This window comes from Pinus tabuliformis, chromosome 6 (genome assembly GCF_031772625.1).
Source record: "Pinus tabuliformis cultivar Carrire ecotype Pingquan chromosome 6, CPIR1, whole genome shotgun sequence".
Taxonomy (NCBI): domain Eukaryota; kingdom Viridiplantae; phylum Streptophyta; class Pinopsida; order Pinales; family Pinaceae; genus Pinus; species Pinus tabuliformis.
Genome location: NC_142292.1, coordinates 549,836,475 through 549,980,653, shown reverse-complemented (window position 1 = coordinate 549,980,653; position 144,179 = coordinate 549,836,475). Strand labels below are relative to the sequence as shown.

The 144,179-nt window shown below is 38.3% G+C and overlaps 2 pseudogenes; both read left to right on the top strand.

Moving 5' to 3' along the window:
* The first annotated feature begins 51,584 nt into the window (after positions 1-51,584).
* On the top strand, positions 51,585-120,539 carry LOC149259697 (uncharacterized; annotated as a pseudogene).
* A 16,834-nt stretch (positions 120,540-137,373) lies between these two features.
* On the top strand, positions 137,374-141,347 carry LOC149259696 (magnesium-protoporphyrin IX monomethyl ester [oxidative] cyclase, chloroplastic-like; annotated as a pseudogene).
* Positions 141,348-144,179: the final 2,832 nt, after the last annotated feature.

Here is a 144,179-nt window from a genome sequence, read left to right as displayed (position 1 = left end):
GGTTTTTCTCTCAAGTGGAGAGGTTTTGGCCCTGGCTTGCAGCCTATATTTTGTGTTCTTGTTCTTCTTGTTTTTAGTAGTTGTTTGATGATACACAAACATAATAATAATAAGTGACGCTAATAAGTAAGATAAGTAAAAAGACATCACAAGCAGTTATCATAGAAAGAGAAATCACTTTAATCATTGCCCTTTAGATTTCTCAACGGTTATTCCTATCAAGAATAATGATTATCTTAATATGGAGACATAGTTGGCATGGGCTCAAATTTGTTTGGATCCTACATTGAAGCTTCTTGTGTTGATCTTGTCGTGGCATACATCCTATCATTTGCAAATAATCATGATTTAACTGCCATATGTTACCCCATGCTTATCAGTTCAATGGGTATTGTGATTACAACATTGTTTGCTACGAACTTATATGAGATCAAGGCTATTAAGGATTTTTGAAGCTACTCTGGAAAAATAGCAGACGTCTTTGAACAAATATGGATTGGTTTCAAAGTTGCACAGGAATTGAAAGAACAAATTCAATCGTACTTTTTGTGTCATCTCAAAAGTGAAGTTTTCCCACGATCTTGGGATTATGCTCATTAGAAACAAGCAAAAAGAACGATATAATTGTGTAGCTTAAATCAACAACATGACAACAACAATTGTACTCAGCATTTCTTAATAGTGAAATGGCTCATTTGTTAGTTGATGGTTCAACTCTAGCTGCTCTAACAGTATTGAAAAAGTTATATGACCATCTTGGACTATTGACAAAAAGGGCAGTTTATGACATAGCAGAAGGAATGGAATCTATAATTAAAGAAATAGGTATTGTTGAGGAAGAAGATGATGTTGTTCAAAATAATTGGAAAGTAATTAGAGGGGATTATCATGGAAGAGATGGATATACAAGTGAAGATATTGTCACATGATCTTGGATGAAAGGCACATCATCAAAAATCCCAATACTCAATGTGTCACAAACCTTCGAGAGATTCCTAGTGCATATTATTGTCAGTAGCACACCTATTCAAAACAACCTAAAAGAAATGTGGGCTTTATTTGACTTATGTTGCCTAGAACTACAGGGAGATAAAAAGTATTTCAAGATAAGTGATGTTGATAATGTTGATGACCCTAGCATGATGACAAGAAAAATAAAAATTCAAAGCATAAGGCTAAGGGGATCTTGAGAAGGTTACAATCACTGAAATGAAGGAAATAATACAAACAAGGGGAGCACATGTCAAGAAGTGTTGTAAATATGTAGTCAATGGGAAAGACAGTGTTAGGTGAAGCACCCCATTTGCCATTGATGTCAAAGGGGGAGACAAAAACAAAAGGGGTAGAAATGGCAGGAGTATTGTCATCAATGACAAAGGGGGAGATAGTTGAGATTTTGTCATCAATGTCAAAGCAAGACCCAACCATGATCAAAGTAAGATGATTGAAAGGTTGTCAGATTACTAGTGAGATGTAAGAGGCTCTAGCTTTTGTTCTAGATGTAACCCATTCTTGGTTGATTTCATATTTATCACCAATCTCCCATCTGAAGGTTGAAGGTTAGATTTATTTGTTTTGCAAATTTTTATAAGTCTATGTTATATTTTGAGTGCAAGAGGTTCTCCATTTCTAGTAATATATATATAAGATAGCATAGGCGAAAGGGTTTATGGTTTCAAGACAGACAACTCCTACGCTTTGAAAGTAACTCGCGAAGGAATTAAGCAAAGAGGCAGAGCAACTCACCATGGTTTTGGATGAGCAGACAAACAAGCTCTTTAGAATCCAACGAACCATTCTTCATATGCTCAATGATAGAGATTATCTCGTGGGTGACTTCGAGATCAACATGACCAAAGAGCAGTTCCTCGATAAGTTCAGAAAAGACCCAAAGAAGGAAGATCTTGTTATCAATAAAGCCAAGCGCAACAATCCTTCCCAACAAATATTTGTCTTCTTTCTAGTAGAGGCCAAAGTGGGAGTGAAGACCATCAAAACATATGTGGAACGCATGAAATTTGAGGGTGTGTTTCGAGCTATACTAGTGGTGCAACAAGCCTTGACACCTTTTGCAAGGCAAAGTCTCCAGAAGTTCTCGAGAAAATCTCATTTGGAAGTTTTTAGACCTGTACACGCTATGTCGATGATGGATTCCCAAGGATTCGAATCCTTGTAGCAGGAGAATGTTCAAAGGCACTTCAACAATGAGAAACCAAATCTCTATTTTGCCTCCTCTTAAGGACTGGAGTTGACTCAACCTCACTCCAATTTAGTTCACTTCACTTCAATTCAATGTGCATGAGCTTGCATGAGGCTACCTTGTTGAGTTATTCTTAATAAAGTGGAAAAAGTGCATGGCTCATGTCCGAGATGAACATAGAACGTATGGACCTCTTTCTCTCTCTTAACTCAACTTCATAAAAGAAAATGCATGAAGTCACCTCTCTTCACTCCACTTCACTCAAGGCACATGGGAGAGTTGGAACTGGGCTTGCGCCACTTCTAACATGGTGCATGGGTTAGGCACATGAGAACTTCTCCACTTCCACCCACTTTAGCACAATTTACCAAGGTGTATTGCATGAGAGAGACATCTCCTTTACGAGGAGGAATCTTATAAGTAAGTTCAAATGGCCATTGTTTAGCAGATTTTTCTTAAAAGTATTTAGTAGAGCTTCTTTTCCATCATTTCTTTCTTCCTTCTCTATTTATATTTCATGTAGGACAATTTTATCATCTATCTTGCACCTTGTCTCAATCAGTAAACAATCTTTTGACGAATACAAAGACAAATTTGGCCATGCTTTTCATCTAGTTTTTTGGCTCATGGACACAATATTTCATGTTCCATATGGTAATGTTACATTTATCGTTATCGGCAAGTATTTAGTAGAGCTTCTTTTCCATCATTTCTTTCTTCCTTCCTCTCTATTTATATTTCATGTAGGGCAATTTTATCATCTATCTTGCACCTTGTCTCAATCAGTAAACAATCTTTTGACGAATACAAAGACAAATTTGGCCATGCTTTTCATCTAGTTTTTTGGCTCATGGACACAATATTTCATGTTCCATATGGTAATGTTACATTTATCGTTATCGGCAATTTATTGCCAGGGGTCCAAAATTCAAACTATCAACAATATCGAGAAAAATATCGAAAATTATTAGGAAACTTGAAAAAAATACAAAAATAATCATATTTTTTAAAATTTTGTTCTTTGAAGCAACATCAGTGCCAAACAAACACATTGTTAGACAATATGAAAATAAAACTACAAGATAAAATGTATAAGATGTCAAGAGGTACATCAACCATTCATAGTAAATACTGAAATATGATATTTGTCCTGAGTCCTGACATTTTTTCAAATTTTTATTGTTTTAAAACAAAAATCAACATGAAAAATAAAACTACATTATAAAATGTATAAGATGTAGATACTAAAGTCTAAAATATGATATTTGTCATTTTGCCTTGACTCCTCAGACATAAGTTCTAACAAGATCATCATGAGGCATCTAGATTTTAGATGCTCTAACAATAATCAGATATTAATATTGCACTAAGAAGGTGTGGCCAAGGATTAGGTTTCCCTCACCCTTGAGAAGCATGTGGTTCCCATGAAATTCCTTAGTTCCTCCCTCTAATCTCTCTTTCTAGTAGTATCAAGAAATGAGTTCTTTGCAATTAGGACAATTTCTAGGGTAGCTATAGGGAAAATATCCACATCATGCCCCGGGATTTTGGCAAGGTATTTCAAGCAAGTGATTTCGCCAAACATTTTCATTCCACAGAGCTTGCACCTTAGCTATGTTCTATTATCATCCTCACATGGCTCACCATACTCCCACATTTGGTCCAGTGGTTTTACCATTTTGTAAAGCTCTGATTAAATTTTCAAGTTTTGGACCTACCACACAAAACAAATGTGAAAATTCAAGAGAAGGAAATTAGAGGTAGACTCTAATTTTATAGTATATACTAATATTGGAAAACAAAGAAAAGGTATATTCAAGAATTTTTTTTTACATACTTGGAAATATAAATATGGTATACTGGAGTAAATCTCCACTCCAAAAAAGCTCGGTTGATGGCAAGGAAAACTATGAATTTTCCCTTGTTTGTTTGACGAAAAATGGTCACAAGACTCACACACAACCCTGAGAGCTCAATCTTAGCACAAGAAAAAATTAAAATGACCTTTAAAAAACCCAAATTGCAACTTATATTCGCCTTTTTTTTGTAACTGGCCAAAAAATTTCCCATCATATTGCGATAATTTCAAAAATATCGTGATATTTTCTAGTGATAATATCAATAGAGGCTCTTTCGGCAATAATATCGCAATAATTTTGATATTATTGTGATATGTGCAACTTTGCTATATGTTGATATAGCTAGTTTTCCTCTACTTTTATTTTATTAGTCATTCAGAGCTCATTTTCTTTTTTCTTTCTTTCATATTTTGTTGTTTACTAATTAAAATTGTCACATTTATTTCTAATTAACCAACCATTTTTACCCTTAGTTGTTTGATTGCATGCCAAGGATCCATATTATGTGTTGATTTCTTATGCTACTTTGCAGATTTTTAGATGATTTTCTATGCATGACAAGCATGGGACACCCCCCAAGATTGGCAAGAACCAATCCAAATGGAAAGGCAATCAACTAGTGACTTTTCGGATGATTTGCATATTAATTATCACTTCACTTTTTTGTTAAAAATATTGGAGTCAGTGTTTACTGTGGTGCAAATTTGTGTGTTAACAATTTGCAATTGTTCTAGGGAACCATCATTACTCTTCAGTTATTCTAATGCCACTGTGAATTTTTTTAATTGCTATATTTTATTTTTCCTCATCTAGTGACTCCATTTGATGTAGGATGGAATCATATTGGCTAACAAGAGGAAATTCTCATGATTTGAACATACATAAGGCATTGTTTTGGGCTTTAGTGAACCTCAAAATCTATTCCAGAGCAAGGATGGATCACCACCTACCAACATCCATTGGCAACTCCATTGCAGAAGATCATGATTGATCATGGTTGTTCAATACATACAATTTGTGTGGGATAAAATTTGGAGTTTTCTCACATTAAGAAGAGAAAAGATGAAATTAAGTATCATGTCAGATTCATCAATACATATGATAAGAACCCCCTGCATCTGACCAAAAAACATTATGGTGGATTATGCTTTTGCTTGTGATCCAGTGTTTTGTACCCTCTTTTAGAGTTAGAAACCAACAATTTTAGGGCAAGCTTTTTAGTCGCCCGAAGAGTATAGAAATTCTTGGAGGCTGCCAAACAATTGTAACAACTTCTTGTTGTTGTAGAAGAATATGATGATGAAAACCTTGCATATTATCAAACTTGCAATGATAAACAGAATGAAAGTGACTCATGCTTGGATAACCATGAATCGATGGTTGAAAAACTGTTAAAATTGGCAACTAGGGCCAAATTCCACCTTGCAAAAGCTCATTTGACAGAGATGATGATTGCATTAAATTCCTTTTTTCAAGGGACAAAAATTGATATAAAGATCATCCAATTTGGACAAGCGGAAGTGTGCTTTTGAATTTATGCCCACACATGTGCAAATTGTTCAGGCCGGCCTCGTCACCATGTAGGCTCAAGAAGCCCAATGGACGTGTCTCTTCACCCACAGCGAACTGTATAAATACAAGTGACCTCTCACCTCATTTGGCATCTTCATCACTCACACATTCTCTCTCCTTCTCTCATTGGTTCGTACTACATTGGGCATTCTTCTCTCTCACACGTGTGGATCAAGGAGGACGAAATTTCACACTAAATTATAGGGTTGAAAATCGCTAGAAATTTTGCAGTTTGACCAACGTTGATCGTGACATTCCAGGGATCATTTAACTTCGATCATTTTGGGTTATTTCTTTCTCAGCAGGCCACATCTTTTGGCACAAAAACCGGGGCATTCCGTGCACTTTCACCACAGACCAAAATTTCAAGTTGACGACAAGTTAATAAAGTTTGACCACAAATTTTGTGATTGTTTTGGGCTGAATTTGACCGCTACTAGAGGGCAAGTTTGACTGGGGAAGATCAAGTTGTTTTGAGGATAATTTATTGTTGTTTTAACCAGCGTTGACTTTCTGGTTAAGGATAAAGTTTTACTGCAGTTGACTACAAAAACTGTCAACGTTGTTTTTTCTTTGAATTAGGCAAGTCAATTTGACTTTTGTATTCTCTCTCTGCTGAACATTTTGATATAATAATAAGAAGAATTGATCAAAGGGTTTTCCCAACATTGGGGTTTTTCCCTGGCATCCACCAAATCTGGTGTCCTCTTGTCTTGGCTTGTCTTTTGCATATTGTTTTATGTTCTTTCTACTTTCACTGTCAATGTCATTAATGGTTAAAGTGATTGCTACTGGAAATCTAAATTGGAAATTGCTATTGCACTGCTCAAGGAACATTGAAGTAATTGTACTAAGCATAGAACATTTCATTGTTAACTAAAATAACAGAAACTTAAGCCATATGTAGAGTTCCAAGAAAATGAAGTTGAAAAGTTGAGTTTAGTAGTAGTTTCCTTGGATTCTTCCATTAAAGATGATAAAATACAAGAAGAAGAACAACAAATCAACCATGTTGATCCGTAAATTGCCATGGATATTCCACTTGATAGTTCATCACAACAAATATGATAAAATTATACTGAAAATCCAAAATCTATACTATGAGGGTTAATTTTTCCTTAGATTCCTAGATTTATTAAGTTATTTTTTTTGCTTGTGCATGCAATATATACAACGTGGACAGTAGAGAACAAGTAAAAATACAATCAATCACAAACCATAATAACACAAAGGTATGATCTGAAAAACCATTATCAGAGAAAACCCAGTTGGAAGGTGAGGCTACTCTGCTCTCTCATTCTCTGAATGGAAATGGATGCATGTACAAAGGAGTGAGACTAGTGGTTTGTGGACTACTATAGAACACAAACCCTCTCTGTGTGCTCTCTCTCTATCCACTCCCGCCTACTCTACTCAACTATGGAACAAAATGCACTCAAATAGAATGGAACCTCTTCTCCTCCTAGTGGCCCAATTATAACATAAATCGAGAGCCAACAAATGCTTAAGTTTGTCTCCTTCAACTCTTCAACAGTGTTATCAAAACCGAACAGTGTAGGAATTTACAAGGTAAGTTCCTCAGACAGAACACCAAAGGACACCACTCACACACAGATCACAGATCAATACACCAGTATTTTGACGTGGTTAAAACCCTCAAAGAGGGAAACAATCCACGGCCTAAGCCAACGCGGCCACTTCAGGCATTATATTAATAAAAAGAATGAAAATTTACATAAGCTTCTCTCATGAACGGTTAACCTACAAATGACCCTCCATGCTCTTTAAATAGAGATCATGGACCAATCGGGTGTTAAGCCACGGATCAAGTGTCGGTAATACCGAGGAGAGAATGAACCGTCGGATCACTACATATCGTGACCGTCAGAATGTAAGTTACAAAATGTACATAGTAAAGAAACACACTTTACCTAACTCTATACTAGACCAAGTTATACTTAACTATTTCCTATGTGTCGGAATATCCTAACATCCCCCCTTAAGAACAACTTGGGATAGGATTGAAGGATTTACAAATATGACACAATAGGAGAAGGAAGGAGGCACTAGAGCCTATCTTAGTGACAACTTCCTGAACTCCAACCATAAATCGAAGTTGAGTGAACTTCGCCTCTGTGAGAGCCTTTGTAAAGATGTCTGCAACTTGATCATCTGTTGAACAATATTGCACTTCAAGAACATGGTCGTGAATGAGCTTTTTGATGAAGTGCATGTGCAATTCAATGTATTTGCTGCGCTAATGTTGGACTGGATCTTTGCATAGTTGAATGGCACTTTGATTATCACACCAAAGTGTAGTCGGATGTTGCTGCTGAAAGCCAAACTCTGACAAGATCTGACGAAGCCACAAGGCTTCCTTACTAGCTTCTACGGCACCACGATACTCTGCTTCTGCTAAAGAAAGAGAAATGGCACCTTGTTTCTTGCAAGCCCATGTAATAGGTCCTGAACCAAGAGTGAACACATAACCTGCAGTAGACTTCCGATCATCAGGGTCGCCAGCCCAATCGGAATCAATGAAACCAACCAATAGAGGAGCTGCTTCGGCACTGTAATGAGTCCCAAACTGAACTGTACCTCGAACATAACGAAGTATTCTTTTAGCTGCTTTCCAATGACTTTCATGTGGGTTTTGCATAAACCGAGCAACAAGGCCAACAGCAAAGGAAAGGTCAAGACGAGTATGGGTTAGATACAAAAGTTTTCCTACAAGTTGACGGTATAAGGTAGCATCAACTTCAGGGGAAGTACAAGTGACTGAAAGCTTGACTCCAGACTGAAAGGGAGAAGGGGCTAGCTTACAGTCTTCCATGTGAAAATGGCATAGAATATCACAGGCATACATGGACTGGGAAAGGGAAATACCTTCCTTGGATTGCAAGACTTGAAGACCAAGAAAATAATGTAAGTGTCCTAAGTCTGTCATTTCAAACTTCCTTTTAAGGCTAGACTTCACATGGTTTATAAGGTTGGGATCACTACCAGTCAGGATAAGATCATCAACATAAAGAACAAGAATGATAAGAGACTTGCCCACTTTCTTGATGTAGACAGTATTGTCAGAATGACACCTAGAAAAGCCATTTTCTAAAAGAAAGTTATCCATTTTGGCATACCAAGCTCGAGGAGCTTGCTTGAGACCATAAAGGGATTTCTTAAGCCGACATACAAGGCTGGAGTCTGTTTGTAGAAAGCCAATAGGTTGTTCCATATAGATTTCTTCATGCAAGTCCCCATGCAAGAAGGCAGATTTAACATCCATCTGATGGAATTCCCATTTGAAAGAGGCAGCAAGGGAAAGAACAAGGCGGATAGAGTTCATTTTTGCAACAGGGGAGAAGGTTTCAGTGTAGTCAATGCCTTCAACTTGTGAAAAACCCTTAGCAACAAGACGAGCTTTATGTTTATCAATTTTCCCATCTGGTCCATACTTGGTTCTGTAAACCCATTTGCATCTAACAAGTTTTCGTCCCTTTGGTAGAGGAACAAGATCCCATGTATCATTTGCCAATAATGAATGATATTCTTCATTCATAGCTGCTTCCCAATCTGGATGGCCTGAAGCTTCTGCAAAGGTGTCAGGATCATAATTCACTGAAGCTTGAGCCAGTAAAGAAGAGGCTCTATCGAACTGAGAACGTGTACATCATTGATCTGTAGGATCATCGGCAAGATCACCTGCTGCATCCCGAGTAGCACGGACCCATTTTGGAAGCTGAGGAGCTGAAGGAGGATCCTAAGAAGGTGGGGGACGATTGTCATCCTCACTTTCATCATCTGAAGAAGAAATATTTTCAAAAGTAGAAGAGATAGGAAGAGGTGGCACATCCGTCGAACTAGGCTCGTAGGCCGATATATTTTCAGCAAACTTTACATCTCTTCTAATGATAACATTCTTGGACTTAAGTGGAATAAGTCTATATCCTTTGACATCTTCAGAATATCCAACAAAAACACATTTTTCACTCTTAGGTTCTAAAGCTTTATGTTTCTCATCTGGAATATGGGCCCATGCTTCACTTCCAAAAACACGAAAGTGACTTACATCTGGTTTAATTGAGCTCCATGCTTCTTCTGGAGTGATATTCTTTAAAACCTTAGTAGGAGTGCGATTTATTATGTAATTTGCATAGTTAATTGCTTCTGTGCAATAATTAAGACTGAGTCCTTTAGATTGAAGCATACAATTAGCCATTTCCTTTAAGGTGCGATCTTCCTTTCAGCTACACCATTTTGTTGTGGAGTATATGGAGCAGTATGTTGCATTTGAATTCCATTCTCAGTGCAAAAGTTGATGAATTTGTTGTTAACATATTCTCCGCCATTATCAGATCTTAGCTTAAGAATTTGATGTCCAGATTGTTTTTCAACAAAGGCCTTAAAGGCCAAGAACATGTTAAATACTTCACTCTTGAGTTTTAAGAAGTATACCCAAGTGCGTCTGGAGAAATCATCAATGAAAGTTAAGAAATACTTGTAGCCAGAGAATGAAACAACTGGAAGTGGACCACATAAATCACTATGCACGAGCCGTAAAGGGGCTGAGGCGTGCCAAGAGGCACGTTTTTCAAAACTATCCCGATGATGTTTTCCGAGTACACATCTGGAACAAACACCATCTCTGCAATATACCATTGGAAGACCTGTCACCATATTTTCTTTACATAGATTCTGAAGGGAGCGATAGTTTAAGTGACCAAATCGCTCATGCCAAAGTTTACTCACTTCATCGTTATGAGCAACAAATACTGAGGGAAGATTTGATGACCCAAAGTTGTGAAACTTATAGAACCTTGTAGAATCATCAGCAATGCCAGTAGCTAAAATCTGTCTAGGATCTCTTAGGTCCTTAATTACAACATCGTGAGGTGAAAATTCAACGATTTTACCTTCACCTGAATGAGTTATCTGATATACAGATAGAAGGTTGCAGGATAAGGTTGGAACACATAATACATCATTAAATTGACCATTGTCTATATGAACAGTTCCAGTCCCTACAACACTAAGAGATCTACCATCACCAACATATATATTTTTGGTGTTACAATCATTTAAAGAAGAAAACATGGCTTTTTTTTTTGCCATGTGATAAGAAGCTCCAGAATCAATGAGCCACTCATGAGAATGAGAAGAAGAAGATACATTTAGTGCATAGCCAAACCGAGATGCTTGACAACCACATGCAGAAAGTGCTATTCCTGAAGATCAAGTTGAAGTTGAAGAGTGCTCCAAATGGATGTTATGCTTCTTCATTGCTGCTTCCAAGGCTTCCATCTTCTTAAAGCATTTGGATTCTAAGTGGCCATCTCGATTACAAAAGTTGCAATGTCTATCAGTGTTCTTCCCTTTGTTTTTATTTGTCTTATTATTTTGTTGAAATGATTTTTCATTTTGAGGTTAAAATTGCTTAGGACCCTTGTTTGGTTTAGGATCATTCCTTTTAGGATACAACTTCTTAGGATTCTTTGAATTTGGTTGTTGTTGGGCGGCTAACGCTTTCTTAGAAGAGTTTCCAAGATTAAGAAGACCAAGGTGTAAGAGTTTTTATTGTTCTCTTATTAAAGAATCACAAAAGGAATCAAAGGAAGGGGACTTGTAGGCTTGTCCTTGAGAAATGAAGGCTTCTCTTGTAGAATGGAAGGTGGAAACAAACACAGAATAGGCTGGTCCCAACTTTGTAAGAATGGAGTAGATAAGACTACTATCTTCTTTCTTAACCTTAACACCTTCCAAGAGAAGTCTAAGGGTCTTGAACTTGGACAAAAAATCTTCAATGCAAGAAAAATTATTGGGGTCCAATGTAAGCAACTCATTTTCAAGTTGATGGGCTTTAAGTTCATTTTTAATTCCAAAAACTTTAGTGATTTGTTTCATTGCTTCTTCAAGAGTATCAAGTTCTGCAATATGGAATCTAAGATCTGGAGAAATAGACATCCCTATCAACCCACGTGCTTGATCTTGCCTATTTTCCCATTTAGCTGCCTTATCTTCATCTTTCGGTTTGGTTTCTTGGCCTGAGGCTATTCTGTAGAGACCTTTACTTCTAAGTAAATCCACAATGTAGGACCACCATTGGAAGTAGTTGGCGCTGTCAAGAATAACTTGGCATGGACTTTCCATTTTAACATAAAACTGAAGCTATAGATGCTGAAACTAAGTGTTCCAATGGAAAGATCTCGAAAAATTAGGCTGGTTAAAAAAAAATGGCTCTGAAAACGACTTCCGGATGAAGAAGTTATGGCTTTTTGAAAAAAAATTGATGAAGATGCCGACAAAGTGCGAGAATGTGCGGAAATGAAAAATCCGCCCCCACAAAAAGGAGACTTGAACTCAAGACCTCTATTCTCATAAATTAGCTTTGGACCAAGTGAGCTAAACAAAAAGTTTGAGAGAGAGAGGGGGGGGGGGTTCTTTTTAATCACTGAAACTTTGGGTTGCGTGCTTACTTTGAGAAAGCTCTTTTTCCCTACAAAACAAAAAACACAAAACCCAACACGGACATACAAAAAACCGAACCTCACGGCTCGAAGTTAGCTTTAGCTGGAAACTAAATATTTTCCTCAATGTTTATGATTTTCCGAGATCACACTAAGGCACAGCGGAAAAGAGCATACGCATGAGAAAAATCCTTCCTTTCTGTTTCTGATTTGCCCAGATCGCACGGAGTCGCGGGGCAAAGAACATACGCAGAAATGAAAGGTATAGATCTGGTAATAAAAAAAACTAAATAAACCGAAACCGAAATAAACAGAGAGAAAATAACTGCAAACTGCAAATAAACACTGTATACCTCCAGATCTTAAAAATGACGCAACTAGGGCTACCGGAAACCTTTTCGCGTGAAACGAAAGGGGTTCCTCACTGGAATAGATGCTCCCAACACAACAGAGCAGTCCTCTCGGCCCGAAAGCAGTCAGAAACAGTAGATCTAGGAAACAGTAGTCGAATGCAGTTCTACCGGCTTCAGATTTGGATCACCAACGGACGCGGCCCTCAAATAGCTTTGATACCATGTAGGAATTTACAGGGTAAGTTCCTCAGACAGAACACCAAAGGACACCGCTCACACACAGATCACAAATCAATACACCAGTATTTTGACATGGTTAAAACCCTCAAAGAGGGAAACAGTCCACGGCCTGAGCCAACGCGGCCACTTCAGGCAATATATTAATAAAAAGAATGAAAATTTACATAAGCTTCTCTCATGAACGGTTAACCTACAAATGACCCTCCATGCTCTTTAAATAGAGATCATGGACCAATCGGGTGTTAAGCCACAGATCAAGTGTCGGTAATACCGAGGAGAGAATGAACCGTCGGATCACTACATATTGTGACCGTCGGATTGTAAGTTACAAAATGTACATAGTAAAGAAACACACTTTACCTAACTCTATACTAGACCAAGTTATACTTAACTATTTCCTATGTGTCGGAATATCCTAACAAACAGGACTTGGTGAAACCGGGCGGTCCGACTGGTTTGGGGGTGCAATCGGTCCGGTTCAAGGTCTGGAGCTGGAAATGGTCGGTTCGGTACCCTGACCGGCCATTTTTAACTGAACCGATCGATTTTGTACCAAACCAAACGGTTTTATACAGTTTGACCAAAGACATTCAAAATGCAATTTTTTTTAAAGACAAAAAATTTTGAGTGGCCAACCTAATATTGAAACCTATGACCCTAGTATTGTTATGCAATTCATGGTAATTTTAAATTCTGAAGTATAAGTGACATTCTCCTTTATCTTTCATTTTCATCATTTTACTTAAATTTTTAACATTACCATGAAATGACTCAATATGTTTGAGAGTGGTTCGACCTCATTGGATTTCATATGGAAAATCTAGAATTTTAGATCTCACTCAAAATCCAGCAAACTTACAAATTTTTAAGATTTGAGGGTTGGAGGGATTGCAACATTTCCATTAGATTTTGTCATGGGTAGGGGTATAGAACTAGTATTTAATCAAGAGAACCAAGCCCTCTATGTACCTTGATGTCAGTGGAATTGGTTGTCGAACTCCTCTATCATGACCCTACTAAAAATGTACCCATCACTCAAATAAAATCTTGACTTGGCATGCTACGTTTTTTCTATCTTATTTTAATGCCTAGATGGTGATATTGATGATGAAAATCTCAATATAGGCCATGATTTTGATGATATGTAGGTATTTGTTGTAGCATGATTTTTTTTATGTTAGAGGCCATCTAGAGCTTGTTTGTTGATGTATTTGTGGTTCAGAGATGGATTGCATTGGGATGCTATTTTGGTTATGTGCACCCTTTCATGTTATAAAAATGAGAACTTTTGCTTATTTGTGTATAAATTGTTTGGAGTCCAGAGGATGCACATGAATATATATGTTTTTTTTTTTTTTTTTTTAATTCGAATATTTTGCGTTTTTTCTTGACCAATTTTTTGGTCTGGATTTTTTACTAGTTCTGGTCCAGTGCCGACGAGTTCCCAGTTTAGAGGGTTTTCCGATTCGAACTTCGATCACCAGTTCGATTATGATAACATTGCTCTTAACTAGAATGACAATATTGACCCTTTTAAAGTCTTCTTCATTATCATCACATGTCTAGGCCCTTTTCCATGAGTAATGGCGCTAACGTGACATCCACTTAAATCATGGCAGTCAATTCAAGAAGGGAAAACCCCAAGTGGCATAAAGGGCAATCAAATGGGCAGCAGAAGGAACATTGGGAAACTTCCAAAGAATAAAAGAAATGGAAAAGGGGGAAGGACAAAAAGTTAACAACCACAGCACACCAATGCAACGATCCTAGCAACCATTGCAACCAATGTAACATTGATGTTCATACAAGGAGAAATGTTGGAAATTACATCTAAAGCTTGTTGACCACACTTTGTCAACAGTGCAAGGAAGCATCCAACACATTTTTATCATTGTAAACTCAATTTCTGCAAGTTATATTGTAAATGATGCTAGTATCAATGTTTAATTATGTAACAACACCTAGCTAAACCTCTGATTTTGGCAACGGATTTCATCCTAGGAAGTTTTTTAACCTCCCCGAATTATGTGTGTTTCTAAACACAGATAATCAACAAAGTTTTTCTTCCAACTTAAGCCCCAAAGCTAAGGTGGAATCGTTTGAAAAGGTTTTAGCTGAGTCCTAGTGTTATGTCGAGTCTTTGTAAAAGTGTGTTTGGGAATAATTTAAGCACATTTGGGTAAATTATTTTATTACAAACCACTTGGTCTATCCCTTCGAGGATTGAATTAATTGTAATATCTTGATGTAAAAATATTTTAGTGCATGGTCCCTCATACTTAGACACCATGGCTAAAATATTTGAAGGTGGAAAAAATATTAATCCCCTTTGGTGTCAATTAATTAATTTTTTTAACAAAAAAACTCATAAGCCAGAGAATTAATTAATTTTGAGTCAAAAATAATTATAGAGAACTTAATTTCTCTCCAAGTGGAAAATAATAAAAAAATTGTGCGTCAAAAGAAAGTTATTTTTTAGAGGTCCTCCACATGGAAAAATTGGATGTTTAAGAAAAATTGGGCCCTTGGACCTTGGCGGTTAAAAGTCAAAGTCAAATTTTTGAGAAAATCAATTCAAAATATTATTTTTTGGATTAATTAGAAGCAGGCTTTAAGAAAAATTTGAATTTTTCCTCAAAATTAAAAATTTGATGACAAAGATTAAAAGATCATCAAACAATTTTCAACGGTCGAGATTATTTTGAGGGGGATCAAGCCAACTAGCCGTTTATTTCCACTTTTAAGGATTTCTCTATAGATAGAAGTCATTTGTCTTCTCTGTGATATCTTTGGATGATGTAAAAAATTTGTAAAGCTGGGATTGAACCATTGCTCTACTGGAAACATTTCTATATCATAATAGAAAGACTTTGGGGTTCAGTTCATGGTGTTTTTCTTCCATTGATCTATGGTACGTGCTAGTTATGTGCTATCTTACATTGTGCTAAAAATTTTATGGGCTTGTTATTTCATTTGTCAGTGATAAGAACACTCTAATGGTAAAATATTTTTTATCTTAGGTGATTTGATTCACCATATGATTTAACAACTCTACTCGAGAAAAATTATAGAGATTTGCAGGTACACTAGCCCTTGTGCTCCAAGTTCACAAACTGTGGGGAAGGGTCGACTATGTTTGCGCTCTAAGATTTCTATTTGGTATGTTGATTTTGCAAGAGGGTTTTTGGCTAATATTCAAATTCTTCAAAATATATATTCATCCACTGTTATTACTCAAAAAAAAAAAAAAATCTCCAAAAATATTAAATTTGCCAACATTGTATATTTGTAAATTATTTCTAACTCATTTGTTTTGCAGCAATCAGGGTTTTATATTTTGTGTATATATTAGGGGTTTTGGCATTTTAATTTATTTGTGCAGGTGAGCTTCAAACTAATCAAGAGATTTTGTTGGGGTTTTAAGGTAGATCTAGGCCTAGGAATGCAAGATATAGCCTCCCTTTATCCTCTAGGTACAGCGTCCAGCAATTTTGTAGCAAATCTATGGGGAAATTTTTGTTTGCAGGGTTTGTAATTTTTTTTAGGCCTTAAGGCCTGGTCGTCCAGCTTTTCCAACCCTAGTCGTGAGCCTTTAAGGGCTTCCTAAGCCCTCGACCTCCCTCGAAGGGAGTAGTCCATTCTCTTAGAGGCCTCGACCCCCCTCCTAAACCCTTGTCGCATGCCTTTTAGGGCTCTCCCTTCTAGCGGCATCCCTTTAGGGCTAAGTCGTAGGCCCTAAGGGCCTTTTTCCTTGAGCCACAACCCTTGGAGGGCTTGCGGCAGGCCTTTCCAACCCTAGTCGTGAGCCTTTAAGGGCTTCCTAAGCCCTCGACCTCCCTCGAAGGGAGTAGTCCATTCTCTTAGAGGCCTCGACCCCTCTCCTAAACCCTTGTCGCATGCCTTTTAGGGCTCTCCCTTCTAGCGGCATCCCTTTAGGGCTAAGTCGTAGGCCCTAAGGGCCTTTTTCCTTGAGCCACAACCCTTGGAGGGCTTGCGGCAGGCCTTAGAGGCCTTTTCCCAAGCAGTCGGAGGCCTTAGAGGCCTTGCAACCCTAGATCGCAGACCTAAGAGGGTGTTGAGCCCTAGCCACTAGCCCCATTAGGCATTTTCTCTCCCATTGTTGGGGTTTTTGTTGGATTTTGTTGTTCTTTCAAGCAAGCTTTAGGGATTTGCAGTAGTTCATGAGCTAAAATTTTGTGGTTCCAGGCTTGGGGCATCATTGAAAATTATTTGGCATTGGTTTTATAGATTAATTAGCCCATTGGCCTAGGGTTTCAAGGGCCAAAGCTGCCAAGCAAGGCCTCAACCAGCCACCAATACCCTAGTTGCAGCCCTCTTAGGGCTGATCCATTTATTTTCAGCTGACAATTTGTGTTGCAGATCATTGGTCCAAGTCTCAAGTCATGTGGAGGACAAATAGTCACCAAACTAGGTCATTAGAACTGAGGGTTTGTCTTTTCCCTTCTTGTTTTTTCTCTTTGTTTTGCTACAGTCATTTTATGTAGTCATATAACTCAAATTAATTCATTAAAAATTGACCAAAAATCTGTCGATGATCACTCATCCAAATTAGCTAATCATTGGAGCTATTGTGGCATCTATAATTTGGCACCTTATGGATTTAGTAAGGACTAAATCACTGAATTTCTGAGTTATTTCAATTCCGATATACATCGTTTTGAGGTCTGATCTGAACATAATAACGATGATCTACAGCTTCTAAGCAGTGTCATAATCATTGGTAAATCATTGGATATCATTTGGAACTTGAATGCATAAATTTTCTAGTTTATTTTAGGTATATAGCATCACTTCTTGACTGCTGATATAAAATTGCAGACCTCTGATATACAAGGTTGCAGCAATGATAAAACACATATTAGTCTCTAAAATTGGCTAATAAACTCTCATAAATCATAATCGGGCATCGACTCATTCTGCGGTTCTCCTTGTTTTCCTGTATCTGCTTCTTTGTCCTTCCTTGGAATAGGAAGGTTCCTAATCTTCCCAAGGGCATCATCTTCATCGAAGGTGACATCATGACATATTTCCATTTCTCTTTGACTAGGCACATAGATTCTATATGCCTTAGAGGTTTCACTGTAGCCCACAAATGTTCCTTTCTTCCCAAATGCATCCAATTTGCTTCTCTTTTCTTTTGGCACAGGAAAATACACGCGGCTACCAAAAATTCTAAAGTGAGAAACATCAAGTTTCTTACCGGTGAAAACTTCTTTGGGAGTTTTGGAGTCTGAGGCTTGATGAGGGCATCTATTTTGAACATACACAGTAGTGTTGGCAGCTTCTGCCCATAGGAACTTCGGAAGGCTTTGATCATGAAGCATGGAACGAGTGGCTTCTATAATGGAACAATTCTTTCTTTCAGCAACACCATTTTGCCCAAGAGTATATGCGGTAGTAGTCTCCCTCTTAATGCCAGTGTCTCTACAATAGTCATTGAACTCATTTTATTCATATTCGGTTCCATTATTAGTTCTCGATATTTTGATCTTCTTCCCTGTTTGATTTTCGACCAAGGCTTTGAAAGAGCGGAACCATGTAAACACTTTTGTCCTTCTTCTTTAAGAAATGAATCCAAGTTTTGCAAGAGAAGTCATTCACAAAGATAACATAATATAAATATCCTCCCAAAGATGTCATGGGCAACATTCCAGAGAGATCATAATGAACCAATTGCAAAATGTCGGTAGTCTTGCTATCACTTGAGGGGAATGGTCCCCTTGTATGTTTCCTTCTGCACATCCCTAACAAACACCTTCATGTTCTACTTTAAATTCGGGTATACCTATCACCATCTTCCTTGCATTTGGTAAAGCCTTACAATGAAGATGAGCAAACCTTCGGTGCCATAATTCGGATTGAAGAGATGTGTTGCAAGACATAGCTCCCAATGGACTTCCTCCAACTTGATATAGGCTATCAACCTTGAATCCTGTTGAAGAATCTAGGGCAAACATAAATTAGGGTGATTCTTCTTAACATGATAACAATTTGTGAAGTATTTATACAATTAATCTTAACTTGATCTTCCATTCATTATTTGTGTGTGTATGTTAGCTTCATCAAACTGCTATCAAAAACAAAAGAGACAAGAACACAAAGTATTTGGCTTTCTGCCAGGGCCAAAACCTCTCCCTCTTGGAGAGGGAAACCCACGCAAAATTCTTCTTATAGAGATTCCATTGACGAATACCAAGACCATGACCCTTCAGAGGTCATCATCTTCACTGCACCACTGCATCACTAAGATCTTCATTATTGCTTCTTCATTAACATCTGCACCAAGACTACTCCTTGAGATTGCTACGAGGTGATCTCTACACATCTTTTGAGATCTTGATCTTTAAGAACAAGATCAAGCCTTGTAGTTGCACCTTACTATTGTGTAACATCATGATCTGAGACTGTAACTATCATGATTATTATTGCTTATGATCCTTGTCATTGTGACTGCAACCTAATATGCCGAGGAAGTGTATTGTATTGATATACATATTTAAATTGAGATCACAGATCCGAATATTGTGCTATTCAAGTATGCCAAGAATCACTATCATCATGGAAACTCATTTCATCAACATAGTTCTGCCGAGTTAGTATGCCGAGGGTAGATCCACTTCTTGCAACCCTAACTACTGTTGTTCATTATGACGAGGCTACTACAGGGATACCACCTTTAGGATCAACGTGATCTTCATCAAGCTGAGACTGAGATTGTAACTATAGGATGCCAATATTGTACCTCCGAAAAAGAGCAGAGACATCTTTATGCCAAAACTGTCCATCCATCCAAGGTTCTTTCTATTCCATCCATCCAAGATCTAGCTTGACTGCACCTTATACCCCTCCGAGGTGCAGTCAAGCCCTTAAACACTAAGGTGCCCTAATACAACTCGGATCTGCTTCTTATATATATATATATATATATGCGAAAATTCAGAGAGATAATGTGAGATCTGTTCCTTCTAGATTGCAGATCCCTGCACCCATATTCACACGAAAAATTCAAAGAGAAAATCTGAGTTTTATATCTCTGATTTACGGATACCTTGACGGGGTATTTATAGTGGTTCGTGCACATATAATAAGCCAACTTGTCATGTGAAGCATTGTGTCTATTCCCTTGAACCGTCATGAAGAATTTCTTGTTTTCGCTTGCAGACTTCTTGGAGGATTATGCTTGGTCTTTGGAGGGCTTCTTCACAACTTTGTGGACTTGTATACATTTACATAGGCTCAAGAAGAGCTTTCATTACATGACATGACTCTTTAACAAATAAAGAAAGTCCTAAAGACATCAAGAAGAAGTGTTTTGACCTATGACACTTCTTGCTCATGAAACCCATGTAGCAAGATATACAAAAATAAATTTTTCTCTTTATTACATCATTTACCGAACCTAGTCACTTTCTTCAACACTCCCTCTTAACTAGGGAGGTATTCATAACGATACTTGGTCATTCTCAAGGCCTTGACTAACAGCTCTATCTCTCACTTAGAGACCATGATCTCAGAGTGTGCCCTACTAGGACTATTTGCATCTTGGGTTCCCAGCCCTCAAGAATATTGGTCCTCTTGCCCACTCTTATCTTGAATGCCCTACCACATCCTCAAAGAGTGCCAAATGCCAGATCATTACACAATCCTCCATTCTTTCTGCCAAATTGAAGACAAGAATGTTGTGTCTAACTCTTCATCTTAACCAAGGACGAGTTCCAAGTTTCTCTTCACTCAAAAACTTGCTCGAGTTCCTTTACTCATAGGAACCTCCCAAAGCTCCCTCTTACCCATGGACTCTATCATCAGTACTTTATAGGGTCTTCTAGTTGACTGATGATCCAAGATTTCGATGTCATCAATCTCTTCACATGTAGGGTTCAGCCATCCATCACTTTCCTCTGTCATGTCATTCCTTCTTTCTAGAAAGTATCCTCCTTGGCTTTACATCTGGGGCTTCCTTCATAGGGCCATCTATCTTCACCTTTTCTTCAACGGTGATTCACAAGGTACATAGTTGTGACATCCTTCACAACTCTCCTTACCTTGGCCCTGCACACATACCCAAACTTTTCCAAGAGGTCAGACACCAAAAAAAAATCACATATTACCTTTTGGTGATGGCCTTTTACCAATGACATTTTCTTATAGGTATCAACATCCTGCATACATGTTGACACATCTCCCAACGATATCTGTTGTCAAGGGTCTTCATCTTTTCAGACATCCATTAGAGTCTTCACATTTTCCAGGGAGATTTCTTGGTCAAGTCTTCCTGATCCTCTGGATGTTGATTGCCTTCATCATGGTTGCATAATTCACGATCTCTTCCATCCTCACATCTTCCATTTCTAGGAGCTTTCAATCAAAGTTCTTCAATAGTAATCAACCACCTCATACTTCATATGAGGACATATTATGTTGATTTCATCTAATGTGACTTATGTCTTTCTGCATCTTTTCAGAGGAGGAGATCTTTTCCTTTTGATCATGCTTGATCCATGTTACCTGCAACCATATGACATGACATTACAGTATTAAACAAATACAAGCATACATACCTCATTTTACCTTTGCTACTTCCAACAACTTCCTTGATTGAAAAGATCTTCAATCCCTTGGACCATCATCTCATGAATTCCAAAAGTTGGATTTCCTGATGAAACACTTGCTGCCTTCCCAGACTAAGGGATCCTCCGTTGAGGTTTCTATCAAAGAATCCTCAAGATCTTGCATATCCCCATCTAGCAAATGCTTCCTTTGTCTTGGATGACTTCTTCCTTTTCCTTTAATGTCCAATGAGATTCCCAAGAGCTATGTCCTTCATGATTCCCATACAAGCTCTTGTTTCCATGATGCCACTATGCATCTTCTTACTCTGATTTGAGAGGGACACCATCTCATTCATACTAGAGATCTATTACTCCCTCTTTCCTTTAGCTTCCTCTATCCTTCAGATGATATGAACTCCTCTTTGAAATTTCTTTTCCAAACACATACCTTTCCATCAATGAATGCCACCTTGAATCCTTTGTCCTCCATTGCCGAGATGGACACCAAGTTCTTCTTTAGATCGAGTACATATAGTACTTTTTGTAGATGAATGGTGCTACCTTGATTTAATTGAAGAGTAACATTCCCAGTTCCTTTCATGGGATAGGTGGCATTGTTTCCAAGAATGATTTCCAAATTTGTATCATTTTCTATCAGATTTAAAAGAGCCTTCTTATACACAATGAAGTGCCTTGAGGCACCAATATCAATCAACCAATTTCCCAAGGTATCCGAAGGAGAGGCAGTAGCGAGGGAAGATATACGATAAAATTATTTTTGCTTGTTATCTACAACATTAGATTCATCATACCTAGAGTTTCTTGATCTTTTGGGAGGTCAACTCCCTAGCATAGTGGCCAAACTTGTTACAAATGAAGCATCTACCCTTTCTTCCATCTTTGAATCTCGGTCTTCCTTGACATTGCTTCTTTGAACCTGCATTGTTCTTCTTTTTAGCATGAGCAAAGAATGCAGTAGGATCATTCCTATTTGAAGGCAGATATAAGATGAAATTATTTTTGCTTATTATCTACAACATTAGATTCATCATACCTAGGGTTTCTTGATCTTTTGGGAGGTGGACCATTTCAATGTTGAGTAGCGGGAGCATTCCTTTTTCGTTTGTTATTGAATCTGTGATTCGTTTGATTGTTGTTGCCCCTGAAATTGTTGCGGTTTTTGTTGTCATCATCCCGAGGTGTATCCCTTTTATTAGGACACTCCCTAGCATAGTGGCCAAACTTCTTACAAATGAAGCATCTACCCTTTCTTCCATCTTTGAATCCCGGTCTTCCTTGACATTGCTTCTTTGAACCTGCATTGTTCTTCTTTTTAGCATGAGCAAAGAATGCGGTAGGATCATTCCTATTTCAAGGCATGTCTCCCTCTATCATCCTTGTTTCTTCCTGAGTACATCTAGTCAACAATTCATCAAAACCTAGAATCCAGTGATTGTTGAGGATAGTAGTGTTGAACACATCTCATTCACGAGGGAGACCTCCAAGGGCAATGAGAGTGAGCTCCTTGTTAGCTATAACTTCACCAATAGATAGAAGATCATTTTTTATTTCAGTGATCCTCATGAAGTAGGATTGGATATCTTCTCCACTTCCCTTCTTTATGTCCTTCAACTTGTTCTTGAAGACGAGAACTTGGTTTGCATTGCTAGCTTTGAACATGCTAACCAACTTGTCATACATATCCTTAGATGTGCCCAAATCAGAGATGTAAGCAACTAAATGCTTATGAATATAATCCCTGATGATCTTCTTAGCTTTGACTTCACCTTTCTTGTACTTTGTCTTAGCGGCAACCGGTGCATTTGAAGGAGGTTCAACAATCTTTCCCTACACATAGTCCATAACATCATGCTCTTCCAAAGTCGAGACATCTTCCATGCATGATAATCAGACTTATTATTGAGCTTGTCATCATATTTGAAATACGATGAGGAGGCCATTTGAATCTTGTCCTTGTCCAACAAATCTCAGTGATTGCTTTTCTCACTCTTGCTTGGGCTTTGTCTTCACCTCAGCTTTGATACCATGTTAATTTTAGATAACAATGGTATGTTCTATGCTTTAGAGCAATTTACTTCAATTTTTCTTATTAGCCCAATATCAATTTCCAAATTAGCAATCACATTAACATGATAGTAAATGCAAATAGAACATAAATAATAAACAGAAGACAAGCCAAGACAAGAGGACACAATATTTGGCGAATGCCAGGGAAAAACCCCAATGTGGGGAAAACCCTTTGATCAAATCTTCTTATTATTCTTCAAAAGTTCAACAAAGAGAGAGTACATCATACAAAATTCACTTGCCCAAACACTGTCAAAACAGTCTAGCCAAACAACAGTCAACATTATGCCCTAACCAGAAAGTCAACGCTAGTCAAACCAGCAGAAATTCTCCTCCAAATCAGCTCGGTCAAACCTAGTCAACTTAGCCTTCAAGGACAGTCCAAATCAACCCAAAACAATATGGAAGAGGTCAAAGATGGTCAACGCAGGTCAATGATACAGTCAAACTTGTTGCAGTGAACGTTGGTCAAATAGCCCAAAATATCTCGATTTCTGTGCCTAAATATGTGGCCTACCCAAACAAAGATATTCCCACAAAAATCGTGGACAAACAAAGTCAAACACTGCACAGTCAAAGGTGGCTACAACTCGGTCAACGCAGAAATCAGAAAACCCAGTCAAGCTTCGCACATGTGGCTGCTAAATTCGTATGACCCAATCAGATGAAGAGAGAGAAAGATGTGTAAGTGATGAGTGACCAAATGAGGAAAATGACTCCTCTATATATACACAACGTTGAGGATGAAGAGACACGTCTCTTGGGCTTCATGAGCCTACATTAGACTTCTGGTCGACCTTGACAATTTGTCCATAGAAGAAATAAATTCATAATTCCATTTCTACTTGTCAAAATGCGTTGATCTTTAGATCAATCCTGCACCTCTCGAAAAGAGGAATCCAATAAAAATATCATCTCCATCATATGAGATGTCCAAGGTGGAGTTTGGCCCTAGTTGCCAATTTTAACAGGTTTTGAGGTAGACCTAAGCCTAGGAAGGCAAGATCTAGCCTCCATTTATCCTCCAGGGCCAGCATCTAGCAATTTTGCAACAAATCTATGGAGAAATTTTTGTTCGCAGGGTTCGAAATTTTTTTAGTCCTTAAGGCATGGTCGTCTAGCCTTTCTAGCCTTAGTCATGAGCCTCTAAGGGCTTCCTAAGCCCTCGGCCTCCCTCCAAGGGAGTCATCCAGCCTCTTGGAGGCCTCAGATCCCTTCTTCAACTCTATTGCAACCCTTTTAGGGCTCTCCCTTCTAGCAGTAGCCCTTTAGGCTTAAGCCGTAGGCCCTACGGGCCTTTTCCCTTGAGCTGCAGCGCTTGGAGGGCTTGCAACTCGCCTTAACTGCCTCCTCCCTTGAAGTCGCCGGCCTTAGAGGCCTTTTCCCAAGAAGCCGCAAGCCTTGAAGTCGCCAGCCTTAGAGGCCTTTTCCCAAGAAGCCGCAAGCCTTAGAGGCCTTGCAGCCCTAAGTTGCAAGCCTAGGAGGGCATTTAGCCCTAGCCACTAGCCCCATTCGGCATTTTCTTACCGTCATTGGGGTTTTTGTGGGGTTTGGCAGTGAATTCGGCCAAGTTGTAGGGCTTTGTAGCAGTTCATAACCTAAAATTTTGTGGTTGCAGGCTTGAGGCATCATTGAAAATTATTTGGCATTGGTTTATGGTCATTTGAATTGAAAATTTTGAGTTTCTTTGGCTAACACTTGGTTTTGCAGATTACTTAACCCATTGGGCTAGGGTTTCAAGGCCGAAGTTGCCAAGCAAGGCCTCATCCAGCCACCAATACCCTAGTTGCAGCCCCTCTTAAGGCTGATCCATTTATTTTCAGCTGACAATTTGTGTTGCAGATCATTGGTCCAAGTCTCAAGACATTTGGTGGACAAATAGTCACCAAACTAGGTCATTAGGCCTGAGGATTTGTCTTTTCCCTTCTTGTTTTTTCTCTCTGTTTTGCTAGTCATTTTATGCAGTCATATAACTCAAATTAATTCATTAAAAATTGACCAAAAATCACTTGATGATCACTCATCCTAATTAGCTAATCATTGGAGCTATTGTGGCATCTATAATTTGGCACCTTATGGGTTTAGTAAGGACTAAATCACTGAATTTCTGAGTTATTTCAAGTCTGTTATGCATCATTTTGAGGGCTGATCTGAACATAATAAGGCTGATCTACAGCTTCTAAGCAGTCTCGTAATCATTGGTAAATCATTGGATATCATTTGGAACTTGAATGCATAAATTTTCTAGCTTATTTTGGGCATATAGCCTCACTTCTAGACTGCTGATATAAAATTGCAGACCTCTGAAATACAAGGTTGCAGCAGTGATAAAACACATATTAGTCTCTAAAATTGGCTAATAAACTCTCATAACTCATAATCATTGGTGGTTGAAGTGATTTTGGACTTGAAATTTGGTTATTTTTGCATTCATTCACATAAGTGCTCTAGTCAAGTTAATAAGTGTTTAATTGGCTAGTTCCTCTAAGTGACACTGGGGACTAATGCTCTCATTGTCATTATTGTCATTGAATAAGTGGATTCATTACTCATTGCTAAATTAGTTATCTCTTGTGGATGCTATCTTGAATCATAAGTGTGATAAGAGAATCTAATTGTGTATCTAATTGGCATATTGATTGTCTATTGATTATAATCGTGAAGTTGCTAATTGTATCAAAATCGTAGTGATCGTGTCTTTTAAGCAATTATCTTTTGGTATTACTTATCACATTTTCTGGCACCATTAAGCTTGCAATTTTTCACTTGTGGTTGAGATTATCTATTTTTCAAGTATTTCATTGTGCATAATTGAAAATCGTTGCAATTAAATAATTAAGTGATCTCACATTAAGAGCACTCATCCATCTCTTGCACTTATACTAGGATTAGTATCTTGCATTAATTAATTTATTTCCAAACTTAAGCTTGGTCGATAGAGAGATAGACCCACCTTTATAATCTAGCTTGAGGAGTCCAGAAACACTTTAGTGATTAGCACGGTGACCTTGCAGTCGTAAGAGCCACAGTGTTTGGAGCATCAGAGGCATCAAGCCGTCAAAACCCCAGGGGAAGTATCGTTAACCAAGCCTCAGCTTGCTCCCCCCCAGTTTCTCTCTCACAACGTACTCTAGAGACTAACTTCAAAACAATTAAGGGAAAGGAAACACCTATAATAGGCATATACTCTAAAATTAACAAAGATCTTGCATCTCACCTAAATTGTAGGAATTGCATTTCATATAGGATAGTGAAGCATCCTCAAGCAACAATTGTTCACCCAGTGACTTGGTAAACAATCTAAAGCAAGTAATTGACTCCATTTAAGGCACCGGTCATGATAATTTAATATAATCCTTAACTTGCTAATTCAAATCAAGTTTCAAGGCCATTCAATTGTGTCTCCCAAACTTGTTGGTTGCCAACAAGTCTCTTATCTTCACATTTCATAGGGACTACCGCACATAGTTTGTTGTAGGGAGACATCTAAAACAAAGAGGGCGAGGATCAGAGTGACCGCCCCTGCCCTGAGCGTCGTAGCATCTTGCCTATACAATTTCGGCGACAACAGAGCTCACCTCAAAAAACCGAAATAAATAAAAACAACAACAAAATATATAAACAAAATAAAAATATAAAATATTATAAACATATAAATAAACTAAGAAAGAAAGAAACAACTATAGAGAAATAGATATATAAACAACAACAAATTAAAAAACCAATAAACAACCAAAAAAAAAAAAAAAAGATGCTAAGAAGAAAAATTTCATGGCCACTAATTCAAGAAACTAGGTGGAAAGCAGCTTAGATGTGGATAACAAGTTTGTTTGTACATCAATGCAGGGGATGAATCTTAGTAGCCTTCAATTGTCGAGAAACCAATGTAGATGTAGAGTAGGATTGATTCCTCTTACTTGATAATTACTTGTGAGTATATGTTGCCCTTTTATTACTTTATTATGTCTTCTTCATCAAGCAATTACCAAAACATAAAATGCATCAAGATCACAAGAGCACAAAGAACACAAGATATAGGCTCCAAGCCAGGGCAAAACCCCACAAGGGGGAAAATCCAATCAAATCTTCTCTTCTTATAGAATCGGATCAAAGTGAGACATCCAAGACCCAAAGACCAAGACCAAGACCTCCTCAAGCACCAAGTCAGCCCTCCTTTAAAACCTTCCTTCAGCAAGTCAAAGTTCACAAAGTCAACGATAGTCAAATATGCTCCTGCTCAAGAATTTGGCCCTGCAACTCATATCTGAAAGTCAGCCTTGCAATTTTTCAGTCTTGCGGTTCATACAATTGCCCCAAAAAATTGCACGTGTGAACTACATCAAAGCAAAAATCTGATTTTTATTTTCTTCTTGGTTTTCTCCTCCTTCCTTGGCCTTTGCACTCCTTTCTTCTTTTCTTGCTTGGAGATCGAATTTGTTTAGTGACTGTACTAATGAGGATGAAGTCTCTTCCTTTATATACCCTTTTCATGTGGTCGAATATACCTCTCCTAGGCCGATTTTTTCTGGAAGGGTCAACTTGGCCTTGGGGGTCACAAAGACTCTTCTAGACAAAAAAATAATATTTTCTTTTGGTTACAAATTGCCCGAAATGGACTTTGACAAAATTTCTTATTGACTCAAGAAACCCTAAAAGCATGAAGATCGTGCTTATCTAGAAAAATAATAATAATAATAATTTTTTGTTTCTTTTTTTGCTTTTTACAAGATGTATACATTGATATAAGTACAAATATAATTATGAAGACCAAACCTAGTTACAACATTCAACACTCCCTCTTAACTAGGGAGGTGTTCGTAATTCTACAACAAGGTACAAGGATACTCAAATAGAAATATTCTCATAAGAAAAGTCGGATTGATAAGCCATCTTTAAGCATCAACATTATAACCAGCATTGTCAATCTCAAGAATATAGCAAGGCCTTGACTAACAAGCTCTAACTCTCCATTGGATGAGAGCACAATGTTGGGAGGCATACTCATGGACACCACCATTGCCTCCTAATGCACATATCCCATCCAAATGTTCACCGGGTATGTCCTTTTAGGACTATTCTTATCTTGGATTTCCAATCCTCAAAGAATATCAGTCCTATTTGACTACTCTTATCTTGGATGCCCTACCACATCCTCAAAGAGTATCGGTTTCAAATGCTCATCCAATCCTCCATTTTCCTTACCAGTGCCTTCACTAAGACTTACGGTTGTTAGTCCTAGTCTAGTGCATGGAGAATATGGTGTCCCTCACCACTCCCTCTCAACCAAGGAGGAGATGCGTACAAGTCCAAGCTTGTTTCTTAAGTACTCCAGCTTCTTATTTGGAAGCGACTCCATTAATAGATCTGCTACTTGTTCATATATGGACATGTATTGCAGCTTCACGACCCCATCCTGAACCAAAATTCAAATAAAGTGATACTTATTGTTGATATGCTTTGTCCTAGCATGAAATACTGGGTCCTCCGTCGATCTTACACAACTCTGATTGTCACATTGTATGATGGTAGGGTCCAATGTTCCTTCAAACAAATCTAATAGCAGCTTCCTAAGCCAAACAACTTCTTTACTAACTTCACTTGCTACAATATACTCTACTTCAGCACTACTTAATGCAACTAAATCTCGGTTCCTGCTCATCCAAGATACCATAGAAGATCCAACTATTATCCGACTCTTTGTTGCCAAACATTAGGTTGTACAGTCAATCCACTATTAAAGCAAATGAAGTGAAGAAGCAGTTGTAGCAGTTGCTAGAACAAGGTGTCATTCGACCAAGTACCTCACCATGTGGGTCACCCATCATAATTGTGCCAAAGAAGGATGAGACTTGGCAGATTCGTATTGAATACAAGGAGTTAAACAAAACTACGGTCAAGAAAAGTTACCCCACTGCCAAGGATAGATGATCTGTGGGACTAGTTGTAGCAAGAAAAATACTTCTCCGAGTTGGACTTAAAATCAGGGTATCACCAGGTTCGAGGCAAAGAAGAAGATAGTTGGAAGCCTACCATCAAAACCAAAGAAGCTTTTTATGAGTGTTAGTTATGTCGTTCGGCCTATGCAATGCACCAGCTACGTTCATGAGATTAATGAATGACATATTGTGCCCTTTTATAAATTCATTTGTTATTGTGTATTTGGATGATATATAGGTATACAGTGCTACATGGGAGGACCACAATTCACATTTGATGTCACTGTTAGACACATTGAAGAAGTACTAGCCACTAGTAAAGCTCAAGAAATTTGTGGTTGCACGATAGTTTTTGTTGTTTTTAATATATGTTATTGATGGAGAAGAATTGAAGATAGATCCTACCAAGATGGAGGCCATCATGAAGTGGTTGGTGCCTACCAATGTTTCTTAGGTCAAAAGTTTCATTGGAGCAGCACAGTACCTAAGGAAATTCATAGCCTCATTTTAAACAATAGCATCCACTCCACGCCATCACAACGAGTACCAAGAGCTTCCAATGAGGAAAGGGTTAGCATACAGCCTTTGAGGAGTTCAAGAAAAAAATTAGTCAAGTATCAGTTATTGCAATATCGAACTTGCAATAACCCTTCAAAGTGGAGACATATGCAAGTGGATATGTTATGGGAGCAATGTTGATGCAAAGAGGTAGGCTTGTATTTTATCATTATGAAATATTTCATGGGGTGGTTCTCAACTATCCTACTTATGACAAGGAGCTCTATGCCCTAGTACATGCTATCAAAAAGTGGAAACATTTCCTCATGGGAAAGGATATAGCAATCCACACAATTCACTAACCACTAAAGTACCAATATCGAACTTGCAATAACCCTTCAAAGTGGAGACATATGCAAGTGGATATGTTATGGGAGCAATGTTGATGCAAAGAGGTAGGCTTGTATTTTATCATTATGAAATATTTCATGGGGTGGTTCTCAACTATCCTACTTATGACAAGGAGCTCTATGCCCTAGTACATGCTATCAAAAAGTGGAAACATTTCCTCATGGGAAAGGATATAGCAATCCACACAATTCACTAACCACTAAAGTACGTGCAAGCCCAAAGTAAGCTACAATAAACCAAGCATTACAAGTGGATGGTTTTTTACGACAATTTATTTAGTGATCAAGTATAAATGCTTTCAAGGCGACCCACATCAAAGATCACAGTTATGTTATAACCAAGCCACTAGAGCATTTTGCTCCATAGATGAGCAAAGTAGTTGTGTGGATAGATAGAGAACAAACAAAGAGGGTTTGTGTTTTGTAGTAGCCCACGGGTGACAAATCTCACTTGTTTGTACTTGCATCCATTTCCATTCAAAGAAAGAGGGAGCACTGTAGTCTCACCTTCTAACTAGGTTTTCTCTGATAAGGGTTTCCTGAATCATATCTTGGTGTTATTATGGTTTATGAGTGATTATATTTTTACCTTTTCTCTATTTTTCACATTTTATATATTGCATGCATAAGCAAAACGGCAGTAACATAATAAAACTAGGAATGTAAGGAAAAATAAACCCTCATAGTATAGATTTTAGGTTTTCAGTATAATTTTATCAGATTTGTTGTGATGTCTAAAGGAATACCACGACACTTGATTGTTGATATTATAACAAAGCACTTTATGGATCATACTACCAAACTTGCAACAGCCCTTCAAGGTGGAGAGAGATGAGAGTGGGTATGTTATGGAAGCAATCTTGACGCATATGCTTCCATTCTGTAGTATTTCATAAGGAGGTTCTCAACTACCCTACCTACAACAAAGAGCTCTATGCCCTCATACAAGTTGTCAAAAAGTGGAAGCACTATCTGCTAGGAAAGGAAATTGTAATCCACACAAAACACCAACCATTATAGTACCTACAAGATACAGAGTAAGCTACTAAACACAAACCCTCTATGTTTGCTCTCTCTCTATTCACTCTCAGCTACTCTGCTCATAAATGGAACAAAATGCACTCGAATAGAATGGAACCTCTTTTCCTCCTAGTGGCCCAGTTATAACATAGCTCGATAACCAACTAGTGGTTAATTTTGTCTCGTTCAACTATTAACTAGAGTTACAATATTGGCTCTTCTAAGGTCTTCTCAATCATGACCACATGACTAGCCCCTTTTCCATGAGTAATGGGATTGATGTGGCATCCTCTAGAACCATGGTGGTCAAAACAAAGAAGGTCAACTTTCAAATGGCATAACTTTTGCATACGGACTCAGTTTAAGGTCTTTGTTGCACCAGTAGAAAGGTATATGATTGTAGAACAACCCCAAGGGGTCTGGCAAAAGCGAAAGATTTTAGACCCCAAACAACTTCATTAAATGCTTCGAACTACCTCCCAAAGGTTAAAACACCTAATTCACCAAATTGGGACTCATTGATAAAATGGCCTTGTGAGTTGATTCCTCCATTTTTTCCACTCTAAAAGCATCAAGATGGATGGAAAACAATATAATGATCCAATCCATATCATATCCAAAATTGGATCAACAAGAGACCTTGTTAGTGCCCATCCCCACAAGGATTCAAGAACAATCCAATCATATGCCATTATAGCAAGAACAATCTTTAGTCCAACCAATAGTTGATCTCTTTCACAATCTGCCACTCATATTGCATTCAGAATTTTATTTTTCAAGAAGATCATATGCCTAATCATTGTTTGGATATTAAGGTTAATCATGATCCAATTGAGCTGAGGATGATAGAGGTGTTACAATAGGCAGATTTTAAGAGTTTTGGCTCTTATACTTTCATGTTCAATACTATTGAAGAACCATGTTCCATGTTCCAAACAACAACCTTCATAAATTTTTTCAGTAGCAAATACATCATGGCATCTTTCTGACTTATGAGATTTCATGATTGATTGCACCAGAGGGTTGATTATGTTGTTCTTTCTCATCTCATCGATCACTTGGTTGCATGATTGACAAACCTCCAAAATAAGGGTTCTTGAATTTTATTTAAGAAATTTAGAGAGAGAGAGAGTAGTGAAAATTTGGGTTTACAAGTAGTAGTTTTCGCCAATCTCTACATTCAAATTTTGTTTCTATTGTTTTTGTGCTTTAGGATAGCAAACAAGTTATTTTATTTTGCATATTTCTCTTTTCACGGCTGGATTCATGTCCTAATTTAAATTGTTAGCCCTTTTTCTTGTTTTGCATTAGTATACTCTTGTTTCCTTGCATAATAAAAAGTCTCTGAAGAGGCTAGTCTATTATTTCCTTGCATGCATGCATTATTAGTTTATTGCCCATCATTAGATTGTCGAATTCAAAGTATGAGTATCATGTCACCAATTCATCTGATATTTCCTCATGCTTTTGTCTAAGTCACCCTTGAATGAGGACGTCATCATTTCCATCATGTGATAATTGTGGTTGATACGCGGGTAGTGTTGAAGAGACAGTAGGATGAGTCTTGAGTCATATTATTGTCTTGTCTCTTCAACTTGTATTGAGGCAAAACTCCTCATCTAGCCTTTCGGATATGGCACCATTTTTTCTATTTCTAGATTTCCGTTTCATGTCGTAGGAAAGGTTTTCATCATTGCCTTCCTCTTAGCCGATCATTCCACATCGACTTTTGCACATTATCTAAGTGATCCAAAAGCTTAAGAATCATGATGGTCATTAGCCTCATTGGTGGTCATCTTGCATTCACCAAGGTTGATCATCATTGGGTCTTGGTTGAATGAGCATTGTCATTGTTCATTTTCAATAGATCATTCACACAGGCAAGTTGTGCTTGTACCTTTGGGCCCATCAACCTCATTGGAGGGTTCTTTTGCACCTAGCAGGTCTTTGGCAAGTATTTCCCTCATTGACATCTGACTAGGTGGCTCTCTCCCATGTGTCGACTTCAATGAATTTTCCAACGGGAGAAGTGTACATGATCGATGGATCGTACGTAGCAATTCCAAATGGGCGTGCATGGGTAAATCCTTTCAATCAATCAATCGAGGCACCATGCATATTAACTCCATTGCCTAGTGGACAGGCATAGTGGTCTACAAATTGGATTTTCACAGGGATCATCATCTATAGCTACCAGTGTGGATATTTTGAGGTTTTCAACATCCCTCAAAGGGATCTCCTCCCCTTGAGTAGTTCATGTTAATCCTCAAAAATTGCCCCTTAAAAATTGGAGGGTTAAGGGGCTTACTCTCATTGGATTAGTGTTCAAAGTCGGCTTTCAATGTTTGTTATTAGAGTCACCTTCCACACAAGTCAAAGATGGTTCTCATAGAGATTAGACGCGGGATTTTTGTGATTTGGGCCTAGTTCAGAGTTATAGACATTTCACAACCACTTTCAATAGTTCTGGAAGGACACTACTATTTTTAGCAATTAGATTTCAGAGGCTTGCATGTCAACGGTGATGGCATATTTCAATTGCTTGTGAGCAAATAACTATGATGAGCTATTTTTGGGCAACATGAGAAACACTACTATTTTTAGCATTTGAGGTTACACAACTCACATGGTGATTCTGATCACATATTCAGACTCCTTGTAGAAAATCGAATTTGACAAGCCTAATTGCATTGACATGAAAGGACCTATTTTTAGGTGGGCTACATTTAGCAAGGTTCCCTTAGCAATTCAAGATATTTAAGGGGATTGTTATTTTTGGCATGTCTATTTATAGCAAGTGGTCACCAGTTAGGGTGAGAAATGGATGCACTATGCGGCAGTGACATGGAAGCCACACAATAGTGATGTTGCACATGTGCCATCTCATCTCATTGCGCCTTGTTGGACTGGAGTTGACTCAACCTCACTCTAGTTCAATTCACTTCACTTCAATTGAATGCACATGGGTTTGTAAGAGGTTGCCTTGCTGAGTTATACTTAGTTAAGTGGAGAAAGTTCATGGCTCATATCCACTTCACTCCACCTTACTCGAAAAATAATGGGGAGTTGAATTAGAACACATGGACCTCTCTCTCTCTCTCTCTTTCTCTCTTCACCCCACTTCACTCAAGGCACAAGGAAGAGTTTAACTTTGGACTTGTTTAAGTTCACTCCACTCTTCATCACTTCTAACAAGGCACATGGGTTAGGCACACAAGAACTTCTCCACTTCCACTCAGTTCACCACAAGTTAACCAAGGTATATTGCATGAGAGAGATGTCTCCTTTAAGGTGAGGTGACCTCTATAAAGAGGTCGAATGGCCATCGTTTGGACTAGTTTTCTTGAGTAGTCAACAGAGATTATTTTCCAAAATTTCTTTCTTCTTTTCTCTCTATCTATACTCATTGCAGGGCACTTTAATCACAATTTATCTTGCATCTTGTCTCTATGATGTAACCAATCTTTTGGTGAATAAAAAGACAGTTTGACCATGTTATTCTTCTAGCTTCTTAGCTCATGGAGATGATATTTCATGTTCTATGTAGTGATATAGATAGTTTTGCCTCTACAATAATTTATATTACGTTCTCTTCTTTCTTTCTTTCACATTTTATTGATTACAAATTAAAATTCTCACATTTATTTCTAATTAACCAGCCATTTTTATCCTTGGGTGTATCATTGCATGCCAAAGACCCATATTATGTGCCAATTTCCTATGCTAACTTGCAAAGTTCTAGATGATTTTCAATGCATGACAAGCTAGGGGCACCCCGTGAAATTCACAACCACCAATCCACACAAAGAGGCAATCAACCAGTGACCTTTGCATTGATTTGCCTACTAGTTATCACTTCATTTCTGTGGTACAAGTCAATGTTTTCTTGTGGTGCAAATTTGTGTGCTCACAAGCCTGTGGCTTGTAGAATAGTGTAAAGTCCATATCAAAAAGGGTTTGATCATGTGGTATTGTTGTTTTATAACCTTTTCAAGTAGATGTAATCAAACTTTTTCACTTATTTGGAAATGATGCAAAACTTGATGTGTGGCTTGTAGAACAGTGTAAAGTCCATATCAAAAAGGGTTTGATCATGTGATATTGTTCTTTTATAACCTTTTCAAGTAGATGTAATCAAACTTTTTCACTTATTTGGAAATGATGCAAAACTTGATGTCAAATCTTCAAGAGATTCAAATTTTCCCTGTTTTTAAATAAGGATAACTTTTCATCGACTGTGAGGAGACATACGCTCCCATGGCACACTATTCATCCATCATGACAATTCTGGCAATTGCAACTCAGATGGGGTGGAAGATCCACCAGATGGACATGATTCCTCGACGAGGTGGTTAAGGAAGAGATTTATATGGAGCAGCCAGAGGGATTTGAGACATTCAACAGAGACACTCATATCTGTTTGTTGAACAGAGCTCTTTACGACCTCAAGCAAGCTCCGAGAGAATGGTACACTCGCATTGATAGCTACCTTTAGGGATTGGCCTTCACTAAGAGTGAGGTAGATGCCAACATGTTCTCTATCACAATTGCAGGGCTTCCACTCATTCTAGTGCTTTATGTCGATGATCTTATTTTGACTGGAGCAGGCAACTTGATTCAAGATGGCAAGGCAGAACTTGCAAGGGAGTTTGAGATGAAGGATATAGGGCTTATGCACTATTTCCTCAAGCAAGGTATGGCAGGGTGATGGGGAAATCTTCTTGGGGCAAGGGAAGTACACTACAAAGATCCTCAGGAGGTTTCATATGCAAGATTGCAAACCCATAACCACACCTCTAGTTACAAGCTAGAGGAAGGTGGAGGCTAGTAGAGCAGAGCGAATAGATGCTACATTGTACATGCAACTTATCAAGTTGTTGACGTACTTTGTCAACACACAATCTAACATATGTTTTGCAGGGAACCAGTGGAGTCAATTCATGATGGATCCTACCAAAGTTCACTCGGTTGTTGCAAAACATGTTTTGAGGTATCTCAGAGGCACAGCAGATTATGGATTATGGTATAGACAGGTTCATAGAGTGAGGCTCGAGGGCTTCACATATGCAGATAAGGCAAGGAGCTCCATGGATCGGAAGAGTACTTCAAGTGGCATCTTCAACATTGGGTCAGCAATTGTTTCCTGGTTCAACAGGAAGCAAAGATCAGTTGCACTCAGTTCAGCAGAGGCCGAGTACATGGCTTCCAGTTTGGTAGCATGTGAAGCTAGGTGGATGAGGAAGTTGCTTGTGGGAATTTTCAAGCAAGGGATGGAGCCCACTGTGATACACTGTGACAATCAAAGTTGCATTAAACTTTATGAGAATCCAGTGTTTCATGATCACTCCAACCACATCGAGCTCATGTATCATCAACTCAAGGACTATGTGCAGAAAGGGATAGTGAAGCTATTGTATATTCCAACATAGGAGCAAACAACAGATATCTTGACCAAGGCATTGGGTCTTGTGCCTTAGCCAGTGAAGACCATGAATTTGTCTTTCTCTAGCATGAGTGCGAGTTCATGAGATAGACTTCAATTACGATGAGTTGATTTCCAATTTACTAGAATGGTCATCACGTTTTCATGAGTAGCTTTGGAGCTTCAATTGAGTGAAGTCTTCTTCAATTAGACTACACATAGTTTTAAAAACCAGACCGATCGAACTGAAAATCAGTCAAACCGGTAGGTTAGATCCCTAAGATATCAAACTGGCCCAACAAATCCAATTTGTTGGTTGGTCAGGACCGATTGGGTACCAAATTGGTCATTTTTTGGTACCAAACCAGTAATTTTGGTACCTAACAAGTCCTAATTAGCCAGTTTGGTACCTAACCAGTCCTAACTAATTAATTTTGTAAAAAACCAACCAATTAGGAAGCCACATGGTTGGGCATGTTGATGGGACTCGCAAGTGGCTTTTGGAGGTGGTTTTGAGCAAACCATGGTATGTTCCCTCCTAAATCTAGGCCCCTAAGCTTTATTAAATGATGCCTAAGCTCCTATTCGCCTCACACATTCAATTTCTAGTGTTTGTGAGCATATGAGAGCTTGGACAATTCTGCAACAACATTGAGTTTTGGAGCAACAGCAACAAGTTTGGAGGTTTATTGTCATCTTTGAGCTAGTTTGGAGTTATCTAGTTGAGTTGTGGGTGTTGATCCCAATGCAGATATGGTTGTTGAACCAAGAGTTGAAAGCAGTGAAACAACAAGACTGAGCACAACACATGATGATTCGTGAGGGAAGTATTAGTTGTGCAGCTTGGCGAACTCATATTTCTAGTTCTGCTAGGCCTAGTATTGTTGCTCATGCTACTACTAGTATTGCTATTGAGGCTAAAGAGGAGTTTGAGGAGTCCTCAAACTCTAAGCTAGATGATGCTTGTGTAGCTCCTGGTGATGATCCCATGTGTAGTAGTGATGATGAGTTAGATGAGTGATCATGTTGATCGGTGATTTGTTGTAGGCTAATTGCCTAGTAGCTTGAGTTGTAGCATTGTTTTCTGTTAAAATTGGCAACTAGGGCCAAACTCCATGTGGGTCATCTTATTTATGGCAGCTGATATTTTTCTTGGATCCCTCTCATCGAGAGGTGTAGGATTGATCTAAAGATCATCTGATTCCAATGTATTCATGGAGTTATGAATTTATTTGTGTTATAAGCCAATTCGTCAAGGTCGGCCAGCAATCAAATAAACCCCACATGTGCTCAACATTTTAGTATAAAAGGAGATGACTTCAGAGTCATTGCTCACACACACTTCTATCTTGATTTCTCTCCACTTGTCTTGGGTTTTAGTGGAAGAGAAACCTAGGAGTGGAAGCCCTAGACGTTGGAGGAAAAGAGGTAGCCCTAGACACAAATAGAAGGCAGCCCTAACACTATCCTAAGGAAGCCCTAACCTATGCTATCTCAAGGGTAACCTAGCCGCAGTCAAGATAAGGATATACGCTGCCCTAATAGGTCCTAGCCGTAGCAAAGTCATGGGTCTTTTGGAGGATCAAGCTGCTGTTAAGAGGGCCTAAGAGATGGGCTAGAAGGCAGCAATCCAAAGCCTACTTCAGCGAAGGAGAAGGGATGTTAAGGTCACCCTTGTGACCACTTGAAGAGGCAGCAAGGTCTGTGTGAAAGCCGCAAGCCTGTAAGTATTGTTTTGATGGTCAAAACAACCCTCTACATGGAGTTGTAGGTGTCTCCTCAACCAGCGAGGTCACCTACCTTGTAAAGAAAGGGAGGCCGCATAATTCAAGGTGAGTTATGGGCTGATCGTTGGACTGTTGTAGGTTACAAGAGGGTGCCCTAACCAGTGATCGAATTCTATCCATGAACAGTAGTACAGAGATGTTGGATACTGCCACATAGGAGCTGCAATGTCACTAACAAATAGGACAATGGGACAGCAGCATGTTGGGACGGCAACTTTGATGGGACAGCCCAATGACATAGGACAGCTATGACAATTGTGCAGCAGTGGCACAAGTGGGACAGCTGCTAACTAGTGCAGCAAAGTAAATAGGACAGCAAGGTACATAGTGTTGTATAGATGCATGGGACAGCAAGGTACATAGTGTTGTATAGATGCATGGGACAACAAGGTACATAGTGTTGTATAGATACATGGGACAGCTGTGACATGGCAGCAAAGGTACATGGGACAGCAGCAACCATGGTGCAGCATGGCAAGCATGGACAGCAACAAGCATGGTGAAGCATGGACAGCATGGCAAATATGGTGCAGCATGGCAAGCATGGTGCAACATAGCAAGCATGGACAGCATGGCAAGCATGGACAACATGGACAGCATGGTGCAGCATGGCAAGCATGGACAGCATGGCAAGCATGGTGCAGCATGGCAAGCATGGTGCTGCAAGCACATGAGACATGGTGTATGACAACATGGTTATGACACATGGTTATGGCAAATATGGTGCAGCATGGCAAGCATGGACAGCATGGCAAGCATGGACATCATGGCAAGCATGGTGCAGCATGGCAAGCATGGACAGCATGGCAAGCATGGTGCAGCATGGCAAGCATGGTGCAACATGGCAAGCATGGTGCTGCAAGCACATGAGACATGGTGTATGACAACATGGTTATGACACACGGGACAACGGTGCAGCATAAGGTGCAGCAGTATGATGTGTACAGCATGGTCATGAGGTCCAGCATTGTGATGATGGGTGAATCATGGTGCAATACGGTGAGGTGCAGCATGACGACGGGATGCGGCCAAATGATAGGTGAAGAAGTCACCTTGGAGAATCATTTGAAGCAGCATGTCTTCAACTGATCTCATGTATCATCTTCTTAGAGATGATCTATGCTCTTATCTAGATAAGTCAAAGTGTTGACTTCTGTTGTAAATGTATTCTCTCCCTCTCTCTATGTTGAACTATTGAAGAACATAAAAGAAGAATTGATCAAGGGTTTCCCCACATTGGGGTTTGTCCCTGGCTAGCGCCACATCTTGTGTCCTCTTGTCTTGGCTTGTCTTCTGCGATTTATGTTTATGTTCTATCTGCAGTTTACTTTAATGCTGATGTGATTGCTAATCTAGAAAAGATATTGTCTTGGCTTGTCTTCTGCGATTTATGTTTATGTTCTATCTGCAGTTTACTTTAATGCTGATGTGATTGCTAATCTAGAAAAGATATTGAGATAACTGTGAAAATTGAAATAAATTGCTCTAAGCATAGAACATACCTAAAATTAACATGGAATCACTGTTGAGGTAAACACCATGCCCAAGCAAGCGTGAAAGAGCAATCACCGAAGACAATTGGGAAAGGACAAAAGGATCAATGGATTCCTCATCCCTCTTCAAATTCGCCAAGGGTGAAGTCGAAGCAGAGAACATTATCAGAATGGCACAGCAGAAGCTTTTGATGGCCTACCTAAAGACCACTTCATTGGGAAGTCTGGATCTAAGGGTGGAAAGAAAGACAAATGCCTTGTTTGTAATAAGTTCATCCATTATGCGAAGGAGTGTCTGAATGGCAGTGACACATCTCCTGATGAAGATAACAATCATTCCAAGGACATCTTCAATGATCGAGGGAATGACAGGTAATGTAGGTCATCAAGGAAACGGCTAACTCTTCTAAAAAAAAAGCAAGGAACCCAGGTACGAAGAATCAAATGTTGTTTCTAATAAGATAAAGAAGCGTTATCTTGTATTGGCCCTCTCCTTTAAAGTCTTTGGGAATCTGGCTTATTGATTGTAGTGCTTCAAGGCACTTCATCGAGATATGAGGGTGCTCTCTCTAATTTAGTAGAGATGGAAACAATCGTGGCATTATACTTGGAGCCGATGCCACCTATCCCAGAAAGGGTGTAGGGAATGTTACCCCTCAATTGAATGAGTGTAACTCGATTCATTTACACGAATCTCTTTTGTGTACCTGATCGCAAGAAGAACCTGGTGACCATTTCAGAAATGGAAGTCAAAGGTTTCAGGGTGGCATTCATCGATGGAAAGGTATATATTTGAAAATGGAATTTTACCTAGATGCTTTTGAGTTCAGGGTTGTATCAAGTTGCAGGAGGTCCATTGGGGATCATGTCAGTTGTCACATCTCATCTATAGCACCGAAGGTCTACTTATCATGGGACCCTACCCGATGTGAGTCAGATGATGACAGGAATGCCTGAATTCAAAAAGAGCATGAAGGTACATGTCTGAGATGTATCGAAGGAAAATCTTACAAGGGGACCATTCCCATCATGTAGCAAGTCCACAGGTTTGGAACAACCCGAGGGGTTTGAGATTCACAATCAGGAATCTCATGTATGCACGTGGAAGAAAGCCCTCTATGGCTTGAAGCAAAACACCTCGGGTATAATATTAGAGGATTGATCGTTGTCTAATGAAGCTGAGACTCACCAAGAGAGAAGCCGATCCAAACCATTGCTCGAAGGTTGTGCATGATAGACCTCTCATACCAGCACCTTCTGAGGACGACCTATTTCTGTCAAGTGCAGACCCTCTCATTTGCAGAAGTAAGAGGGAGTTAGATTTCGGATTTGGAATGGTGAACAGCAAGCCCGCGACTACCTCAATGGAGCTTAACTTTCAGAAGTTATGTGGTAGGGATATCGGACCTAATTTGGGAAATGCCTCTAAGTTTCACAAACTCATACTAGCATTGATGTTCTTGGTGAACTCTCGTCCGGATATATGTTTTGCAGTTAGCATGATGAACTCATATATGGTTGAGCCTCACTGGATTGGTGCCAAGAATTTTCTAAGATATCTTCAGGGCACAATCTCTCATGGATTGAGATACACTACCGAAAATGTGAAGCTACATGATTAATCAAATACTGACTAGGCAGGCAATGTGGATTATCGCAAGAGCACTTCCGAGTGCTAGTTCTCTTCGGGTTATGTTCGATATCTTGGATGAGCAGAAAGCAGAAGTCGGTTGCTATAAGCATCGTTGTGACTGAAAACATAGCTACGAGTATGATCTCGTGTGAAGCTGCCTGGTTGTAGAAGCTCTTCAGCAAGCTGTTTGTACACATGATGGATACCACCGGGATCCTCTGTGTCCACTGTCAACCAGGGGGGTTCGATTCTTGAGGAATTCTGTATTCTATGATTGCTCCATCATATAGACATCAAATACTACCTTATCTGGGATATGGTTCGTCGATGAGCAAGGAGGCTCTATCACATTGAGATTGATGTATAGGTCGCAGACATTCTGTCAAAGCCCCGGGGAAAGGTCAAATTTGTGACTTTCCCGAATGACTTGGAATCGTTGAGAGACCTTCTTATAAAGGTCCTGCATGATGCATGCATTGAGCTCTGGGAGCTCCGGGGGGCTTGGGGTACTGCTTGGAGCAACAAGCGACCATAGGGCGACTCACCCTCCCCTAATGGTGCACTGTGTATAGGGTGAATGGCTCAGCGTTCCCCTGTGATAACCCGAGGCGACTTAGGGATAGGATGAATGGTTCTCCTATCGAGGCATCCTACCCATTCAGTCTGGGACTCATGGGAAGTACCTCTCATCTGGCCAAGGAGCAGGGAAATGGGGTTAGGGACCATAGTAGTACTATTGATGGACGCATCGTTGTATCTACTGTACTCTCTATGCTAGGATGACCTCCACTGATCTGGGATCAGTATGACTGGTTTGAGACACTCTCTTGTGGTATTGATCCGGGATCAATAAAACTGACTTCGGGTCAGTAGAGAATGGTATGAGACATTCTTGATCAATTCTTCTTCTTCATGGTTCAACAGAGCAGTGTAGGGAACTAATGGCAGAGACAGTACAATCGAACATATGGATCAGCGGATGGAGTTCTCCCTAGTTGAGAGGGAGTGTTAAAATTGGCAACTAGGGCCAAACTCCATGTGGGTCATCTTATTTATGGCAGCTGATATTTTTCTTGGATCCCTCTCATCGAGAGGTGTAGGATTGATCTAAAGATCATCCGATTCCGATAAGTATTCATGGAGTTATGAATTTTTGTGTTATAAGACAATTCGTCAAGGTCGGCCAGCGACCAAATAAACCCCACATGTGCTCAACATTTTAGTATAAAAGGAGATGACTTGAGATTCACTTCTATCTTGATTTCTCTCCACTTGTCTTGGGGTTTTAGTGGAAGAGAAATCTAGGAGTGGAAGCCCTAGACGTTGGGGGAAAAGAGGCTGCCCTAGACGCAGATAGAAGGCAACCCTAGAAGCAAATGGAAGGCAGCCCTAATATTATCCTAAGGCAACCCTAACCTACGCTATCTCAAGGTTAACCTAAACGCAGTCAAGATAAGGATATACACTGCCCTAATAGGTCCTAGCCACAGCATAGTCATGGGTCTTTTGGAGGACCAAGCTGTTGTTAGGAGGGCCTAGGAGTTGGGCTAGAAGGCAGCAATCCAAGGCCTACTTCAGCGAAGGAGAAGGGACGTTAAGGTCACCCTTGTGACCACTTGAAGAGGCAGCAAGGTCTGTGTGAAAGCCGCAGGCTTGTAAGTATTGTTTTGATGGTCAAAACAACCCTCTACATGGAGCTGTAGGTGTCTCCTCAACCAGCGAGGTCACCTACCTTGTAAAGAAAGGGAGGCCGCATAATTCAAGGTGAGTTATGGGCTGATCGTTGGACTGTTGTAGGTTACAGGAGGGTACCCTAACCATTGATCGAATTCTGTCCATGAACAACAGTACAGAGATGTTGGATACTGCTACATATGAGCTGCAATGTCACTACCAAATAAGACAATGGGACAGCAGCTTGTTGGGACGACAACTTTGATGGGACAGCCCAATGACATAGGACAGCTGCTAACTAGTGCAGCAAAGTAAATAGGACAGCAAGGTACACAATGTTGTATAGATGCATGTGACAGCAAGGTACATAGTGCTATATAGATGCATGGGGCAGCAAGGTACACAGTGTTGTATAGATACATGAGACATCTGTGACATGGCAACAAAGGTACATGGGGCAACAACAAGCATGGACAACATGGCAAGCATGGTGCAGCATGGCAAGCTCGGAGAGCAACAAGCATGGTGAAGCATGGATAACATGGCAAACATGGTGCAACATGGCAAGCATGGACAACATGGCAAGCATGGTGCAACATTGCAAGCATGGACAGCATGGCAAGCATGGTGCAGCATGGCAAGCATGGACAACATGGATAGCAGTGGCAAGCATGGTGCTGCAAGCACATGAGACATGGTGTATGACAACATGGTTATGACACATGGGATAACAATGCAGCATAAAGTGCCGCAGTATGATGTGTACAGCATGGTCATGAGGTCCAGCATTGTGATGATGGGTGCATCATGGTGCAGCATGGTGAGGTGCAGCATGATGACAGGATGCAGCAAAATGATAAGTGAAGGAGTCACCTTGGAGAATCAGTTGAAGCAGCATGTCTTCAACTAATCTCATGTATCATCTTCTTAGAGATGATCTATGCTCTTATCTAGATAAGTCAAAGTGTTGACTTCTATTGTAAATGTACTATCTTTCTCTCTCTCTCTGTTGAACTATTGAAGAACATAAAAGAAGAATTGATCAAGGGTTTCCCTACATTGGGGTTCGTCCCTGGCTAGCGCCACATCTTGTGTCCTCTTGTCTTAGCTTGTCTTCTGTGATTTACGTTTATGTTCTATCTGCAGTTTACTTTAATGCTGATGTGATTGCTAATCTGGAAAAGATATTGAGCTAACTGTGAAAATTGAAATAAATTGTTGTAAGCATAGAACATAACCTAAAATTAACATTTTCGAACTCTCGAGACCAATTAGAGCCTCGCTATAGCATTGTTTTTGGCCTCTAGAGGCCATTTAAAGCCTCATTGGTTATGTATTTTGTCAATGATATCATTGATATGTATTGCACCCGGTGCCATTTTGATATATGCACCCGGTGCCATTTTGATATATACACCCTTACATGGTATATAAATGAGAAGACTTTCCATATTTTGTCTCTAATGGTTTGGAAACACGATTTGCAATCTTAAGAATAAGTTTTTTTCATTAACATTAATTATTTCATGTATTTTTTCTAATTTCAATTTATTGAATCCAGTTCAACCCGATTTGATCCAGTTTCGATTTGGATCACAATTAGATAGGCCACCAATTTGAAACTCGGGTTCTAGTTTTAAAACTATGGACTACAGGACTAGGTGGCAGTGACAAGTTCAGTTAGAACGAGTTAAGATTTCAGTGTTGATTGGAAAGAGAACGAGTTAAGACTTCAGTGTTAATTAGAGAGAAAATGATTTGAATACTCAGTTAACTCATAATCACAACTGAAGGAAACTTGAGTGAACTGTTAAACAAACTAGGCCAACTTGCATGGTTTGAATTCTATCTATAAAGAAAAGAATGAAGGCACAAATATGTATATCATTCTTTGTATGTGGAAGGTGTATAATTGAGGAGCAATTGTGCGCTAGGAAATAGGAGACTGTGCGCAAGGAAATAGGAGCCCAAGTGCGCTAGGAAATAGAAGCTTGTGCACAAGGAAATAGGAGCTTGTGCACAAGGATATAGGAGCCTCGTGCACAAGGATTGTGGAGCTAAGGAGATCAGTATTCGCAGAGCAAGTCAAGGTTACCCAGCAACGGAATAATTGTGTGCAGGGTCGAGATCAAGCAGTGATTCAGGTAGGACGAGATCAATTGTAGAAGTTGAGATTAGAGAGGAGAAGCCTAGCACTTACTCAAATACATATTGCTAGCTACAGTAGCAGGGTGAATTGTATTAGATCCAATTTCTCAAGAACAATCAATAAAATACCACAACACAAAAAGCAGGTTTTCCATTTTGGGTTTCCTGGATAAAACAAGCGTGTCAATTTTGTGCGCATGTGTTTTTATCTCTAGTGTTTTCCCCTGCTTATAGATTGTTAGGAGACTCTGTAACCTGGTGAAAGTAAATTTGGTTTCAATTTTCAATTGCCTTGTTTTCAATAATTCGTCTAAGTAGTTGCAGAATTTCAAGAAAATTAACAGACCTGAAAAAACCGAACCAAAAAACCAGTTGAGCATAAAATACATAAATATACAAATTTTGACAAAAGCACATATTCATGTGCATCCGTGTGAATCCAAACCATTGTACACAACTATGCAAACTTTCTCATATATATAGCTAGTAAGGGTGCATATAACCGAAATAGCACAGAGTGCAATCCATCTCTAAACCAAAAAGTACATCAACAAAGAGCATTAGATGGCCTCTGGAGTCCAAAAAACAATCATGCTATAACAAATAACTACATATCATCAAACTCATTGCCTTGATTGGGATCCTCGACATCAATATCACCCTGTAAGCATTAAAATAAGATATTAAAATAAATAGAACAACAAAAGAACTAATAACAAACAAACAAAAAACTTAACATGTCAAATCAAGATTTTGCTTGAGCGATGGGTACATTTTTACTAGGGTTGTGACAAAGGAGTTCAACAATCAATGCCATCAAAATCGAGGTACATAAAGGGCTTGGTGCTCTTGATTAAATGTCAGTTCCATACCCTCATACATGACGAACTCCAATGGAAACGTTGCAATCCCCCCAATCTCGATATCCTATAAATTGTTATGCCTGTTGTATTTCAAGTGGAATCTAAAATTCTACTCTATATACGAAATCCAATGAAGTTGGAACAACTCTCAAAATTTATGAAATAATTAATGGTAATGTTAAAAAATTAAGTGGAAGTGATATATTTAACATTAACATTAATTGTATAACATTAATAAGGCCCTAAAGGTTGAATATTAGGATGCCCCACTCAAATTATTGCTTTCTTTTAAAAAAATTACATTCCAAGGGTCCTTAGTCACATTGTACAAAATCGACCGCTTTGGTGGAAAAAGGTCGGTGAGGTACTGAACTGGCCTTTTCCAATCACTAGCAATGGTTCAGACCAGTTTTTGCTTGAAAACGATCGAACCAGCCTAGTTTGATTCTTATAACATTGTTTAGCATTGTAATTGAAGAAGATAAGGGTTGTTTTACTACTCAAAATAAGAGTTTTCAGTTATGGTTTATGCATAATAAAATTTTCCTAGAGGGCTCAATCTTATCAAGAACACTTCAGTATCTTTTTCTCTTGGATTGCCTAGAAAATTGGGGCATTAAGAATTGAAATACTGTCCATTGCCATTGCTGTTTTATTTTGTATTTCATAACATTCCTAAGGCGAAGAAATAACTAACTAATCTAGCTCTAGTATACCCATCCAAAGTTTTGATTGGCATGGTAGGGAGGATGCCCACGTTTTAGGAGGTTTACAAGCCCATGAGCAGCACCCACGGCATAGCAGAGCATGAAACAACCTCACCCAAGGCTTGACTGTTAAGGAGAGGGATTGGAAGCTCTAATTTCCCAAAATAGAGACTCACCATATGAATAGTGAGTGACTCCATCCCTCTATTTTGGGAAAATAGAGCTTCCATTACACTCTAAGATTCCTTTGATGATCCAGAGATCCCCATGCTTTGTTCTATCAAAGAGTTCGAGTGGTCTCCGACAGACAGTAACTCTGAGTACAATCCCCTAAGTCTGGTCCATATGGGTGGTATGTGTGAGTCATCCCAGGAGGGCACCAGACATTTTGAGTACAACCCACCTCGTTTAGGTCGATGAATTCTCGTGGACCATACCCCTATGGTTAATCATCTATCTCCTTTCTAGACAGAAATGAATCAATTCTTTGAACCATGAATCGGCCCTCCAACCCAACTTATTACTTTTTGATTCCTTTCCTATCTCTTTCTCTTGGCCCGCATTCGAGTTTGGGAAATGAGAATGCAAGCTTCTAATGAGAGGAATTGAGCATTCAAGATAGGATCCATGATGAAATTGTGCCAGTAAATTGTATCCATCAAAAATACATTTTCTATATTGTCTCTCTAGATGAGTCTTGGAGATATGAGAAATTTTGTTCACGTCAATGTCAAGCATTGCAAATTAATGCGAACCAATTGAAAAGGATTGGCAGACTAGTGCTTTTGTTGCAAGTCCTTTTGTTGATTTATTTTCTTGGATTTTAAAACAGATTTAAGTTTACATTTTTGTGAAATTGGGTTATATATTTTCTTTTAGATGAATCGTTACAAGTGCAAATAGTCCATAAATGCACAACTCATTTAGCATTGGGAAACTGAGTTTCCATTTGGCGTTTGATATCATGAATATTTTCTTTTATATGAATCGTTACAAATGCAAATAGTCCATAAATGCACAACTCATTTAGCATTGGGAAACTGAGTTTCCATTTTGGCGTTTGATATCATGAATATTTTCTTTTAGATGAATCGTTACATAATGTTGTGCATGTGTTCCCAAATACCATTAGTCACCCATACTCTTAGAGGATTGCGATCGGTATTCTCTGGTTGTTGTTTTCAAATATTTTTGTTATTATTCTCTTTCTTTTTTCAGAAGTGTCCCTAAGCCAAAACAAATGCAGCTTAGGACGTAACATGCTTCAAAGTTCAACCAACTCAGGACTCATTTCATCTTTGCTTTGGGAAAGAGAGGCACCTGAGGCAATTTTCGTTTTGGTGCAATTAAAACAACCATACCTTTCTCATGACACGTCTGGATTACTTTTCTTTTTCTTTGATTGATAAATGACCCCTTGATAACAGAGTGGCCTACCTTTGGCTTAGGGGTCGCAACAGATGGATATCCATTGTGCTAAATTCACCCAGGACATGCACAACATCCGTAAGCCATCAAGGTCACCGAAACTTCCAACCAGTCATAGATGCAGTAGTTAGATCTGCTGGCAACACTAAAGTGGCAACATCTATACCCCAAAGTCTAAGCATTGAAAGTGCTTGAATTGACCACTATACGCCTGATGAATTGAAAGTGCTTGAATTGACCACTATACGCCTGATGAATTGAAAGTGCTTGAATTGACCACTATACGCCTGATGATTATTTGGTTTATGGATTGGGGAGCAAAAAATGGCATATGGCTAAGCTCTGTTCAAGAAACTGAGCTCATAAATCAATTGGGTTTCACACATGGACAGCAAAGAATAGGAAAGATAAATCATGTGAGTTCATTTTTTTATTAACATCAGATATACATTTATAGTACAACATATGACTCTTGGGTTTCAGATCCCAAGGTCTCTTGGACTGCTTAGTCTTTTCGGCTTCCACACTAACCCTTTAGGATTAGGTGTCCAACATTCCCCCCCTTAATCCGAAGGGTTATGTATGAGTCCAAGAAGAGAGCTGTAATACAAAATGTGCAAAAAATGCATGGCAGCACTAGGCTGAATGTGCTCTATGAAATGTTGGTAAAAAGGGTGGTGGTTTAAGGATAACCACCAACACTGGAACGCTTAGTGCAGTTCCCGGAACTCTTCCAAAATTGACAAGAAACTGAAGTTTTCTGCTAGAGGAAGTGATCCTACTGTTTTAAAGAGGGAAACCTTCAACCATAAAAGGGAGGTCTCACCCCGCATAAAAGGTAAAACTTCAACCTGAAAAGGGAAGTCTCAACCTGTGATGGTTTAAGGATAACCAACAACTCTGGAATGCTTAATGCAATTCCTGGAACTCTTCCAAAACTGGCAAGAAGCTGATGTCTTCTGCTAGAGGAAGTGTTCTCAATCTGTTCACGGGCATCTTTGTCTCTGGCTACAACTCTGAAACTGGTGTGGCAGGTTGTGGCTCAGGCTCGCTTGATGTGACTTTGAAGCTTGTAGATGATCATCATTTCCCCCCCTGTCAGGTACTAGGTGAGAAGATGGAGAAAACTCAACTGCAAGACTGTTCAATACTCTAGAACAAGTTCTGACATGCGTTTGGAATATCTTCTTGGCTGTTGATGCCCATTGCCAAGAAGCGATCCATCCAAGATGAATCTTTGTTCTTGCAGGACGTTTGTTTCTGAAGCATCTGTGTGAAGAATGACTGGTTTTATGACAGTGCTTACATGGATGAAGATCAAAACAGTGATCTTTCAAATGGCCAACTCGGTCACAGTGTTGGCATTTCACGATCTGTTGTTGTTGTTGTTGTTGTTGTTGCTGTGGAAGAGGAGCAGAATCTGGAACAGCTGAAGCTGAACTGTCATGAGGAGCATGTGAACTGTCATAAATGAATCCAGCACTCTGAAACTGAATGGGCTTGGCATAGTCTGGAATATGAAAGGACAAGTCCTTGTCATATCCAAGACCAGTTCTGTGCTTGTTGTGGACAAGCTGTTCCCAAGGTCTGATGATGGGCTTGGGAAGTGCAGACTTAGTTTCTGCATCTGCATGTACAACTGCTGCTTTATTGGGCACTGGATCTGAATGAACTTGAACAATATTAACTTGCTGTTTATGGGAGTCTGCTTCATTGTTCTGAACAGAAACAGGTTCAGAATGATGACTCCTTTGTTTTAATTCTTCTTGCTGTAGTTTTGTCTCAAGCTGCAAAAACTCTATCTTTTCTTGTGCATTTTGTAAACATGTCTGAATTTCTGAGAGAGATCTTTTGCTGATTTGGAATGTTTCATGATTAGAGGAATATATCAGAGTTTTTAAGAACTCTAATATTTCAGTAATTCGAGGCATATTCTTCATTATCAAAATTACACCCCTTTAAAACACTGATTACAACTATGACCCAATGGGTAAAAATGACGCCCATTCACAGTACAAAGACACAGAAAAATGTGCAGCAAATGAATCAAGGAACAAAAACTATAATGAGTTTTAAATACAGTTCCACAACTGGGGCAGCAGCAACTGCAACATTTGCAACTGAGAAGAGAAGCCGGCTGCCTCAAGCTGGATCTTCAGAGAGTCTTCTTGCCCAATTAAGAGATATACAAAAGAGGCTCCTTGAGTTTGTTAGAAAGAGGGTATCACTTCTAGAAAAAGCACTGAATGTTGAATACCATAAGGAGTCAATAATTGTAGAGCAGAAGGAATTTGAGTTTATCAATGAAGAACCTGAGCAAGAGGCTAGAGATGTACATGCAATACCAAACCTGCTTCGCTTATGCAAAGCCACTGTCAGCAAATCTATAAACTTTAGCAGCCACACACAATAGCTACATAATGATCTTCTAATATTTTGATAGTAAACCCTTAGCAATGGTAAAAGGGATTCACATATCACTCTCGGCTCTTCAACTGAACAATTAATTATTACAATTGTCAATTAAGGTTCAACTGCTGAGAAAAAGAACATAGCCACCACCTAAATAAAATCAATCCCAAATTTAACTCATCACCTTTACAGACCTATAAACATCTTGGAAGTCGTGACTAGGTTCCCACACGTCCAATCAGCACCCAAAAATCCAATCGCTGCATCGCACGGGTCAGTCCTACAGAGTGCCGACTCGGTCTAGCTCGTCCTCCTTGCTGATCGAAACTTCCACCTGAGCGTTCAGTTACAACCGATAACGCCACTCCTGTTCAGTTTCCTTTGCGTTATGGTCAATCGAGCCAATGGTGATACGTATCAAAATTTCGCTGTAACAGGATGCCTCCTCGACTGGTTCGACTGCTAAAGGGGAGCTGATGTAGTCGTGCTCAGAACATCTACAGGTGCAACGATGGGTGGATCGTGGCCATGCAATGTCATACTCAACACAATTCCGCCACGGGCTTAGCCAACTAAGGATTCTGGCAGCTCAATCGAACTTCGGCCTTTTCAAAAAACGTGAAGAAGGTATATCGCCACCATGCTTCGCGCCGCATCAAAGCTTCAACGCGTTCCAAAACCTGCTCTTCGTTCTTCAAATGAGTACCTATATGTTGATGTTGGTGATGGTGTTCATTTTGTTGTAGCACTGTTGCCGATCGGTCACTGTTCCTGCTCCATTTTGTGCCAGATTGTAAGAAACAAAGCACTATGGCGAAGGAAATGGTTACCCCGGGATCCCTGGATGCTGTGATCGCAAATCCTTCACCCTCTGAGCTATCTGATATAGTTGTGCAGGTCGTGGATCTCAAGCCCGTAGGGAGCAGCAACACTAGATTCACATTTATTGCCAACGATGGAAAGACGAGGCTCAAGGCAATGCTCCCAATGAGTATGGCTAGCGAAGTAAACTCTGGGAAGCTACAAAATCTAGGGCTTATTCGTATTATTGATTACACTTGCAACACCATTCAGAATCAGCCACAGTGGGTATTAATAGTCATAAAGTGTGAAGTTGTTTCACCTGCACTTGATGCTGAAATTGGTGAACTGAAAGTGAAACAAGAAGGAAATGAGGTGCGCATGAAACCTGAAGTAAAAGCCAAGACAGATGGAACCGTTTCAAAGTCTGCCGCTCAGATTGTGCATGAGCAACATGGGAATGCTGCACCTTCTGCACGATTGGGAATGTCACGCAGAGTTTATCCTTTAGTTTCTCACAATCCCTATCAAGGGAACTGGACTATTAAGGTCCGAGACAACATCGACCAGAGCGAGGACGTACGACGCACAGGTGAGACAAATCGACTCAGGCAACAATGGTATTTGCATTAGGCAAGGTAAAATCGGTCCAGGCAATACCCATTGACTCAGAATGTCGCCCAGACAACCAACGGTCTCCTTCAAGCAATGAATTGCTCAGTTTCAGGGCTGAAATTGTTCGCCTGCTTCTTGGTGAAATTCCAGAGAGCAGATTATGTCAGGACAGAGGCAGCGACAGAACGACAGAGTCAGAGAGAGAGCGTTTCCAGAATGCAGTCAGGCAATTATGTTTAGCTCAGTGAGCGCAGAGTGCAGACAATGATTAAAAATACCATATGGCAGAGAGGAGCAGCGTTTCGAATCAGGTCAGCAGCGTGAGAGAGGGCAGCGTTTAATACCATTCACTGTCACCATGTCAGGCACCAGTATTCATGCGTAGAGAGGCAGTAAAAAACGCACCAGTAACAACGCTTCTATGCATTCATCAACGCTCAGGTAAAAAACGCATCAACGCTCAGGTGTATAGCACATTCAGCAGGGCAGAGGGCGCAGTGTCAGGGCAGAGAATGAAACGCATGACAGAGGCAGCGCTTAGGTATGAGCAGCTCAGACACTGAATTATGGACAGAGGTGCAGGACTGACGTGCACATAACAGGCCACAGAAAAACAAGTGGCTCTGATACCATGTTAAACACACATGGACAGCAAAGAATAGGAAAGATAAATCATGTGAGTTCATTTTTTTATTAACATCAGATATACATTTATAGTACAACATATGACTCTTGGGTTTCAGATCCCAAGGTCTCTTGGACTGCTTAGTGTTTTCGGCTTCCACACTAACCCTTTAGGATTAGGTGTCCAACACTTGAACTAAATGCCTCTTCTGAAGATAACATGCTTGATATTTAAATGATAAATAAATGAAGTGTATATAATGCAACAATCGCAGATCAGCATTTCCATTGCGGTAATAAAAATAAAGATAGGAGAAAAATATATTCCATGTGTATTATGGAGTCAGTGCCGTGCATGAGTATCAGAGGGATAAATTCATGAACACTATCATTTTCAATTTCCTTTATCACTGATTGACAAAAACCAAAACCCTCTCAAATTTAAAATATTTGTGGTTCTGTACACCTAAATTTTCATTTTCAACAAAAGCCAAACAAGATAACCAATTACAAAAATAATTCATTGGAACAAAATAAAAGAACCGTGCTAAATAAATATTTTGTAGTTTTGTAGTTATCCTTTGCATATTTAAAAGGATAAACGAGCCTTCAAAGATGTCCCGGGCATTGCCCACTTCAGAAGATAATAAAAATTCAAATCGCCTCTAGGGCATTTTATTAACTTCGGCAGGTTTAGGGTCAATGAGCTTCACGTTCAATCTTGCTTAAAATGAACGAAATTTGATATACATCGTGGCCTAAAATAACGATTTGGGGTTATTGACAACCATCATGGCCTAAAGTTATGGTTTAGGGTTATTGACAACCATCATGGCCTAAAAGTAAGGTTTAGAACATATATGCATAAATAAAAGCCTGAGGTTAAGGTTAGGTTTAGATCCTTCATGCAGAATCGGATTTTAGGGCGAACCCCGATTTGCCCCTCGGAACCGCCATACCAATACAACTTTCTCTGAGAAACCCCAAATACAAAACCCTGGAAACCCTAGACCAGCTGAAGTTTACAGCAAATCAAATGCAATCACTGAGAAAATATAAAACAAAAATCATCTGACCTCGATAACTGATAAAACTACAGAGGCGGTCTTCAAGAGCTCAAAATGCTTGTTGCCTCTACAGACCAAATACTCGATGTAGGTGACATCCTTTTTATCTACGGACTTTCCATTTTTTCTGAACTCTGCCGATACAATTTGCTCTACACTGCATCGCTCGGGAAAATCTGTGTATCGCGCTGCTCGCAAGAATCCTCTGTATGAACTCCAAGCCTGCCTTTGCATTCCAGAGAGCCTTTTGCGCAGGCGCCATCAATGACAGATTCTATAAAGTGGCGAAGGCTAGAAGCTTTGTAAAACCAGCCACGTACCAAGATTTCATTAAAGCCGAGGGAGGCATTGGGATACCCACCCTGTTTTCATTAAATTTCTTTAAAACTGAGGGAGACATTGGGATATCAACTCAGTTTTCATTCAAATCTCAGCGAGGCATTGGATACGATATAATTTATGAGCTTAATGGTTAAATACACATGATGTGGGTTCTCTGACCGTACTGAAATTTTTTTTTAAGAATTTCATGTTTTACATAGTTAACTTATGGTGCTTGGGGTTTTGCCGGTGGTGACTCCGCCGCCGCCACCACCAGGGAGTCAAATCCCAATGTATCGCGTCAGCAGTGCACGGACTAATAAATAAAAGCTTTGAAAGTACTTGTAAACCAGTTTCGATTTTTGTGTTGCCGTAATGCTCGTCAAAGCCCCCATTTTGCTCGGCATCATTTTATCATCTGCATTCTTCATCCACCATCCACAACTTCGCTATGGAGTTTCCCAACGCCATGGGAAAAACGATAAATCCATGCTCAATTCCGCAACACACAGGTTCATTTGGGTGATGTACTAGTTTGAAGATTTTACAAATAAAAAAATATTGTTGTGGTTTCGGTTGTATGCCTCCGCTTCTCATTGCCATTGGTTCCAGAAATGTTAATGCCAGTCACCCTCATACGATAACAATAATGTTAATGCGAATCACAATCATCATATGAACATGATGTATAGTTATATAGATATGTTCTTATAGTTGTTTTTGCAATTTTATATAATAATGTACATGGTTTATATAGTTGTTTTTATAGTTTATATCAAGAAGATTGAGCTACACGTTTTTGTGTGAAGACTATCTTTCTAACTCACCCTATAAAGAATTACAATCCTATGAACATGATGTATGGTCATATAGACATGGTCTTATAGTTGTATTGGTAAAATTTATACAATAATGCGAATGATTTGTATAATTGTTTTTATTGTTCATATCAAGAAGATTAAGCAACACGTTTTTGTGTGAGGCTCATCTTTCTCACTGAGCCTACAAAGAATTCTGATTTGTTTATCTATGAAAGTCATGTGGAAAGATATGACGAATACCCTAATTATATTCTTAAGTTTTCTAGAAACAACACACCAAAAATTAAATCTTTAAATATTTATAATAAATACAAAATTTATATAAATTTATATTTATTTTTAATATATATGTATTACATATCAATTCTATATCAAAAAATAAAAAACATTATTCATTCTTATTAGATATCATTTTTGGGATTCAACTGCGTTAAGTAAGTCATTCAAACGTATGACCATTTCCATGAGAGGTAGTCGTAACTGACTAATTTCTCATGATTTTTTGAATAGTTCACTTAGCACTCATTGCATCGGGTGATGCTCACAGGGGTGAAGAAGTGGGATTGAAACTAGTGAAATGTGGAGAACGAATCACATAGCATCAATCATCACTTCCGGGGCTTGCACCCGGTAACCAGGACTTCCCAGGAGGTCACCCATCCCAGAACTCCTCTGGCTCAAGCGCGCTTAACTGTGGAGTTTTCCCCACAATCAAGCCCACTTAGCTTGCTACCCCATTTGCAAAACCTTAGCAAGTATTGTGCCTCATGAACCATTCAAGTAGAGATCCCTTGACTCTTTTTGAATTTAAGTATGGGGGATTTACGCAGTGCATTATATTAGATATCATTTTTGGGATTCAACTGCGTTAAGTAAGTCATTCAAACGTATGACCATTTCCATGAGAGGTAGTCGTAACTGACTAATTTCTCATGATTTTTTGAATAGTTCACTTAGCACTCATTGCATCGGGTGATGCTCACAGGGGTGAAGAAGTGGGATTGAAACTAGTGAAATGTGGAGAACGAATCACATAGCATCAATCATCACTTCCGGGGCTTGCACCCGGTAACCAGGACTTCCCAGGAGGTCACCCATCCCAGAACTCCTCTGGCTCAAGCGCGCTTAACTGTGGAGTTTTCCCCACAATCAAGCCCACTTAGCTTGCTACCCCATTATTATTCATTCTTGTAAATAATTTTGAATTTTTTTTAAATTTCTTAAGAATATTATATTCACACATAAGCTTATGTCATTCTTGCACAATAAACAAAAGTGACATGGTGACAATGTGCAAAAAAACAAGAGCAATGATATTGCCATCACATGGCCCTTGTTTTGTAATGTAACTTAATGGTTAAATACACATAATGTCGGTTCTAATCCATTGATATGGTTATTTTATTTATTATTTTGCAATATTTTATTTATTATTTTGATAAAGGATTAATTATTTTTTTTAGATTTTTATATATTAGTTAAATTTTATTTATTAAAGTTTGAATCAATGTTTCTATACAGTAGAGGGATACATTAATCGCCCTCGTGATTAATGCGTCCAGAGCATTCACTATGAGGGAACGATAATGCCTCGGGCATGCCCCTTTGTATGTACATAATTTGAGAGATCGTGATGGTGGCAAGCTCCTCTCAACTCAGCATTTATGGCCCATCAAGTTCTGGTACACACCTCCACCTAATGGCAGTAATGGCTTGCCTGTAGAGAATGTTAAGAATTCTAAAACCATGGGCAACAGAAGGTAGAAACATTGTTACAACATCCCTTCATAGTCGTTATACTGAGGGAGTGTGTCAGACCTCATTAGCGAAGCAACGGCAGAGGCAGGCCGCCTCTCCCTCCTTGGCACATCTAGGGCACTGAACAATTTGATGATTACATCCCCCATTGCTATCAATGCCTAATTACAGACTTGGAGGCCTAAGAGATGGGCATCACTGTCGATAACAAGTGGTCTCTCCGCAATCTACAAGGTTGCCACCTCATAAACCAATAAGATGTTATTATGGTGTTAGAGGGACGTGTTTGGGACCTATACTTTTCACATTCAACGTGCCTAGGCTAGGCTGCGAGCCATCATTGGTGCTTTGGGGCTTCAACTCTAGCATACTTCCTTGTCTGAAAACAACTCCTCTTCACAGAGCCCTATGGATTCTACCTCACAAGATACCAAGCCCTATAGGCAGTGTAAGTGTCACACTTAGGGCCAATACTCATCCAGGGCTCGGCAACAATGCAGTACCATGGAGAACATTCTTGCGGATCCTAGAACATCTGGTAGTAAGGAAGCTCATACAAGTGTCCCAAGCAGCATCACCCATCCTCCGCCTACAATGCACCAACCATTAGTGAGGCATTTGTTGCCTGTAATGCATCGTCTGCCAGTTGGGAAACCTCCACCAACTGAGCACCCTCCACCTGATGATGAGGACTACTACAGAACAATGCCAATGGAATGGGAAGATCCTCCTTAGCTCAAGCATCGCAAGGATAACCCCAGGAAGTAGCACTTGGCATTGCTTAGGCTTCCATTGCGACTAACATCATTTTGAGGCTTTTTCCCTTCTATTGTTTTTTTTATGATATAAACTATACAAGTGGTCATCTGATTTCCCTCATAATGGCAGATGGTCCTGCCTGCCATAGTTTTGTGACAACTAGCCTATTTTGCTTATGGCGCAATCTTGTATATGGCTAGCCAAATCCCTCTAAGCATGTAATATTTGTACATTTTCTACAATGCAAAGATGTCTAACTTAATATATATATATATATATATATATATATATATATATATATATATAAGAAAGTTTTGTGACAACTAGCCTATTGCTTATGGCGCAATCCTATATATGGCTAGCCAAATCCCTCAAAGCATGTAATCTTTGTACATTTTCTACAATACAAAGATGTCTGACTTACTCTATATATATATATATATATATATAGTAAAGTGAGCCACTTAACAAAGAGAATTTAATTAGATTCACATAAAATTTAAGCATACTTTTTTCTCTTATAAATATGTTAACTATCTTAGGGAAGTAATGGAACTGAAGACATGGGAGTGAGTAGCTAAGATTTTATAATGGTTGTTGTTCATCCCCTTTATGTTGATCATTTTCATTGTAGATTAGGGTTTCATTTGTGGTTGGGTGCGGATTTTTTCAATTTTCATGATAGCTTTGGATTATTTTCCATTAAATTAGGGTTTGTCTTGATTTGCAGTTGGCTCAATTTACTATTAGCTCAGTAATTATTTTCTTGTTCCATGTGTTCCCAACTCATTGGGGTCTTTCATGTTATCATACTACGATCTAGTGGTGTTTCTCTAAATCTTGAGTGACTAAGACCATTGCTTGTTCAATGGGTCTCCAAAGTAGATTTATTGAAAAGGAGAATCAATTCTCTCTCTTGATTTGGGAATTTTCTCCTCTTCGAAGAATAATGTGACTACATTGAAGGACAGAGGATTAATTGGTAAGTATATTGGCCCTTGCCCTAACTATAATTATGTTATAGAATGGGTCTCTATTAATTGGGTAAATCACGAGCTTGGTGGTATTTTCTATCATGGAAGTAGTTTTATACTTTTTTTTTTAACAAGGAGGATAGAGATTAAATCTACAAATATTGACATTTTTTCATGGACACTATGGGAATGTTTATCACCCACTAGTCTCTAGATTTCAACCCTGTGATGGAAATTTCCTCTGCCCCTGCGTGGATTAAATTGTCATATATTCCCCTTCTTTGCAAGGGTGAAGGTGTTTTCAAGGCTATATGATCTGTGAACTGTCGTGGATATTCCACTAGATAGTTCGTTATAGCAATTCCGATAATAATTTATTAAAATGTTGGATTTTTACACTATTATAGTTTTAATAAACTTATAGATCTGTAAATTTAACTGTAATTAGTACATGCATGCAAATGGAAATTATGCAGAAAAGTAGAGAACGGCAAAATAAGCTCACACACACACAAGACATAAGATATGCTCTCGGAAACCCTTTCGGGAGAAAACCGAGTTGGAAGGTGAGATCGCTTCGCTCTCTTTCTCTCTCTGGAAAATAAGGTTGCAGGTACAAAGAAATAATGCATGTGGTCTGTGGGATACTACAGTGCATAGATCATCTCTATCTCCTATCTCTCATGGCTATCTTTTCCCAACTATGGAATAAAATGCTCTCGAAAGAATGGAATGTCTCTTCCTCCTAGTGGCTCGGTTATAACACAACCTGATAGCCTACTAGTGGTTAAGTTTGACCACATCAACTCTTAACTAGAGTTACAATATAGACTCTTCTAGAGTCTTTTACATCAAAAACACGTGGCTAGCCCCTTTTCCATGAATAATGGGGGTTGATGCGACATCCTCCCAAACTATAGGTGTGAAAACAGGAGGTCAACTTCTAAGTGGCATAACTTTTGCATACAGACTTTGATTGACGCACTTCTTTCACCATTAGAAATATATCTGTGTGTAGAATAGCATGAAAAGGTGTTGTGCTAAAGCAACAAAGTTTACCCCGAAAAAAACATCGTTTGTTGCCTCAAAATGCTCCCGCAATGTTTCAAACCCCATTTTTCCAACCTGGGTCCTGCTAGTAAAAATGGTCATGTGAGTTGGTTACTCCACTTTTTCCACTCTGAATGCATCGAGATGGATGAAAAACAATATAATGATCCAATTCATATCACTATAGGGTATAAATTGGGGTGAGTTATTTTATACTGGTGTAGATAAGGAGAATAACTTCTCTTATGCCATCATTTACATTGAAATGGGTTTTCAAAAGGCCTTCCCAAGGTTCTTCAACTTAACTTGGACAGTTGGTCTCATCTCCATACCCTAGATTATGAATAAGTTCCCTTTAAATGTAATTCTTTCCATGAGTATGGAAGCTTTGCAAAAAGTTGTCCTAAGGCTCCAACTTATCATCATTCTTCTAATCATTTGTCGTCTTCTCATAGTAATGATGAGAAAGGAGCATTCAGACTAGTTACAAGAAAACACAAAAAGAAATTGACTAAGAAGCAACATGCTAGCAAGCATGAATCTCATCAGCATCCTCTTACCAATAATAGATATGAAGTTTTGAAGTTCTGAATGGTAGAAGTCATGGGTAATGAGGCCCAAGTTGATAAATCATTCCTAGATTAAGTGTCTCCAAAGAATATTAATTCATTTGTTGAGGAAAAATCTGCATCTAATGATACTGACAAAATCCCTCTTACAGAAAAGAAAGAAGAAGAAGTTGCAATAGAGGATGAGGAGGAAATCAAACCCCACTCTTCTTCTCCTTCCTACTCAAATGTGCTAGAAATAATGTGTTCTTCCCCTCCTTTAAGTAGAATTTGGAAAAATTAAAACAAGAAAGCCTTAAAATCTGGTGTCGAGAACTCTCTTGCCTCCCGTGGGTCTAACAATGAGTCAATTTCTCTCAAATCTTAAAAATGTTTTGTTTTTGCATCATCATGTGCAAGAAATTTGTAAGAATCTACTCATGTTCTCAAGAAACAATAGATGCAAGCTTTAGGTGGTTTAATATCGGATCTTTGCCCCTCTTCTTTTTTTGGGTGAGTTATGAGTTTTAGCTCCTTTCTTTTTAAATTCATGGAAGAAATCTTCTTTGAAGTAGTCACTCTGATGTACTTGTTGCATATTCTCGACGCAATTTTTTATTAATACAAACTCTCTCTCTCTCTCTCTCTCTCTCTCTCTCTCTCTCTCTCTATATATATATATATATATATATATATATTGTTTGAGTAGTTGTAAGATGAGCACTTTTTTGTTTATTTTTATTTTAGTAAGTGATAAACAACCAAGGAGTTGAATTTGTAATATATTAATATAATAATTTTAGATTGTATTGTCAACATAACCTTGTATATCGAAGAAGGAGGGACCTAGTCAACCTCTTCTCCCTTCGCAATGGGAGGTTGAAAAGCAACACTTAGCCATGAGACCATACCAATTATAAAGGGAGAGAGAGAGAGAGAGAGTTTGTATTAATAAAAAATTGCATCGGGAATACGCAACAAGTACATCAGAGTGACTACTACAAAGAAGATTTCTTCCATGAATCTAAAAAGAAAGGAGTTGAACATATATTACGAGTTCTAGCTCCTTTCTTTTTAGATTCATGGAAGAAATCTTCTTTGTAGTAGTTACTCTGATGTAGTTGTTGCGTATTCCCGACGCAATTTTTTATTAATACACACTCTCTCTCTCTCTCTCTCTCTCTCTCTATATATATATATATATATATATATATTGTTTGAGTAGTTGTAAGATGAGCACTTTTTTTCTTTATTTTTATTTTAGTAAGTGATAAATAATTGAGGAATTGAATTTGTAATATATTATTATAATAATTTTAAATTGTATTGTCAACATAACCTTGTATACTGAAGAAGGAGGGACCTAGTCGATCTCTTCTCCCTTTGCAATGGGAGGTTGAAAAGCAACACTTAGCCATGAGACCATACCAAGTATCAAAAACCACCATGGGACGAGAGACATGAGACTGAAAAGTAGAAAACAAAATGACATAGAGAGGGGTGGGAGTCAAGGTCGAATGGGAGGGAAACCAAATGAAGGGACCATGGAAAATAAAGGTAAACACGAGAAGAAAAACTTAGAAGATAAGAGTCCAAAAGGGGAGGCCATGTGGAAATGAAGACTACACTGAGGCTTAAAAACCAAAATCCCATGTAATAAATCCCCACCAAGAATAACAAGCCCAAAGAGGGAAAATAAAACCAAAATTGTATGAAACAAAAATTCCTATAAAACACTAATATCATCACATCTATAACCGAGGAGAAGTTCAAGATGGAAAGGAAGAAAACTGTGAACTTGTGACTCCCTCTTTGTAGTTGTAGTGCACCCGAAGTGGCATGTTCTAGGCTGACTAGCTACCATCTGAGAACAACTACCAACCCTACATGTAAAGCTAGCACCATCCACCAACTAGCATTGGTTCACCTAATTCATAAACTTTCCTTTCCCAAGAATGGTAATTCCACAAAGAACAACAATTTCCCACTAGATCCGCATAAATGGAAACCCTCGTGTAACTATATAAATTGTAGGTTGCCTTTCCTTATCAACATTTGCCCAATCAATTTCATCATACGCCATTTTTTGTCCAAATTCATTCATGATTACCACTCATTAGCTCCTCAAGTTTACATGTAGAATGAGTTGTCCTTCTCCAGACTCCCATGCATCTACAACCATCGCCTTCAACCTTTCCCACACACAACATAGATTATGTCGCAGTTGGAGGTGTACTATTAACCATGCAACTCTTCCTATTTTCATTAATTGCTTCACACTCATTTCATTTAGTGGCGGTTGCCCCACTGTATGAGTACCCTCCTTAGGGGATGAATAATTTAAATTTTATAATTAATACTATTATTTAAAAATTTAAACGAGAGAAAAATATTTAAATTTTATCTATTAATATTTTAAACTAATATTTTAATATCTTTATTTTTTTTTATTTTTATTTTTATTATAACAATTAAAAACTTTGTGTTATGCACTATTTGGATCTAAGGAAGCTTTGACAGTTGCTTTGCTCCCGGTATCCTGCTTTGATTGGTTCCCATGACCCCTTTAGAGTCCTCTACGGGGGGACCAACCCCCTCCTCCACCTAATCTAGCTCCAATCGCATTCTCGTCTCTTATGTCATCTCTAAACCCATCTTGTGATTGCCCCTCTATTTCTAGATTTGTTAAACGATTAAACTCCATATATGAGATTGATTAGCCCCTGACCATTCTTTGCAAGGCATCTCTCCCTTACTAAGCGAGGATTGGTTGAGAAATTCATTGGTCTCTATCCTGCTCCAAAAGTTGTGCAAAAATGGATAGAGTGAAAATGGTCTCCAAAAATCAAAGGAAAAATCTCGGCTCGCTTTTGCGGAAGAGGATACTTCACCTTCTATTTTGAATCCAAGGAAGATAGAGACTTAATCTTTAAGAATGGATTGTATTCCATGGATTCGAGGGGTCTCTACTAGAATAGATGGACCCCAAATTTTGATCCTAAACTTGATATCCCTAATGTTGTGCCAATCTAGGTTTGTCTCCCTCACCTTCCCCTCCGCTTTTGGGGGGACGAATCAATAAGAACCACAGGGAATGCAATCAAAAAATACATAGATCAGATTGAACCACATGAGAACATGCATGCATGTGCAAGGATCTACGTAGAAGTCAATCTATCCATAGGACTTCTTGAAGCAGTGAAGCTTAGGGTTGATAACTAGATGCATATTCAGCAACTAGACTATGAACAACTACCCTTCAAATGCAAGGTATGTCATGAATATGGCCACTTCACCAATAAATGTCCAAAACATTATGCATCTCAATCTTAAGAAGCATGAGATGAACAATGGGAAACAAAGAGACGCAAAAATAAGAACCCCATCAAATATTCAAAACAACTCGAGCCTTCACACAATCAACGGTTAAGGTGCATTAGGAGGAATATGCACTATGTGGAGTCACACAATTCTGGACATCCAAAATATCCACAAAGATCAACACTGGATCAAGACAGATTTTCATAGGAAAGTAAGTGGAAAAACTTACACAATCTACAACATCTACACCCCTGTGCACTATAAAGACAAAGACGAATGCTAGAACTCTCTAACAACCAAGATAAAAGCATATGGTGGCCATTTTGTTATACTAGGCGGTGACTTCAACCTTGTTATGACCATTGAAGAAAAAAGAGGTGCTCTCTACCTCTGTGATCCAAGTAGAGACAAGCTAGAAACTATTATGATTGATCACAACATTACAAATGTCAAACGAAAGAATGACATATTCATGTGGAGTAATATATTAATAGGACTAGGCAATATCGAAGAAAGGCTAAACAAATTCATTATCTGTAGAAATTCCTTGTAGATTCAAACTGTTATTTGTAATTTATTAAAACAATAGACTTGAATCTACTCTAATCATCAACAGAAACAATTAAACAATCACGAAATCACGAAGCATACAAGAGAAAGTATTCAATCAACACATTACACAATGATTTCCTGGGGAAAGACAGAGCTAAAAACCCCTACTATCTGTATATTTCATTAGTTAGAAAATATGAGAAGATTACAATGCTTTTCTCAATCTCAAGCAACCTCTACACTATCTCTATCTATCTCATTGCCTCCTAGACAAGCCTTAGCCAATATTTAAACATTTTTTTGCTTTCCCAAGTCCCTATTTCTTGCATTGTTTCCTTGGTAATTAACCCCCTATTAATTAGGTAAATCCCCATCCTGCATTGCGTAATCCCTATAGGCCTTCCTCTGGCTGCATGCATCACCTGTACAATTCGGATGATTATACAACTGATAGAACATTGTCCCTGAACTCCAATCTTAACTAGGTAACTGATCCAGGTGGATATTGGTGGCCACCCACCAATTCCACTTAGACCCCCACCATTGTTTCTTTCAGTTTTACAGTTTCCTTAATTGTAGCACAGTTTACTATTTTTAGCAGTTTTTTGGGTCCTAAACTTTCGGAGCTGTTTTGAGGCCCTAAACGACGTTTTTTTGGCAATGTTGTACCAATGATTTATTTATTATTATTTTTTTAGATCGTCATTTTCGTTGTAGTCCTCGGAGAGATCTTTCCAACGGGGTATCATGCGCGTCAAATGGAGATAATATGACCAAGTCGCGACCCTGGGAAGTTAGCTGCCAACTAACCCCAACGGGGCCCATAAACTCTTGGTGTTACATCTCCTCGGGTTAGGGTTTTGGTTGTTTAGGGTTTTCTCTTATTGTTCAATAATAAAAAGGCCCTTGAGACTCTTTGTAACGCAGTTCATAGGCATGTAGCCGCCACATCTCTTCTCAGAGATAAGCTACCATCGCCCGAGCTAGTTTATTTCCATTTCTATTTGCAAGCATATTTCAGTATTTTACATTAATGAAATGAGGCCCTAAACGACGTTTTTTTTGACAATGTTGTACCAATGATTTATTTATTTATTTTTATTTTTTTTAAATCATCATTTTCGTCGTAGTCCTCGGAGAGATCTTTCCAACGGGGTATCATGCGCGTCAAATGGAGATAATATGACCAAGTCGCGACCCCGGGAAGTTGGCTGCCAACTAACCCCAACGGGGCCCATAAACTCTTGGTGTTACATCTCCTCTGGTTAGGGTTTTGGTTGTTTAGGGTTTTCTCTTATTGTTCAATAATAAAAAGGCCCTTGAGACTCTTTGTAACGCAGTTCATAGGCATGTAGCCGCCACATCTCTTCTTAGAGATAAGCTACCATCGCCCGAGCTAGTTTATTTCCATTTCTGTTTGCAAGCATATTTCAGTGTTTTACATTAATGAAATGAAGTATTATTTTTGTTGCATCTCTATATTTATGGTTATATCTGTAATTTGTTGCATTCCTGTTTAAATCCGGATCAGTGGTATTAGAGCGATATGCTCTTTCTTTGTTTTTCTTTGCATGTCCCCAACGAGGTCAGGATATAAGGAGTTAGGGCTCGATCTAGTTGAACCTTTGCAAGATCAACCTCACAAACCTCGACGACCTCCCATGGTGGATGAAAATAAAGATGAGGGGGCAAAAGATCCTATCAAAATCTTGCTTGAAGAAGCCCTCGAGCGACAAAGGAACGCAATGATGGACAACTTTTCCCAGATCCTTCAGCGGCTACCTAGGGGTGACGCATCTAACAGCTACTCTGGTAATGCCACACTGTTTAAGGTACAAGTTAACTTTGAGAACCCCATATTCGAGGGCCAAATAGATGTAGACGCCGTAGATAAATGGTTGAATCTATTAGAAGGATATTTTTCTATTCATGATTTTTCTGGCCGAGAAAAGATTACTTTTTCTCTTCTCAAAGCCGCCCCCCACGTCAAGGATTGGTGGGAAACCTATTATGAGCAAAAGGATGAAAGCACGAACTCACTATTTTCATTCGCTCCTACTTGGAATTCACTCTGGGACGCAATAGAGGAGTAGTGCTACCCTGTCGGAAGCTACGAGGATAAATACATAAAGTGGACCATGTTGCGGGAGTGAAGGGGCCAAGACGTGCCAGAGTTTACCAATATTTTTCATACCCTTTGCACAAAGTTGGGTATCAAGGATTTTGAGTGGCATTTGGTACTCAAATACTGCGGCTGCGTACATAGCTACATCTAGGACGAGATGGAGTTCTTGGACATCTCCTTGCTCGACACGGCGTACCAATACGCCGTTAAGATCGAGCAAAATTTTAAACAGAAAAATCAAGACTTTGGATCCATGAATCCGAAGCAAGGGAAAGGGTTCCCCAAACCACAAAACCAAGGACAAAGCCAAGACGGTGAGACCCAAGACAACCTGTCAAAGCCACAAGAAAATAACAACACCACGAAGTCAAAGAAGGACACAAGAAAGTGGTGTGAGTTCCATAAGAGCCCCACTCACAACACAAGTGAGTGTCAGACCAAGCAGTGGCTAGTGGCTGAGTTAAAGGCTTCATAATCAAATGCATTTTCTGACCTTAAGCCAAAACCTGATAAGAGGAAAGACAAAGGGAAGCACATCATTGACGCGGAGCCTAGTGCCACTGTTGCCATCGCCAAGATCCAGAAAAATGAGCCTGAAGATTCAGAGAAGGGGGAGCGACTTTTCCACTCACAAATGTGGGTCAAAGGTTCATCGCTACAATTATTGTCGATAGTGGCAGCCAAAAGAACCTCATTTCAACAAAGGTCATGAAGCGGTTGGGACTACCGACCATACCACACCTACAACCATACAACATCGGGTGGCTTCACCAAGGATGAGAACTCCGAGTCCACTAGTAGTGTCGCCTTCCCTATAGCATCAAGCCCTTCACAGATGAGGTATTATGTGATGTTGCACCTTGATGTTTGTGATGTATTATTAGGCCAACCATACTTGTGGAAGCGACATGTTGTGTATGAGTCAAGGCGTCGCGCTGTTATTATTTCTTTGGGTAATTCATTATACAAGATACTATAGGTAGCCCCACCTGTTGCCACCTCTTTGATCTCTGCTAAGAAATGCAGTAAGATCATCTCCCAAACTAGGAAATTTATTTTCTTTGTGATTCTCTCTCAAAGCAAGGAGAAGATCGTAGCCACATCCATGGCCCCTAGGAAGGGTTACTCCACGCAGCAGAAGCACGTGGATACAATCATGAAAGAAGACAGGAACAACTTCTCCTCACCCATAGGGGTACCATTCCACTGTTAGGTCAAGCATTCATTCGATCTGACTCCTAGCGCACCTCTACCCAACGGGCTAATATATCACCGCTCCATTGTGGAAAATTCCAAGTACAAGCAGCGACATGATCAACATCGGGTTCCACACAAGTTTCATGTGGGCAACAAAGTTTGGTTGCATTTGCAGAAAGAACGCCTTACAAGAGCCCATTAGAAGCTAAAACCACTCTGATATGGTCCTTACACCATTACCAAGGTTGTGGGAAACAATGCTTTGGAGCAAAACATTCCCCCATTCCTTGGCTTGCACCGAGTGTTCAATGTGGATAGCACTCGACCATGCTTCCGACCATTATTGTACACATCAGAGATTGTAGAACAACTCACCAAGGACCAAGTTGAACAGAAGTTTCCCCATCTCATGGAGGCACTCAATGCAATGGGGACCATTACTTCCTAAGGGGGGAGGAATGATACAGGTGGATATTGGTGGCCACCCGCCAATTCCACTTAGACTCCCGCCATTGTTTCTTTCAGTTTTTCAGTTTCCTTAATTGTAGCACAGTTTACTATTTTTATCAGTTTTTCGGGTCCTAAACTTCTGGAGCCATTTTGAGGCACTAAACGACGTTTTTTGGCAATCTTGTACCAATGATTTTCTGTCTAAAGTCATTTTTTCCATAGTAGTCCTCGAAGAGATCTTTCCAACGGGGTGTCATACGCATCAAACAGAGATAATATGACCAAGTCGCGACCCCGGGAATTTGGCTGTCCAACTAACCCCAATGGGGCCCATAAACTCTTGGTGTTACATCTCCTCGGGTTAGGGTTTTGGTTGTTTAGGGTTTGCTCTTATTGTTCAATAATAAAAAGGCCCTTGAGCCTCACTGTAATGTAGTTCAGAGGGATGTAGCCGCCACAACTCTTCTCAGAGATAAGATACCATTGCCCAAGCTACTTTATTTCCATTTCTATTTATAAGCATGTTTCAGTAGTTTACATTAATGAAATGAAGTATTATTTATGTTGCATCTCTATATTTATGGTTATATTTGTAATTTGTTGCATTCCTGTTTAAATCCAGATCAATGATATCAGAGCGGTCTACTATTTCTCTGTTTTTCTTTGCATGTCCCTAACAAGGTCAGGATATAAGGAGTTAGGGCTTGATCTAGTTGAACCATTGCAAGGTCATCCTCGCAAACCCTGATGACCTCCCATGGCGGATGAAAAGAAAGATGAGGGGGCAGGAGATCCTATCAAAATCTTGCTCAAAGAAGCCCTCAAGCAACAAAGTAACGCAATGATGGAAAACTTTGCCTAGATCCTTCAGTGGCTACCCAGGGGCGACACATCTAACAGTTACTTTGGAAATTCCACACTATTCAAGGTACAAGTTAACTTTGAAATCCACATATTAGAGGGCCAAATAGATGCAAATGTCGTAGATAAATGGTTGAATTTGTTAGAAGGATATTTTTCTCTTCATGATTTTTCTAGTTGAGAAAAGATTACTTTTGCTCTTCTCAAAGCCGCCCCCCACGTCAAGGACTGGTGGGAAACCTATTGTGTGCCGAAGGATGAAAGTATGAACTCACTGTTTTTAGTCGCTCCCACTTGGAATTCATTCCGAGACGTCATAAAGGAATAGTGCTACCCCGTCGGAATCTAGGAGGATAAATACATAAAGTGGACCACGCTGCGGTAGGGAAGGGACCAAGACGTGTTGAAGTTTACCAATATTTTTCATACCCTTCGCAAAAAGTTGGGTATCAAGTATTTTGAGCGGCATTTGGTACTCAAATACCACGATTGCCTACACAGGTACATCCAGTAGGAGATGGAATTCCTAGACATCTCCTCGCTAGACACGCCGTATCGATACGCTGTCAAGATCGAGCAAAAGTTTAAACAGAAGAAGCGAGACTTTGGATCTATGAATCCGAAGCAAGGGAAAGGCTTCCCCAAACCGCAGAACCAAGGACAAATCCAAGACGGTGTGACCCAAGACAACCCGTCGAAGCCGCAAGAAAAGAACAACACCACGAAGTCAAAGAAGGACACAGGAAAGTGGTGTGAGTTCCATAAGAGCCCCACTCACAACACAAGTGAGTGTCGGACCAAGAAGTCGCTGGTGGCTGAGTTGAAGGCTTCAGAATCATATGCATGTTCTGACCCTGAGTCAAAACCCGATAGGAGGAATAACAAAGGGAAGCAAATCATTAACGCAGAGCCCAGCGTCATTGTTTCCACTGCCAAGATCCAGAAAAAATGAGCTCGAAGATCCAAAGGAGGGGCAACGACTTTTCCACTCACAAATGTGGGTGAAGGGTTCACCGTTGCAATTTATTATCGACACTGGCAGCCAAAAGAACCTCATTTTAGCAGAGCTCGTGAAGCAGCTGGGACTACTGACTATACCACACCCGCAACCGTACAACATCGGGTGGCTTCACCAAGGATGAGATCTCTGAGTCTGCCAGCAATGTCACCTTCCCTACAACATCAAGCCCTTCACGGATGAGGTATTATGTGATGTTGCACCTCTTGATGTTTATGATGTATTATTAGGCCAACCATACTTGTGGAAGTGACATGTTGTGTATGATTCAAGGTCTCGCGCTGTTATTATTTCTTTGGGTAATTCATTATACAGGATACCGAAGGTAGCCCCACCTATTGCCACCTCTTTTATCTCTGCTAAGAAATGTAGTAAGATCATCTCTCAAACTAGGAAATTTATTTTCTTTCTTGTTTGCTCTCAAAGGAAGGGGAAGATCATAGCCACATCCATGGCCCCCAGGAAGGGTTCCTCCACACAGCATGAGCAGGTGGATACGGTCATGAAAGAAGACAGGAACATCTTCTCCTCACCTATAGGGGTACCGTTTCACTATCAAGTCAAGCATCTGTTTGATCTGACTCCTAGAGCACCTCTACCCAACAGGCCGATATATTGCTACTCCATTGTGGAAAATGACAAGTACAAGTAGCGACATGATCAACATCTGGTGCCACACAAGTTTCATATGGGCAACAAATTTTGGTTGCAATTGCAGAAATAATGCCTTATAAGAGCCCATCAGAAGCTTAGACCACTCCGATATGGTTCGTACACCATTACCAAGGCTATGGGAAACAATGCTTTAGAGCACAACATTCCATCATTCCTTGTCTTGCACCGAGTGTTCAATGTGGACCACCCTCGACCATGCTTCCCACCATTACTCGACACATCAAAGATTGCAAAACAGTTCACCAAGGACCAAGTTCAGTAGAAGTTTCCCCATCTCATGACTGCATTGCGCAATTTTCTTGTCCAGTAGTCACTGTCCCTCCTTATTGCATAAAGCAGGCTTGAGGAACATCTGTTGGGTAGAAATGCACATTTCTAGAGAGGAAGGCAAAGCCTTCCCTCTCAGGATTGCGTAATGTTGTCTAGTGAGGCAGAGTCCAGGCCAAGGTTGGCCAGACTCATCGACGGGAAACTGAACGCTAATGTGAATGTGAATGCATGTTAACACTGAGTGTAAGCATAAGTGAATGATCATGCATGAAAATGGTGAATGACATATTCAAAAAATGGGACAACATGCATGTGGGTGAGGCGAGTCACTGAATCGACCACCGTTCATGAAAAATAGTTTCATTCATGCGACAGCAATGAGATGTTGACGAAAACTAAAACGGTGCTAGGAAAAGCTAATATACATGTAAATGATAACAAGCGTTCAAAGAAATCAAGAAAACAATACTCATACAAGCAAAAACATAAAAAGCAATAGAAATGCAACACAAGGCATGAGAAGCGAGCTTATCCCAAAATAGTTGAGTTGAATGTGCCGAATACTCCTAGATGTGATGTGGGATGTCAGAGTTGAAAAGTTGATGTGAGGAATGAGTTATGCAACGCTCTGTTGATGAGTTTCGATAACATCGAGTTTGTGACACGCATGCCACAAATCTAGGGAAAGCGACAGTTGGTGGGAAGTTTCTGAAATGATCCTTGCATGTAACCTCCACTTGCTAAACATAGATCCCTGAAACAAGGGATGCCTTTACATGCTGCCTTGGGAGAAGCAGCCCATGCATGCAAGTTTGTTTTGCTCGGTCCTAGAGGGAACCAATCAATTTAGTTGCACATGCAAGAGGTTTTTTGACTGCTTGAAGGAAATACACATTTCTGGCTGGGAGTTGGGTTGACTACCCAAAAGATTTGCGCAATTTCTGGGCAGAGCAGTTGACTGCTGCCCAGATTTGCACAAATTCTGGGCTGAGAAACCCTGCTGGGGAAATTTGCGCAATTTCTGTTGGGAGTGTTGGCTGGCAGAATTGCGCAATTTCTAGAGGGAAGGCTGGTTGCCCTCTAGAAATGCACAATTTTATTGGGGAATCTGCTCAACCTGTAGCTATACCAAGTCCGGGTGAACATCCTATGAGGGGAATGCATCAAGTTGTACTTGACAGGCTGCCTTTGTGCATAAGAAACACTAAAGCTTGTGTACTTGACGAAGCAAGACAAGATGTTGTGAAAAGGTGGGAGGGAGGCTTCAAAACGAAGCTAAGGTGAAATTTTGGAGGGTGGTTGTAGCCGCTACAACACAACAATAGAATTATAGGAATGTACATAACCATAATGCTTGTAACAATCATTAACCAACATACCTACATGCCCAACATACAAACCTGTATGACGATATGCTCTTACCCGGAGCTCCAATGATGCAACCTCACCTTATGATCTGCATTTCGTACTCCATCTCAACTAACATATCAATATCATGATGTCATAAGCTGCAATGCTGACTCTCACAATGCATCTCTGACCTACTATGCATGCATAACCATAACCATAACAATACATACATAACAACATATAGACACTGAAATGCATATAAAATGCATATACAATCGACATGCATTCATGACAAACACATCCCAATCAACTTCAACATGATGACACAACTACAACAATGACCATCACCATGCATACACATCAAACACATATACAACCTACATTCATGCATGAAAAAAACATTCCACCTATCCAGGCCAAGGGTTGAACCATATCACCCAAACAGAACGGGAACCAGACACCACCCAAAGAGAACAAAACCCACTCTAATACCACTTTGTAACTACCCTCCTCCCACTTTGTAACCTGTGGCGAAGAGTTACTGTGATATGATTCAACTCCCCAAGTACAGTTAAGGAGGTGGAATCGATAAACTAAAACCAAAACGACCTTCCTCAAGAGCTACATGAACCCTAGAGGCTAACCAACCACTCCAGGTTCACAACCCCTAAGTTAACTTGATGCTATGTTGAAATAGACCCCTAGTTGCTCCCATGAAAAGCCCTCCATGAGACCTAAACCCTCCAGTTTCTCCCACAACAAGGCCTCCATGCGACATTAGTCTTTTTTCAGGTATTTTTGTGCCAACGACCATGAATTCTTAGCCACTTTTTTAGGGCTAGGACCCAGGCCTCTATCCATAATTTCATGAAAATTCCAAAAATGTTAAATAACAATGAAATAAGGATAATAATGCAAACACTTGAACAAGGATTTGACTTGGCCCCTACCATCCATGATAGACATTCTGTCAAACAAATCATAAATATGTAATGTATAGGTCATATAAACACATCTGAACATAGGGACCTCATATTTATCTGAGATTCATCAAGAAGGTATGATGCCTTCTAAAAATATATGTATTATCATAGATTAGGTCATACATTCATTAATATTTAATTTACTAATGAAAACATAATGAGAGCCATAGCCAGATTCTGTCATAAACTATGCTTATAACCAATATATGACCAACAAAATAAAAATGATTAAACAACCATTAAAGCCACATAATAACAAGTACATTTACACATAGAACACAAGAGGAAAAGAGATCTTATTAACATATGAAAAAGCCAACCAATTCAGTGACTTCCACATACCCCCCCCCCCCCCCCACAATAGATTGAGATGTACCAAATATTTCTTTCAGCTAATCACCCCTGTGCCATATTCTAAGCATGAATGTGGGACTCAAAACAAAACCAACCAGGACTTCCTCACGCTTTACCATATATCTCACCAATATTGGTCAAGTATTCCTAGGCCCTAAACCCTCATCTATATATCTGCTTTATCGCAATCCCACCAAGGGATTCCTAGGCCCAAATAAGAAACATACACTACCGGGATTTACCACGATCCCACCATATACGGGTCCAGGTATCAGTAAGCCTATACAAGCATGGATGCCTCCGGATCTCTCCACCTAAAATGTGAGGGATTTTTCCGTCTCCACCCTCTAGGATTTACCATATATCCCGCCATTTACTGGTCAAGGATTCCTAGGCCCAACGAAGGTACACACAACTAGGATTTACTGCAAGCCCACCTTTACCGGTTCAGGGATTCCTAGGCCTCATGATTTCTCTAGAGACCACTCCACTCAGTTTCGAAACCATTATGGCAATCCAACTTAACCCAGTAAGAGAAAACCCATCACACCATGGTATCTAGAAACGGTAAGGCAAGGTTGAAAATCACTGTCACACTTGGCAAAACCCATGCCAATGACAACAAGAAAACCAAAAACACACATGCATGTACCATGCATGCCAAAACTAGCAAGGAAATTGTACATGTAACTTGATACCTGAAAGTAATCTCGTTGTAGCCACTTGATCCAACTCTTTCTTGCTTGATATTTTCTTCCCTTTGCATTCTTGTCCTTCCTTTGCCTTCCTTCCTCCAATGCTAGAGTGCTCCAAGAATGCTCTAAGTTTGCAAGTGTATGAGTGAGTATAGAGAATAGAGAGAGATCCAAAATTGAACTAACAAAATCCATGAATTGATCCTCAAAATCCTTTATCATCGAGGCCTCTATTTTCTTCATTTTTCCTCTCATTCAAACATGTGACCTTTCATCTCCATTTTCTCCTAATTTCTTTATTTCCATAAATAAAATGCAAATTAATGTCTCTTTGCCTTTGCCAATGCCTTTTCCAATTTCCTTACCCATAACAAACCAAATGAATACTCACTAGGATGTTTTGTCCAACATTTAGCTTGTAATAAGTGTCTCGTGACCTTGGTCTTATATTTTTTTTACATAAAAATTTAACCAGGGGTTGTTACATTAACTTTACAATAGATTTATAGGCTTCATGAGTTCATTGGTGATTTCTTGAATTATTATTTAGATGTTCTCCAAAGACTCTTCGAACTAAGCCTTCATTATTAAACATTGGCATTTTCTTGTTTAATTTGGTCCACATATCCAATGGGACACCTCGCTCATAAGCAACAACTTGAAGGCTTCCTTTGCCTATCTAAACTAGACCCAACTCCCACAATTTGTTGAATTCTGTAACTATGGTCATCATGCTTAGGTCAAAATAAAATTACTGTAAATCATGTTCTTCATGCTCTTTTCAAAAGAAGAAATTTGGAAATTTGTGGCTACAAATGAGCCAAGCTGACCCCTCCAAACATTTATTCGGCTTCTTCATGTAAGGCACCCATTCGAGCTATTAGATCACTATAAATGAAGAGTGATTTGAGCCTCTCTTGGGCACCAACTCATAACATCTATTCTATGAAGAGTTCAGATGGTTTGTGATAGGAAAGACAAGAACATGACGAAGTGACATGAATAATCTGTCAAAGAAGTGCTTCATATCTCCGAGGAAGAATGAAGACTTCAAGAAGTAGGGTGAAGAAGTCCAAGGATAGGAGTAGGTCAAAGAATTTTAGAAAAACGACTTATCTCTATACTAGATCAAATTTATGTAGAGGAGTCAAATTCTATCTTTGTGATGAAGGCCAAGTCTCGGTGCAAGATCAAAATTCTATGAGGAGATAGAATCTCTGTGGAAAGACCATATTTTATGGAAGGAAGAAGGCCCTATTCTAAGTAGACCTAATCAGACTCAAAATTTGAGGGTAGATGACTTAACTAGGATGGATGGACTAGGTTTGACCATGTATATGAATAGGTTTTATAAGTGTATCTCTGTTGATATGAAGAATTTCCCTATTGAAAAAGGTTGTTGGGTTTTCCCCATGTGGTTTTTTCGAGGGTAAACTATTGTGTTTATTTATGTGGCGGTCTCTTCATGATACTATTGGATGTTAAATGGTTGATGTCTTACATGTAATTGTTTAATAATGAAACGATGGATAAGAATGTGAAAATAAGTAATTATTTGGAAACCATTATCAATATAGAAGACCTATTGAAAAATCAACACAATTGTGACTAACTAAGAGTCATCCAAAACCAATTAGTGATCATGGTTGTTCATAATAATGTGGGGGTGGCATGCCCTATCCTCTCAACTATAACATCTTTCTTACTGAAAGGTCTATTATAGTCATAAATAAACCCTAGACAAGCCACACATAATTTCAATGAGATATATGCTCAATAACCCATTACATTAAGAGAACAACCATCAAATACACACTACAAGATCACATACAAGTTATCATATAGGCACATAAATATACACATTCATTAACATCATTTCTATTTTATTTAACATAATTCATATTAAAGTTTTTAAGTCCAAAGAACACTTATCTGATCATGATGCATAACTCCCTGCAACTAATGAAGGGTGAGGCACTTTCCACCAACCATAGTCTCAATTGTATTTTATATCATTTTCAACTAGCCACCTTTGATCCAAACCATGAAGCCATGAGGGGACTATCTCTCTCTTAGTGATTATAAGGTGGAGCCACAAAGGCCACTCTCCATCAATATTAATTCAACAAGTTCTCTTAAAATCTCACTAAGCCTAGAGTTTGCACATCACTTATGGGTTGTTTCTCAACTGTCTTGCACAACATAAAGGGAGCCCCTTCATTGCCCACTAGTTCCTCAGTGACCCCCCCTTTCTTAGTGCTTAGTGCCCTACCCAACAAGCACCTAGAAAGTAGCTATCTCTTGGGCTATAAATGGTGAAAGGATGAAGGTCACCCTTCTTCATCCACATAAAACCAACAAGTTCCCTTCAAACCCTAAAGAGCTAAGAGCTTGCATAAACCATGGGAGATTTCTTAGTTGGATTACACAACACAAGGGAGACCCTTCATTGCTCCAACAGTCCCTCAACAACCTCCCCTCTTATTTCCTTTTTGCCTTTCCCAACAAGCACCTAGAAAATGTAGCTCTACATTACAACATGGGTTCAGGACACACACACTCGATTTTCTCAGTCCAAAATCAATCCATCAGATCCTCATGGTTTCACCATCAACCAATAATGTTTTTGGCACAATTTCTCATCCAAATTTTGTTGCTAATCCCATTAGTGAATATCTGATGCTATTTGGATGTGAGACTACTTCCTTCTCTACTCTATTCTTGCCCAAGATTTCATGTATCTCTTTTTCAAATTCATGGGTCAATATTAGAAGATTTTAAATGGGTACTTTGCCAATACCTTGGTGTGACAGTTGGGTACAAATCCTAGTTGCATCCCATAATTATAGGAGTTGGCTTCTCATGACCGGAATTAATGGTCCACCCTTTCATTAGTTGTTTGGAATTTACATTAAAATATAATGGAGTTGTCTACCGACACCACATATTCGCCCCAATGATAGATTTCTTGTCGGAATCCGATCAAAATTTTCCAAAAATCAGAATGTTGGAGTGTTTGAATCTTTTTTTGATGGTGGAAATAGATTTAATGCCATCAAAAACCCCCAGGGCACTCAAAATCCTAACTTTTGACAACCTTAACCAATACTTTTAAAATTTTCTACCGAATTTTTATCATAATCTTGGGAGAATTTCCATTATTTATCAAGCTAATTTGTGGACTCTTTATATTACCCTAAATATAATTATATTATTTTGAGTCTTTGACCCATTTAAATTACACATCATAATAGATAATATTGACAATATAAATTTACAATATTAAAAACTAAAATATTACGACTATCGGTAAAATAACTCTACACAAACAAATATTGCTTATTTCTTTATTATGATGACTTTTATAAACTTTAATAAAAAAATAATTGTTAATGGTCGAGCAATAAGGGAGATATGTAGGTATCAATGTTGCAAACATCTTGATTTTATCTTGATTTCAGGATTTTTTTAGCCTGGCCGATGTTTGATATTTTTTACCAATATTTTGGTGGTATCTTAATTTCGCTGATGTTTGCTTATTTTTACCAATATTTTCACGATTGTTTTATTTTCCAGAAAGGGAGATGTATAGGTGTATATCTATATATATATATATATATATATATATATATATTAACAAGGTTGGGTAGTTTATATATTATGAAAAGCTTTGATGGAACAAGCTCCTATTACAAAAGACTATATCATGAAAAACCTCGAAGCCATGAGATAGGAATGCAGTCTCCTCTCTTGGGCTTGTGTTCAAGACTTCATGAGGTTTTATGTGTATTCTAGTGTACTGCCTAACGAACTGACCTACTAGAAAGAGAAATTTACGAGTCATGGGCTCTCTGACGGTTTTTGAAGGCTTAAAGACTGAATGCTCCTGATTTGACTAGTTCTTCTTGTCATAATTGTCCGAGTTCTCTCCTTCATTAGGTTGGATACCATGTGATTTGTATGCTTGTTCTTCCTTTGTATCTACTTTCTACTTCGAAATTCGCTGTGTATCCTTGATATTGTGTTGCTTGAGATGCTTCTTCTTTTGCTGCCGAAGTCCACTTTCCTTTTGGCATAAACGGGATCCATTGGATGTGTCCATAGACGACGTTGTCAGAAGATTAGTGGCTAATATTAGTTCGCAAAGATTGGGATTAGAGGATGTGCGGTTAGGATTAACCAGAGGCGTTGATGGAAGAGGAGACTGGAGGAGCCATCTCAACCGTCGATGGATGAGATCGATGGTCATCGGGCACGAACAGGTCCGCAAGTTAACCGAGCAGAAGGGCAGGATTAAATGCGGAGGTGGTATATCGGGTAGGATATAAACCATAAGTGGTAAAAGGGAGGGGTCGCCCGATTCCATTGACCGGGTGACACGTAGCATCAGAGGAGAGAGAAAACTGCTTTTTGGGCAAGTAAACTTCGTGCTTGTTTACCGCCTGAAATCGGTGAGAGCTGTTCGATCATATGCCTACAGATCTACGGTGTGGGTGATTCGCGCAAATTTGGATGGTCAGGCTTATCAAAGACCGTCGGATCGAGTGCCCGATCAACGGTCCTGATTTGATTGGAGATCGGAGGAAGGGGGGTGTAACGCTATGGAAAAGGTTTTGGAGTGCGGGCCTAAGGATATTAATAGATGCGAATGAATGATTTTTTGAAGTCTGGATAAGGCACACGAACGAGTTTTTCCCTTGGAAACCGAAAAAGCAAAAGTCCTTGCGAACGAAAAATTTGAAGGGAGGCCAACGACTGGATATGTTAGTCTAGAAGGAGGGTTGATATAATGAGAGGTGCAGATGGAGGGCATGGGTGCTAAGAAGGAATTTGTGCTCGCTGAGATGGGGGAGAGAAGGGAGAAAAGAAGAACGAAGTGAGCAAGCTGGGTAAATGGAAGGGTGGGGACTTAAGATGAAGTCTGCACGCTGTGTAGAGGAAACACTGCTGGCTATCACTATAATAACATGAAAAATGGGGATTTCCTCGCTGAGATTGTTGTTGCAATTTTTGTGAATGTACCCTCTATTCTTATAGTGATTTATCTCAGCTCAAAACCTACCTTCTATGAGGTAGATTGAAAAGTAGTTCTTGTGACTTGGATCAGTGTCTTCATTCCTGTTGTTGCTCGTATAAGAGCCTGCAGTTTCATGCTTTTTCCTTTGCTTTCCCATGTTTTCCTGGCTGTTGCTGCATCGTTGTGTCCTTTGTTGCTGTTGTTTTTTGCATCGTTGTGTCCTTTGGATTTGGTTAACTTTAAACATAAGGTTTTTGTTGGTTATTAAGGAACTAAGTTATGGTATTCCTCCTGATTTTCCCGAACAAGCCCTTCATTTTTTTCATTGCTTGGTTTGCAAAATAATTTGTCTGTTGATTGTGAATTCTCAAGACATGTTTGTAGATTACATTGCCAAAGCCTTCCAAGTCCTTCCTGATTCTTCTAAAGATTTTGCTCATGTGCTCATTTCTTGGCTTTTTATTTCTTGCCATTGCCTCTATTATTATGGCTGAGTCCCCTATTATGATGGGATTTTGGATTTCTCTTTTTTTTTTATTATTCTTGTTCCCATCAACAAACTGTATGCTTCTACCTTGTTATTTGAAATTTGTCCCAAGCCCCAGTCATAAGTGACATTTTCTTTCCCATTAGGATCGAGGATTATTCCTCCTGCCCCTGCCTTTCTGGGATTATGCTTTGAAGCCCCATCAAAGTATAGACAGTATCTATTCTGATTTTTCCTCCAGTTTGTCAATTCCTCTTCACTCATTCTTATTTTCCATATACCTCGTGTGCTTGTCTTCCTCTGTCCTCTTTGCCCATTATGATTTATTATGGCTTTGCTAAGCCAATCTCGCTCTTCCTGTTGAAGAGTTTGATAGTTTTTTGGAGCTATTCCTTTGACATTGAGTATTTCAGAAGTTAGACCCCATGCTTTTGAAATGGTCTTCCCTATCCTTGGAATTTGATTTTTGAAAATGCACTTGTCTCTTGTCAACCAAATTTGAAAACATAGAACCACTGGAATGAATTTCCATATCCTCTGAATTGTGGCTTTTTTCTTTGTTGTGTATGGGTAGGATTTCTCAAAGGTCTGAAGAAAATCCGACAAGAGCTTTTCGAAATTTATTCTTATTTCCAAAGGACTTATCAGCTGCTACCAACATTCTTTGGCGAAGATACGTTCTTGGAAAAGATGTTGAATATTTTCTTCAGCCTGCATGCATAATGGGCATCGTGTTGGACCTTGAAAGCCTTTTTTTCTTAAGTTTTAACTGGTCAATATTCTCCCTTTTAAAAGAGTCCAGATGAACGTTTTTATCTTAGGCAAGCTTTCTGATTTCCATGCTATTTTCCAAGAATCCCACTCTTGTTTATTTGGTTGTTCTTGAAGGAGTTTGTATCTAGTCCTAACTTTAAAATGTCCACCACTTGGGTCCCAAAGATATTCATCTTCCTCATCATGGTGGATTGGCACTGCCCCTTTTAAGAGCTGTCTGATTTTGCTCCATTGCCCTTCCAGGTCTGCCGGAATTGCTGAGATTTTCCAGTCTTGCCACTCCTTTTGGTTCCATAAGGAGATTGAGTGTAAAGTGTTAAAACCTTTACCTTTCATCCACTCTTTTATGTCTTCAATTTCTGGATGAGTCTGAAGTGGTTCTTTTCCCATGATTCTGTCCTCCCAGATTGAATTTTTTTTTCCATTACCTGGGATTTTAGAAATGTATCTACTCATTAATGGAATTGTTTTTTTAACCAGCTTCCAAACTTGGGTACATTGTATTATTGGGATATTTCCATTAAGCAATCTTTCCTTGGTGCCATCCATATATTTTGATAAAAGAGTTTTTTTCCACCAGTTCCCTTTTCATGTAATTAGTATCTATACTATTTTCATTCCCAGTGTTGCATTCATGAATCCAGGTATCCGTATTGATAGTCCTCCTTGTTCATAAGGAATAACTACTTGCTCCCACCTAACCAGGCTAAATTTTTTGTTTTCTTGCTTCCCCCCCTGCCACAAGAAACTTCTTAAGATTAACTCCATTTGTTTGTGTGCACTTGTTGGAGCCATGATTATTGCATATTGGTAAATAGGTAGTGCTACAAGGAGTGCTTTGATTAGTATTACCCTTCCTGCCATATTCAGCCACATCATACCCCAGCTTTGAATTTTGTTTTTCATTTTTTCAATTTGTTTAGTCCATATTTCTGTCTTCATGTTCTCTTTTGAGATTGGAAGTCCCAGAAATAAGAAGTGTGTCCATTTTTCCTGTACAGGTATGTCTAAGATTTGTGAGATCCTTTGTATAGTTCTTGGGGGGGGGGGGGGGGGGGGGTATTCCATCCATATATCCTGCATTTTGCATTGTTTAATAGCCCACTTGAAACCTGTAGAAAATCATCCAGATTTTTTTTGAACCTCCTTGCTATTATTGTTGAAGCCCCTCCCAGCAGCAATGTATCATCAACAAAAAGTGAGTGGTTTATTGTTTTTACTCCTTTTTCTATTTTGATCCCTGTGATGTTTCTTTCCTTTCTTTGATTTTCCAAAGCCCTGCTTAAAGTTTCCGCCATTATAATATATAGGAAGGGAGAGAGAGGACAACCTTGCCTAAGGCCTCTTGTGCTTTGGAAGAAGTCACTGGGCCTTCCATTTATGAGGGGGGCAATCCAAGGAGTAGAAATGCATGCCTGTATGACTTCCCTTATATCTCTTGAGAAACCAAGTTTCTAGAGGACAACCATTAGATATGGATGGCTGACCCTGTCAAATGCATTAGCCATATCTAGCTTGATTATGAGGCCTTTCTCTTGCCTTAGCATACTAGAATGTACAACTTCCTGTACAATAATGACATTATCTATGATTTGCCTGTTGGGCACGAAACCTCCTTGGTTTTCAGATATGATTATTAGGAGTACTTCTTTGATTCTATTTGAAATTATTTTTGTTATTATCTTATAAGAAGAATTACAAAGAGAGATAGGGCGAAACCTGTTGAAAGTTGAGGGGTTTGCTTCCTTTGGGATTAGAGCAAGATAGGAAGATTTTGTGTTGCCTCCTTTTTTTTTTTTTGAAGACATTCTTCACCATTCTTAAGAAATCATTTCTTATGGTATACCAGTGAGATCTGTAGAATGCTATTGTGAAACCATCTGGCCCAGGGGCTTTGTCTGGATGCAGGCTCCATATGGCCGCCACTACCTCTTCTTCTGTGGGATCCTTGCACATTGCAACATTTTGTTCTTTTTTTTTTCTTTTTCTTTTTTGTGTGCTTTAAGAAATCTTCACTCTCAACCATTTCTCCATTGGCTGATAGTAAGTTTTTAAAGTGCTGATAGGCTGCTTTTTTTAGTTCCTCCGCACCTCTGACCTCTTGGCTTTCGACTTGAATTTTTTCTATTTGGTTTCTTGCCCTTCTTATTTTCATTGTATTGTGGAAAAAGGATGTGTTTTTGTCCCCTGCCTTGAGCCACAGACTTCTGGATTTCAGTCTTGCCTCTTCTTCTTCTTTCCTGTTTTCCCTATATATTTCCCAGAAGATTTCCTTCTCTCTTAGATAATCTTGCTTGCCTTCTTCTCTATTTTCTTTTTCAGTTTGCATGCTTTCCATTTTCTGCTATAACTATTTCTTTTCTTTTCTTTTTTTAATTTCATTTGCTCTTGCCCATTCCTTTAATTTGGTTCTTGCAGTTTTTAATTTTGTTTCCCAAATATACTGAGGTGATCCTGTTACTCTTGGCTCCCATGCTTCCTTGACTAGTTCGCTTATTTCTGTGTTGCTGTCCCAAATTGAGCTGTATCTAAACAGGAGCGGTCCCTGGTTTTTAATTTTGCCCATGACTATTGTCACCCGTTTATGGTCAAATGTTGTGGTGTGTATAATTTTTGATTTTATAGAGTTGTGCACTGCTACTATGTTTTCTTGTATCATAATTCTATCCAACCTTTCTTTTATGTTGCTTTTGCCCACTCTTTTATTGCTCCAAGTGTATTTCCTGTTGCTTGGCGGGATGCCTATTAAATTATGTTGTTCCATTATTTCTTCTAGAATATCCCTGGATGGGTCAGTATGGTATGTTCCTCCAAACTTTTCTTCTATACTTCTTACCAAATTTAAATCTCCTCCTAGAATTATTTTCCCAACTTGTATTTATTTTAGTGCTTCTTTTATGGTGGCCCAACATTGCTTTTCTTCCTTGTAGTGATTTGGGGCATATATATTTATAACACTTTACCTCTGTTTTGTGTTGATTTGCATTAGATCCGTTTGGATCCAATGCTGGTCTTTTTTGTATTTTATTAACTCCCAGGTTCCTTTTTTCCATATTATGCTAATAGCTCTAGACACTCCTGTTGCCTGTATTGCTTCCCCTTCATAATTTCTGCTGTTGTTGTTGTTGTTGTTATTTTTTTTTTTTTGTCTCCTGAATCATAAGGATATTTGGGTTTTCTTTTGCCAGAATGTTTCTTGTGGCATTTTCTTTGACGGATGATCCCATTCCTCTGCAATTCCAGGAGACCATTATCATTATTTACTTGTTGGGTGGTGCATGGCTCCTTTCCCTCTTTGTTGGCTCTTTTCGTTGTTTCATGTACTCCTTCCTAAGAAGGTTTCCATAGGTTGCTACGTTCCTAATGCCATTTCCTTTGTTGCTGCTTCATCCCTGAGTTCTTTGTTTGTCTTTCTTCCTACTTTTTTTTGATATTATACGTTGGGGGTGCTTCCTTTGACTGTTTTCTGGTTAGAATTCTGTCTACTGGGCGGGGAGGGGTGCGAGAGTTTGATACCAGAGGGGATGAAGGGGGTTGGGGGTATGTTGTGGGGATCTGGATCTGGTTTTGGATCTTGGTCCAGGGGATGGGGGAGCTGAAGGATTCGGAGGCTCAAAAGGATTAAGGCTGGCAAGAGGATTATTATCTTCTTTGGGTCATGTGGGATGGAGATCAGAGGATGTGGAGGGCTGCATGGTAGACAGATTTGTTTGTTTGTGGACTGTATTCTTTCTTTTGACCTGTTCCCATTTGTTTTACGAATCTTCACTCTTTTCATTTTTATTTTCTTTTTTTTTGTACATCTATTTGCAGAATGACCATATTTGTGACATACCTTGCATTTGAAGGGGATTTGTTCATAATCCAGCTGTTGTATGTGCGTCCACTAGTCCACTTTGATTTTGATAGCTTCTGGTAGCCCTTTCCCAAGATCCACTTCTACACAGATTCTGGCGCATGCATGCATATTTTCCTTTGGCTCGCATCTATCTATATATTTCCCAACTGCGTTTCCTATGGCTTTGACTGAATCATCCCCCCAATAGTGAAGGGGAAGGTGTGGCAATCTAACCCAGATGGAGACGGCATTGGGGACATCCATTTCTGGGTCGAAATCCGACGTCCATCTGTTTAGATACAAACCCCTTGTATCCATAAAATAAGGTCCATTCCTGAAAATCAGATCTCGATCCTCCTTGGTTTCAAAGTGAAAGGTGTAATATCCTCTTCCACAAAACCTGATTGATATTTTTCCATCTATTGACGCGGTCCAGTTCCTTTCTACCCATTTTTGCACAGTTTTGGGCGATGGCCATAACCCTGTAAACTGCCCCACTAATCCACGCTCCGCCAGAGAAAGTGCTGCTCTACGGGGAAGGGCAGGAGGAAGTGATATTTCAAGAATGTCTTCCAATCTTTTAACAAACTTGGTGACTGATGGTCTGTTCTTTGTCGGGCCCATTGCGGAGATGAGAGAGGAAAAAGCTTTTGTTGTTCCTTCATTTTCTTGTTGTTGATCTGAGAGAGGCTCTCCATCCTCTGATGCATCCATGGTGCTCAAACCCCAGCGGCAGGAGGCCACTAAGGCGCAGCTGTGAGCTTCTTGCGGTGTTCTCTGGCTAGGGCTTCGTTGCTGCTTCAGCAAGTAGCGCGTGCTGTTCTAAAAACCCTTAGAGTTAGGTATTATTATCCTTGTAGGTATATTTTTTACCAATATTTTGGTGGTATCTTAATTTCGTTGATGTTTGTTTATTTTTACCAATATTTTCATGATAGAAAGGGAGATGTGTAGGTATCAATGTTGCAAACATCGATAATTTTTACCAATATTTTCACGATTTTTTTTTTTTTTTTGCAGACCCTTTGCCAATTTTATCCCGATGCGGATTTTTGCAACATTGGTAGGCATTATGCATAATGTAAAAAAGATATTATGTCATTGTTTTTTAAACATGGGCTGAATATAATGAATTTATATTTTTTCACATGTTATTTCTATCCATTTTTTATGTAAATACTTGATTAAATTATGGTCGGAAGTAACTGATAGTAAATATGTTATTTACCACGAATATGAACTATTTTGAAGGATTTTATTTTTGGATTAAAAAAATCACTGCACAAAATATCTAAAAATCATGCTTGAATATTGTAACCATATCCATAAATTATGGCACAAAATATGTGATGCATTTATCCACATGACATTATATTATGTAAAGGCTACAATAAGGCCTTAAAGATATGGTCCAATCAAATGTTTAAAAATGGTTTTTTAATAATATTGAAAAATAAATATTTATTTTTCAAGTTAAACATTATAAGTTGCATTTGTCAATGTTAAACTAATAATGATCAATAAACAAATCAATTGCTAGAGTCATGCCTTGGTAGAGACTAATAATGACTTTGTAACCATATTTAGAGTTAAATAATAAGCACATAAAAACTTAATACTTACAATAAACTTACAATCTAACAAGATTCTTAACAATGGATATTCACCCCCATTTTACCATGGATATTATTAACTTGTAAATAAACTTCTTGCAACGCCATGGGCCAATACCATGGTTTATCAATACCACATGTCCACAAACCATAACTTATTTCACAATCAAAATATTTTATAAATATTTAATTTTATAACATATTTTTTAATTAAATTTAAAGAAAAAAATGTTATACTTTTTGAGATAAATCTAAACCTTTTACCCTTACTATTATATTTCATACAGATTAAATTAAAGTTTTAGTAAAATAAAAAATGAGAATATTTTTATATATAGAAATGTGAAATTTATATAATATTAACCTAGATTTATCTTAAAAATCAAATTTAAATCCATTTTAAAAATCAATTTTTTCACTCCAATATAAATTTATACTCCAAAATTCTAATCTTCCAAATTTCTAATCTTCTAAAACTTTGATAAAACAAAAATAAGATAAATCTAAACTAATATAAGTAACACTGTAATCAATTTATTACGCAACAAAATGATTTAGAATGTTTTTAAGGAAACATATGAGATTTTTAATCTTAAAAACCTAAGAACACCACTCGAAAGTGGAACACTATTTGTAGTTTCTTTTAATCTAAATAAGCATGAGGTTACTTGTTTAATAACCACGATGGTTTGATCATTTTCACGAAAATGAGCCAACCACTTTTATGACATTTTAATCTTTATGGGTGTTAAGATAATAATTTATTTTTATCAATGTTTGATCATCTTTACGAGAATGAGCCCACCACTTTTTTGACCTTTGAATCTTTATGGGCGTTAAGATAATACTTTACTTTTATTAAAGTTGGGTATAAAAGGATTTGTTATCATGGGTATAAAGAGATGCTTTTTACAACTTAGAATAAGAGAGGACTAATTCTCTCAAATAAAAAGATTTGTTATTTTGGTATAAGGGATGTGTTTTTGAGTTTAATGGAAAAAAATCCTCGTTAGACACTTTACAGTTCAATTGACAATTAAGAGATTTGATTTTAAAATTTTTAACATTGGTTCTTGCATTACAGTGCATTTAGGTTATAGTTTGGTTCTTGGTGTTGGATTTTTATTAGGATATTTCAATCTTAGCAGTGTCAATTTGACCTTGGTTACGGTTCTTTATAGTTGTTCTTTCTTGAATTTTTTGGACGACTTATCTGTCTAAAAGTGCCTAGTACTAGACCGTGGCTTGCCCCACCTCACAGGGAGACCATGACACTAGTTCCAGACATGGACCCAAGGGTCGTGGCCGAGGCAAAACCACCACCCAGAGTCGTGAAGTGGCTCACTGCTACCATGATTCCACGTCTGCTGAGGCCAGGTCAACAATCCAAGGATGGGACATTACAACATGTAACAAAATGGGTCCCTCTGAAGCATACCTTATCAACAAATTGGGGGTTCTAGTCATCGACCAAGGACATACCTGAGGGCAAAGAATGTTATATACTCATACTCTCTTACTCTATTGGTGCCTTAAACCTTTACTGGGGGAGCACTGACATCTAAGCAACAAACACAAGCCAATGCCCTCGATATGGTGGTTGGTACACCAATAGATTAAATTCTTCATAGTCTAGTTGAACAACTAAATCACGTGAATTGAAATACATATTCCATGCATTGCTCCTTCAACTCAACCAGGTTCTAGTGCAAGAGACTCGACCCTGGTGGATTCGTTAGATGAATGGTCCCTTTTATTTTATGTTGACAACTTTAATTTATAGTGGAAGTAGTAATGATAGTTTGATGTTGTAGCAAATTCTTTTGTACTTTGAAAATATTACAGACCTATAAGTTTTGAACTGGATATGATGCAACGAGATGGTCAACAGACCTAGTTTCTCACTGGGCGGGTTGAGACCATATAGAGTATGGATTGCTCATGTAAAATGTTAAAATTAATTAAAGACAACACCATCGACTTACACAATAAAAAGATGATGGTTTTTATTGAAATAAAAAGATTTGTTATCACTCGTATAAAGAGTTAACTTTTTACAACTTTGAATAAGCAAGTAGTAATTATTTATGTGTTTAGCATAAAATTAAATATGTATATTTTAAAAATTTTATAAAATATTAAGTAAATAAAAAATATGCAATATTAATTTCAATTTAGAATTTAAAATATTAATATATTTTATGGAGATTTGAAATCTCAATTCTTATTTATAAATTTATAATAATATTTTTGAATAGTAATATTAATTTTATAAAATTTAAATGTGAAATAGTATAGTTATTGAATATATATATATATATATATATATATATATATATTATTCTTTTTTTTGGTTTATATATATATATATATGTCATTATTTTTAATATGAAATGAATTTAAAGAAACAAGTTTAGATCCATCTTGATTCCAGATCTATCAAGCACCATGAAATGAATTTAAAGAAATCAGTTTAGATCTATCTTAATTTCAGATCTATCAAGCACCGAGAGGGATCAAATTTCTTGATATGCAAACATCTTTTAGGGTGAAAAAATATTTGTTCCCTCTTGGTGCTTGGTAGATCCATAGTTAAGATGGATCTAGGTTGGTTTAATTGTCCCCTTTAAATAGGCTATATTCCACATGAAGTCCATGAGTTTTCAATACCATGAACAATTTTTATAGGGTTATTTTTATATTTATTTTATTTTGACCTAGTTAAAATATTTACATTGCATTACATTAATACTTTAATTTAATTTAATTTTTATGTTATTTGACTCAATCAATAATATTACATTACAGCATCTCTCCCATACTAGGTTGGAGGGCGCCTCTCGACAAAATAAAGACTACAAAACTAAATTGAGAATAGAAAACTAAGTTGAATTGAATATCATAGAATAGATTATGTGTGTGTGTGTGAAAAATATGAATATCAAAGTGTTATATGGTTACTATGTGAGTGGATTGAGGATATTGTCTAATGTTTTTAGTGGATAATCCACCCATCCCCATGGACCATGAAGAAAAGTCATAACACTTATCAAAATGTTCATTATTCACTTGATAAATGATAAATACAGTTTAAATAATGTAATGCCTACAATCAATTATTATATAATGATTTTTCATGAGTAAAAGAGTCAAAGCTTAACTTTGACTTAGATAAATGTTATACCAATATTGTTTCAAATAGTATATCAATATAGCTTTATCTTAGCTCTATATTTATGATCCATAAACTTCTGTGGATATTCCACTAGATAGTTTGTCACAACAGATCTGATAATATTACATTAAAAATTCTGAATTTCTACACTATTACAATTTTATTAAACCTCTAGGTAAATTTCACTGTAATTAGTGCATGCGTGTGAATGGAAATTATGTAAAAAAGTATAGAATGACAAAATGAGATCACACACTCACATAAGACACAAGATATGCTATGGGAAACCCTTTCGGGAGAAAACCCAGCTAGAAGGTGAGGCTGCTTCTCTCTCTTTCTCTGTCTGAAAAATAGGCTACAGGTACAAATAAGTAATGCCTGTGGCCCATGGGTTGCTACAATGCATAGATCCTCTCTGTGTGCTCTACCTCCTATCTCTCTTGGCTATATTTGCTGAGCTATGGAACAAAATGCTCTCGAAAGGATGGAATGCATTTTCCTCCTAGTGACCCGGTTGAAGCACAACTCAATAACCTACTAGTGGTTAAGTTTGACTACAACAACTCTTAACTAGAGTTATAATATATAACATTCTAGAGTCTTTTACATCACAAATACGTGACTAACCCCTTTTCCATGAATAATGGGGGCTAACACAACATCCTCTCGAACCACGGTGGTGAAAACAAAAAGGTCAACTTTTGACTGGCATAACTTTTACATACAAACTCTGAATGATGCACTTCTTGTGCCGTTGGAAAGATATCTGTGTGTAGAATACCATGAAATTATTATTTAAGTCATGTTTAAATATTAGTAATATTTATAGAGATTGTTGGGACACACACAGACACATATATATATGATGAACATATAGTTTAGTCACACTTTTGTTGGATGAGTTGGGCCAAATTAGTTCAAGCTCAAGAAGGATAGCTTGGATGGGCTTGTGTATGTGTGCGTATATACACATGAACTGTGTGTTGAAGGTTTGAGCAAGGGTTCTTATGTGCATTATCAGTTACCAGGTGCTAAGGGAGAAGCCCTTGAAAAACCACTGGGTCCAAGCTTTAAGCTTATCCTTAAACATATGGAAAGAGCGAGGGCTAAGCAGTAGGGATTGAACTTTATGTTGAATAAGATCATGTATTGAGGTGTCGAGACCAAACTCCAAGGGTGAGAAGTCCATACCATATATGCTTATGCCATGGGAATCAGAAGTTAGGGCCCGGAGAAGTGTAGAGACACACCAATCGTAAGTGCCATATGACCAAGCCCCATGTCCATGCGCGAATGCCGAGAGATTTGAGTCGTCGATGGGAAGGCGTTATGGTCATTGGATGGCCTCAGAGGTTCTTCCCTAAAGGTTCCTCCTCGGGGTTTTCGAGTTGAGCATGGTAGAAATTTGTCAGAATCAAAATCCCAGGGTAACTTGGGATAGTAGGGCCAATATTAAGCGTTGAAACATTATCGCGGTGGACAACCCAAATATTGTTATAACATGGAGAAGCGATTATATCATGCCTTGGAGGACCAGGTGGGGACTTGGGGCAGTACACATCATCCCAACAATATTTCTCTAACAATATCTTGCGAAGCTAGGTACCAAAGTCCCGATATTTTATCTCCAGGTGGATGTGGTGCAGTGGGCCAACACTTATGCCGTGATGGAGCACGGGGAAGGTGTCATGTCATATGTCCATGCCACCCTGTAGGGTGAATAGAGGCTAGGTCATCCAGGCAACATTGCACACATCAAAGAGAGTTTGTCGAGTTAAGGTGAAGTTGAGCACGCCACTAAGACATAAGTATCAGGCCACATTAGTGGTGGGGTCTATGGGTTCCCATGTAATCTCAAAAGTTTGTACCTCGAAAGAACTGCTAAGAGGATACCAAAGTAGTTTATGGGGATTTAAATCTCTGGGATGAGGTGGCAGAGATGGATTTGCACTGTGTAGTATGTCCATAGTACATGTGTATTAAGTAATGGGATTTTCTAAGAGGATTAACAAGTATGAGAGGGTTGAAAACTATGGTAATACTTCCATGTGGCAGAGAGAGGTTGACTGGGATTTCCATGTGGGGACTACTCGGGTGCCAGATGATAGGCTGGTGAGGTGGCACTAACTAAAGGGATAACCTTTGGACAATCATATCTTTGAATCCAGGAGTTAGATTTGAGAAAAAATTTATATCATTGAATTTGTCTCGACAAGATGGACACAATGGTATTGTTTGTCCAATTCTAGTTTTGGAATGGTAAAAGAAAGCAGAAAATTAGGCCCCATTTACATAACTTGACCTTGGAGATTGGGTCAAAATAGTAACTACCTCCTTCTAACCTTAGGTAGGGTTGGTGATAGTAGGGTTATGTTACATTGATGGCTTGCAATTTTAGTACAGGGGAAGTTCTTCACCTCATAGGGATGTAGTTTAAACAATATTACAAGTAATCAATGTTGGACATGAGTTCACAATGATAAAAGAGTGATACTACTAGTTGTGGATTTTATAGTCACTTTTACATCTGTTGGGGCATGGGAGACCTACATCAATTTCTCCTTGGCTCAATTGATATTCTCAAATAATACTACGTCTGGGTATCTTTTGGGTTTCACCATCTATGCAATTTCAAGTGGCTCTTTGGATTCCTTTAAAGTCAAACCAAAGAATTTAATTATCTACTAGTAAATTTCGTCGTCCATCTATCATATGGGGTATCTTTGGGATTAATATTTTTGTATGAATTTAAGTGGGTTTTTGGACTTCTCTATTGTTAAGCTATAACCTTTAGTTAGTCCCCTCTTGCTGTGAGGGAAGTGGTTTAGGGTACAATGGTGAAGCCAATCATATAGGACCTTTAGAAAACTAGGGATGATATTTTACACTTACCACTTTGATTCAATCACCTGGTCTCTTCGTTAACATCCACAATGGAGATATTTGTCGGCCTACGAGTGTATATTTTGAAGGATCAAGGATAAGTTGGAAAGAGTTTTGTGTCAAGTGGATACCCTGCATTGGGATTTGGCTTAGGGGCAACATGACTTAGTTTCATCAAGACATTTAGTGAGTGGCACAAAACATGAAACAACCCTTGGTTAAAAGTTCATGTAATAAAAGTTAATAAAGGAAAAATAAGACCACAGTTAGGGGACACTTATTCCAACCTAAATGTTGGGCAAAGATATCCTAGTGGACATCACTGGATATGTTTATGGCTAAGGGAAATTGGCAAAGGAAATGGCTAAGGCTTTAGAAAGGCAAAAATGTATTTCTGGCACATTTATTTATGAAAATAAAGGAAAATAGGAGAAAATAAAAGTGAAAGGTCACAGGTTGCATGTGAGGAGGAAATTGAAGGAAAATAATGGAAAATAAAGAAAATAGAGGCCTCATTTATAAAAAGGCTTATGAGGATCAATTTGTAGCCTTTTGTTAGTTCATATTTGGATCTCTCTCATTATTCTCTCTTTCACACACTCTTGGACACGTAGAGTTTTCTTGGAGCATTTTAGCTTTGGAGCAAGGAAGGGAAAAATAAGCAAAGGAAGGACAAGGAAAGGAAAGGAAAGGAAAGATCAAGCAAGGAAGAGCAAGATCAAGCAACTTCAACATGAATACTTGCAGGTAACATATTGCATGTGTGATTTCCTAGCTGGTTTTGACATGCAAGACTTTGCATGTTGGTATATGGTTCTCTAGCTGTTGGTGACATGGTTTTTCCAGGTTATGAAAGTGGTTTTCAGCCTAGCCTTTCCTTTTCCCAAATAGCCATGGTGTGATGGGATCGTTTTCTCGGTTTTGAGTTTTGGAATTACCATATGGTTTCAAAATCCACGATGGAGGTGGTCTTAGGAAAATTCCCAAAGGTCTAGGAATCACTTGTCCAGTTTTGGCAGGATACATGGTAAAGCCTTATGGTGGAGTCTCGGTTTAGTGCCTAGTGATTGTTGAATTTCCACGACCTTGGGTCTAGGTTAGAGTCTTAAAATCACTGATACCAAACCAAGAATCTCAACCATAAACTACTTTGCACAGTGGAAAATATAAAGCAATAAATCATACATGCACAAATATACATGTTTTTTTAACAAAAGTGTACAATAATGTATAATCAACAATCTTTGTTATATTAAACCAAATCTTAATAATACAACAGTTTATGGTATACAAGATATAATGACAAACTTTGTTGCAACTTCAATGTCGTATCTTGTCCTGTCGGCCCTTTACTTTGGTACTGCTCACTAGTCATGCCTTAGTACATCAAGGCCACTACACATCGAGACTCCTGAAGGGATGCCACCTAATAATATTGCATGTCACTTCTGCTGCAAATACATGGGCTCATCAAATTGCTCTCTGGGTAGGCCTAATTACTCAGCTCCAATCTGTCTTCTAGTAGCCCCTTTTGTCCATCAAAGAGCTACTCATTAGGTTGCAATACTTCACCCAATAATGCACCAACAACGTCCTTCTTGTCTGCTACTCTAGGGCTACTTTGGGTAGCCAACACATTGCCCTCCAGTCAGATCAATGGCACCCAATCACATCATTGAAGGATCAGCTCCTAGTTGGAGTTTCTTCACATCCAAGACAACTCCAACACTTAGCTCCCACTGGCTGCTAGAACGATCCAAAATGGTCAACACATTTGACTCAACATCCTCATACTTATACTTGAGTACTGGTACACTATTGTAGTCCTTCAATACTGGTTAGGGCATCAAAATATACCCTAATATCCATCTCTAAACGCTACAACAATCCTTAATAAGAGTGCAGATTCCCTCCCTTGTAATGATGTTATCCTATGTTGCCTGTACCAAGGATATGTTGTAGGAGTATGGCCTTACAACCCTCCACAGCTATCCCAAATATTCCTGCATATGACTGTAATTTACCACAAAGATTTACAACCTACAAAATCATAAGGTAATCCACCCTAAACTGCACTAGAACAACCCAAAATTTATGCTGATCTTTGGCCTTGTTCGCTGCTCAAATTTGGACCCAAAACATTGAAGAATAACACCTTAAATCATGCCCAGAATTGCCTTTAGGCCTATGGCCTACCTCTTGTAGTAGATCGACCTTATCACAAGTGTATTCTTGCCCAAACAAACCCTTAACTCCTACATCCTCCTTCTCATGAGGTCGACCAAATTTCAAAGAGATCTCTATGAGATGTTGCACACTTGGATGCCTAAATGAATGTCTTCACCCTCTTTTTATAGCCTAAAGACGAGCCCCAATGAATTAGTGAATAGACCCATCTATTGGAGTAATTTATATCAAGCCTACATGACTTGAAATCCAATAATTAATTTTCAACTTCAAAAATTCATTTCTCCACTTCTACAACTCAAAATTCGACGATTCTCCGAGCATTAGATTTGTCTTTCTGCCCTCTATCGTCTTGACATGCCATCACATTTATAAATTTGCCTCAGGAATTGACCCAAACATGATTGGGTGAAAAAACCCATACTTGGGTTCCAAGCCCAAAAGTGACCCTTGTGGCCATAGAAAATTTTAGGGGCGAATTTCAGCCCATGGACGAAATTTAATGTGTTCTATATTTTGGTAGGAAAAATTTTGTATATTGCACCCGCTTTCTATAGTTCACCCCAAAATTATTTAAAAAATAAGTAATTATTATATTTTAGTCGTGAAAAATAAAACATGTAAACATTCAGAGCCCCGAATTCACCTTGCTTTTGGGTGGGGTTTGCTTCAATCACCCCTGATTTTCACGAATGCAGGCAGGGTTTGCTTCAATCACCCTCGATTTCTAGGAATGCAGGTGGGTGGTTTCCTCCCAATTGCCCCAAATTTCTAGGAAATCGAAGGTAGGGTTGAATTCTCCGGTTTGGTTTGGAAATCAAAGGTAGGGTTGAATTCACAGGTTTGGTTTGATTCCCCTGTATTAGAAACAACTCTGTGATTCTGTGATTGATTGAGTCTTCATAGCGGGGGGAGTGACAGAGTCAGAAGATGGCCTCTTGCCCCTAAAATTATCTTTTACAGTATTGCTCAATCTCCCATCGTACTCTTGTATAAGAGAGGAGCTTGATCATGTGACCAGATTCAAATCTACTATTAATTTCAATGGAGAAGTAGTTGAGAGCCCAAACTACTGCAACACATTGAGACATGTTGAACATGTCGTTGTAGAGGTGGCACTTAATACTCTTTCCCAGAGAGGCCCTTCTCGAGTTCTTGCTGCAAGAATATACGTATGGATTTTGTTTTGGTGGTGTTTTGAAACTTATTTGCTGGATGATCTATTATATTTGATGGTCATTGCATGTGGTTTAAATAGGATGAGATGGGGAATACAAAATTGTTGTAAGAGATAGCTCAGATAGCAGGAGCAACATTGCTTGTGTATATTGTTGTGCGGTTTGGTCTAGGCAATTTTCCCTATTTTACTTGCACTGTGGAGTTAGATGAGTTAAGATATATGTGTGTGTCTGATGATCCTTTTTCTAACCAGTCATCAAGGCGAATAGGTCTCCCCGTCGGTTTGAAATATTTTGTTTCATTGGGATGATTAGAAAGGGCTTAATTGCTAGTTAAGTGTCTCCAAGATAATTCAATGGGGCAATAAAATGGAGATTCTTTCTTCACCAACGTTCCATAACACCACTTACTAAATGAATCTTCTGGGTGCCACGTATTACCTATCAGAATTACACTCTACATCTCTATTATGAGCTTCTAGGTGCAATGACGATATCCACCAATCGATATGGAAAACTGCTTACTACCCTATTTTGTGTCAATACCTAACTACCAGGCAATACCATAGCAGGTATTTTTATCGAAAACTTTGGGAGCGGATGAGATGTGGCTGATAAAGTGATGTTACCAACTTCCTTCTCCCGATCACAGATTTATATTCTTAAATGAGATTAATAAACCCAAATTACTGTATGCCAAGTTGCTCAGTGCTCTTAACCGAGTCTTGGCTGGGTATTCAGGTGCATCATAGGAACAAAACCAAAAGTAATAGTTGAAGAATACTGCCATGATTACATGGTCAAGTTTAAAACAATGTAAGTGCTTATTAAAATTTTACTATTTTACATATAGTTTAAGGTGTATTTTTCTTATAATAGGTATTATAGTTCTAGGCTTGATCCAGGTGGATATTGGTGGCCACCCACCTATTCCACTTGGACCCTCACCATTGTTTCTTTCGGTTTTCAGTTTCATTATTTGTAGCACAATTTACTATTTTTTGCAGTTTTTTGGGTCCTGAACTTCTGGAGCCATTTTGAGGCCCTAAATGATGCTTTTTGGGAAAACTAGAACCAACATGGGTTTTTGTCCAATATTAATCATTCAAAGGTTGTAGTCCTCGAATAGATCTTTCTAATGAGGTATTGTGTGTGTTAAGCGGAGATGGTATGCCAAAGTTACGACCTCGGGAATTTGATGTACCAATTTACCCAAACATGGCCCATAGTTTGGCGCTTCATTTCCTAAGGTCAGGTTTTTGGATGTTTAGGGTTTTCCATTATTTCTCAATAATAAATAGGCCTTTGAGCCTCATTGTAACACAGTTCGGAGGCATGTAGCTGCCACATCTCTTCTCAGAGATAAGATACAATCGCCTGAGCTAGTCTTATTTCCATTCTATTTGTAGGCATATTTCAGTATTTGATATTAATGGAATGAAGTGTTATTTCTACTTCATCTTTGTATTTATGGTTATATCTGTAATTTGTTGCGTTCCTGTTTAAATTCGGATCAGTGGTATCAGAGCGGTCTGCTCTTTCTTTGTTTTTCTTTGCATGTCCCCAACGAGGTCGGGATATAAGGAGTTAGGGCTTGATTTGGTTGAACCTTTGCAAGATTAGCCTCACAAACCTCGACGACCGCCCATGGGGGGAAGAATATAAAGACGAGGGGGCAAGAAATGCTAGCAAAATATTGCTCGAGGAGGCCCTCGTGAAACAAAGGAACGCGAAGATGGATAACTTTGCCTAGATCCTTCAACGGTTTCCCACTGGTGGTGCATCCACATCTAGCAGCCACTCTGGAGGCTCCACTCCTTTTAAGGTACAAGTAAAATTTGACATTCCCATATTTGAGGGCCAAATAGATGTAGACATCATAGATAAATGGTTAAATTTGCTAGAAGGATATTTTTTTGTTCATGATTTTTCCAGCTGAGAAAATATTACTTTTTCTCTTCTCAAAGCCACCCCTCACGTCAAGGACTGGTGGGAAACCTACTGTGAGAAGAAAGATGAAAGTACGACCTCATTGTTTTCAACCACACCTACTTGGAACTCGTTCTGGGATTCCATCAAGCAACAATACTACCTTGTCAAGAGCTAGGAGGATAAATACATAAAGTGGACAACGTTGTGACAGGGAAGGGACCAAGATGTGCCAGAGCTTACTAATGTTTTTCATACCCTTCACACGAAGTTGGGTATCAAGGATTCTTAGAAACATTTGGTACTAAAGTATTGTGGTTGCCTACACAGGTACATCCAGGACGAGATGGAGTTCTTGGACATCTCCTCGCTCGGCACGACATAATGATACTTCGTCAAGATCGAGTAGAAGTTTAAACAAAAGAAGCGAGACTTTGGATCTGTGAATCTGAACCAAGGGAAAGGTGCCCCCAAACCACAAAACAAAGGACAAATCCAAAGCGGGGTAGCCCAAGACAACCCACCAAAGACACAATTAAAGAACAACAGCACGAAGCCGAAGAAGGACACGGGAAAGTGGTGTGAGTTCCATAAGAGCTCCACTCACAACACAAGTGAGTGTTGGGCTAGGCAGTCACTGGTGGCCGAGCTGAAGGCTTCAGAATCAGATGCATGTTCCAACTCTGATTCAGAACCCGACAAGGGGAATGACAAAGGGAAACAGATTATTGATGCAGAGCCCAACGCCACTGTTGCCACCAAGAAGATCCAAAAGGAGGAACCCAAATATACAGAGGAGGAGGAGCACCTCTTCCACTCCCAGATGTGGGTGAAGGGTTCCCCGATACAGTTCATTGTTGACAGCAGGAGCCAAAAGAACCTCATTTTGGTAGATGTCGTGAAGCGGCTGGGCTTACCGAAGATAACACACCCTCAACTGTACACCATCGGGTGCTTCACTAAGGACGAGATCTTCGTGTGAGCTAGCAGTGTCGCCTTCCATACAACATCAAGCCCTTCAAGGATGAGGTATTATGTGACGTTGCTTCCCTTGATGTTTGTGATGTACTATTAAGCCAACCATACTTGTGGAAGCGACATTTTGTGTATGAGCCAAGGCCTAGTGTTGTTATTGTTACTTTTGGAAATAAGTTGTACAGGATAGTAGAGGTAGCATCGCCTACCACAATCTCTTTGGTTACTGCAAAACAATGCAGTAAGCTCATTTTCAAAACCAGGAAATTTGTTTTCCTAATGATACACCCTCAGGGAAAGAAGAAGATGGTGGCCATGACCTCGAGATAAGGCCCCTCCGCATGAAAAAAACAGATGGACAAGGTCGTGGAGGAGTACGAGGACATATTCACCTCACCCGCAGGGGTGCCTCTACACGGTCAGGTCAAGCACTCCATTGATTTGACCCCAGGTGCGTCGTTTCCTAATGGACCAATATATCGGTGCCCTGTTCTGGAGAATGACAAAATGAAGAGGCAGATTTAGGAGTTGCTGCAGAAATGTCACATCCGACTGAGTTTATCGCCCTATGGGAGCCCGATCGTGTTGGTATAGAAGAGGGATGGGACTCGGAGATTCTGTATTTACTATCGGGCACTGAATAAGATCACTGTCCGAAATAGGTACTCGATCCCACAGATTGATGACCTTCTGGACCAATTCAAAGGGGAAAAATATTTCAGCAAGATTGACTTGAAGTTTAGATATCACTAGGTATTAATCGAACTATTTGATGTGTGGAAGAATTCCTTCAAAACCAAGGAGGGCCTTTTTGAATGGTTGCTTATGCCTTTCGGGTTGATGAATGCTCCTGCAACCTTCATGAGGCTAATGGATGAGATCTTGTGGCCATTCACTAACTCATTTGTAGTGGTATACTTGGATGACATCCTGATCTTTAGCCAGAGTTGGGAAGAGCACCTCCACCACATCCGACATGTTCTCCAAACACTGCAGCAACACAAGTTGTGTGCCAAATTGGAGAAATGAACTTTTGGCATGACCTAGGTTCAATATATGGGATACATTATTGATGAACGGGGGTTGCATGTGGATCTAGTGAAGATCCAAGTCATTCGGGATTGGCCAGCCCCAACCACTTTCACAGAGCTCTGCAACTTTCTGGGTCTTGCCAATTTCTACTGCAGGTTCGTGTTGGGGTTCTCTCATATCACTTGGCCCTTGAGTCAAGTCACCAAGGGAGGAGTGAAAGAAAAATTCTTTTGTTCTTAATCTCAAGAGAGGGCATTCACAGAGTTTAAGCATCACCTCTACTCTGCACCAGTGCTCACATTACCAGACTTGCAACAGCCATTTGAGATCAAGACAAATGCCTCTGACTACGCTATTGGGGCAGTCCTTACTCAACAGGGGCATCAAGTGGCATATCATAGTGAGACACTTTCAGACATAGTCTGGAAGTTTATTAGTTTTGTGGGATGGTAGTGGCATGATAATTTTATTAGTTTTGTGGGATGGTAGTGGCACACCAACTTGGTTTTGCTCACAGACATTAGCAAAGGGAGAATGTGATGATGAGAAGGATCACTATTGCCAGAGAATTTGCACATCATAGGTCCAAGGAGATACAATTGACCCAACAACTGAAACAACAACTCTCAACATCCAAGAGAAAGATTCTCATCTCACCAAGATAGAAAGAGAGCAGAAGCCATTATGTTGAACACCAACATTATGAACCCTAGGTTGGAGGAACATCATAATGAATTTCTTATTATTTTCCTGCACAAGGTTGTTCCAGCTTCAATTCTAGTCACAATCATCATTGTCAGCAATAGTTTCATCATCCTACCCTGCCATCATCTAGTTCTAGGATTTCCCCCCCTAATTATGTCTATTTTTCTGCAGAGGAATATATCGGTCTCTCTTTATGATTCACCTTCATCCTCCTCTCTCTCAATGGACACTATTGCAGCTAATAGATTTCTTGTTGGTGATTGTGTTGGGATTTATCTGCAAGAGCCATTTCCATTGCCATTAGTAATGTCTAGGGAAGTTATTGTAGAAAACAGAGCTGGTGAAAATGATAAAACTCTACACAGAATAACATCTCAGCAAGTGCCCTCAACATTTAAAGAACTTGAGAGAGATTTAGAGGAATGGATCAAAGGTGATATCCCAAGGGATAACGATATTCCTACATTAGGAATTTCTAATGTATCAGAGTGAGTTACGACACTTGCTTCTAAAGATTTGTTGCCCTCATCTAATTCAATGCAATCTTGGGGTTTGAATAGGCAACAATAGTAGTAGAGGCAAAAATAATGGATGCCACAACTATTCCTCAACCTGGGTCATCCTTTTTAGCACCTGGATACTGTGGGTCTACTTCATGAATGGTTGGACCTGTGACAATAAGGACATCAATACTAGTTTTCTTAGCCCCTTCTTGTCGAAGGCCTCATTCAAATTTCTTAAGAAATGACACCAATTTGGTGCCTTCTCCAATCCAAACTGCACAGGTAGTTCAAATTCAATCTGTTATCCCAGTTTTCTCTAGTCCACATGTTCTAAGGAATTTACCACAAAACAAAAACCCAAGTTCCTTAGATAATTAAGACTAGAACTTCAATTGCTCAATCAGCTTATGCTTTGAAATTTGTCTAAAATAATTTGATCTATTGGTATTCTTCACATTTAGCTCTGAAATTTTCCTCTCTTCCAGGCTGCTATTGATATGAGAGGCCATTATCTATTACAATTCTGACTCTGCTTTTCCCTTCCTGTGTTTTATGAGGCTACAGAGTTTAATGTTTATACCATATGCATTTTTGAGGGTGTTCAAAGCTCTCAACCTATATGACTAGATTCTATTATCCACATAAATATTGTTGTAGCAGATCTTTGCTACCTATTTATTTAGTGCCATGAGTGCTAACAGATTTCCATAAAGTAGTTGTGTAAATTGGAAGTCATTCCTAGTTATGGTATCAACGGTCTCTGGATATCATCATTTTTTTGGTATATCGTGAACAAGTGGTAGTATGATTTTGATGCTAGGTGCAATTGAAACAAGGTCAAAGAGACATCACTTGTAAAGGCATATCCTATGGATTTTTGTTTTAATCTCCAGTTTTTGATGTAGGGTATCAACAAAAGATCTATTGTACTTATTTCTATATTCAAACTTAACCACTTTTTATGTATTATATGTGAATTGGATATGTCTCATACTCTCTAAAACTTGGATCAACATTTCAAAATATTCCCATGTTCTTATATATTGCAATTTTCATATTTTTCTTTGCATCGTGTAATTGACCACTTTTCTACTCTCTTGGTTTGGCCTTTCTTCTGTATTTATTGATGTATGGATTGAACTTTATCATCTGCATTAGAGTTTTGGAAATATTGGGTGCTTGTGGAGAACAATTTGTTTATGTTAGTCTATCATGGATCTCTGGTATGGTGGATGTTTTTGGATAAATGAATGTATATATTATGATATATTGCACCGGAATATAGGGGATGTTATATTTGTGCTATGGATGTGGCAAGGTTTTGTCTTAATGTATTGGATAGAAAGCAGGGTCTAAAGGAGTTTTTTGAGTGTAGGCAAAACGACCATCTGATTAGTCAGATGACAGATTTCACAAAAGAACCAAGAGATAAATGCATTAAAACCAAACAAAACCTAACATATTTTCACTCGAATATTTATAATGTGTTTATTGATAAAAAAAAATTAGAACCTTGGAACATGCCAAATTTTTTCTTGCATATAATCCAAGTACTCAAAATATTTAAATGGTTGCCCCATGCTTAAGTTGACCAGGCCATTTCCATCACAAAACATTCCCCTCTCCATGCAGTTGACCTAAGATTTGAATAAAATTATTTTACTATGGTTCTAGTGATAGATACTCAATATTATTATTAGTCCCTACGATCATATCCATGTTGGAGAGATTGGCCATTGTCTTTCACTGCATATTCATGCAGTTGGACTAATTGCTTGGTTAGCTTTTCCTCGGAAATAAAATCCTTCTTTGATGTGTTGATATTTCTAATGTCCACCTACCTAATAAACCTAGTAGATATTCTCATAATTATTCTTGTGACCAAAATCATTTAGAAGGTAAAAATAACAGGTAGTGAACTTAGAATTAGCAATGTGGAAATACCCATCTCTTAGACCCTATGGTCAAAGGTGATGCATCTCATGAAGGAGTAGGGAAATACATCTATCGCCTTGTATTTTAAACAAATCTTTGAGCCATAAAATATTCGATATCAATGTTCAAGTATGGGAGCAAAGAGGAAGACATAACATGCAAGTTGTTTATGATACTTTGGCTAGCAAGCTGTATAAAGAATTGGATATTTGTAAGGATATATGTTTTGGCTTGAGTGGGAGTCTACCATGTAACAAATCTTGTGCAGCATGGTCATAACATGGAAAATCATGGAAGTGAAAATGGGTAAAAAATGTGAGATAGTTTTCCTTGCATTAATATACTTTGAGAGAATAGTAACGAGTACTATCTCAAGTAGTTCCATCTTGTTTCACTTAGGCACAGGTTCCAAGCTTCACAATTGTAAAAGGGAGAAGGTGTGACCAAGGTATGGAAGAGGAAGATTTAAGCCCAAATATCTTGGAATTTGACTTGGAAACATTTTTTCTATAGTGTTTATGATCCTTTATATCCTCTACTCAACCTTGATTTTGTTGTTGGGATTACACTAAAGGATTGGCTAGAGGATACTACTCCAATGTAAGTGTAGGATGTCACCATTTCTACCTCCTCTTCTTTATAAGTGGGAGTAGTATTAGATGCCTCCTTCTCAGACATGTTGAAAGCCTAAATATTTGATTTTGCAAGGTTGACTTGAAAGCCATAACTATCACAGAATGAGCTGAAAGTGTCTAGACTGTTAGGATATTCCGACACATAGGAAATAGTTAAGTTCAACTTGGTCTAGTATAGAGTTAGGTATAGAGTTAGGTAAAGTGTGTTTCTTTACCGTTGTACATTTTGTAACTTACAATCCGACGGTCACGATATGTAGTGATCCGACGGTTCACTCTCTCCTCGGTATTACCGACACTTGATCCGTGGCTTGACACCCGATTGGTCCATGAGTTCTATTTAAAGTGCATGGAGGGTCATTGTTCGGGTAATCCGTGCATGAGAGAAGCTTGTGTAAATTTTCATTCTTTGATTAATAAATTGCCTGTAGTAGCCACGTTGGCGCAGGCCGTGGACTGTTTCCCTCTTTGAGGGTTTTAACCACGTCAAAAATACTGGTGTATTGATCTGTGATCTGGTTGTGAGCGGTGTCCTTTTGGTGTTCTTTCTGAGGAACTTACCCTGTAAATTCCTACATGGTATCAGAGCTATTTGAGGGCCGCGTCCGTTGGTGATCCAAATCTGAAGCCGGTAGAACTGCATCCGACTGCCGTTTCCTAGATCTGCTGTTTCTGACTGCTTTCGGGCCGAGAGGACTGCTCTGTTGTGTTCGGAGCATCTGTTCTAGTGAGGAACCCCTTTCGTTTCACGCGAAAAGGTTTCCAGTAGCCCTAGCTACGTCATTTTTAAGATCTGGAGGTATACAGTCTTTATTTGCAGTTTACTGTTATTTTCTCTCTACTTATTTCGGTTTCGGTTTATTTAGCTTTTTTTTTAACCGGATCTATACCTTTCATTTCTGCGTATGCTCTTTGCCATGCGACTCTATGCGATCTGGGCAAATCAGAAACAGAAAGGAAGGATTTTTCTCATGCGTATGCTCTTTTCCCTGCACCTTAGTGTGATCTCGGAAAATCAGAAACATTGAGAAAAATATTTAGTTTTTCGGCTAAAGCTAACTTTGAGCCGCAAGGTTCATTTTTGAAAATATCTAGTTTTTTGGCTAAAGCTAACTTCGAGCCATAAGGTTCGTTTTCTTTGCATGTCCATGTTGGGTTTTGTGTTTTGTGTTTTGTAGGGAAAAAGAGCTTTCTCAAGGCAAGCACGCAAACCAAGGCCCCCCCCCCCTCTCTCTCTCTCAAATTTTTTGTATAGATCAATTGGTTCAAAACTATTTTAAGAGAGTAGAGGTCTTGGGTTCAAGTCTCCATTTTGTGGGGGCGGATTATTTCATTCTCGCACATTCGCGCACTTTGCCGGCAACTTCAACAAATTTTTTTCAAAAAGCCATAACTTCTTCATCCGGAAGCCTTTTTCAGAGCCGTTTTTTTTAAAACAGCCTAATTTTTCGAGATCTATCCATTGGAACACTTACTTTCAGCATCTTCAGCTTCAGTTTTTTTAAAAAATGGAAAGTCCATGCCAAGTCATTTTTGATAGCACTAACTACTTCCAATGGATATCCTACATGGAAGATTTACTTAGAAGTAAAGGTCTCTACAGAATAGCCACAGACCAAGAGAAGAAACCAAAAGATGAAGACAAGGCTGCAAAATGGGAAAATAGACAAGATCAAGCACGTGGTTTGATAGGGATGTCTATTTCTCCTGATCTTAGATTCCATATTGCAGAACTTGAAACTCCTCATGAAGCATTGGAACAAATCACTAAAGTTTTTGGGATTAAAAATGAAATTAGAGCCCATCAACTTGAAAATGAGTTGCTTACATTGGATCCTAATAATTTTTCTTGCATTGAAGATTTCTTGTCCAAATTCAAGACCCTTAGATATCTCTTGGAAGGTGTTAAGGTTAAGAAAGAAGATAGTAACCTTATTTATTCCATCCTTACTAAGTTGGGACCAGCCTACTCTGTATTTGTTTCCACCTTCCATTCTACAAGGGAAGCTTTCATTTGTCAAGGAAAAGACTACAAGGCCCCTTCGTTTGACTCTTTTTGTGATTCTTTAATAAGAGAACAAGAAAAACTCTTACACCTTGGTCTTCTTAATCTTGGAAACTCTTCCAAGAAAGCGTTAGCTGCCCAGCAGCAACCAAATTCAAAGAATCCTAAGAAGTCATATCCTAAAAAGAATGGTCCTAAACCAAACAAGGGTCCTAAGCAAACTCAGCCTCAAAATGAAAGATCATTTCAGCAAAATGATAAGACCAATAAAAACAAATGGAAGAAGACTGATAGACATTGTAACTTTTGTAATCGAGATGGTCACTTAGAATCTAAATGCTTTAAGAAGATGGAAGCCTTGGAAGCCGCAATGAAGAAACATAACATCCATGTGGAGCATTCTTCAACTTCAACTTCAACTTCATCTTCAGGAATGGCACTTTCTGTATGTCGCTGTCAATCATCTCAGTCTGGTTATGCATTAAATGTATCTTCTTCTTCTCATTCTCATGAGTGGCTCATTGATTCTGGAGCCTCTTATCACATGGCCAAAAACCAAGCCATGTTTTCTTCTTTAAATGATTGTAACACCAAAAATATATATGTTGGTGATGATAGATCTCTTAATGTTGTAGGGACTGGAATTGTTCATCTAGACAATGGTCAGTTTAATGATGTATTATGTGTTCCAACCTTATCCTGCAACCTTCTATCTGTATATCAGATAACTCATTCAGGTGAAGGTAAAATTGTTGAATTTTCACCTCATGATGTTGTAATCAAGGATCTGAGAGATCCTAAACAGATTCTAGCTACTGGTATTGCTGATGATTCCACAAGGTTGTATAAGTTTCACAACTTTGGGTCATCAAATCTTCCCTCAGTATTTGTTGCTCATAATAATGAAGTGAGCAAACTTTGGCATGAGTGATTTGGTCACTTAAACTATCGCTCCCTTCAGCATCTATGTAACGAAAATATGGTGACAGGTCTTCCTATGGTATCTTGCAGAGATGGTGTTTGTTCCGGATGTGTACTCGGAAAACATCATCGGGACAGTTTTGAAAAACGTGCCTCTTGGCACGCCTCAGCCCCTTTACAGCTTGTGCACAGTGATTTATGTGGTCCACTTCCTGTTGCTTCATTCTCTGGCTGCAAGTATTTCTTAACTTTCATTGATGATTTCTCCAGACGCACTTGGGTATACTTCTTAAAACTCAAGAGCGAAGTATTTAACACATTTTTGGCCTTCAAAGCCTTTGTTGAAAAACAATCTGGACATCAAATTCTTAAGCTAAGAACTGATAATGGTGGAGAATATGTTAAAAACACATTCATCAACTTTTGCACCGAAAATGGAATTCAAATGCAACACACTGTTCCATACACTCCACAACAAAATGGTGTAGCTGAAAGGAAAAATCGCACCTTAAAGGAAATGGCTAATTGTATGCTGCAATCTAAAGGACTCAGTCTTAGTTTTTGGGCCGAAGCAATTAATTGTGCAAATTATATAATCAATCGCACTCCTACTAAGGTTCTAAAGAATATCACTCCAGAAGAAGCTTGGAGTTCCATTAAACCAGATGTAAGTCACTTTCGTGTTTTTGGAAGTGAAGCATGGGCCCATATTCCAGATGAAAAGCATAAAGCTTTAGAACCTAAGAGTGAAAAATGTACTTTTGTTGGATATTCTGAAGATGTAAAAGGTTATAGACTTATTCCATTTAAGTCCAAAAATGTTATCATTAGAAGAGATGTAAAATTTGATGAAAATAAATCGGCCTGCGAGCCTAGTCCGGCGGATGTGCCACCTCTTCCTATCTCTTCTACTTTTGAAAACATTTCTTCTTCAGATGATGAAAGTGAGGATGACAATCCTCCCCCACCTTCTCAGGATCCTCAACTTCCAAGATGGGTCCGTGCTACTCGGGATGCACCAGGTGATCTTGCCGGTGATCCTACAGATCAACGACGTACACGTTCTCAGTTTGAAAGAGCCTCTTCTTTACTGGTTCAAGCTCCAGTAAATCATGATCCTGACACTTTTGCAGAAGCTTCAAGCCATCCACATTGGGAAGCAGCTATGAATGAAGAATATCATTCATTGTTGGCAAATGATACATGGGATCTTGTTCCTCTACCAAAGGGACGCAAACTTGTTAGATGTAAATGGGTTTACAGAACCAAGTATGGACCAGATGGGAAAGTTGATAAACATAAAGCTCGTCTTGTTGCTAAGGGCTTTTCATAGGTTGAAGGCATTGACTACACTGAAACCTTCTCCCCTGTTGCCAAAATGAACTCTATCCGCCTTGTTCTTTCCCTTGCTGCCTCTTTAAAATGGGAAGTCCATCAGATGGATGTTAAATCTGCCTTCTTGCATGGGGACTTGCATGAAGAAATCTATATGGAACAACCCATTGGCTTCATCCAAACAGACTCCAGCCTTGTATGTCGACTTAAGAAATCTCTTTATGGTCTCAAGCAAGCTCCTCGGGCTTGGTATGCCAAAATGGATAGCTTTCTTTTAGAATCTGGCTTTTCTAGGTGTTATTCTGACAATACTGTCTACACCAAGAAAGTGGGCAACTCTCTTATCATCCTTGTTCTTTATGTTGATGATCTTATTCTTACTGGTAGTGATCCCAACCTTATAAACCATGTGAAGTCCAACCTTAAAAAGAAATTTGAAATGACAGACTTAGGACACTTACACTATTTTCTCGGTCTTCAAGTCTTGCAATCTAAGGAGGGTATTTCCCTTTCCCAGTCCAAGTATGCTTGTGATATTCTTCGTCATTTTCACATGGAAGACTGTAAGCCAGCCCCTTCTCCCTTTCAGTCTGGAGTCAAACTTTCAGTCTCTTGTACTTCTCCTGAAGTTGATGCTACCTTATACCGTCAACTTGTAGGAAAACTCTTGTATTTAACCCATACTCGTCCTGACCTTTCCTTTGCTGTTGGCCTTGTTGCTCGTTTTATGCAAAACCCCCGTGAAAGTCATTGGAAAGCAGCCAAAAGAATACTTCGTTATGTTCGAGGTACAGTACAGTTTGGGATTCATTACAGTGCCAAAGCAGCTCCTCTATTAGTTGGTTTGACCGATTCTGATTGGGCTGGTGACCCTGATGATCGGAAGTCTACTGCCGGTTATGTCTTCACTCTTGGTTCAGGACCTATTACATGGGCTTGTAAGAAACAGGCTGCCATTTCTCTTTCGTCAGCAGAAGCAGAGTATCGTGGTGCCGTGGAAGCTAGTAAGGAAGCCTTGTGGCTTCGTCAGATCCTATCAGAGTTTGGCTTTGAGCAGCAGCATCCAACCACACTTTGGTGTGATAATCAAAGTGCCATTCAGCTATGCAAAGATCCAGTCCAGCATCAGCGCAGCAAACACATTGAACTACACATGCACTTCATCAGAAAGCTCATTCATGACCATGTTCTTGAAGTGCAATATTGTTCAACAGATGATCAGGTTGCAGACATCTTCACAAAGGCTCTCACAGAGGCGAAGTTCACTAAACTTCGATATATGCTTGGAGTTCAGGAAGTTGTCACTAAGGGGGGACAGGCTCTAGTGCCTCCTTCCTTCTCCTATTGTGTCATATTTGTAAATCCTTCAATCCTATCCCAAGTTGTTCTTAAGGGGGGATGTTAGGATATTCTGACACATAGGAAATAGTTAAGTTCAACTTGGTCTAGTATAGAGTTAGGTAAAGTGTGTTTCTTTACCGTTGTACATTTTGTAACTTACAATCTGACGGTCACGATATGTAGTGATCCGACGGTTCACTCTCTCCTCGGTATTACCGACACTTGATCCGTGGCTTGACACCCGATTGGTCCATGAGTTCTATTTAAAGCCCATGGAGGGTCATTGTTCGGGTAATCCGTGCATGAGAGAAGCTTGTGTAAATTTTCATTCTTTGATTAATAAATTGCCTGTAGTAGCCACGTTGGCACAGGCCGTGGACTGTTTCCCTCTTTGAGGCTTTTAACCACGTCAAAAATACTGGTGTATTGATCTGTGATCTGGTTGTGAGCGGTGTCCTTTTGGTGTTCTTTCTGAGGAACTTACCCTGTAAATTCCTACATAGACACTTTTGGAGTCCTGCGATTATGTGGGATAAAAGGACAATGCCATGCACACAATAGACTTTTGATGGAAATCCCATAGAGAAGGAAACCACATGTATCACTTTGAAATGAGATCTTCTAAATCGTGAATTTAAAGCTGAAAGAATATGGGTGACAATGGACATCTTTTCTTTGAATTGTATGGTGTTGTGTATTCCATTTATTTTTCTTCCTTGCTACTAAATAGTTTAGTACGTCTGATTTATATATGCTAATTTTATTGGTTTTTGTGGGATGGTAGTGGCAGTTATATGTGACAATGTACTTGAATAATATTTGAATGAAGTATATGATGTTATTCAAGCATAATAACATAAATCAAATATTCCCTAACACTTATCATCATTCCTTGTGCTTGCTAAACTAAAGCTTAGGATTTGTTAGGGATTCACCCCTTGTGCTAGATGACAGGTGGCCAAAAATGTGTGAAGAAGCTAACGTGGTGACATTTCTGAGCCCTTATTTAGTTCTCCCATGGTCTTACTCATTCTTGGTATTACTTCCCAACACAGAACATCTATTGCAAAAGCTTATAGGATTTGGCATGTTATGTATGTTAGATGGTTGCTCAAAATACAACTAGGTGTTCGTGAAAGAGGAAGACCAATATTTATTTTCTGGAATAACATTGGTGGATATTCTTTTAATGCATCTATTTTGTTGGAAACAATCATCTTCATTTTGTCCTGATCTCACCTATCTTTTCTGGAAATTTGTAGATAGGAACAATAGAAAAATTTCCTAAGATAATTGATTTTATGTGAAGACAACTGCACAAGGAGACCCTGGTAAGTACTTACTACTCTGGTAAGTACTTGCATGGTCCAAATCCATATAAGATATTATAATGGATGACAAGATCATTCTGGTTAATTAATTCTAATATTCTTTGCAAAGAGATATATGGTTGCAAAAGTGGCCCTGATTTTTTCTTGATAAAGAAAATACTCAATAAGGGGTTTTTTTGCACTCAAATAAGTATTTTTTGTTATTTAACCTCATAATACCCTAGTTTTGATCATTGCAATAATACTCTTGTGTGCTCATCATTGTTGGAAACACATTCTAGGCATCGTACTACCTCTGGGAACAGTTTTGCTTGGAACCACAAAGCTAATATCAAAGGTGAACCTGTACATGCATTTTTTGGGAAGCATATATCACAGACCAAAGTTGGAGGGCTATTCCAATGAGATGATATTTTGTATATGCATCCACTAATGTTGTTTATCTTCATCATCAGGTTTTTTCCTCCTAAATTGTTCACTGTAAATTCAAGTTTTGAATGTGAAAATGTCCATTTCTCTATTGCATTGGATTTCTGAAGTTTCCATTAACAATATAATTTTTTTTTATAACTCTTAAGAAGAAATGCAAAAGAATTGAATCTATGAAGACCACCAAAAGAGAGTGAGAATAAAACCCCAAGAAAACCAAAAGATCAAACTGGGAAACGCTCTAGAGGGAACCAAGGAGGAAGCCCTAGGCCAACAATGTCATTAACCCTAATCTCTCCTATCATCCAATTCTGAAAAGAAGTATGTGATGAGCTTTCTAATGTCCACCTGCCTAATAAATCTGGTAGATCTTCTCATAATGATTCTTGTGACCAAAATCATTTAGAAGGTAAAAATAACAGGTAGTGAACCTAGAATTAGAAATGTGGAAATATCCATCTCTTAGAGCTTATGGTCAAAGGTGAAGCATCTCATGAAGGAGTAGGGAAATACATCTATCGCCTTGTATTGTAAACAAATCTTTGAGCCATAAGAAATTTGATATCAATGTTCAAGTATTGGAGTAAAGAGGAAGATATAACATGCAAGTCATTTATGATACTTTGGCTAGCAAGCTATATAGAGAATTGGATAGTTGTAAGGATATATGTTTTGGCTTGAGTGGGAGTCCTCCATGCAACAAATCTTGTGCAACATGGTCACAACATGGAAAATCATGGAAGTCTAGATGGGACAAAAGCGTGAGATATTTTTCCTTGCATTAATATACTTTGAGAGAACAATAATGAGTACTATCTCAAGTAGTTCCATCATGTTTCACTTAGGCACAGGTTCCAAGATTCACAATTGCAAAAGAGAGAAGGTGTCACTAAGGTATGGAAGAGGAATATCTAAGCCCAAATATCTTGGAAGTTGACCCGAAAACATTTTTTCTGTAGTGTTTCTGATCCTTCATATCCTCTACTCCACCTTGATTTTATTGTTGGGATTACACTTAAGGATGGTCCAGAGGATACTACTCCAGTGTAAGTGTAGGATGTCACCATTTATACCTCCTCTCTTTATAGGTGAGAGTAGTATTAGATGCCTCCTTCTCAGACATGTTGAAACCCTGAATATTTGATTTTGCAAGGTTGAGTTGAAATCCATAACTATCACAAAATGAGTTGAAAGTTTTTAGATGCTTTTGGAGTCCTGTGATTATGTGGGATAAAAGGACAATGTCATCCACACATTAGACTTCTGATGGAAATCCCATAGATTAGGAAACCACCTGTATCACTCTGAAATGAGATATTCTAAATCATCAATTTAAAGCTGAAAGAGTATGAGTGACAATGGACATATTTGATTTGACTTGTATGGTGTTGTGTATTCCATTTGTTTTTCCGCCTTACTACTAAATAATTTAGTATGTATGATTTATATATGCCAATTTTATTGGTTTTAGTGGGATGGTAGTGGTAGGTATATGCGAAAATGTACTTGAATAATATTTGAATGAATTATATGATGTTATTAAAGCATAATAACATAAATCATATATGCCCCAACACTTATCATCATTCCTTGTGCTTGCCATACTAAAAGCTTAGGATTTGTTAGGGATTCACCCCTTGTGCCAGATGATAGGTGGCCAAAAATGTGTGAAGAAGCTAACATGGTGACATTGATTAGCCCTTCTTTAGTTTCCCTAGGGTCTTACTCATGCTTGTTATTACTTCCCAACACGTAACATCTATTGCAAAAGCTTATAGGATTTGGTATGTTGTGTATGTTAGATGGTTGCTCAAAATACAACTAGGTGTTCGCGAAAGAGGAAGACTAATATTTATTTGTTGGAAGAGAATTGGAGACTATTATTTTAATGCATTTATTTTGTTGGAAACAACCATCTTCATTCTGTCATGATCTCACCAATATTTTCTGGAAATTTGTAGATAGGAACAACATAAAAATTTGCTAAGGTAATTGATTTTCCGTGAAGATAACTGCACAAGGAGATGTTGGTAAGTACTAGCATGCTCCAAATCCATATAAGATATTATAATGGATGACAAGATCATTCTGGTTAATTAATTCCAATATTCTTTGCAAAGAGATATATGGTGGAAAAAGTGACCTTGATTTTTTGTTGATAAAGAAAATACTTAATAAGGGGGGTTTTTTGCACTCAAATAAGGGTTTTTTGTTATTAAACCTATAATACCCTAGTTTTTATCACTAGAATAATTCTCTTGTGCACTCATCATTGTTGGAGACATATTTTATGCATCATGCTACCTCTCGGAACAATTATGCTTGGAACAACAAAGCTGATATCAAAGGTGAACTTGTAAATGCATTTTCTGGGAAGCGCATATCACAAACCAGAGTTGGAGGGATATTCCAATGAGCTGATATTTAGTATACGCATCTAAAAATGTTGTTTTTTTTCATCATCAGGTTCTATCTTCCTAAATTGTTCACTGTAAATTCAAGTTTTGAATGTGAAAATGTCCATTTGTCTATTGCATTGGATTTCTGAAGTTGTCATTAGAAATACATTTTTTTTTGGTAATTGTTAAGAAGAAATGCAAAATAATTGAATATATGAAGACCACCAAAAGATAGGGAGAATAAAACCCCAAGAAACCCAAAAGATCAAATTGGGAAAGGGTCTAGAGGGCACCAAGGAGGAAGCCTTAGGCAAACAATGCCATTAACCCTAAATTTCTTATTATCCAATGATGAAAAGAAGTATGTGATGAGCTTTGTAATGTCCACCTTCCTAGTAAATTTGGTAGATATTCTCATAATGATTCTTGTAACCAAAATCATTCAGAACGTAAAAATAACAGGCAGTGAACCTAAAATTAGAAATGTGCAAATATCCATCTCTTAGAGCGTATGGTCAAAGGTGAAGCATCTCATGAAGGAGTAGGGAAATACATCTATCCCCTTGTATTGTAAACAAATCTTTGAGCCATAAAAAATTTGATATCAATGTTCATGTATTGGAGCAAAGAGGAATATATATCAAGCAAGATGTTTATGATACTTTAGATAGCAAGTTGTATAGAGAGTTGGATATTCGTAAGGATATATCTTTTAGCTTGAGTGGGAGTCTGCCATGCAAAAAATCCTATGAAGCATGGTCATAACATGGAAAACCATGGAAATGCAGATGGGCCAAAAGTGTGACATAATTTTCCTTGCATTAATATATTTTGAGAAAATAGTAATGAGTATTATCTCAAGTAGTTCCATCCTGTTTCACTTAGGCACAAGTTCCAAGCTTCACAATTGTAAAAGAGAGAAGGTGTCACTAAGGTAAGGAATAGGAAGATCTAAGCACAAATATCTTGGAAGTTGACTTGGAAACATTTTTTCTATAGTGTTTTAGATCCTTCATATCTGCTACTTTGCCTTGAATTTGTTGTTGGGATTACATTAAAGGATGGGCCAGAGGATACTACTCCAATGTAAGTGTAGGATGTCACCATTTCTACCTCCTCTTCTTTATAGGTGAGAGTAGTATTAGATGCTTCCTTCTTAGATGTGTTCAAAGCTTGAATTTTTGATTTTACAAGGTTGACTTGAAAGCCATAACTATCACAGAATGAGCTGAAAGTGTATAGATTCTTTTGGAGTCCTGTGATTATGCGGGAGAAAAGGACAATTTCATCCACACAACAGACTTCTGATGGAAATCCCATAGAGAAGGCAACCACTTGTATCACTTTGAAATGAGATCTTCTAAATCATCAATATAAAGCTGAAAGAGTATGGGTGACAATGGAAATCTTTGCTTTGACTTGTATGGCATTGTGTATTCAATTTGTTTTTCGTCAATGCTACTAAATAGTTAGTATGTCTGATTTATATATGCTAATTTTATTAGTTTATATGGGATGGTAGTGGCACACCAACTTGGGTTTTGCTCACAGACACCAGCAGAGGGAGAATGTAAAGATAAGCAAGAGAAAATCACTATTTTTAGAGCATTTGCACAACATAGGTCCAAGGAGATAACATTGTCCCGATAGTTGAAACAACAACACTCAGCATCCAAGAGAAAGATGCTCACCCAAAGAGAGAGAGAGTAGTATCCATTATGTTGAACACCAACATTATGAACCCTGGGTTGGAGGAGCATCACAATGGGTTTCTTTTGATTTTCCCACAGAAGGTTGTTTGAGCTTCAGTTCTAGTCACAATCATCGTTGTCAGCAACAGTTTCATCATCCTGCTCTACCATTGTCTGGGTCTAGGATTTCCCCCCTAATTGGGTCTATTTTTCCACAACAATATATCGAGCTCTCTTTATGATTCAACTTCATCCTCCTATATCCCAAGGGAAGCTATTGCATCTAATAAATCTCTTATTGGTGACGTTGTTGGAGACTCTCTGCATGAGCCATTGCCATTAGCATTATCTAGGGAAGCTATTGTAGCAAACAGAGCTGGTGCAAATGCTAGAACTATACATAGAAGAGCATCTCAGCAAGTGCCCAACCCATTTGAATAACATGATAGATATGAAAAGGAATGGCTTAAGGTGATCTCCCAAGGGATAACATTGGACAACATTCCTACATTGGGCATTTCTAATGTATCAGAGTGGGTTGCAAAATTTTCTTTATTGAAAAGAGAAAATAACTCATAGAAATATATAAATCACACATAAAAATCAGAGACACAATATTGGCGGAAAAAAGGCTGAAGCCTCACGTATTCTCTCTCATTACACATTACCAAAATAATTGAATATAGTGTTACAAATAAATAGATGAGAGACAGTGTTCTCAAGATAGTGCGTGCTATCTTAGACACCTTTGGTTGAGATAATTTCTCCTTTGGTTGAGATAATTTCTCACCAGACACACCAATATAGGAGTTACCTAAACTAACTCCTATCTTAGAGGAACAACCCAAGAGTTAGGCACAAATTCCTAAATTGGAATATTTAATTAAGTAATTTATTTTGGATTTATTATTATTTTATGAGAGAGGCTAACATTCCCCCCTTCAATGATAAATCCAAAATAAGAACAAGGAACCATCTTCCAAGTTCTCATGTTGATCCTCAAAAACATTGCCTGAAAAAACCGCCAAAACTGGATGCTGGGAAAAACTCAAATCTGAAGAGAACATGAATCAACTGCATGCTTGATTCATCTCTGAAGGACACTTGACAACTCCATCATGTGCCAAGCCGCAAAAGGATCCAACTGTCCTTTGCTTGAAAACAGCATCCGGTGTCCACTGACACAATTTGATGAACGCCCACTGGCGTGTTTGCTGATGATGATTGCCCACTGGCTGAAGATGTTGAAAAACAACTCAATGTTGCTTTTGCTATGAAAGTTGCTCACTGCTGCTTTGGCTGTCGATCGCCCACTGGCGAATTTGTTGATGCTTACTGCTGATGACAAATGCCCACTGGCTGATGAAGATGCCCATTGGCTACTTCGCTGATGTTGACGAGATTTTCAGTCTGACAACCACTTGTCAATTTCATTGACATTTGCCCCCCTTTGTCAGCTGAAAGGAGAGACAATCTTCTCCAAAATATATTTGAACTCCCCCCCTTCAGGTGTAGGAGAGTTTCACTGTTGTACTCCCTCATTCAACTGCATGAGAGTACCGTCATCTGTTCACTGCTGGCTGCACTATGTGTGATTGTAGTCGGTTGTAGAACTGAGACAATCGTTTGACGGTGGATGACCATTCCCAAGGATCAATCCATCATAATGTATCTTCAATCTGGCTGATTTTTGTTGGTTGCGACATTTTTCTGAGGAATGATTGGGCTTGCCACAATGGCAACACGGATGGAGATCAAAACACTGATCTTCCATATGACCAGTTCTTTGACAATGAGAACACTTCGGTTGGACTTCAACTTCAGGTTGCGTGCAATTATGTTTGACTGCAACTTTCTCAGAACCTGTTGAGGTGAGTTGTTCAAGAAATCCTGCACTCACAAACTTAATTGGCTTGGAATAATCTGGGATATGTAAGTTGGTGTCATCAGTGACATATCCTAAGCCTCGTCGATTCTTGTTATTTTGAATCTCTTCCCACGACTTGATGAGGGGTTTGGAAGAAATTTGAATTTGATCATGAACAACTTCGACACTTGAAGTTGTTTGGATGAGTGATTTGGAATCAACATTATTATCTTCATTTGTTTGGTTGAATGACCTGGAAGAAGCACTCTTTTGTTGCAGCTCATCTCTTTGTAGTTGCGACTCAAGCTGAAGAAACTCAACGGTTTCATGTGTTTGTTGTAGATGCCTTGAAAGATCAGCAAGAGTTTCTTTGCTGACGTGCACCATGTCTTCATCACTGGAGATGATCAAACTGTGAAGAATGTGTAACAATTGAATATGTTGCGTCATCTGAACTTGCTCACTTAAAATCAGGCTCTCTTGTCGTAGATGTTGTGCTTTGAACTGTTTCACTTGATTTGTTACTTGAATGACAGGCTCGCTTGATATGGAACTTGAATGGCACGCTCGCTTGATTTGTGGCTTATTGTACTTGCTGAGAACACTTGTTAGAACTTTCTGGAATTCACGCTCGCTTGATGACGAACTCAACTTGCTTGATTGGTGTTAGAGTTGAACTTGTTTTGGTTGCTGTGATGGTTGTGTCAAGGAGTTAAAACTCATGGACAGGGTGTCGAACACTGTCGAAAATGCACCCAAAAAAGCTTACAATGATTTCAATGATTCACTACAATGACTCAATTCAAGGCTTGGGTGTCGGTTTCAACCGAGAATGCACCCTTACAATTCAATGGAATTTGAGTTTGATTACAAGTTCAACAATGTTGATGTAGACTGTGTGCTGAAACGTTGAAGTTTATAGATTCATTAACTTGATTGTAGTGATGTAGACATTGCTTTGAAACGCTGGAGTCATGAACTTGATTGTATTGAGTGAAATTGTTTGTTGAGGTAGAATGTCGATGTTGAAAACTTTGATTATTTGTTGTAGTGTTGATCTTGCAGCTATGTGTTGTGCTTGCTTTATGTATGCGATGAAATTATTGATGTGTCACAACTAGACACAGATCAAAAAGAAAAAACATGAATCCATAAAACACATGCGCCATCAAATACACACAGTGTACCTTAGATCCCCTTATTCAATTTCAGGCGGATCTAGGACACAATCACCACAAATAATACGTCTTTATTGAGTATTGAGATCATCAACCTTTCATCTTTTACAACATTGCCATGAAAGCTTTCTCAAACAATGAGAATTTGACACTCACAAATTTGGAAGAAAATGCGTTCAAAAACCTGACTCAACCTCCTACATCAATAAACTTTCCTTTGAAAAATTTATCACTCCAAAGATTTCAAAAATTAAAACAACCTTTCTCATCTCTCATCATATTCACCATTAATTCTCTCTTCATCCCAAATATTATTCTCCACTAACTCTAACCCATTAAAGTTCATGAAACATTAAGGGTTAAACTTCATTCTCACCCCACTCATTCTCTCACATTCCACTTACTATCTCTCATCATATATTAAAAATTACCACGCTTCATTACAAAATATACTCCTTTTTAAATTTTCATTATAATGTTGTATGAAGTCACTTAAAAAGAAGAGTTTTCGTTATTTAAAGCACACCTTAAAAAACGTGAGAATGTCAAAAGTCACGAATTTCGAGCATGAGCAATTGCGCCCTATCTCCACAACGCAGAAAATCCATGTCAAAATATGCTAGAGCTTCAAAGCAGTGACTAGGAGAATGTAGATAAAGATACCAGATGACTATCGTATTCCATTTGAACTTTCTTCATGCCGGTGGAAAACACACAGCCAAATCGATTCATATAATACCAGCACTATTGCTCGCCTTGAATAAAGCGTCGACTGTTTCTTTTCGGGTGGATGTTGCCTTCTTTTCCAGCGACCAAATCTATATTTTGTAGACAGGTTGTATGCAAATCGTTGGTGGTTAAGTGGAGATCCGCGCTGCAGCCGAACTATTATCCCCGTTCTGTTCCGTGTTCGAATCTCCGGACCGTCTTTAAACCATGCCTGCCACGCTCAGAAAGCGCTGCCTAGAGCCGGAGGTCCTGCCGGATTCCACTAACGTCCGGGAGTCCAAACGCTTCAATGGCATGGGCGAAGAAATGGATCTGTTTCGCCACTTTCATTTATGTCACTTCCAGAACTTGCAGTCAACACAAATGTGAGGAACCGGTACTTCTAAAAGCAGATATAATCACACTTAACTTGAAACTTGGATTTTGATTTATATTTATACCCCACACAGCATGTGTAATCTGTTTTTCGTCCCCTAAGTCAAGCAGTTTGATCTTCTCTGCTATAAAAATCTTTCAAGATGAAGGAATAATAGCACAACCTTCTTACAGGAAGGAAACTTGGCCCATAATGATGAGAACTTAACCAGTCAACAGAAAGAAGGCATTCGACTCCCTCGTCTTCAAAACTCGTGCTACCCGTAAGGAAAACATCCAGCAGTTAAAGGAGAAGCACGAATCAGTTAACCCTTTAAATATAATCCACACTCCTTTAGAAATTGGACATATAGAGCCAACAGCACTATGGCGTGTAGCTACCAGAGCGTGTAGCAATACGTCGGAAGCATTGCGGACACTTCAGGATTATTTGGCAAATGCATCAACTGTTGACATTGGATATACTGTACTTTTAGAACACGCGCTTGCAGAGAGGGACCGAAGCCCTCCAGTTGTTGCAAAGTGTGTAGCACTTCTCAAACGATATCTCTTTAGTCTGCAAACAGTCAGCATGTATCATCAACTGCATCTGTCAATTCATCTTCTCCAACCTCAACATCTGCAGCATTTGCCTCAGGAGCTCTGCGCTCCTTGAAATTTCGATTGCTCACACTACAAATGCAGCTTACAGTGCCCTTTGATAAACCAAAACTATAATATGCAAACAAATCAAATATGTAATCCACGTTACCAAAACGACCCGATGACATAGATCTGCTGAGATCGCGTGAGATTCATCCGTCTTCTCGCCCCTGGACGGTTTTGGCCTTTTTGTTACAGGTTCACGCTCATGCTACAACAAACGCCTTACAAATAACTTGCAGGCTCACGACTTTGGATGCAGCCTTGATGCAGCCTCACACAGGTCTAACATACGCTCTGATACCACATATTGAAAAGAGAAAATAACTCATAGAAATATATAAATCACACATAAAAATCAGAGACACAATATTGGCGGAAAAAAGGCTGAAGCCTCACGTATTCTCTCTCATTACACATTACAAAAATAATTGAATATAGTGTTACAAATAAATAGATGAGAGACAGTGTTCTCAAGATAGTGCGTGCTATCTTAGACACCTTTGGTTGAGATAATTTCTCCTTTGGTTGAGATAATTTCTCACCAGACACGCCAATATAGGAGTTACCTAAACTAACTCCTATCTTAGAGGAACAACCCAAGAGTTAGGCACAAATTCCTAACTTGGAATATTTAATTAAGTAATTTATTTTGGATTTATTATTGTTTTATGAGAGAGGCTAACATCTTCTGCCAATTTGTCACCATGATCTAATTCAATGAAATCCTGGGGTCTGCATAGGCAGAAAGAGCAAAAACAACAACAAAGGCAACAAAAATGGAGGGAAGCTATTGTAGCAAACAGATCTGGTGCAAATGCTAGAACTATACATAGAAGAGCATCTCAGCAAGTGGACACCCCATTTGAAGAACATGAGAGAGATGCAAGGGATAACATTGAACAACATTCCTACATTAGGAATTTCCAATGTATCGAAGTGGGTTGCAACATTTTCTTCTACAAATTTCTCACCATGGTCTAATTCAATTCAATTCCAGGGTTCGCATAGGTAGCAAGAGCAACACCAACATCAGAGGTAACAAAAATGGATGCCACAAACTATTCCTCAACCTAGGTCATCCTTTTTAGCACTTGGATATTGTGGGTCTCCTTCATCAATGGTTGGACCTGTGACAATAAGGACATCAATACCAGTTTTCTTAGCTCCTCCCTATCGAAGGCCTCATTCGGATTTCTTAAGCAATGACACCAATTTAGTGCCTTCTCCACTCCAAAGTGCACTGACAGTTCAAATTTGATCTTCTATCCCAGTTTGCTCTAGTCCACCTATGCAGAGGACTTTACCACAAAACTCAGACCCAAGTTCCTTAGATAATGAAGACTCCACACTTCAATTGCTCAATCAGCTTAGGCTTTGAAATTTGTCTAAAACAAGTTGATCTATTGATATTCTTCACATTTCACTCTGAAATTTTCCTCTCTTCGAGGTTGCTATTGATATGAGAGGGCAATATCTGTTACAAATTCTGACTCTACTTTTCCATGTCGCATTTTATGAGGTTACAATGCTGAATGTTTATGCCATATGCATTTTTTAGGGTGTTCAAAGCTCTCAACCTATATGACTAGATGCTATTATCCATATAAATATCATTGTAGCAGATCTCTCCTACCTATTTCTCTAATGCCATGAGTGCCTAACATATTTCCATAAAGTAGTTGTGTATTTTGGAAGTTGTTCCCACTTCTGGTATCAACAGTCTCAGGATATCATCATTTTGGTGGTAAATCGTGAACAGGAGGTAGTATGATTTTGATGTTAGGTGCAATTGAAACAAGGTCAGAGAGACATCACTTGTAAAGGTGAATTCTATGTATTTTTGTTTTAATCTACAATTTTTGATATAGGGTATCAACCACAAATCTATTGTACTGCTTTATGTATTCAAATTTAATCACTTTCTCTGTATTATATGTGAATGGGCTACATTTCCTGCTCTCTAAAACTTGGATCAACATTCCAAATTTTTCCCACTTTCTTATGATATGCATCCAAAAGTATTGTTTGTCTTCATCATTAGGTTATTTCCTCCTAAATTTCTCACTGTAAATTCAAGTTTTGAATGTGAAAATGTCTATTTTTCTATTGCATTGGATTTCTAAAGTTGTCATTGGAAATAGAAATTTATTTGGTGATTGTTAAGAATAAATGCAAAAGAATTGAATATATGAAGACTGCCAAAAGAGAGGGAGAATAAAACCCCAAGAAACCCAAAATATCAAACTAGGAAAGGGTCTAGAGGGCACCAAGGAGGAAGCCCTAGGCCAACAATGTCATTAACCCTAATCTCTCTTATCATCCAATGTTGAAAAGAAGTATGTGATGAGATTTCTAATGTCCACCTGCCTAATAAATCTGGTAGATATACTCATAACGATTTTTGTAACAAAAATCATTTCGAAGGTTAAAATAGTAGGTAGTGAACCTAGAATTAACAATGTGGAAATATCCATCTTTTATAACCTATGGTCAAAGGTGGAGCATCTCATGAAGGAGTAGGGAAATACATCTATCACCTTGTATTTTAAACAAATCTTTGAGCCATAAGAAATTCGATATCAATGTTCAAGTATTGGAGCAAAGAAGAAGATTTAGCATGCCAGTTATTTATGATACTTTGTCTAGAAAGTTGTATAGAGAATTGGATAGCCGTAAGGATATCTATTTTGGCTTGAGTGGGAGTCTTCCATGCAACAAATCCTATGTAGCATGGTCATAACATGGAAAATCATGGAAGTGCAGAGGGGCTAAAAGTGTGAGATAGTTTTCCTTGCATGAATATACTCTGAGAGCATAGTAATGAGTACTCTCTCAAGTAGTTCCATCCTGTTTCACTTAGGAACAGGTTCCAAGCTTCACAATTGTAAAAGAGAGAAGGTGTCACTAAGGTATGGAAGAGGAATATCTAAGCCCAAATATCTTGGAAGTTGATTTGGAAACATTTTTTCTATAATGTTTTTTATCCTTCGTATCCTCTACTCCACCTTGATTTTGTTGTTGGGATTACACTGAAGGATGGGCTAGAGGATACTACTCTAGTGTAAGTGTAGGATGTCACCATTTCTACCTCCTCTTATTTATAGGTGAGAGTAGTTTTAGATGCCTCCTTCTTAGACATGTTGAAAACCAGAATATTTGATTTTGCAAGGTTGACCTGAAGGCCATAACTATCACAAAATGAGATGAAAGTGTCAAGATGATTTTGATTTCTTGTGATTATGTGGGATAAAAGGACAATGTCATCCACACAACAAACTTCTAATGGAAATCCCATAGAGAAGGAAACCACCTGTATCACTTTGAAATGAGATCTTCTAGTTCGTCAATATAAAGTTGAAAGACTATGGGTGACGATGGACATATTTGCTTTGACTTGTATGGTGTTGTGTATTGCATTTGTTTTTACAATATTGGTATGGGCCTTGCTAGTAATCATCTTATAGAGAGTCATAAATATGAAATCCTAAGTTCAATGGAAGTACATCTTTTCTAGATTCAAGTTTTCATGAAACAATTGATTTCATGAAAATTTATAAACTTCAATTTTTGTTTTTGTAATTATCCTTTTCCTACTTCAAATGTTGGAGCCATTTGTGGAATCAATGTCTACTTGAATGATAAGATGAATCAGGAAGATTTTTCTCATTTGAGAGATATTAATTCAAGACATTATTAAGTATACATTCTCCAGACCAGCGATATTTTCTAGTAAGATGAAATATATTCTCATAAAAATAAATCAAAGTGAACTCTGAAAATTGCAGATTTTTTGGTAGTTAGTTGCTATATTCTAACAAAACCCAAGGCATTAGCTCAACTGGTTGTTGCCAATGTTTTTGGTCATTAGCTAGTTCCATGCTGGTAGACACCTGGTTTGAGTCCCACTGGGTTAGGTTCACTAGTCTATGTAGATGGTTTTATTGGCAGTTCCATCCATGAATGCGGGGAAGCATCCCTTCAGTTTCCTTGCAAGTTTTTCCTTGAAAAAAAGGATTTAGTCCTAACAGATCCACTGCAAAACTACAAGCAAAGTATTCAAATTTGATTTCTAGTGAACATAAAAAATATATTAGTCCAAAAAACAAAGTACAAGGCCTTATAATACCAACACTTATTTCCAATCACAAAGAGAGGAATAAGACATTTAATAGATCCCTCAGTTACTTTAGGAACTCAAAAGATCATTTCTATAGATGACAGATTGATATTCAGATATCCTCCTCCACATTTTTTATACCAAAACAGGGGTAACATGTAGCCCTAAACAAAATATATCTTCCTTATACAATTTAAGTTTCAAACTTCCATATACAAAAATCAAGAGTTGACTTTAGACACCATAGTATACCTAAAGGTAGTTCTTATGGACCCAACCTGATGGCCATTGATAAACAAGGAAATAGTAAGCAAATAGCCAAATTGTGTGCTCTTAGAAGAGTTCCAAAGAGTTGCTTCCTATTAACGATTAAGAGGTGGAGTTAAGAATCACTTTTTTAGGATATTCACAATCAAATAGGACATGATTCTTTGGCAACAATTTCTTTCATTTGGGGAAGTTAATGGCCCCTTCAACACATTAGAATGTGGATGCAAGGGAGAAGTACTTAACATAACACAAGTGAACCTAATAGGATGGATGGGGATGGGGCTTTGGAGCTTTATCAACTTGTCTTTTTGGTACTTTTCCATATTGTTTTTCTTTTGCAGCTGACAAGAACTGGTCCACTTGCATCCTTATTCACCATATTAGAAGGAATGAAATTTCATTTCGATAACATAAAAGAGATTTGTAGTTCATGGTGCCTTACATCTTAATTCTTCCATACAATAAGACACCTATGTTTCTAAAGGGACCAATGGTACAATGTAATGTTTATTCCTAGGAAGTCTACCCAATAGATTGGGAAGGTAGAGAGTTGCAACAAGGATTAGTTGGGGTGTTTTTGAGTGTATTTGAGGTGATAAAGGAGTCAATGAGTGAAAATGATGGTGTGCCTAACGATGTTGAAGAGTTTTTGCACTACAAGGAAGAAAAATACTAAGCACTGACTATGTAATACATGGAGCAATTAGATCTTCCCAAAAAGCACATATTTTGTTGAAACAAAACAAAAACTCCAGAATTTCAAGAGCTAATAAGGATAATTCTGTAGTTATGACCACAAAACCACAACAAAGGATCTGAAACTCTTCAAATACTCAACATAGCTACCTCAATATTTGAATAAAATAAGGACTTAAACACACAAGCACTCTGATACCATAATGAGAAATCATAGGCGAGCTACTCATAGGATGAACACCACAAAGGAATAAATCAAGCTGGAAAAATCTGAGACACCAATATTTATGTGATAAAACCTTCGAAGAGGGAAACGCCCATGAAGAAACACAAAATTTGTATCTTTGCTCATGAAATGAAACATGGGCACACAAATATATGCTATTTTTTGCATCTGTTTATCTAGATTATAATCCAAAACTAGGCCAAAGCCTTACATTCATATATACTAGCATGTGCAGCTAAGGTGGACCCAACCCTTAGGCAAACATTGGGTCAACTTGTGACTATCTACAAATCTAGGGTTGTGCCCATATGAAGTGGCATGACTTCGAAGAACCTAAAATGTAAGTGAACCTTGAGGGCCCCAACATAAGAAAAAGACCAAGCATTGAAATTTGACTATAATACATGGGGTGGTCAGATCTCCCAAAAATACACAGGTTTTGTTGAAATAGAACAACCACCCCAGTTCTTTAAGACCTAATAATCTGAGCTCCATAGATCTGACCTCAAAACCAAAAGAAGGGACCCAAATCTCTTCATATACCCAACATAACTATCTCGATCTTTGAACAAGGAGTGAACCTCACAAGCACTTTGATACCATATTAGGAAATCACAAGTGGGTTACTCGCAAGGATGGATACCACTTAGGAATAACTCATGCTGACAATAAACTAATACATTGAGATTTACATTTTAAACCCATTAAAATGAGACATCCATGAAGCAATAGAAAAGTTGTACTATTGTGCAAGAAATGAAGCATTATATACAGTACAATACTCTACTCTTCATCATGCAAGACAAGTGACCATCCATGATCTTTAAATAGAGATCATGGATGAATTAGGTGATAAAACATAGATCAATTGTCATACATACCTAGAACATGAGCACCATCAATGATCAGGTGCTTAGAATTATGCTCAAAATCAAGTGTCAGAATAGTATCACACTCAGCTTCATATTGAATATCTCTTCATTTTGAATCCAACGGTGTGAACAGTACTCAAATCCGAGTTTCGTATGCAAAAGTTAGAGCAAGTCAAAGTTCAAGTTTGACTTGTCTATGTGGCAGGATTGGATGACATGGCAAGGGTCCTAATGAATAGGGAAGCGCCAAGTGGTAGGTTTCCATTGGGTCCCATATATCTCATATCGGGGAAAAACAAAAGATGTAGGACAAGAATTAGCCTCGACATGTTGGGTTTCGATAATCGCATATTGCACCCAAAACCCTGCTGTTATTTGTTACCACTGATAAAGTTCTGATTGTGATGACTGTCTGGACGTGATACTTTATTGTGTTACAGTTTAATTTCCCGGTTGGTTTGCGATATCACATCCACAACGTTTTGTTGTGTTAAGAGCCTGCAGCCGATTGCGGATTTCTATGAGCAATAAGACCCGAACGCAGGAATTTTATATGACATAATTTAATATCCTGGTAGGTCCACAATATCGTAATCATAGTGTTTTCGTGTTAACAAAACCTTCGGCTGCTGAACTTCGCCGATTGCGATGAGCGATGGGTTCTGGATGTAGGATTTTATATGTTGCAGTTAATTATCCCCGGCGGGTCTGCAATATCGCAATTGCAATGTTTTGTTGTTCCATAAGAGCCCATAAAACTTGCCGATTGTGATTTGCGATATGGGCGACAGGATATAGCCCGCTGTGTGGTGAATTTCTTGCTCCATTAGCAGATTTTGGAGCGGAAACGGGGTTTTTTGTCAGTTTTGGAGCAATTTGTGGAACAAATAGTGGAAGAACTCGGAAAAGTCATAACTTCTTGGGTTCTTATCCAAATTGGATGCAAAAAGAGCCTAGATGTCCATTCGTTGAGGATTCTGAACTCATTGAGGCAGGTTTCAGAGGCATCTGAGCATTGTAAACACACTTTTGTTGTAATTTGAGCATAATAGAGAGGCCCAAGCCATTGGAAGTTGGACCAAGGAGATGTAGCCCAAGAGGGGTGAACTCCTTTATCATGTACTTTGTTGTGTGTTGTATTTTGATGTTTTTTGCTGTTATTTTGCTATTGTTCAGCATATGTTTTATTTTAAATTGTTTCTAATATTTACATAAGAAAATCTCATGGGAATTGGTTAATTAAGAAAAAATATTGAATCCTTAAGCACTTGATAAGCAAATCATAAGCATCTTGGGTTTTATTTTGAATGGGGAATTAACACAACATTACTAATCTGCACCATTTTAGATCAAGTTGGTATCAGAGCACTGGTTTTTGCTTACTAGATTTTCTTTGTGAAAGAAGAATTTAATTGTTTGCAAGTTTATGTCATGCTTACAAGGTTGAAACTCAAAAGAGGTGAAGGAAAGCTGGTTAAAAACCCTAAAGTCGAGTCAAGTGGAAGAAGAGCAAGGTCTCCAAATTATTCTACACTAGTACATCCTCAAGTTGTAGAAGTTGCAGTTGAGTCTCATGAGATCATGTCTCATGAAGGAGAACCTATCATGACAGAAGATGAGAAGACCTTCAAAAAGGCTTTCTTTGATATGACAGAGATGGTTAAGGTCCTCTATGAAGAGAGGAATAGCAGGATGCAAGGAGAAAATTCCAAGCCTCCCAATGGAGAAGGCTCTTCAAGAGGAGGTAATGGAAAAGGAGGTAATGTGAATGAAGGCCAACCTCCACCATCTCCACCATCTTCTTCATATTCTTCTTGGAAAGCATCTTCAACCTCTTCCACTAATATCACCACTACTCATACTCATCATCATTCTTCAAAAGGGATTGGTAAATCACCTTTTCTAAAGCTTGATGTTAAATTCGAGTTGCCTATGTACAATGGTGAAGTGAATGCAGAGAAGTTGGATAAATGGATTCGTCAGTTGGAGATGTATTGTAGAATTCAGAACCTTCGAGAGGATGATATCAAAATTTAGTTGGCTTCATTGAGAATGGATAGTGCAACACTTGTATGGTGGGATCCAAGGACTCAAGACGAGGTCAAGAAACATGGTAAGATCTCTATTACTTGGTCTGATTTCATTGCTGCTATAAAAAGACAGTTCTACCCTTTAACTCATATGCAAAAATCTATCATGAATTGGCAAAATTTCAGACAGTTAAAAGGTCAAAGTGTGCAAGAATATACTCAAGAGTTTAGGAAAAGAACTCTTATGCTAGGAGTAGACTTACAGTCACAAGATACTTTGTTGAAATACATAGGAGGGTTGCATAGCTATCTTCAACATACCATTCTTATGTTTAGTCCCACGAATCTTGATGAGGTCTGTGTTCGAGCTACACACCTTGAAGCAAGAGGGAAAACTTTACAAGAAGAAGGAAAGAAGAAGCCATTCCAGAGTGGTGAAAAAGGGAAGAAATTAAAAGGAAAGCAGAAGAAAAATGCTTATGTTAAGAAAGAGGTGGAGAAACCCATGTGCAAGAATTGTTTCAAAGAGGGTAACGATGAAGCGCATTATTGGAAGCTTCATCTTGAATTAAGATCGAAGAAATCTAACACTAAAGGGAAACAAAGGACAAACATTGCTACATAATAAGACTTAGGTTCTGACTTAGGTGATGAAATGAAGATTGCAACCATAGTCACTAAAGGGAAAGTCGTGGAAAAGACAAGCAAAGAGGAAGCATTGGCAAGCACCAGTGCAACAAATAACTCCAATAACATTTCAAATGAGGAAAACATAATAGAGTTTTTACATATCCGAGTTATTGCCAAACACACCAAAATTGATATGCTGTTTGACAGTGGATCCCAGACAAATTTAATTTCTACAACCTTGGTCAAGAAGTTGAATCTGGAAGCCATGCCTCATCATAAACCATATCCATTGGGTTGGATAACCAAGGATGCCAATTTGCAGGTCACACGGAAATTCATTTTTAGGTTTGAAACCATTGCCAATTTCATTAATGAAGTCGAATTAGACGTTGTGCCATTGGATCTTTTTGGGATTGTGTTGGGAAGCCCATATCTGTATGAAAGGAAAACCATTTTCCACCAATTTGAGAACAAATATCATTTGTTCAAAGACAGAGTGGAGTATATTGTGAGAGCCCATCGCAGAAAGCTTAATCTATCTTTAGCAAGCATAGGGGAAATGAAGCGATTAGTCAATTTCAGCAAGAGTCTTGTGCTCCTTATGATCAAGCATGAGAATGACACAGAGCAAGAATCCTTTGCAAGTTCTAACGTGAAGTTGAAAGATGAATTGGTTGATGTGGTCAAGCAATATGGAGACATGTTTCAAGAACCAAAGGGCTTGCCACCAAAAAGGGGAATTCAACACGAAATTCAGCTACAACAAGATTGTCCACTCCCAAACATCGTTATGTATCGAATGTCAATTCTGAAAAGTTTAGAAATTAAGAAACAAGTCCAGGAATTGTTAGATAAAGGAGTAATTCGTCCCCCGACTTTTCCATGTGGTTCACCAATTATATTGGTACCCAAGAAAGATGGAACTCAGCGCATGTGTGTAGATTATCGAGCTTTGAATAAGATTAAAATCAAGAATTGATACCCACTGCCCAAAATAGATGATTTGATAGATCAGTTGAAAAATGTAAAATATTTCACTAAATTAGACTTAAGAAGTGGATATCGTCAAGTAAGAATAACCGAGGAAGATATTTGGAAGACTACTTTTAAAACCAAACTAGGATTGTTTGAGTGGCTGGTTATGCCTTTCGGTCTTTGCGATGCTCCAGCTACATTCATGAGACTTATGAATGATGTTTTAAGATCATTTCTTGATGAGTTTGTAATTGTCTATTTAGATGATATTTTGATATTCAAAAAATCACGAGAAGAGCATGTCAAGCATGTCAAGAAAGTTTTGGATATCATGAGAATTATTTTTGAAGATGTCTAAATGTGAATTCAGAAAAAATTCCTTAGTGTATTTGGGCCACATAGTTGGAGGAGGTGAGCTGAAGATTGACCCCTCTAAAGTTTCGGTCATTTTGAATTGGCCAATACCCAAATCAGTTACAGAAGTAAGGAGTTTTCTAGGATCAACACAGTACTAGAGGGAGTTCATTGCTAATTTTTCTTCCATAGCAGCTCCACTACATGCTTTGACCAACGTGAATGTTGTCTTTTAGTGGGGGAGGAAAACAACAAAAGGCATTTGATGCTTTAAAACAAAATATCAGTTCAGCCCCAGTTTTAGCATTGTCGGACTTGAAACAACCCTTTGAAAACAAATAGATGCAAGCAACTACGCCATGGGTGTAGTTCTTTTACAACATGGTAAGCCCATTTCATTTCATTATGAGATTTTTAATGGTGTTGTAATTAATTATCCTACGTATGATAAAGAGCTTTATGCATTGGTGAAAAATGTGAAGAAATGGAAGCATTATTTGATGGGAAAATTAACCATTATCCACACCGATCACCAACATTTGCAATATCTGCAACCTCAAACAAAATTGCAGCAATCAAGGCACTTTCGTTGGATGGGATTTTTATAGAAATCCCACTTGGTAATCAGGTACAAGAAAGGTATTTATAACAGAGTTGCTGATATGCTTTCTAGACCAGCTATTAATGTAGCCATTTTACTCAAGAATCATTTTGTTATGCCTAAAAGTTATGTTGAACAATATGCATAGGATGTTGACTTTCAAGAGGTATATTTAAATTTGAGTCAAGCCCACCAAGTTGAGGAATTAGACTACCATGTACATGATAATCTATTGTATTATTTTAGAAAAAATTGTGTTCCACGGGGAGAGAGAATAAATGTCACAAGGGAAGCACACACTTCTCTTATTGCTAGACATTTCGGTGTAAGTAAAATAGTGGCAAATCTTCAGAGGTATTTTTATTGGCCTCGTATGCTTGAAAGTATGTCACATTTTATCAGAGGTTGTTCATTGTGTGCAGTTAGTAAGCCTAGTAATAGGAAACTAGGATTGTACACACTACTTCCAGTGCTTTCACGACCATGTGAAAGTGTTTCTATGGATTTTGTAGGAGGTCTTCGTTTATCAAATAAAAGTCATGAATATTTGTATGTAGTTATGGATAGGTTCGGCAAGATGTTGTAAAAAGAAAATTACAGTTGAATAAACAGTTCAACCTTTCTTTCAAAATGGATGGGTTCATTTTGGATTGCCTACTTCTATTGTAAGTGATTGTGATTCTTGATTTGTTGGGAATTATTGGTCAAGTTTATGGAACTTGATGGACACCAAGTTGAAGAAAAGTACATCCTTTCATCCGCAAACAAATGGTCAACAAGTGGTTAAGAGGACAATTATTCATTTTCTAAGAGGATATTGCAACAAAGATCCTAAGTTGTGGGATGAAAAGTTGCATCATATTCAACATGCTTACAACCGAGAAAAACACTCTTCTACTCTAACTTCGCCTTTTGAGGCATGTCTTGGTTATTTGCCTAAATTGCCTTAGGATTTCATCTTTGAGAAAGATGTAGCTGTTGATGGACATAGTGACATAGACATAGCAAATAAATTCATTGAGCAAATTCAGTTGATTGACCAAACAATTCAAGAACAACTAGAAAAGAGTCAAGGCAAGACATGGTAAGCATTGTGTGGATCATCAGTTTTAAGTAGGTGATGAAGTTTGGCTATACATTAGCAAGGAAAGGCTTCAAGGTGAAGGTAAAAAGCTGAAACCAATTCATTATGGTCATTTAAAATTCTGGAAAAGTTTGGTAATAATGCTTTCAAGCTTGATTTGCCTTCATATATGAAAATCTATTCCGTTGTTAATGTTGAAAATTTGAGATTGTATGAAAATCCTTTGATTGAAGATCAAGGAGAGAATGTTCAAATTCCATCTATTGAAGACTCTTCTCCAGAATTCCTTGATGTGCTTCAGCAAGACACTGTACTTGACAGAAGGACAAAGACAACTAAAAGGGGAAGTATTGATTATCTTTGGGTGGGTCTCAAAGGTAAACATCCATCAGAGGCCAAATTGATTGAAGTGGGGGAGGTGAGGGAACAATACCCTCATCTGTACAATAACTGAATATAAATATTTTTGGGTCCAAAAGGCTTTCATTGGGGAGGAGTAATCAAGTGCTCAGAATTATGCTCAAAAATAAAGTGTTAGAATCTTGTCACACTCAACTTCATATTGAAGAGTTTGTCATTCCAAATCCAACGATACTCAAATCAGAGTTCGTATGCGGAAGTTACAGCAAGTCAAAGTTCAAGTTTGACTTGTCTATGTGGCCGGATTGAATGACATGGCAAGGGTCCCATCAAATGGGGAAGCGCCAAGTGGCAGGTTTCCACTGGGTCCCACATATCGCATATCGGGGAAAAATAAAGGATGCAGGACAAGAATCGGTTCCCAGTAGGTTGGGTTGCGATTTTCGATAATTGCATATCGCACCCAAAACCCTGTTTTTATTTGTTACCACTGATAAAGTTCCAATTGCGATGGTTGCATGGACACGATATTTTATTGTGTTACAATTTAATGTCCTGGCGAGTCTGCGATATCGCATCCGCAACATTTTGTTGTGTTAAGATCTCGTAGCCGATTGCCAATTGCGATGATCGATAAGACCCCAGACACATGACTTTTGTATGACACAGTTTAATACCTCGGCGGGTCCACAATACCGCAATCATAGTGTTTCCATGTTAACAAAACCTTTAGTTGCTGAACTTCACTGATTGCGATGAGCGATGGGTTTTGGATGCAAGATTTTATATGTTGCAGTTAATTATCCCCCGACGGGTCCGCAATATCACAATCGCAATGTTTTGTCATTCCATAAGAGCCTGGAACACTTGCCGAATGCGATTTGCGATATGGCTAACATGATATAACTCGTTGTGTAGTGAATTTCTCGCTTCGTTTGCAGATTTTGGAGCGGAAATGGGGTTTTTGGTCAGCTTTAGAGAAATTTGTGGAACAAATAGTGGAAGAACTGGGAGAAGTCATAACTTCTTCAGTTCTTATCCAAATTGGATGCAAAAAGAGGCTAGATGGCCATTTTTTGAGGATTCTAAACTCATTGAGACAGGTTTCAGAGGCATCTGAGCATTGTAAACACACTTTTGTTGTAATTTGAGCATAATAGAGAGGCCCAAGCCATTGGAAGCTGGACCAAGGAGACATAGCCCAAGAGGGGTGAACTCCTTTATCATGTGCTTGTTGTGTGTTGTATTTTGATGTTCTTTTTTGTTATTTTGTTGTTGTTTAGCATATGTTTTATGTTAAATTGTTTCTAACATTTACATAAGAAACTCTCATGGGAATCAATTAATTAAGCAAAAATATTGAATCCTTAAGAACTTGATAAGCAAATGATAAGCATATTGGGCTTTATTTTGAATGAGGAATTAGCACAGCATTACTAATCTGCTCCATTTCAGATCAATCAGAGCATCTATGCATGAGATAGAACAATGACCATTAGATAACCAAAGCACACAGGACTATAGTTCATTAAACCAAGTTGGTCTTAAGCAACTCCTAAGGTCTAATATCCTAATATCCCCCCTTAAAAACAACTTGGGATAGGACAAAGGATTTACAAAATGACATGGGACAAGAGGGAGGCATTATGCCTAAACCCACTTGAGAGAGGGAAGGAGGCATTACAAATTTACAACTAATCCCAGATAAAGGAAAATAACATTCTTTTTCTCCTTAAGGCTTTATGAAAAATAAAAACACCAATAAAGCTTCAAAAAAAAAATCCAAAATTTGCATAAGCCAAAAACTGCTTCCAATATTTGTGAAAATCTTTTATGGTTAAGGATTTTGGCCTAGAACACAAGTCTGGGCACACCTTCAATGCAGATCTTCAGAAATTTCATTACACAATACTTTCAAAATTCCCAAAATCTATTGTCCAAGAAATTATCCCCTTCACATGGATTGAAAATCCATAAAACAAAATTGAATTGTGATGCGTTTTTATGGAGAATCCTCTCTGTAAATTCTTCTGCCTGAAAGAAAAAATAAATCTGAAACCCTTGAAGAAATGTTGTAATTTTTTTAAATGAATTTTTCAATCTATAGGTTGTTAACTGAGTGCATGAGGTTGAACTTGGTTGAACCTTGAAATGCTCAATGAGTCTTCCAAGGATAAGCCAAACCCTACACAAACTCACCCAGTAATAAAGAGTTTGAACTTTTGACGAGATTAACCATGTCCTCCCCTCGTTTTTCTACCAATTTGAGTAACTTGCAAGTAACCAGGAGACTTGATGAGTCTTGTTCCAGTGGTTACCTTGAAACTCTAGAAAATTAACCCCCGTCCAACCTTTATGAAGATCCAACTCAATCTATATTCCTGATGGAATTCTATATTGCTTCTAAAATATTTTCTACCGAAAGGTGCTCAAGTAGGTTTGGAAGCCTTGATCATAGTGGGATGGAAGAGGGATAAAAGATACTAGAAAAATATTAGGGAACCACAGTTGAAAAAATATCTTTACTTCCCTAAAGCCAAGGGCCTTCCTCAATAAATTTTATCATATTTGCAACAAATACAAATTTTAATGGCGAAAAAAATCTTAAAATGAGGTATTAAGTGAAAGAACTGTTTAACAAACCCATTTATTCTTTCTCTAGTCAGAAGAAAAAGGCTTCATGATTTAGCAAATAAACCTACAAATAAAACATTTCTCAGTTAGCAAGATAGTCTTCCAGGGCTTTCTCTCCAGACGCTTTGAATGAAGGAGAATCTTAAGTTTCTTAACACATATTTTGAGCCTCTCTAAGGGAGTCAATAGTTCTCCACCATTTACACCTTGAAATGGACCCCATCATAGTAGCATCGGGCTAAACCTGTGAATTCCCCTCCACTAGTTGTTATTTATGGGAACCCTATAATGCTTCCTTTAAAGGATTACAAACACCTACCCACAACCTGCAAACTTATCAAATTGGTTGTGTCAAGTTACAGCCAAAAGCACAAGCAGTTGCTTTCAGCATTTTGACAATGACTTCTCTCCTGTACACCTTACATCCAGGGGTAGAGTCTATCCTCTTGCCAATGATATGTTGAGTGACATTAATTTAGTAAACTTTATTAAATTCAAATATCTATACATCTTGAAAAATGAGATATAATGTAGGGGTTAATACAGTCACTTTTTCTCTCAAGTCAACATGGTTTGATTGATTTTGTTACATACTTGGTGTTATCCATGATAACTCCTAGAAATAAATTTTAGTTTGATTAGTCATTTTAGATAAGGTTTTTCACCACTGCTCTTTTCATCTATCTATTTCTTTTCTGGAAAAGGTTGTTGTGCTTTGCATTTGGAGATTAAAGGAGGAAGAATAGGTCTAGTTTAAATTGTTTTGGAGAAATTCCCATGTTCTCTAAAACCTATTTCTTTCACAAATACCATTTCATCCTTTGTTTTTAAACTCTAGCTGTTTCCATTTCAATATTTCAACTCTAGCCGTAACCCGTATTTAAACTCTAGCCGTAACCCATATTTAAACTCTAGCTGCATCCCCTTTTTAACTTTAGTCATAGTTCTTTTTAAAGGGCTAGGACCCGCAAACCATATCGCTATTGGCCCCTTCCCTTTTGCGAAACCATAGCCACCCGTCTCCCCTTCCCTTTTGTGATTGCAATATCGCATATTGTAAAGTTTTGTCCCGCCCACCGATTGCGATAAGATTCCCCTTGCCGATTGCGATAGTTCTCTCCCCGCTGATTGTGATAAATCCTCCCCCACCGATTGTGATATTGCAATCGGAGATCGCTCAAGTCACAAATTCCTCCTTTGTCGAAGCCCCTTCCGACTTGCGATCATGATGGATGCGATATTTTACATATCACAGTTTGTTAAAGTTTTGCGCCTGGACAGTCAGTGAACACCATGAAACATGGGAAAAGGCCCTCTCTTGTATTGTAATTGTGATATCAACAACCCATATCAACATACATTAAAATATCCATTTCGCTTCCGCTCAGTGGGACAACGAGGGTGTTTTTCGGCATATATCCAACAACATGGTCATCAAACAGAATGTAGAGAAAAGAGGACAACGAAACACTTTCAACACATTTTAATCAAAAAACAACACCGCGGGATTTGAAAGGCCGGATGTTCTGAATTTCCATGAATACAAATGCCAACACTTCAAGCAGTTTTCCTAAATTATTACAACAATTAGATAATTTATGTTTAGGTGAATCCTATTCGTCTTCAAACTCTATTAAAAAAAGAAAATCCCTATGAAGGCTCAATGTTTTATTAATCAAATAGGATTATATCTCTTTGCTATTGATCGAATATAGCCCAGGTGGCAGATTTTGTAAAGGAGATCCTACTCTATATATGTGTGGCTTTCTTGACTTTGAAAACGGGGGATTGATGATGTGAGAACACCACTTTTGTACACATTTCAATTAATAAAAATATAGTCTGTAGCAATACTCTGCTTTAACCTGACATTCATTTTTTGTTTCAGTTCCATCCTACCATGCTTCTATGCTGTTATCAATTTTCATAGCTTATTTGATTACTTGGAATTCAATGTTATATTGCTCCAACTTCCTTCAATTTTGTTGTGATTACTGTAAATGTCCATATTGAAATTAGTAAACCAAAAATGCCTCAGCTTCCACAAAAAAATGTTGTTTGTAATTGATTTTCTTCAATTGACTCCATGCCCAATGGTGGTTGTCCTCATACTCTTTCACCTACAAAATTACACGAAACACAAAGTTAGCCATTTGTATTTTTGAGCTTATCATAGTCAAATTTTTAAGTATATTGAGAGAGCCCTCTCAGATTGGAAGGGCTAACTTCCAGTCAAAAGTTGGTTTGAAATAGCTACACTCGGTTGTTGGTTTTAAATAGTTACACTGGGTTGAAGGTTGACACAACCCAACCCTTTCCAACTCAGTGATAACATTTTGGTGCGTCTGTAGGGAGTTGAAAAGCTCCTTTTCCCAGATTTTTCTTTGAGTCTCTTCATTATGATTCTTGAGGGTAACAGGAAATTAGGGTTTTCTGAAGTACGTAATATTACCCTAGAGACTCCAATCTCAAAAGATAAAGAAGATCGAAGCATCATGGTGACTCCACTTCTTGAATATTAGTAGCTTGAAGAATTTCCAAGATGAGTTCTACTGTAAGAAGAAATGTCAGGTATGCTCCTATGGATCGGTCTCACATCTATGGTTTTCCAAATCCTATGCCTTGTGTTGATTGGTCAACCCATCTTCCCATGTTCAAATATGAAAATAAAGATGATGTTGGTCTACATTTGGTTAAATTCCATATACATGTATGTAGACCGAGTGTTGAGTTTCATGACGATTGTCTCATGAAGATGTTTATGGCTACCCTAGAAGACAAAGCTAGAGTATGGTATGAAGGGTTGCCATCAGGAAGCTTGTGTTCTCTTAAATATTTCCATAGAATATTTTTTGGACATTATGGGAAGTCTCATCCTTCATCACCACTATTTCAAGACTGTTGTAATTTTTGGAAAGGTTTCATTCAATATCTCAAAAGTATTAATGATGATGTAGAATGTATGGATGATGATGAGATATTAGAGGAACTTTATGAATTTTCTTCATAAGCTAGTTGTCATGATGATCAAGAAGTTTTCCAACAAGCAGATGTCTCTTCTTTAGTTGAAGATGAAATGGATCAGCAATTTGACAGTCAAGTCATATTACATGAAATCCACGAGGATTTGCAGCCTTGTCAATCTATATGCAGTCAAAGGAATGAGCCAAATCATTCAAATTGTTTTCAGCTATTCCTGTTCTGAGATTTTATGTCAAGAAGAAACTCCTCAATATCAGGTTGTTGAAAATACATGCATGAAACTTTTGAACAGACAGGTAACATGTGATGAAAGTTGTCTACCTAGACAAGAACTCATTTCCGTTGAAAATCATAATGTTGTTTGCCTGGTTAAAGTGCATGAAAGTTCACTATTAGGTAAAACCAAGTTACATGAAGAGTTGAATATACAGGTTTTACCTATTCTATTTGAGGATCATAAAAATGACATGGATGAAATGCATAAAGTTGTTTGTATAGGAGTTGTTAGTGTTCAGACTCAAGATGACATTCCTCAAGCAAAACTACCAAAGGTTATATCTGATTTGTTTGATAAGAAAAAGAGTAGTTTTGATACACACAATATGGATGTCATGTTTGAAGATGTTCAAGGATGCATGGATGGTTTTGTTGATTTACATAGAAGGGAAGACAAATCTATAGTTGCCTTTTTATTTGATGATGTTCTTGGAATTGAAGACTTAGGACAACATAGGTCATCAGTTATGAATGAATTCAGTCCTCATGGTGTTACTCATCAAGAAAAGGTGATTTTTCATGATTATCAAGATCATTTGGTAAGTCTATTCCAGTCATCAATGAAGGTGGATTTTCTTTCATTTACAAGCTCAGGTGATAGATTCAGTTTTTATTATGAGTTTCCAATAGATGGTCCACTTAAGAACAGTCAAGGAGCCCTGGTGTTGGATCAACTCTTTGAATGGTTATACTGGAGGTTTCATATTGCTTGAATTAAGCAAGTGGATTTTTCAAATGTTAGAGTAGGGTTATTGGTACATAAATAAGCTTGTTGGGTAAGCATTTCCTTCAACTTTAGGTTACATTTTGCAGTTGTCAGTTTCAGTTTGTACAACAGTTTGATATCATGTTGTAGCAGTAGTAGTTGGTTTTCAGTTAGGTTGTAGTGTGATTTTCAGTTTTCAAATTGGGATCAACTCAGTGGTCAAGCAACTGGTCTGCTGGTTCTTTGTTGCACCACATGGGCACAACATCCCCATTGGAGCCATTGTTATCCATGATAACTCCTAGAAATAATTTTTAGTTTGATTAGTCATTTTAGATAAGGTTTTTCACCATTGCTCTTTGCATCTATCTGTTTCTTTTCTGAAAAAGGTTGTTGTGCTTTGCATTTGGAGATTAAAGGAGGAAGAACAGGTCTAGTTTAAATTGTTTTGGATAAATTCCCATGTTCTCCAAAACCCATTTCTTTCACAAATCCCATTTCATCCTTTGTTTTTAAACTATATTCATTTCCATTTCAATATTTCAACTCTAGTCGTAACTTGTATTTAAACTCTAGCCACATCTCATATTTAAACTCTAGTCGTAACCCATATTTAAACTCTATCCACATCCCTTTTTAACTCTAGTCGCAGTTCTTTTTAAAGGGTTGGGACTTGCAAACCATATCACTATCGACCCCTTCCCTTCTGCAAAATCATAGCTTCCTGTCTCCCCTTCCCTTTTGCGATTGCAATATCACATATCGCAAGTTCCTCCGTCGATATCACAAAGTTTCGTCCTGACCGTCGATTGCGATAAGACTCCCCTCACCGATTACGATAGTTCTCTCCTCGCTGATTGCGATAAGTACTCCCCCACCGATTGCGATATTGAAATCGGGGATCGCTCAAGTCACAAGTTCCTCCTCTGTCGAAGCCCCTTCCGACTTGCGATTGCGATGAATGCGATATTTTATATATCGTAGTTTGTTAAAGTTTCGCGTCTAAACAGTTGGTAAACACCATGAAACATGGCAAAAGACCCTCTCTTGTATTGCGATTGCGATATCAATGACCCAGATCAACGAACATTAAAATATCCATTCTGCTTCTGCTCAGTGGGACATCGAGGGTGTTTTTCACCATATATCCAATAACATGGTCATCAAACAGAATGCAAAGAAAATAGGACAGTGAGAAACAGAGGACAATGAAACACTTTCAACGTGTTTTAATCAGCAAATAACACCACGAGATTTGCAAGGTCGGATGTCTTGAATTTCCACAAATACAAATGTCAACACTTCAAGCAATTTTCCTAAATTATTGCCACAATTAGATAGGTTTTGTTTAGGTGACTCCTATTTATCTTCAAACTCTGTTAAAACAGAAAATCCCTATGAAGGCTCAATGTTTTATTAATCAAATAGGATTAGATCTCTTATTTGTTAATCAAATCTAGCCCAGGTGGCAGATTTTGTAAAGGAGATCTCACTCTATATATGTGTGGTTTCTTGACTTTGAAAATGGGGGATCGATGATGTGAGAACACCACATTTGTATACTTTTCAGTTAATAAAAATACAATTTGTAGCAATACTTTGTTTTAACCTGAGATTCATTTTTGGTTTCAGTTCCATCCTATCATGCTTTTATGTTGTTATCAGTTTTCATAACTTATTTGATTACTTGGAATTCAATGTTATATTGCTCAAACTTCCTTCAATTTTGTTGTGATTACTGTAAATGTCCATTTTAACATTAGTAAACCAAAAATGCCTCAACTTCCACAAAGAAATTTTGTTTGTAATTGATTTTCTTTAATTGACTCCATGCCCAATGGTGGTTGTCCTCACACTCTTTCACCTGCAAAATCACATGAAACACAGAGTTAGCCATCTGTATTTTTGAGCTTATCATAGTCAAATTTTTAAGTATATTGAGAGAGCCCTCTCAGATTGGAAGGGCTAACTTCCAGTCAAAAGTTGGTTTGAAATAGTTATACTAGGTTGAAGGTTGACACAACCCAACCCTTTATAGCCTAGTGATAACACTTGGCTTGAGATTTTGATGCCTTTGTGTGATATAGATATGGAAATAAAAGAAACAATTGATATAAAAAATTGGATTTGATGAACATCTATTTGTGTCCTGTTATGAGATGACTTGGTGAATGGGTATGCAAGAAATTGACCTAACTCGAATGTTCATTTTATAAAAACCAACCTAGTTGTGGCTAATATATTTTCTCTCATGTCCAGAGATGAAGCTCGCCATGAAGGGTATATTATCTTAATTTGTATACATGGTTTATCATATCAAAGTTGTAGTTGTTTGCTGCATAAATGCCCCCCCTTTCACAACTCCCTACATATGTTGTCACTACAGTTTACTAGATTGGATATATTTCCATTTGAAACTTACATTGGATAAAGTATTTATCTAGAATATATTTTTTTGCCACTGTAATTGAATTTTATGTTGTAATCTGTCTATTGACTTTCTCAACTCAATATTTGACACATTGGGTTACATGTTTATGAACAAGGGTTTCCTAGCTAATGCATGCAAATATACTTTCTTCAAGCCTAAGTTCATATTCTATGCCACTTACTTATCTGAGAAGATCAATTACTAGAGATATATTACCATCTATAGGCACCTAAGAGAAAACCCCGAGTATCAAGTGTATCCTATATTCAAGTACTTTGAGAACTGGTGCCAGGATGAGAATAAGCACAATGACTTTTTCTCAACTTTATTGAAAGCACAACCACAATTTCTAAATGAATGGAAGGCCAAGCTTTGGTCAAGGTTTTTCTGTCTCTTGGTGAGTTAATCTTGAATTACATCTAATATATCCTAAATATCTAGGCAATATGATGTCTGTTATTTTCATTCAATATTTATTGATGCTTTTTTTGTTTCTTATTTTGTGTGAATGATTTCTTTTGGGTACACTTGCTTTCCTTTTGTAGGTATATGTGATAGTGTACTTGAATAATTGCCAGAGGACAACATTCTATGAAGGCATTAGACTTAATACAAAGAGTTCGATATGCATTTTATCATCGAAGTGGGTTAGAAGTTTCATATAGATCACAATAATTAGAAGCCATTTTGTGTGTTTAAAATTGAGTTGTAGTGATGTTTTGTGTGGGAGGGATTTTAGAAATGTATTTTTTTGACTGATGTAGACAAACCAAACTACAACAAGGATTTTTCCTATTTTCTTGGATGTTGAGAATCCAAAATTCAAAAGGAAACTTGATAGGATGGTAGACATCGAGCAATAAATAATAGCAATTAGAGAAAGCCAAGCTCCTGGCTTTGTGAAGAATCTCCAAAGAATTCCTCTTATAGTTGTTTTGATGTCATAATTAATAACAACTTATTTGATGCCACCCGTGGATTCTGATTCTTTGGATTACGCTGATTTTGAGCCACATGTTGTGTATTAGATGCATTTCATACATGCATAAGCCAGCCTTGAGCCTTGAGCCTTGAGCCTTCGGCCAGCCTTGATGGTGTCCCATCACCTTGATGGTGCCCCATCACCCCACGTTCCAACCAAACATCCCTAAACCCCGCCAACAGCCCCACATTTACACCGGCAATATTTTGCAAAACTTCTGACTAAGAAATTGATTCCTGACACTGACACACTGATTCCTAACACTGACACTGATTCCTGACACTGACACTGACACTGATTCCTGACACCTCAAACCTTCCATCCTTGACTTATGACACCTAAGTAATACAGTTGCCACCTCCAATAGTCTAACCTTCTCCTTACAGATAACATCATCCTATCAAAGACTGTAACCCGATTACTCATGGTTACAGTTGCCACCTACAATAGTCTGACCTTACCCTTACAGATGAACATCATCCTATCAAAGACTGTAACCCGATCACTCCTGGATCCAAGAATTTAGGATGAAATGACCCAAGAGCTTTGATACCAAATGATATCCTAAAGAGTGCACGAAATTACTAATGACTTCGTCGAGAATGGAGCTCTGTGACTCTATAACTTTCTTTTTTGAATTTTGAGATGTCCTACCGTTTTCTAGAAAAGCATTCATATTCTGGTGAAGATCGTCTTTACATATGCACATGCTATATGCAATGTTGGAGTTATGTAATCTAAAGTTCTCAATAACAGAAAGTCCCTATGTCTTTTTAGTAAACAAAATATTTAGACTCAATAGTTGTTCTTATGCCATGATTTGTCAAACATTAATCTCTCATAGCTTGATAGAAGTGGTAGAGTAAAGATTAATCTGTCCTAATTCGACAAAAGTGGTGGTGAAGATCAACACATACAAGAATTTTTTGGTGGAATAGTTTCAAAACTGATAGAGGGATATGCAAGAGTGTGCAGTAAGAACCTTGACAAACATGCCCATTGAAGCTTGCACCATTATTTATAGGAAGAATAAATTATGTTTATTTTTTTCCGAACATGTAAGTTAGCATATTACAGTTTAATTAATATGTTTTCCTATTATTGTATATGGTTTTATACTTTATCAAAAATTTGCCAAGACTTCACAGTGTTTTATAACTTAGTAAAATAATCACTAAGACTTTACAAATTTTTATTATTCAGTGAAGGATTCACCAAGATCTTACAAGATTTTATAGTTCGATGAAAGATTCGCCATTATTTTACAAGATAATATAATTTGGTGAGAGATTTTCCAAATTTTTTATATATACATATTATATTATTGATAATATCGCCTTCCATTTTTCCTATGTATCATGGGGATTTACCCATTTGTTATACATATAAATTTAGGGGGGTTCTTAAAATTTTCCCTGATCCATTGTATCCAATGCAGTTTCTGATTTCACCATGGTTGTCAGTTCCATGAGATTGGAGATCTTCCACACTTATTGTGCAAGTAGACTCTCTTAATGGCAAAATGAGAGTGTTCAATGAAGTGAGGTGAGAAATATTTTCTGGAATATTATTGAGACTAAAGCATGCATCTAACATGAAATGATTTAGATTTTGAAGATATCCTTTCTTATTCAACATTTTATCCAGTTTTAAACAAGAATTAAGACTCAAAACCTTAAGAATCTACACATTCGATGTAGATTCCCCTTCCTTGTTGCCCCTTGTAGGGGTTCCAATATTAGTGTTCACGCCAACAAGTAATTGTTTCCCTTGGGGAAAGGGTTAGTAAGCACAACCTGGGAACTAGAAGAACCTTGTTGGGCTAACAAGCACTGAGCATCTTGAATCTTGGGGCAAATATGAGTAAGATGATCCCCACTACATAACTTGCATGGGAATTTAACCTTATTTTTAGACTCCTTCTTGCCCTCACCAGTGTCTTCACTAGGTTTATTCACATTCCCCTTCCCTCCCTTATATTTTTTCTTTCCACAACCTTTCTTATTCCCATCATATTATTGATTTCCTTTAGGATTCAAGGGTTGAACAACATTCACCACGAAAGGTTGAGAAGGAGGAGACACTGACGACGTAGTATGTGTCGTAGAAGAAGATTGTAATGACAAATGTTGTAATTGATTTAATAAATTAGTCGTATTACTATCGATCAATCCTATAATTTCTTCAAATGGGGTCTTGGTTCGGTTTGGTGAAATCGATTTTCAATCTCAGAGCATCAGGAAAAATCTTATAGAGGACTCCAAACTGGGAATAAATAAGCTCTAAAGATAACATGTTCTTTAGTGAACACTCCTGAAAGTGACACATCCTTAGATATCTCCAGCTGTAATGATTTCAAAAACCATTCTAGAATAAATTCATCAAGGATATAAGCCTCGATCAACCTCTTCCTTCTGCACCACTCTTGAATGTGGTCAAAAATATGGGTATCCTTGTCCTGCTAAAAATTAGCTAGAATTTTAGTTTCGACATCATAATGGACATGCAACTGAAATTGGTTAAGAAACATTGTAGCTAAATTACCAAACCTAGAAAACACCCCCGCTTTTAACTCAATATACTATTTCACCACATTTCCAATTGAGGTGCGTTGAAAGAGTCTCAACCTAATTGAATCATAAATAAAGGAATTGGATGAGCTCCATAAGTGGAAAGTGGTTACATGGTCTGGCAGATCCTCAGCAAAATTCCCTTCAAATTTTGGTATATCAGATGGAAGTTTAGTAGGGATCGGAGTCCAAGTCAGGTTGTAGCAGATCAAATCATTAGTCAATTTTGAAATATCTGGTAAATTAGGAGTTTCCAGTAATGGTAAGAGTGGAAGGAATGCAAAATTCTAAGCTCCAAGAGTGGAATT